The sequence below is a fragment of the Centroberyx affinis genome, unplaced genomic scaffold (genome assembly GCF_046629955.1).
Source record: "Centroberyx affinis isolate AG114_WGS23_722 - 3 ecotype Tasmania unplaced genomic scaffold, CSIRO-AGI_Caff_v1 ptg004460l_1, whole genome shotgun sequence".
In the NCBI taxonomy this organism is placed as follows: Eukaryota; Metazoa; Chordata; class Actinopteri; order Beryciformes; family Berycidae; genus Centroberyx; species Centroberyx affinis.
This window is the reverse complement of record NW_027282125.1, coordinates 6,311-150,489: the sequence shown is the minus strand read 5'-3', so window position 1 is coordinate 150,489 and position 144,179 is coordinate 6,311. Positions and strand designations below refer to the sequence as shown.

At 40.3% G+C, this 144,179-nt stretch overlaps 1 protein-coding gene, 6 non-coding genes and 1 pseudogene across 10 annotated transcripts; 1 reads left to right on the top strand and 7 right to left on the bottom strand.

Annotated features, from left to right (window-relative positions):
• Nucleotides 1–65,671: 65,671 nt before the first annotated feature.
• On the bottom strand, nt 65,672–65,743 carry trnaw-cca (transfer RNA tryptophan (anticodon CCA)). The gene has a single exon. It is a non-coding gene; the product is annotated as a tRNA-Trp (tRNA).
• A 579-nt stretch (nt 65,744–66,322) lies between these two features.
• Nucleotides 66,323–66,394, bottom strand: trnaw-cca (transfer RNA tryptophan (anticodon CCA)). The gene has a single exon. It is a non-coding gene; the product is annotated as a tRNA-Trp (tRNA).
• An 827-nt stretch (nt 66,395–67,221) lies between these two features.
• Nucleotides 67,222–67,304, bottom strand: trnaw-cca (transfer RNA tryptophan (anticodon CCA)). Its single transcript is given in 2 exon segments — nt 67,222–67,257; nt 67,269–67,304. It is a non-coding gene; the product is annotated as a tRNA-Trp (tRNA).
• Nucleotides 67,305–68,099: 795 nt separating this feature from the next.
• trnaw-cca (transfer RNA tryptophan (anticodon CCA)) lies at nt 68,100–68,171 on the bottom strand. The gene has a single exon. It is a non-coding gene; the product is annotated as a tRNA-Trp (tRNA).
• Nucleotides 68,172–70,104: 1,933 nt separating this feature from the next.
• Nucleotides 70,105–70,176, bottom strand: trnaw-cca (transfer RNA tryptophan (anticodon CCA)). Its single transcript has one exon. It is a non-coding gene; the product is annotated as a tRNA-Trp (tRNA).
• An 803-nt stretch (nt 70,177–70,979) lies between these two features.
• trnaw-cca (transfer RNA tryptophan (anticodon CCA)) lies at nt 70,980–71,051 on the bottom strand. The gene has a single exon. It is a non-coding gene; the product is annotated as a tRNA-Trp (tRNA).
• An 11,761-nt stretch (nt 71,052–82,812) lies between these two features.
• LOC139665122 (serine palmitoyltransferase 2-like) lies at nt 82,813–94,767 on the top strand (annotated as a pseudogene).
• Nucleotides 94,768–96,412: 1,645 nt separating this feature from the next.
• Nucleotides 96,413–121,494, bottom strand: ston2 (stonin 2). 4 transcript variants are annotated; one of them, XM_071544092.1, is made up of 8 exons: nt 121,469–121,494; nt 116,176–116,274; nt 114,588–114,738; nt 108,651–110,053; nt 107,433–107,765; nt 106,157–106,379; nt 99,924–100,126; nt 96,413–98,571 (listed from the first exon to the last, which is right to left on the bottom strand). In XM_071544092.1, exons 3-8 carry the CDS (start codon nt 114,682–114,684, stop codon nt 98,491–98,493), a joined length of 2,340 nt encoding a protein of 779 aa, XP_071400193.1. In that variant the 5' UTR covers nt 114,685–114,738; nt 116,176–116,274; nt 121,469–121,494; the 3' UTR covers nt 96,413–98,490. The 4 variants fall into 4 exon arrangements, with proteins under 4 accessions (XP_071400193.1, XP_071400194.1, XP_071400195.1 ...); XM_071544093.1 differs by having other exon boundaries at nt 116,182–116,274; nt 121,469–121,493; XM_071544094.1 differs by lacking the exon at nt 116,176–116,274 and having other exon boundaries at nt 121,469–121,486.
• Between the last annotated feature and the right edge of the window lie 22,685 nt (nt 121,495–144,179).

The window sequence follows — 144,179 nt, the reverse complement described above, 5'->3', positions numbered from 1 at the left end:
TAACACTAGGCTAAAAAAAGAGTATTCTCTCTCTCTCTCTCTCTCTCTCTCTCTCTCGCTCTCACTTGTTTTGTGATAGAATCAAGAAGCCCTAAAAGATAAAGAAAAGATGAAAATTGGATTAGGTAAGTAGAGTAATACAGTTATTACAGCAAATTTGTATATATGTCACCATTTCTTGATTAAGCATAACATCAACATTTGTCAATCATTTGATCAGCTCATAGGTCAGTGTCATTTGTCAAATATGTACAATTGTCATTAAGAGGAATTGTCTGCTAATGTTTCCTGGCTGTTTTGTTGAATTTAAACCATGTTTTTTATGGTTTGATTTTAAATGGATACTTTTTACATATTTTACATTTTGAATGTTATTTCAAATGGAAAAGTTTCTACATTTAGGGAAATTGTTAGCATTCAATATTGAAATCAGGAGGCAAAACATAAGCTGTGTGTGTGTTTGTGTGTGTGTGTGTGTGTGTTTGTGTGTGTGTGTCTCAGTATTTGTGTGTCCAGGCTGAGCTAAAGGTCACAGGCTATCACGTGTGCTGGTGTGTGTGATCATACCTGTGGTGTGATATAGAGAGGATTTAGATAAGTGTGTGAGAGGGGAGAAAGAATTCAGCTACTGTGCGCTTGTGTGTGTGTGTGTGTGTGTGTGTGTGTGTGTGTGTGTATGAGAAAGGGAGGCAGCCAGAGAGAGAGAGAAAGAGATAGATACAGAGGATTTAGATAACAAAATCAGTAGGGAAGGAGACTGATCTGGGGGGAAAACATTTTATCGGGCATTTATATGATGGAACTGGCGTGTGTGTGTGTGTGTGTGTGTGTGTGTGTGTTGAGAAGGATGAAGTGTGCGTTTGTTTTACTTTTATTGATTTTAGAGAGAGAATCAAAAGGGAGGATAAGACTTCAGTCGCAATCTTTCATCAAACTTCTGTTATTGACATGTATGACACTTTGTGTGTGTTTGTGTGTGTGTGTGTGTGCTCGTGCACGGATGAGTGGATTTTGATAAGGGGAATCAGCTACTGTGGGTTACCATGGCAACAGCCAGATATCTATAATAATGCAGGTAAGCTACATTATTACCTCCTCTTTTCTTTTCTCCAGTAAAGGATTTGTCCTTTTTCAAACAACTCCATGTGTACTTGTACTTATCGTCACAATGCTTGTAATGTGTGTGTGTGTGGGGGGGGGGGTCACTCACATTTTCCACTTTCTACCAGCATCCTCTTGTAGTTTTTAGTCGTCTTTCCTCAGGCTGTTGATGTCTGGTCTGTCTGAGTTTCAGTTTTTCATCTCACCAAACATGACTAAATGTAATCCAGGGCTTGGAATGAGGAATATTTTGGCCCTGCAGGGATATTTGGTTAAAATGTTATTGGATTATTGCCATTGTATACAACATACAGCAGGATATACAGCTGAATAAAATGCTGCAGGCTGGCAGGATGGCAGTCTAGCCCGTGTCCTGCAAATTGCACAGAAACAAAGGTTGGGAAACATTAAACATGTTCGATGGTTTAGATATTGGTGGCACTAATATCTGTGGCTGTACTGAGCACTTGCAACTGCTGTTGATGATATTTTAAAATGCTACACATAGCACCTTTTAAAAAAAAGTTAAACTGTGAAAAATGTAGTTTTCTCCTCTGTTTCTGGTCATATCATTATGCAATAATCCAGTTGGCCTACTTATGGTACTTATGACGGAAATATAGTGAAATGTTTTAATGAGGAGCTCTGTGTGGGCTTCACCTCTGGAGGGCCTAACTGAACCACACACACCACCGATCTTTTGTGTGTGTGTGTGTGTGTGTGTGTGTGTGTGTGTGCATGTTGGTCAGCCTATGTTGGTACATTAGCACTCAAAAAGTACAAGAAAAGTACAAGATTGAGTGTGTGTGTGTGTGTGTATGTGTGTGTGTGTGTGTGTGTGTATGGGTAGCCAGGTCATGTCGCACAGACAATGTTTTTTGTATCTTTAGTGTTGTTAAACCTCTGTAATATTCAAATTTATGTGTGATAGTTTAAAAAGTAGGTTCAAATATAGCAGTGAAAATGTGTGTGTGTGTGGTGTGTGTGTGTGTGTGTGTGTGTGTCTTCCTCTTCTCCAAGTACCAAAGGCAGAAGATTTGGTGCCAGCTTTGATATTTGTGTCTATTTTGCTTCGCTTGTGCGCATGTTTGTGTATATATGGTGTGTGTGTGTGTGTGTGTGTGTGTGTGTGTGTGTGTTTTGGCATGGGCGAAGTGTCTCTTCAAACAGCCTCTGTTCAGTGTTGACGCCTGGAAGTGATCTTTGGCAGGATCGGGATTAGTTTAACTCTCCCCGCTAAGGAGATCCAAACACATTAGCGAGGAGGCTATTATCCCAGCATGGGCGAGTTGATAAGAGGAGAGCGAGGCATTAAGTGGTCATGGGGTGAGAGCTTCCTGACGGCTCTGCTGCACCTCCAGCAGGGAGGAGAGGCACGAGGCGTGTGGAGGGCAAACCCACCTGAGCTCAATTTACCACCTTCTTAGGCTGATATGAATCTTTATGATATGAATTCATAGTTTACATCACGGTAAGTAGGATCAAACGGAAGATAACTGATGTTATTTGGTGGTTGCCACGGTTACCAACTGGGGAACCTGCTGCCTAACCACCTTTCTCCTACCCTTCTCCTCATATTTTATCGCTTACAACCACAAGTTTTTAGTTTTGCCTTCCATTTGGTAGGTTTTTTGTTTTGTTTACCACGGAGCTGAATAATGTCTTTCTAGTAGTATGTTCCTGAATCCTAAATCATATTTGGCAAAGCAAATATTTGTTCCTTTATTCTGACTGTTTTCAATGTTATTCGGATGTTTCCAGAAGAGAATGGGCTGTGTTTGTTCCTTGTTGTGTTTATAAAAGCCTAGGTTTCTGATTACATAACATCTAGGTTATTTTTAAATTCTACTTCATTGTTATTGCTTGGTCATTTCTACAACCATGAGTTCAATGCCTTAATATCTCAACAATAGCAATGGCAATGGTTACAAGGGGGAAAAAAAACAAGATTTTTTTTTTTTTCCCATCTAGACCACACCCATGTCGGGTTTAAGCTCCGCCCACTTCTCAATGTATCCAAAAACAACAACAATATACAGATGCAAATCACAACAGTAGCATCCCTGCACACTAGATAGACTACAAGGAAGCTCTCCATGCGAAGTTGGCAAGAACTGAGGAAACAAATCGTAGGTTAGATACCAAACTATGATGAGACTCTCCATGTACAGATGGCAAGCGGCATTAAGGGATCTTCCAGTTATTTTCAACGTGGGAACGTGGGCCTTATTTTCCTACTTGTCATAATTCCCATCAATTTTGATCATAATTCCGTCAGTGTAGAGCTACCCATTACAGTCCAAAGCAGTATAGGGACTCTCAAAAAACTCTCAGATCTTTTCCTCGCACCTCATCATGCTTCTATCTGTTTTCTATATCTAAAAGAACTTTTTCCAGCTTTTCACCAAGCACCTTTCTATCACACATGATCATTCAAGCCACTGTTGTCAGGGTGCTGTGGCTCTGACCTCTCCACTCCTATAAGTACTGGCTGGTAATGTACTTAGGAGTGGTAATGGTAATGTTCCTGATCTAGGAGTGGTACCTTATACCACTGGTGCACTCATTTTAAACGGCTCTGGGTAAGATCTAATTGCCTGAAATGTGAAAATTGGTTTCCGGGCAATCAGTTCAGGTAGGAAATGAAGGGCAATCTAGAGGGATGTCAAAGTTTAAGAGACACAGAGTCGTTTTAAATGATTTCCTCGGTTACAAGTATAGCATCTCCTGCCAATCAGACAACAGAACAGGGTTCCTACGCAGGTCTGGAAAGTCTGGAAAAGTATTAAAAATGAATTTGATCATGTCCAGGTTTTGAATAGTTTGGGAATTTGTCTGGAAAAGTATGGAAAACGTTGCGGTTCAGGTCCGATACACACATAATTCTAGTTTTTATGTTGTTGTAGAGCCGCTTTGAGTCCACAGTTTTTGTTGATGTGAAGAATAATGTTCAGATAGAGGGACGCTCTGCATTATATCAAATACCCACCAAAATCAAATCCAGTCAAGAACATAGGGTCTGGGAAAAATATGAAATTTTTAAAATGGAAACCGTGTAGAACCCTGCCAATCATCTCACATATTCTGATATTTGTCGCTGTGAAGAACAATCTTCATCTATACAGTGATATGACCTAGTTAGCAGGGGCAAGATGTCTATCTGCGTAAATCATATTGAACACCAGACAAAATCTTCAAAAAAAACAAATCACGGTCTGGAAAAAGTATGGAATTTTTTAATTGAAAATGTGTAGGAACCCTGAACTAAGCTCTATGCTACAGTAGGTTCAGCATCTTGCATGTGAAATTCAGTATTGGTGAAATTACACTCATATATTTAGTTAAATTATACTCAAAATGGACTGTTAATAGCAACATTTTAGAGTTGCATATAGAGAACAATGTGGTTCCAGGGTTGTCAGATTCATAGCAGGGTTTTAGACACTATGATAAACAAGAGACTTAAGGCTAACAGAACCAGAGAGCGGGCCGTCTATTTCATTGATTTTGTTTTCTATTTAACCTTTGTTTAGACAAGGGAATCCCTCTGCAAGCAGGAGAGGAGAGAGAGAGAGAGAGAGAGAGAGAGAGAGAGAGAGAGAGAGAGAGACAAAGAAAGACAAAGAGAGATGGCTGCGCTAAGCTGACAGGATCTTTGTGTCTTCAGAGTCCCACGAACAATGTTCACGCCCTCCACAATCCATACACCAATACTTTACTCACTGTGTGTGTGTGTGAGTGAGAGAGGGAGAGAGAGAGAGAGAGAGAGAGAGAGAGAGAGAGAGAGAGAGATGAGGACCAAATGTCCTCATAAGGATGGAAAGGTTTAAGCTCAGGACTTGAGGTGATTTTAAAATGGGAATAAATGGAAAGTAAAAAAAAATGACTTGGAAGAGTTCACCTTTCATTTAAATACAAATTCAAAGTTTGAGTGTGGAAGTCCAAATTTAAATTTGCGAAATGTGTTTTAAATTGTTATGATGGGCACTGTTTCATAAAAAGCAAATTTAGAAGACATTTCAAAATTATAGATTGTACATTTTACGGTCTAGGAGAAATTCATGTCTGAAGGCCAAGTAAGTATCGAAGACTCTCCCGTATGAAAAATGAAGGCATGTGCAAGGTCGTTTTGTGTGTGTGTGTGTGTGTGTGTGTGTGTGTGTGTGTGTGTGTTTGCAGGTACATTTTTGTAGCTATCTGTAAGTATTTAATCTCAACACAAACAAAGAAACAGACTGAAAGGGGAAAGAGAGAGAAAGAGAGAGAGAGAAAGAGAGACTGAGTGACAGAAATAGAAAGTGAAGAAGAGAGAGCCAGCAGCCGACCGAGAGACAGACGCAGATGGAGAATAAGAGGAGAAACAGAAGCAGACAGAGAGAGAGCGCCTGGGGCGACGCTCTGAGTTTCGGGTCAATTTCCTGTCTCACGACTTTCCACTTCCTGTCTGTAGGCTAGGAACTGACCGATTGATGATACACACACACACACACACACACACATATATAAATCTGAGCACGCGCCATCCCTGGTGCTCAGACCTGACCACAGGCAGGACCTGGCCTCAACTTGACTACACCAGTGGGATGGAAAGACACACACACACACACTCACACACACACATACACACAAAGAGACAAATACACTCACACCACAGCCTGCCTTGTAGGCTTTGGTATTTCCTTCAATAATAGGGCAGCGAACGTGACAGAAAAATACCTGAAGGGTTTATCATTTCCTTTCCCGCTTTTACAACCCTAACCCGAAATTTAGTTGCAAGAGGGGTGGATTGAAAAAACGTTAGGATCATGAGGATCCGTTCAAGAGCCCTTTCTTGGTTCTTACATTCTCCTTCTGGGATTTTTACAGCAACTGGTAATGTAGTAAGTGTAAACACTTGTGAAAATGTAATAAAAATGTCCCTCTACATGGTCTGAAACTGCATAAAATGTGTATGTAAATGTTAATTTAATGAATTGCTGGATAATGTAGAAACATCACATTATTAAAGTGTGTAACATATTTGTAACTGATGATGTCATAATAGCACTGATTAATATAATAATGTGAGTTGTGTTCTTCTTATCCTTATGAGAATTACATTATCAGTCAGTATACACCAATATACAATATGCACCATGAGTTTGAAATATTATACCTATACATTATCCAGGACTTTATCACATTAACAAGTTTTATGACATTTCCGACCCATTCATAGGGACATTTTCATTACATTTTGATAAGTAATTTCCTTTATCCGACAGTTATTACTTTATGAGTTCCTACAAGAGAGGATGCATAGGTTGCTGAAACAAAGACTGCTAACCATGGTGTGCAGCGTCTCTCATCTTTTCAGTGTGTGAACATCTTTGAGGAACTTTAAAGATTCCTTTTAGCCCTGTAAAGATTCACTGAGGCACTTAGAAAGATTCCTCCGCAGTTTCAACTTGAAGAACCCCTAAAGGATTCCAAGAAGAATCTACTATTTTATCTTCACACACTCTTCTCCTCCGCACCCTCATCCCACTCACTCCTTTTCTCTAGAAGAAAATAAATTCATTATAAAACAAACTTACTGAGGTGGCTCCAGTAGGATTGTTTCACTGAGCAGGCCAGAGAGCAGTCCACACACACACACACACACACACAGTACTAAGTATCTGCACATTATCAAAAAAATATTAAAATACAGATAATTTTTTAATGTCGCTCCTTCCGGGAAAATGGAATGTCGACGTTTAGGACAGAAGCAAAGTGTTGCAGTGGCTAGAGAGATGTGGAAGGAGTGTGTGTGTGTGTGTGTGTGTGTGTGTGTGTGTGTGTATGTGTGTCTGAATGCCAAAGTGGAGTAGAATACTCCATAGCAAACGTCTGGACTGAGTACTTTCAGTAGCAGTGGCAACAGGGTAATAATGGACAAGATGGAGCTAAAGTGCTTCAGATAAGTGGTCGTTCTCTCTCGGTCTCACAAGTAAAGCTCCATCTACCCATACACAGGATCTGATGCAGCCATCCCTTGTGCTGCTAAACTGGGGTGAGCACCCACAGCATGTAGAAACCCGGCTTGGCTGTCGGGTGATGAGGGTGCGTGAGAGCAGGTGAGTCAAGTGGGTTTCATGGGCTTGTTGGCTTCATTGAATTAAGCCTCCAGAGGGCTAAACATTACATTTCATCATCCCAGAACCACTTATATATCTGCCATAAGCAACAATCAGACCCACACTCACCTAAACTTATACTCAGAGGTGTGACCAAGTCAACGAGTCCCAAGTCTCAAGTCAAGTCCCAAGTCTAAATGCAGAACACCAAGACAAGCCCATGTCAGTCAAGAGTCCAGTGTCAATTTAATATCTTATGGAAAAATAACAATATAATATCTAGGATTTTTCAATGCAAACTTGGTAAGAGCATCATGAGTTTGATTTCTATAATCAGTTTCAACTTCAATAAATTCAATCAATCCATACAAATTCACAAAACAGAATTTAAATTCAGTCGTACTGCTGGAACAAATCTCATCACTTTCAATCTAAGTCATTTACACAAACACAAGATCTCAAGTCAAGACTTTAGAAACCTTTTCAAGTCCTCAAAGTACAAGTCAGAGTCAAGTCCCAAGTCACTAGAACCCAAGTCAAGTCGAGTCTCAAGCAATTAAAACTGTGACTCAAGTCTGACTCGAGTCTCAGTCATGTGACTCGGGTCCCCACCTCTGCTAATACTACATGAACACGGTAATTTCAAACCTCACCATCAATTTCAACAAAAATAGGCTGACTCTTCTGGATTGAAGCATCCTGAGCATCCTGAACCATCCTAAGCCTAAACCCTAACCCTAACCCAGCCTGTTGAATTGATCAGAAACCGCACCGTACTGACAATCACTGGCTAAAGTCACCACTGACCCATTTGAGTTGACTCAGCGGTTCAGAAACTGTTTGGTACTAACTAGATTGAATCTACGCAATGCAAATTTTCACATTTTGGCAGCCCCAAAATGGCCGCAAGAGGTCCCTGTTTGAATTCTGAGGATGGATACCAAGAACAAGATCTAAATGGTGAGTTGGTGAGGTTTCTTACTGCTGTTTAGGAGTTTTGTGTTTTGATCTCAAGTTCCATTCGTCACTTCCAGAATTTCAATTGGGCAAACAGTGGAATCTAAGATTTCTTGTTTTGTGGTGATGGGACACTCTTCTCTGTTGCAGCCCTACTCTGCATTTCAGAAACCACACTGTATGGTTGAGGAGTCAAAACAAGTACAGATGAAACCAAAATCAGTACAATTAGAGAGAGAGTAGCAGTTTCTGCAGTAAAGTACGGTGATTTTGAGCCACCCTTCTATGAGAAAAAGGCTCGCACAACTGTGAAGGCGACCTAGGTTCTTTCAAGGACTTGCTTTTCAAAGGAAATAGAATAATGATTAAAATTGCATGAAAAGCAAGAAAAGCAAGAATCCATTCCTCTATCAGCTTGTTTACGAGCAACATTTCCCAAGAGGGGAGGAGAGAGGAAAAGAGCACTTAAACTGACCCTGTTATTTCTCTCTGCCTCTCCCATACACACTGATAGAACAGATCAGAATAGACTAGAACACAAAGTACAGCGGCATATAACATAATGCTGCAGTTCATCCACAGCAGCAGTGGTTGCAAGTGTACAGCTGCAATCACATATAGGTTCACAACACATACATTGGGTAAGCTGTGTGAACATATCAACATATTACAGAACTGGTTAGACTGGGTTGTGGGCTTTTCTACTGTGGCACAGATCAGCATGTTGAAAAACTGGTTAGACTGGTTCCTATACTGTTTCTATTGTAGCACAGATCAGCATGTTACAGAACTGTTAGACTGGTTTCTATACTGTTTCTATTGTAGCACAGATCAGCATGTTACAGAACTGTTAGACTGGTTTCTATACTGTTTCTATTGTAGCACAGATCAGCATGTTACAGAACTGTTAGACTGGTTTCTATACTGTTTCTATTGTAGCACAGATCAGCATGTTACAGAACTGTTAGACTGGTTTCTATACTGTTTCTATTGTAGCACAGATCAGCATGTTACAGAACTGTTAGACTGGTTTCTATACTGTTTCTATTGTAGCACAGATCAGCATGTTACAGAACTGTTAGACTGGTTTCTATACTGTTTCTATTGTAGCACAGATCAGCATGTTGCAGAACTGTTAGACTGGTTTCTATACTGTTTCTATTGTAGCACAGATCAACATGTTGAAAAACTGGTTAGACTGGTTTCTATACTGCTTCTACCGCGGTAACATGTTCATATCAGAACCAGTTACGTTATAGAAACAGTGATATTGTGCAATTTTTAGCTCCCCCTAGTGGACATTTTGTTCATCTAGTAGTTCTCTGCAGCAAGCTGTCACTGTTATACAAGAAGTTAGTCAGCTGCTGCCATTTCCAAACCAAGAAAAGCCATTATATTCCTGCCATCCTCTATCATACCTCTACCGTAATATGACATCATCTCTTTACACTTACACACTCTCTAATTGAACCCGCCTACCGCAGCAATCAACCTGTTCCTTGGAGGATTGGTTAGAGGACAGTTAAGCATTGTGTTTTGCCAAGAATATGATCAAGTGCATCAACTCTTAATGAGGACAGCATTGGATAAACTAGTTTCTATGCTGATTCTATTGCGTGTCAGACTGTATCATGTGTCTGTATCTGTAGCATGTTGCAGAGCTGAATAGATTGTTTTTTTTATGCTGTTGAATATGATAATTGTAGGCTCCTATATGTTTGGTGGACGGATTTTACTAGTGTATATTTTCGGTCAGGTAGAAGCAGGCTAGGTCTCTGTGTGTGTGTGTGTGTGTGTGTGTGTGTGCGCGCGTGCGTGTGTTCTCCACAGCAATGTAGTAAACAGCAGGCGGTCTGTTCTAATAATGCTGCTGCTGCTTCTCTCTGGAGATAGTACCTTCTGCAATGGGACCTACTAACACACGCACACACACACACACACACACACACACACAGCTTGTGATCCTCAAGGTGTCTTTGGCCCGCTGCCTCACCTCTGCTCTCTTACTCAGGGGAAAACGGCAAAGGTGAACGTATGAGATCGAAGAAAGTCTAAAGAAAAAAGGGAAACAACCGCTGTATGGATTTGTGTGTGTGTGTGTGTGTGTGTGTGTGTGTGAGTGCAAGAGCTCTATAACCATATGTTATCCCTGTATTATTCCAGATGTGGCGATGAATAGCACATGAATCCGGGGTAACATGTCAAAGGCAAGTCGTTAATAAGGGAAACGAGGGGAAGTGTGGGCTTCCTGTGACGGGGCCTTCAGTGAACGACCATCTGTCTCCAGCTTAGCTTTTTAAATGCTGATCTGAGATCCCACACACGGCTTGTTTTTTACTGTATATGCACAGTAAATACTCTTTTTACACTGGAGGATTTTAGAGCACCACCGCCCCGTTACACACAAGCGCTTTTCACACTGCATATTCTTCGCCCGGGGTAATATACTTAGCTGGAGGCCGGCTTAACCGCTCTCCACACTCGCACTGTTAATCCAAGGCACACTGTGTCTTGGAGCCTGTTTCCATCTGACGTTAACGAGCATCGCATTCTAATCGGATAGAGCAAAAACCTGAAATCCAGGTGTAATTGTAGCCAAGATGTGCTGATGGTCCGATCGGCCCACAGCACCTCTGGAGGGGGTCGGAGGCGCATTCGGTCGCATTAAAAACAAAGTGTAAATCAGTGGTGGAAGAAGTATTCAGATCTTTGACTTATTAAAAGGAGCAATACCACAGTGTAAAAATACTCTGTTACAAGTAAAAGTCCTGCATTCAAAATCTTACTTAAAGTCAAAGTACAAAAGTATTAGCATCAAAATATACTTAAAGTAGCAAAAGTAAAAGTAGTCATTAAGCAGAATGGCCCATTTCAGAATCATATATATCATGTTATTGGACTATAATTATTGATGCATTCATGTGTTCATCACTTTAATGTTGTAGCTGTTGTAGGTGGAGCTAATTTTAATTACTTTATATACTGTTGGGTAGCTTAACCTATAAAAATATATCATAATTTATTAGTCGATGTATAATTTGTATTAATAATCTAAATCTGAAAATTAACTAGTAACTAAAGCTGTCAAATAAATGTAGTGGAGTAATTACTGTCAATTAAAAAGGAGGTAAAGAGAAGTACAATTAGAATGTGTTTACCAGAGATGCTTTTTAATGTCAGGTGTAAAACAGACAGGATGCATGTTATGTCCACAAACTTTGAAGTATTTGTATTCACTTTGTTCTTATGTCTTTATACCTCAGTCTAAGCATGCATATCTATTTCCTTGTGGGCTGTATAAGTGTGAATGATTATGTGTGTGTGAGAATGCATGGGGAATACTTTTCCGAGTGTGTGTATGTGTGCTGAGGTGTGACACCCACTTCATCACTGTATGCTAATTGTAATTGGGTAATAATCAGACTTATTCTTTCATATTAGTGCTTTCCATGTTATTGTTTTCCTCATTTTAATCATAACCTGATTCCTTGGGCTATGCATGGCATGGTAATACATTCCTTTGTCCCATAATAAGAATTGAAATAATCCCCCCTTCGCAAGTGTGTTACTTCATGAAAATTGGGATTAACACATTCAATAATGATGGAATAACAGAATTATAGCTCTGTTTTGTATTTTAGCTCAAATGTATGTTTTCAATAGCTAAAAAATTTGTCGCAGTGAAAGAATATGTGCATGTCATATATTGTTATATATATATATATACTGTATATATAAAATAATCTGTGGTTTAACTCTTAGTGTCAGAAATATTATTGTGACAGAGAAGCCGTGAGAGTGGAGGAATCAAACTGAAGTAGATAAATCGGTTGAGGAGACACACACACACACACACACACACACACACACACACACACACACAAACACACACACTTACATACACACAAAGGGTCATTTAAAGTGTTATTACAGTGTGTAGTAGGGTCTATCTAAAACGCTGTGGGCCACTGAAACGTTGTTGATGCTCACAGCAACCTAACCAGTAGGTGGGCTATCTAACAGCTGGTAGAGAGAGATAATGGAAACTGTGTGTGTGTGTGTGTGTGCGCGCGTGTGTGTGTGTGTGTGTGTGTTTGCCTGTACGACTACCCTTTAGTCTTTATTCCTCATGTCAACTCTGAAACTTTTGAACATTTTGCATCTCTAAGGATCAAAGTTTCATAAAATGATTTATATATTTTGTACAACAGAAAGGCCACCGGTTCGAATTCGGGGACCAGCTGGGAAAATGTGGTCCTGTTTGCAGTGGATGCTAGCTTTTCTGGTGGCATGTTGGCAACACAGGGAAGACAGAAAGCATTGAGGCAGCTAATTGGGATTTAGACAAGGAAATTCATTCAGGATATGCGATGACTTGGCATGTGCTTATTGATCATGTAAACACTCATGACACTGTAGGCTGCTTGAGATGAAACTGTTTGTACACAGAAACACTCGCAATAATGTAAGATGCTTGGGATAAAACACTGTGTGCCGATATTAGCCGACATAAAAGCACAGATAGGTTGCGCGACTGCTCTTGTTTTATTAACATTGATTGTGAAAAGATGTTTTACTAAAATTACGTGGTGATCAATACAGAAATAATATCGGACATATATAAGACTAACCCTAACCCAATATCAGACATAGCTCAATCTCGTATCACTAGCTAATTTGACCCCACGTGCATGGAACGGATCGAGCAGTGTATAAAACATGCAGTATCAAGTTTGCCCAAGTGGTGTTGCCGTACCTAGCTGTCCAAGATGGCGGACCCGCCCGCGCATGTGCAGAACGGATCGGGTACTGACAGTGGCTGTGGTAGTTAGCATTAGCGTCAGCTTCTACTAACATAGTAGGCTACCCGAATGTTACATAAAACCCATCACTTGCCCATTAGCGTTAGCATCTACTAACATAGCACCCGGAAGTCATGTAAAACACATCACTTCCCCATTAGCGTTAGCGTCCACAAATTAGTACCCAGATGTCAGAGTCTCATGTTACGTTGATGGTTTCGTTGGAGCTTGAAAACCCTGACTCCAAAACTAGCAATTAAAAGTGAATGTTTTACCACAAAAAAGTCACATTGTAAATCAGCCATAGGTCTGGAGACAGACTCTCTAGTGGTTTAGTAGCAGCATAAACAGTTTGTCCCCCTTTAAAGTTTAAATGAACCCTACACCCGTGTTGTCAATATATTTTTTATGAAGCTAGAAGCCCTCAACGGCCATTTTCTCAAAATGAAGTGCTCCCCTTACTGCCACATTCCAACTTCTCCTGCCGGTATAGCTTCATAGGCATTATAGTTGGCCATATTTCTCTCGAAAGATTTTCAGTGGCATCCATGTAAGCTCCGCAGCACGACTCCAAGGCTGTTGCTATTTCTATCAAAGGCTCTGCGCCGATCTACATCGTAAAGTCTTGACTTGTTCCCTCTCCCCTCTCATCTCCCCTCCTCTTCTCGTCTTCGTCCTCTTCAACTTACCCTCATCTCTTTCTCTCTCTCTCTCTCCTCTTCTCCTCCTCCTACGTTCCGTCTCCCTCCTCCGGTATTTTCAACCCCGCTTATTAATTCACAACCCGCAGCCATACGGGGGAGAGAGAGGAGAATAAAGAACCAAAAAAAAAAAAAACAGGAGAAGCTAAAACATCAGAAAATAGAGAGTAAGCATGTGAACTGAGGGTGTGTTGGAGCGCCGTTGTATTTGTCTGTGTGTGTGTGATGGTGGTGTCATTCCACCTCACGCAAGCGCGCAGTGAAACGAAGAACTTTTTCCTCGGGGTCACGGCACATTCCCAACGAGTAAAAATGAGACAAAATAAAATGAAGCAATGTACCAATGCAATGTAGGTCACGGCATATTTCAGAGTAAAAACGAGACAGAGCAACATGGCATCATGCGTGGGAGTACAGGGTGTAGGTTTGAAGTGATGTAAAGGAATCAGGGGGTAAAGCTCACCAGGATGTGTTTGAGATCAGCAAATTGTTCCTGGTCTATTTGTGCGAGACCAAATTCTGCAGTACCGTTTGCCAGATGGTACAGGAGCAAACGGTCCCAGGTTGGGTTGGGTCACTGTTCTGTATGGATGGCAATGAGGACCTAGTGATCTACTGGGTCATTTTCATCACCCTTTACAAGGCCTTGTGGTCAGAGGCTGTGAAGTTCCCAAACCAGGCTGTGATGCAGTGTATGATCGCTAGTTTACATCTGAAGAAGTTGAGAGTTCTGGAGGACAGGTTGACTTTTTCAGACTTGTCGCATAGTGAAGGTACCGCTGTAGAAGAGGTGTTATGGGTCCTCGTGATGTGGGTTCAGAGGAACTTGAAGCTGCTGACTCTTTCCACTGCAATCCTATCAGTGATTAGATTATATTAGACAAAGCATTGCTTCTCCAAGGAATCCGTAGTGATCCGTGCAATGAAATTGGCTTATTGTAGCAGAAAACAATGGGGGGTACTAAACATAACGCAACCAGCAATGTATACAGGGGTGTGGACTAGTATAGAGTCAGCAATCAGCTTCTTGTCTTGTTGGTGGTGTAAGACACACCAAGCTTCAAGGTGCTTCACCTCCTACAGATTTTGCATCTTCAAACTATGCTTCAACGCCTTTTGCTTCCTACAGACTTTCGCCTTCATAGCACGCTTCAAGGTTTTTTGTCTTCATACCACGACTTAAGGTGCCTCCCCTCCTACCTAGGCCCACTACTGCCATGTCATCAGCAACTGAATAATGGTGTTGATGGGAAATCGTGGGGGAAAGACAGACTACAGCAGTGGGTTGAGAATATAACTGTGGGGAGCTCCAGTTTTCAGAGTTAAGCTGTGGATCCTGTGTGAAAGTGTGGCATTTAGCTCCACGGTTGTTGTCATTGCAAAAGTCCCCCTCCTTGAATTTATCCTGCGGAGAGGAGAGGGTGTACTTAGGTAAGATGAGAGAGGAGGAGAGAGGTTGTGCTTGAAAAGTGAGAAAAGAGAGTTAAAGTTAGCAGCCAGGTTCCTTAACTGGAGAAAAATACAGGACAGGGGTTCCCAAACTTGTCATCCGACATGTCAGTGATTCCCAAGTAAATACACAGCATGCAGAAGACCCTCATTTGATCTGTTTTTGTCCCAGGAAAGCCCATCATGACAGAGTTTATGTTGTTAGATATGGTACAGAATTGTGTCTAAACAGAACAGTGTTTCTTATACATTTCCTTGGGCCAAGTCTTAGTCAAGGAATTGTCAAATGAAACTATTGGTCATTTTGCTAGGGAACCCCTGGAACCCCCTTGAAAACCCTTGGGAACAACCCTGCGATGGCAACCACTGATCTATGGCACCACAATGGCTCTTTATTGACTGAACTCTGTTGCCTCCTCCTGATTCAGAATTTCCTACGACTTTGAGTCTGACTGAGCTCCAAAACCCCATGAACCCTGAATTTGTCCTCCTCACATCCATAAAAAGAAAAAGGGCATCCTCTTTGAACAAGCTGAAACACTTTGCGGTGTGGGAGTGGCCTTTTTGTGCGCAGTAATGGGGATTATCAAGGTTGGAGTTTAGTTCCAGGAAGTCAAAAGTGAATCACTGGAGGCTTTAAAAAGCTAATAAAAAAAATAAAAAAAATTGTTAATTTCAGAACTTTTTTAGCGACTTGGCTTTGGGGTTTTATAGCTTAAGCCTAAAAGCTGGCATTGCGGGTTGGCACACTGGCATGACACATTGGCACAAAATACAGGGAATTTCACAGTGCCAAGCTGGTATTTTACCTGTACAGCAACAGCTTACCTCTTGCACCCACTTTTGAAGGGGGTGTGGGTGTGTGTGTGTGTGTGTGTGCGTGTGTGTGTGTGTGTGTGTGTGTTTGCAGTAGCTGTGTATTGATCATGGGTAGACTCGTCAAATGTTTTTTTCAAAACAGAACCAATAACAAAGCGGCTGAATGCACTGATAGAGACACAGAGAGAGAGAGAGAGAGAGAGAGAGAGAGAGAGAGGGAGAGAGAGACTGGATGGGAACAGGATAAAAAAGTAATACAGGGCGGAGTACCAGAGGGAAATTAAACCTTGAAAAGCTAAGAGAGAACGAGGAAGAGTGGAGAAATAAAAACATAAAGAGTGAAGAGATCAAACAATATGAGACAGCCTGAAAGATGCAGGTGAATATATAAAAAAAAAAAAACACAGAATGCCAAGACAGCAATCTTTGCTGTTATTTCTGGGATGAATTAGAGTGACGGCGGGGAGGACAGGTTGAGACAGAGGGCAAGATAAACACTGCAAATAGAAAAAGACAAGAGATGTGCGAGACAGAAGAAAAGTGAGAGAATGAAAGAAAGAGAGAGAGAGAAGCCAGACAGGAGAGTGTGCAAAAAAGACAAATATGTGATTAAGTTATTGAGTGGTTGAAGTGCTGGCTGTAATGTGCCTTGTACTGCAGGACTCCTTGTATAAACTAGTGGGATTCACCATATCAAAGACAATATCTTCACTTCCTACTTCAAATAAAGAACTGGGAGCGGAAACTTCCTTTATCAAAGGCAAATTTTGAAACTTTTTTTTTCTTTGAAAAGAGAATAAAGAATAAAGACGGCAGAGGATTGTATGGCACTTAGGCTCCACATGAACATTAAAGGTGTTGTTTGCAGCATTCCGTGTTATCGAGATGCTCACAATTTGTTCTGAAGAGCGAGAAGAAGGATAAGAACCGAAAACAGTCAATTTTAAGACCAGGTAAGCTAACATCAAGTTGAAACTATGGAGTTAGAATAGTGTAACTGGAGTAAAGTTGTGTCTTACTTGAAAAGTAATAACAGTTCCTGTTTTGTGCTGTAAAGCAATCCAGGAGATTTCCCACCAAATCCAACCACACACACACACACACATACACACAAATAAGCATGGATGTGCACACAAATGTGTATTAAGATTTGAAAGTGCAATTTATATGCAGCATGAACTTGTATATTGGGGTATGTAGCTGTTTGAAAATGTTCCTAGTTAAATTAAACTGAATTAAATAATAGTAAATTATGCAAAATCATCAAAACAATACTACTACTACCACTATAATAATAATAATAATAATAATAATAATAATAATAATAATAATAATAATAATAGATTTTAACTGTTTAGACATCATTGGGTAGCCTATACATTATTATTTGTAGTATTAGTAGTAGTAGTAGTAGCAAATTACTGTTCCAAACAATGTTACAAAGTACTGTAAGAGGAAACTAACTGTTGATACATTTCAAAGAGCAACACTTTAATAAATTAGGTTTGAAATAAGGGTCTTACCAGGAATTATAGACACTGGTTTGCGTAGGGGAGGACAGTGGAAAATAGAAGGAGAGGGTGAAATAGCAGAGAGAGAGAGAGAGAGAGAGAGAAGCATCTTTCTATGATGGATGGATGTATAGGACAACCACAGTCTGTAGAGAGCAGGTGAGGATAGCACAGCATGGAATAACCTGGCATATACTGCAGCCACGCTGTCTCATTCATTCATCCACTGGTTCATTCACTGGATCTTTATTTCTTTCTTTCTTTCTTTCCTCCCTTCCTCACATATTGCATGCATATCCCTCTCCCACTCTTTTGATTCATTCCTCTCTGGATTCGCAGCATATCCTTTCCATAGAAAACAGGAAGAAAAAGAAGCCAGCACCGTAAAGAGAGGTTCCCGGCGGACACACGGCCTTTGAGTGATGCTGTTCTAAAATGCAAAGGTGTGGAAAAACCCTGCAAACCTTTGAAATGCAGTTTCCCCAGATTTTGTTTCACATCCTTGACAACATTCAACAAGCTTCTTCAGTTATTCCCTGATTTAGGAATAAGATAGTGTGTGTCATTTTGTAGATCTGATCTTGCCTGTCCACAAAAAAATGTCCTGTTTGGTCTTATTCCAAAATTACACCTTCTCTTGTAAAATCATTGCTGGAATGAAAGTGAAGTATATTATGGGTTAGTAATAAAGTCAAGTTAAGACCTTTTCTTTCAAAGGAGTTAAGTTTGTGAGGATAGATAACTTAAGTCCCTTACTGATGACATTTTAGTTGTATGACACAATGTCATTCATTGATAAAAAGAAGTCTAGACCAAAACCTTGCTCAAGGACACTGCAATTGATGAATTTCAGGTAGCAACATTTCTCCAAAATGTCTATAAAACGTTTTCGAGTGAAGCCCTTCATGTGGACACAATGCTGTGAAACTGCCATTTTGTTTCATGTGGTGAGAGTGTAATGATTATTGGGATTAGAAAGCCATTGAAAGAAAGAAAGAAAGAAAGAAAGAAAGACAGAAAGAAAGAGCATCAGGTAGACTGGCAGCGAGAAACAGAGCGATGAGGTTGCGTATGATGTGAATGCTCTTCCTCAAAGAAAGAAAGAAAGAAAGAAAGAAAGAAAGACGGAAAGAAAGAAAGAAAGAAAGAAAGAGCATCAGGTAGACCGGCAGCGAGAAACAGAGTGATGAGGTTGCGTATGATGTGAATGCTCTTCCTCAAAGAAAGAAAGAAAGAAAGAAAGACAGACAGACAGACAGACAGACAGACAGACAGACAGACAGACAGACAGACAGACAGAAAGAAAGAAAGAAAGAAAGAAAGAAAGAAAGAAAGAAAGAGCATCAGGTAGACCGGCTACGAGAAACAGAGCGATGAGGTTGCGTATGATGCGAATGCTCTTCCTCAAAGAAAGAAAGAAAGAAAGAAAGAAAAAAAGAAAGAAAGAAAGAAAGAAAGAAAGAAAGAAAGAGCATCAGGTAGACCGGCAGCGAGAACCAGAGCGATGAGGTAGCGATGATGCGAATGCTCTTCCTCCTTCCCCTCTTCCTCGCAACCTCCTCTTCATCCCTCTCTCGCTCCTCCAAGTGTCTTGCTTTCTTTGACTAATGAACTCCTCATCTCAAGGACACATTTCTGTAACATACACACACACACACACACACCCCGATTTATCTAATATGTCTCTATGCAGTCAGGCTGAGCACGTTTCCTGTGTTGATTGTCTCCCTCATTATATAGTAAAGCTTCTCCCATCAGTCAAGGCAAACTAGACATTAGCCGCTCTATAAATCACGCTCTGCTGTGTATGCTAACATGTCTTAATCACAGCCGGCTCCAGGTGTGTTAAGGTAGGTCATGTCTTTATCATTCCATCGTATACGTTCGCCATAACATCAATCACGCTGTTGTGTATGTACTTTAAAGTGTTACGGGCGTCTCGGCGCAGCTGCGTTGACGTTAGGCACATCATCAATCATAGTAATGGGGTGTGTTAAGCTTAACGTAGCTTTTATCACGGCGTAGCGCGAGTGATTGAATCTAGCCGTTGCATCAGTCATGATGTATAGAGCATGTTAAGTCAGAGAGTCCTTGATCCAAACGGCATCAGTGGCAGGGTTCCATGAGCCAAATCCATCATTCTGACCTGATAATTAACAAATTCATTAATGATTAACATTTTTGGGCCCTCTGGATATTTTATCTTAAAGAGTAACTAAACCCCAAACCCAAATTTGTGGTGAAGCCTGACATCTAATGCTGAAAAGTAGGGAACTGAACTGGACATCTGCTATTGGCTGGTCTTTGGTGCCAGCTGATGTCATCACCTGTTGTACTCTATAGAAGGTGACGTCATCTGGCACCAAAGACCAGCCAATAGCAGAAGGCCAGTTCAGTACCATACTTTTCACCATTAGGTGTCAGGCTTCACCACAGATTTGGGTTTGGGGTTTAGTTACTCTTTAAAAGTTTATTTCCAGAGGATATGAATGAGGATTTTACAATCAAAGAGTTCCTATAGATTTTTTTTTCCTTATAGAGAGTTCCTATAGAAACATTTTTTAATCTGTTTTATGTACAATTCTTTATGTATTTATTTCAGATTTTACTCCGTAATTTTTATATTTTGTATCCACCTGTGCCTTCTTGTCTTATGGGGTGTGCTTATGTATATATATATATATATATATATTGGTTTTCAGACATATTTCAGAAACCCTGATGAAGGCTCGAGCCAAAACACATTGGTTTTGCTAATAAACATTTGTTCCCAGTACCGCAAGTGCCGCTGGAATCTATTCTTTTCCAGTGTTACCTGCCCATTCCATGCACCTTGGCAGTAGGTGGAGTTGTGCCAGAATTCCTTTTCACCCTTTAAAGGCTTATACACAAACATAACCTAGTCTTAGGGCTTCTGTGATGCAATTTAACTATACCTAAGGCTTGTAAACAGGAGGTTGTTGGTTCAAAACCTCACTAAAGCAGACTGGTGAGGGTTGCTCCCATTACGCTTTACTTGTGCAACATTTATCATATAGTGCTTTTGCCAACGAAGACCCAATTCAGGTTGAAACACTACACAAATCAAATTTACTGTATGAAGAATTCAGTGGACGGATTCCTTTTTCATTTCCCTACCTTGCACATGAGGTCACTTTGCATTTGCATGCACCATTTTCTGTGCAACATGTACATTTGGCAAGCCATTAGTCACGGTCTGGGTTATACTGTTTGGCAGACTCAACATGTCTCTTTATCTCGCCCAACAGTGTTGTCGGCAGTGCGGCATCAGTAATCACGCCAACATACTTCACCGTGCTGCACTCTGGACCGGCCTTGTCACAGAGAAGCCAGAGCAGAGATGATTTATCGTCCGTGTCTTTATGCAGAAGCAGCCAGTTAGAGTCCCGGGGGAGAAAAATCCCACGTCTTCATATGGACAGACCCTTAACCAGGCAGATCTCTCCAACGGGACTGGAAAGACAAGGAGAGAGAGAGAGAGAGAGAGAGAGAGTGCAAATGTCTTCATATTCACTGTAGGGTTAGACAGCTACAGGTTTTTTTAAGGTGGATTACTGATATTTTTTGCTGATATTCAATCAGAAGGTGGATCAGTCTCCTTCCGTTTGTCCGTCTGTCAGGCACGATATCTCAGAAACCACTGATCAGATTTTGACAAAACAAATGAGCATCTTACTACTGCCTTGCAATTGCACCAGTTGGGCCAAGGGGGGGACGACATCAATTGTTTGTCTATGTGTCATGCAAAATATCTCAGGCACTACTCATCAGATTTTGAAGAAAGTTGGGAAAATGATGCATCTCACCACAGCGGTGCAGCATTTTCAACCACTGACCCAAGGGGATGCATCAATTTTAGGTCAAATCATGGTGACATATTTGTTACTCATTGGTCATGAGGGGAATTACATGATTTGTTGGGGACAACAGGTTTACTGAAGCCTTGTTTTGGATCGAAGCTGCCTATATCCGTTATTTTGTGATGATATTTAGTAGGTATCAATTTCATCATTTTCATGCTAAAACATTCCAAAGATGACAGGTATTCATGTAATAACATTCCCCTTGGAATATTATTACATGAAACTCCCCACTGAAACCCAGACTAATACAATTCTTCAAGGTGGGTTAGAAATTATATCACCATACTTGCTGGGATCAATGTGCCTTTTTCAAGTTATAATGCCAATCTGTGGTAAAGACAAATTACAATAATTTGCATACACGCTATCTTGGAAACACACATTTACAATGCTTTAAAACAAAGGATAAACAATAATGTTTTGGGCTGTGTGGAGAACATATTTCCCAAAGGATTTGTTTTGTCGTCGTTTTTTTTAATCCTGTATCATCTCCTTGGAATGTTACCTCATTTAACATCTAAGAAAAAAAAAAAGTCTTTTCTCATTTCATTGGGACTTAAAAGTCCCAATCCATTTTCTGTCTTGCTTTTCTTGATGGTGTTTTGATTTGCAGGAAAATTAACGGTGAATTGAAAACTTAAGCAGGAAAATCACGTATGTGTGATAAATCATCTTTGTGCTCTGTCCTTGTATCAAGGTCGACATATTACACTACTATACAATGACACACACACACACACACACACACACACACACACACACACACACACGTCATGCTGTCAGAGAGCACGCACGTGTGTATGATGTATCCCATAGAGGAATGGTGAGACAAACATGTTAATTATAGAGATGTCATGTAGATGGCATGCAATTATAGAGGTGTATGTGTGTGTGTATGTGTGAGCGAGAGAGAGAGTGTATGTGTGTGTGTGTGCATGTGTGTGTGTGTGTGTATGTGCGAATGTGTGCGACCTAGTATCCCATTGGGGGAAAAGTGAGACAGACATGACACACAATGATAATGTTATTGTGCAACATTACACATGACAAGGGGGGGGGGGGGGGGTGGATGACAGAGAAGAGAAAGACAAAAGGAAGGATGTATGGAGATAAAGATGAAGGGAAAAAGAATGAGAAGACAGAGGAAAATGACACATGAGGGAGAAAGACAGAAAGATGGCCATTAACATCCTTTGCATGTTAATTCACTGAAAGCTATTGTACATATCACAAACCTCCCTCTCTCTCTCTCTCTCTCTCTCTCTCTCTCTCTCTCTCTCTCTCTCTCTCTCTCTCTCTATGACATACACAAACACACACACACACACACATCAACTTGCGATCAGTGAGGCTGACAATAAATGAAATAATTTGGCTGCAAATGTAAATAGATGGGATTTGTAGAAAGGAACAATAAGAATATATGTGATAATAACATCATACACACACACACACACACACACACAAATAGAACTGATAATAAATGGCATAGTCTGGATGCAGTCAGTGAAAGTGACAGGTGCAATATGGAATAATGAAAAATACACAAAAAAAAGAAAACAGTGAGAAAATGTGTGCAGACAGACAAAACATAATAGCATTTATCTGTGTGTGTGTGTGTGTGTGTGCATGTACATGTACTCCTGTGAGAACTTAATCTAAGTGATCAGTGTACCCAGTCACACACTTGACAGTCGACTGTGGGATTAACTTTATTTCTGTCAAGTCAACAGATAGAGGGGTGGGAGTGCTTTATTAAATTATGACAATTCATAAAATACATATTTCAGTTTCCTTCCACTATTGAGGGTTTGACGGCAACTGGGAGATCCAATAAAAGCTCTCTATACTGAGAAGAAAATGTATGTGTCAAATTATATTACTTTATTCCTTTGTAGTCTTGACGACTGGACAGGGATCCTGACATATGTTTTGGGTTTTTTTCATAAAAAAAGCTTTCATGTTTGTATCAGACTATGACATTTCATAATGTCTATGGATTGTCCATTTGACAGGAACAATGCCTTGCAGATACTTGATATCTCTCATGTTGACAGTTTATTAGGAGACGAAGAAGACGAAGAAGAGTAAGTCCAGCTAGTAATGTATCCCAAGGTTAGACAGATATATTGGGTTTATATTGTCCGTTCAGCAAAATCAGCAAGTGAAAACAATAGTTTGCTCCATTGTTTGTACTTGCTGAAATGGTTATATAATAAATGAGCAAAGAAAAATCAATCTGAGTTTTGAGTGTGCGGCCAACCTAATCTCCTATGGCCTATTAGAGATATTAGATATCGGGTATCTTCAGGCGTAAACATGTCGTCCTCCACGAATGATGCAGGCCCCTCACAGCCAAATATGTCAGTGGTGAGATGCATCATTTCCCCAAGTTTCCTCAAAAACCTGAACAGTGAGTGTCTGAGATATTGCATATGACACATGGACGGACAAACAAACAAACAAACCAGCTAATGCATGTAGCGCCCCCCTTTGGCTGATCAGTGCAATTTTGAAAATGTTACAGTGCAGCGGTGAGATGCATCATTCCCCCAAGTTTCGTCAAAATCCTAACAAATGGACGAATGAACGGAAGGGTGACTGATCTGTAGTCTAGCAACCAATTTCATTATGGGAGATACAAAAACCCATATCTGTCCCATGTCCTAACTTCCTTCATCTTGACTGAAAAAGCCCCAGTCCTGACTTTATTTGACCTTACAAGTTTTGGTTAAAGTCACGCAGATTGACTTTAATACGTGGACAGTTAAGGTACTTTCCGGTCCTAAGTCAAGGAGGCAAGAGGTTGCAACCGCACAGAGATGACAAATGACAAACCCGGCATGACTTCCCTCTCTCGTCTCCCGCTCTTTCTTCTCACCCCCCCCGGCTCCCTCCCCTTGACTGTCTCCCCGTGTCTCGCTTTCTCTGTACATCTTATTAATTTCAGGGACATGAAAGGTGCCGTGCGGAACAAAGTCACTTTCCTCTCCTGACATCAAAGGCTCAGGATCCCCTTTAAAGCCGCCTGATGACCGACTCTTAAAAGAAAGAGAAGGTGGGCTCCGCTAAAGAACAGAGCGGAGGGTTGACACAGGGAATAGATTAGAAACAATGCTCCCCCCCTCTTCTCCACCTCTTTTCCCCTCCATTTTCACTCCCCACACCGTGAGAAGGTAGGTAATGCTAGTTTAAAATGAACGGAGAGAGTGAGAGTCGGAGTGCGAAAGACACAAAAAGGGAGACAGATGGAGAGGGATGGAGGTAAAGAAGAATTGTGATTAACTTTCTCGCTGCCAAGGTCGCATACTCTATACTTAACACTTATAGTACTAGTCATAGTAGTAGCAGTAGCAACAGCAGTAGTAGCAGTAGTAGTAATAGTAATAGTAGTAGTAGCAGTATAGGTATTAGTAGACTCTTAAATAGGATGTCATTTGAACACATCTATGTATCTTCTTTGGGACAACATACAGTACATTGTTGTTACTTTTCAATAAAAGATATGTTAATAACATATGGTGTGTCATAATGTCATTAACATATGTTGTTGAAAAGTAACACAAAACTGTTGTTCCAAAGAATACACACAGATCTTTTTTTAGAGTAGTAGTAGTAGCAGTAGTAGTAGCAGTAGCAGTAGTAGTAGCAGTAGCAGTAGTGGTAGCAGTAGTGGTAGTAGTAGTGGTACTAGTAGCAGTAGTGGTAGTAACAGTAGTAGTAGTAGCAGTAGTAGTAGCAGTAGTGGTAGTAGTAGTAGTAGTAGTAGTAGTAGTAGCAGTAGTGGTAGCGGTAGCTGTAGTGGTAGTAGCAGTAGTAGTAGTAGCAGTAGTAGTAGTAGCAGTAGTGGTAGTAGTAGTAGTAGAAGTAGTGGTAGCTGTAGTGGTAGTAGCAGTAGTAGTAGTAGCAGTAGTAGTAGTAGCAGTAGTGGTAGTAGTAGTAATAGTAGTAGTAGTAGTAATAGCATATAGTAGTATATATTCTTAGCATATTTCATGATATTTCTCATTATCATATCATTAGGAGAGACTTCTTCTTCTTCTTTCTAACTTATATTTGTTAAATTATTATATTTTGCTAAATCCACGCTGAACTGTATTAGCTCACATGAACAACTTATGCAAATTCCGTTTTAAGGTGGATTTTAATCACTTTGATTTTTTTTCTCACCAGCTACGTGTCACATTAAGGAGAAAAAGTTCCTGCTTTGGCACCCAATTTAAAAGGACAAATGGCTTGGTGGCATTAGTGGGTTTATTATCGTGTGTGTGACTGTGTGTGTGTCTGTGTGTGTGTGAATAATTGGCTGTGTGGATTGTGTGTCTAGCCAATTAAAAAGTCAGCCACTTCGTTAACAACATCCAGAACATTCTTATTTGGAGCGTGTTAATTAATTGATCATTAATCATAAGGCTTTCATTAGGAAGGCAGACAGAGAGAGTGTATGTATGTCAGAAAAAACTTCCAGTCCCTTCAGGGAGAAACACACACACACACACACACACACACACACACACACTATAAAGTTGAACCTCTTGTCCTAAATCCCTGAGAAGAAAAAACTGCTCAGAGGCTGAAACCCTCACTGGAATACAAAACACACACACACACACACACACACACACTGCCTCCTTCACCTTGATAACACGGCTCTTATCAGTTTTACCCCATATCTCTGTCTCTCTCACTCTTGGATGACAAATCCAGTTTTAATAGTGTACTGGAGGATTATCATAGAGCACATTAAGATTCAGTGCAGGCCTAGCTGCACTGCAGAAGCCTATAATCGGGGGGCGTCAATTGGGACTCACTTAGCCTAAGTGAGTCCAAATCTATTCTGAATCCATATCTAAAAATCAGAAATCACATCAGGGAGCATTCAGGACCAATGTTCCCTCTAAACTGATAGTTTGATGAGCTACGTCTAATAATTTATATCACATTGACTGAATAATATCTGGTCAGTCATCAGTCGTTGCTCCACTTGTCCCCATATAAGCAGGTACGCAGGGACTCTGCTGGTAATTACTCTCTGGCTGCGTTTACACCTGGAATTAACATGTGTCTTGTGTCCGGATTGTGTCTAGATGTGATGTAGCTGGATGAATTTTACTCTGGCATTAAAATAGGTCTCCAGTATACACACTGAAATCCGTCTCTGTCGCCACAGCGCAGATTGTGACATTGTCCTCTCGAAATTTCTCAAAAATTTAAACACCTCGTCTCTCTTGTTCTCCATCCAGAAAATCCTGATTTTTGGTTAAGTAGCTCCTTTATGTGGATTGGAGACATGTTGCATTTACACATTATTGTGCATCTGGGTGATTGTATCATCATTGTGTCTTGGGTGCATTTACATGTGGATTTTATTTGTTGAGGGGTTCCAGGACCACTGGAACCCCTCAAGAACCCCTGCAACCCCCTCAAGGACCAACGGAACACCCTCAAGGATCACTGCAACACCCTCAAGGAACACTGGGACACCCTCATGAACCACTGGAACCCCCTCAAGGACCCTTGGAACCCCCTCAAGGACCACCAGAACCCCCTCAAGGACTACCCGAACCCCCTCAAGGACCATCCAAACCCCTTCAAAGACCACTGGAACACCCTCAAGGACCAACGGAACACCCTCAAGGACCACTGGAACACCCACAAGGAACACTGGAACACCCTCATGAACCACTGGAACCCCCTCAAGGACCACTGCAACACCCTCAAAGACCACTGGAACCCCCTCAAGGACCACCAGAACCCGCTCAAGGACTACCCGAACCCCCTCAAGGACCACCCAAACCCCCTCAAAGACCACCGGAACACCCTCAAGGATCACCGGACCCTTTGGTGTCCACTTTGAGAACCACTGTACAAAAGTTAAGAGAAACAGGCTAGTGCCAGGGAAGTAGATGCATAAAATGTTCCCTTCCTCATCGTCTACTGTTGAGATGCTCTTGAGTAAGGCACTTAGCCTCACATTGTCCTCTCAAAATTTGTTGTTAGGGTTGGTTAAGTAGCTCCTTTATGTGGATTGGAGACATGTTGCATTTACACATTATTGTGCATCTGGGTGATTGTATCATCATTGTGTCTTGGGTGCATTTACATGTGGATTTTATTTGTTTTTGTTGAATACAGCGTGATCGCCCAGGATGCTTGTTAATGTCAGGTGAAAAGATGGTCTCTGTCTTTCTCTCTGTGTCTCTTTCTCTCCTTTCCTTCAACACTTCAGTGAAGCAGAACTCATTATACATTCATGAGCAGGTGTATGGAATCAAATTTCCAACAACATTGTCATAGCTTTAGTAATGATACACAACAGACCCCCACTTCTACGACTGGCTTACAGCAAACACACTTGGTAAAAGCAGTTTTTTGGTTTTCTGGGTACACACAGACTTCTTTACATAAAGATCAAATCCCTTTCTGTTTCTTACTGGTGGTTTGAAAGATAATTCAAGTTTGTTTCAGCAGGGGATTTGAAATGTTTTCATGTCACTGACCGCCAAATAGACACAGATTAGGTCACAGATCCCCATTGGATAAGATTTAGTGTAGAACTGTCTTGTACATGGGGAGATAAGAGTGGTGAGAGTGAAACCAGATTACAATAGTCATTCTTATAAATTCTCTCATTTCTCTTTTCGCTGTTAACCCCCTGGAATCCCCTGAAGGATCACTGGAACCCCCTCAAAGACCCCTGGAAACCCCTCAAGGACCACCGGAACACCCTCAAGGACCACTGGAACCCCTCAAGAACCCCTGCAACCCCCTCAAGGGCCACTGGAACACCCTCAAGGACCAACGGAACACCCTCAAGGAACACTGGAACCCCCTCAAGGACCCCTAGAACCCCCTCAAGGACCCCTGGAACCCCCTCAAGGAACACTGGAACCCCCTCAAGGACCACCCGAACCCCCTCAAGGACCACCCAAACCCCCTCAAGGACCACCGGACCCTTGGGTGTCCACTTTGAGAACCACTGTACAAAAGTTAAGAGAAACAGGCTAGTGCCGGGGAAGTGGATGCATAAAATGTTCCCTTCCTCATCGTCTACTGTTGAGATGCTCTTGAGCAAGGCACTTAGCCCCCAGCTGGTCAAAAAGAGCCTATACAAAAGTAAGAGAATGGGGAGAGAGTAGTCCAACAGTCAAAGAGAACAAAAATATTTTAAACCGGATACAGATGGTTTTGAGGAGATTTGGGATATAGATATGGGATATCACACCCAAGAAACATCTGAAACTGACATGAAAAAAAGAAATATCCATTAGAGCAACACATGGTGGGAACGAGTAATTTACGCACACACACACACACACACACACACACAAACTCACTTTAATACAATTAAAATTAAATTAAATCCAATTTAAAATATTCTGGATGTTGCTAACGAAGTGGTTGCCTTTCTAATTGGCAAGACCCACAATCCACACACACACACACACACACACACACACACACACACACACACACACACACCTGACATCAAGCCAAAGACAATTAACTTCTAAAGGTTTGTTCTCTTCTATTCTCTTTGAGCTCTGGCTCCTAGTTTTAGGCGACAATCAATTGATTGCTTCAGCCTACAGCTACGCAGCAGGGCAACACTTAGAAGCATAAATTGATGATTAGAAGCCAAATGATCAGTCTATGCATCTTAGTTTTACAAGGATCTCAGTTCAAATCAAACAGATCAATATTTTTAGACCTGCAGCAGCAAGTAGTAATAGGATACATCAAAGAAAAATAAGAAAAAATAGGACATAAAAAACAATAGAGCAAGTGGGGTCTATATAAACAAAGGCAATGGACAATTCCAACACTCAAACATATAGAAATGTATGAATAAAAATGTGCAAAAAGTATGGATTCCAGTATTTGCAGAATGTCTTTCTGTTGCAGTAAGGTCTGATACTACTGATGCCAATGTTAAACATTTTGAGAAAGGTGTGTAACAAATATACATATATATGTCAATATATATACACATATATATGTCAACATATATATATATATATATACACACATAGGCTAATTGTAGAGAACCGGAGGACTTTGAAATTACGGATGTGTTATTGTTCCTTTGTCCCTAAAGAACCAATCCTTTTTATAATGGGGAAAGTTAATTCACATCATGATTACAGTTTTATTTTGAACCAGTCGTCAAAATTCAATACATTCCGACTATTACTATATTTATTCATGATGATGTCTGTAAAGCCATGTTCAAATTGATTAATATGGGGCTTTAATACAGTTATAATGTTCTTTCTGAGGCTTTCAATATGGGTTGGACTATCACCTCTGACCAATCACTTGTCCCTTTGTTTTGTTTCCCCACTCTGATCACCAAAGTGGACGTTTTGAGAGTGGTTAAACTCTGGGCTTTGGAGCATGAGACTGTGAGTTCAAGTCCCTGACATGTGGGAATCATTTTGAAGTTTCATGAAAAGTAAATCAACACTGAATCACATAGTGCAGAAAACTCAAAGCAGCTGTTTGACATCATCTGTCAATGGCAAAATACCTGATTTGGCATCATTGTTGGGGGTTGGCCAGAAGTTTCAGCCCATAGAGAGTAGTGCAGCAGCAGTTTTCTGGACCATGTGGTTTAGTATTGATTTATTCGTTAATGGAGAGAACTTCTATAAAGTGGTTAACACTGTCAATCACAGGCTGCATATCATAATGCCTCACATGTGGAAGATTGTGGGTTCAAATCCAGACTTGTCCTTTCCGAAGTCATGTATTGCTTTCTTCCTTTCTTTCTTCTGTTTCTCTGCCAGATGACATGCAGCTGTGGCACAAAAAGAGCTTTCACCTGCTTGGTGAGCAAGGATAAGTACTGTATAGACTATTTGATTGTAATATTCTTTAAATCAGTAAATCAGCCTAATACATGGGGTATGCAAAATAATGTAAACACTTGAGTAAAGTATATGGGTTGAATGTTCCTCTCGTTCTTCAAGAAGGCATAGTTGGTGTGAACCAGGACATGATTGTCTGTGCTGATCAAGACATCCAGTGGGTTACATAAACATTATTGTATGAAAAGCATTTTCTATGTTTTTCTATGCTGATTAATGTGCATGAGGTGGAATGATGTTTCATCCCTCCTACATAATTCCAGATGCTGGTAGTTTCCATGTAACAGTACATACAAGCTGGTTTGGCCGCATGTTGGCCCAACATCATATTGGGTTGATGTTGATGATGTTGGGCTTCCACACGACTAAAGCATTATAGCTTATATGTACTGTTCCGTTAATACTAACAGCATCTGAAATGATGTAGGAGGGATCATGCAACACCATTCCACCTCATGAGAGTTAATCAACTCATGCCCAAATATACATTGAAAATGCCTTTTTGACAATACTGTTGATGGCTGGGGTCATTAATATTAATGAGCCTTAAAGACACAGCAACAGAAACAGAGAGATGCTGGATAATAAACTGGATTAAAAATGGATTGAGAGTCTTTTTGGTCACTGTAAATTATGTTAGTTAACTTCACTCAACTTTGAACAATATGCAGTTCATACTAGTTTTTCTTAAGTTACTGTTAATTGTAAGGTGAAAAAAATAATTTACTTGTTGCTTTAGAGTGAAGTTAAGTCTTTCTTTTCAAGTCACTTTGGGATCTGTTAGCTTCAACAGGCTTGGATTATGCTGTAAGAGCTGCATGGACCCATTTTATTTTCCCTTATTTTTCGAAGTCTGAGGACAGGTCTCCAGCAACTTCAGTTGTTCTGGAGAAAGCTGCAATGTATGGACTAACAAACTTTACCCGATTTTCTACTGGCATGGGGGGAGTAGATAATGACTGACATTTTTGGGTGAACTATTCCTTTAACCCTGAAAAGGAATGAATGCAAAAGAAAATCTCTGCCATAAAAAATAAAGCAACTCATTCAAAAGACAAATTCATAGTTGTCAGTATTATATGTTTTCACAGGAGAATGTATTAACTTCTACACTGCTAGTTTTACTTACAGAGGTGTAACGTTTCAAACAGCACACAACGAGATCGATACAGACACACACACACACACACACACACAAACTGACTTCAAATGCTCTTAGCTTTAACTCATGCCGTCTCTTTCAAAGTGGGCTCAAATCCTTTTGTATTAGTCAGTACTCTGTGCCATCACACACACTTAACCCCACACATACACAGACACACACACACACACACAGGTTAAGCGATAAAGGGGTGAAATTGATGCCATGGTTGGATCACACAATGTGTCTGAAGACAGAAAGGCTACATTGTCTCTGTCTCTGTTTATCCGGCACATCGTCTTTGTGTTTGTTACCTTTATCTGTACTTTTTTGGATAATGTGAAACAGCTTACAACGCATATTTACATCTCTAAAGGGGTTTTAGGGCCCAAGGGTGCCAGCCTTGGTGGATTAGTCTTACAGCTGAAGCAATTTGTGCTTGCGAGCGGTGATGAAGGGGGCTATTTGCCTGCACAGTGCTGTTTTTAGAGGGCTTGTTTGCACCACAACTCGATTTCTTAGTGAATAAGATGAGAAATCTGCACTCTTAGCTTAAGCCACTGAGCACAAAAATGTGCAAATTGTGCTCACAGCACAGTCTTGAATGAATGTGAACTGAATGTGAATCTGGACCCGACCGTTTTTGACTTTGGGACTGATGTTGGTAGATATAACTTTGGGGTGATGGGAGTGCTTGCAGTGAAAAACCATTTTATAAACCGTTTTGTAACTGTTTTGAAGTCCTCTATGAAAAAGATTATTATTATTATAACCCTCAGTACACCACCCCGCTGCAGCACTTATGATAATATAGCACAGAAAGCTTCACACGGTGGTGTATTTTAAGGGTTTGGTTCATGCTGTGCTGCAATAATAACTGAACAAATGCGTCATCCTCTCATATTCACTGCTCTAATGCATGCACACACTCTTTATGTAGCAAGAAATGCTTGAAAGAAAAGCTTGTTGTTCGGTCCGAGTCGTAGCTTTTCCTTTTTTTACAAACTAGCTTGTCTCCTCCATCGCTGTTTGAAAGCAGCGCTCTCCCCTCTCCCATGCCTGAAAAATTCTGGTAATGACGGAATCGATGAAGCGAGCGAGTAAACTTTCTCAACTACTAAACTTGCTACCTGCCTCTTCACTTGTCATTGTGGGACATGTAAGCTTCAGCCGGAGAAAAATCTTCCAAAGCGAGACTGGTAACCGGAGATATTTCTCTGTAGGTACGTTTATTTTAGCCATTAGCCTTTATGCACGGTTTGTCCTTAAGGGCTTCCGTCGCCCAGTAGCTTTGCTGTGTGTGTGTTTAAAAAATGTGTTGCAGTTTCTGTCACCCTCTAGTGGTCAGAGCTCAGTGTAGCTTAGTGTAGCTATAAAGGAAAACAGCCTTTTTGTAGCTTGATGGGAGTTTTGAAAGGGTTTCATCAGATCAAGGGTTGTAGAATTTTCTCGTCCTATAGAGGAACCATGTAATCCTTCAGTTGAAGTTAAAATATGAAAATCGGCAACATTGAATTTGCAAGGTTTTCACCTGAAAGTGACGATATTCATCTATATTAATAAATCTAATTATAGCTCCACTTATACAATGGTATAGCTGCATTAAAAAAATCCACCCAAAACAGAATTCACAAATCACTGCTGCCATTAAAAAAAAAACAACAACCTGTGACTCCCGATTGGGCAATTTGAAAGATTGCATTGCCATTGCTGCGTTGCTCCTATAATTCACGAAACTCACTCAAAATCCATCCAGCAAACATGAGTCACTCTGAAAATACTGTATACATTTATAGCAGTTCCTGAAAAAAACAAAACCTCTTCAGAGATGCTAGTTTTTCATTCAGTGCTCCCCTTCAAAGCAAAAAAAGCCCAATCACTGTTAATCATTTCCAATCTGATCATCTTTAGAGTTTTGGTTCTCTGGTTTCTCGCTTTAAAAAAAAAAAGCAAAAGGTGAATTCTGTGTGTATCTGTTTTTGGGTGGATTTTCCATTTCGTTTTTCATTATATCATGTTAAATTAAATATTAGCTGGATGTATGGAATATGTACCTAAATATGCCAAGAATATACGTGCACATCATCAGGATTTAATGTATTTTATATGAAGTGGAGAGAGGGGTCAGGAGAGGAGGAGAGGCGAGGCGAGGAGAGGAGGCGAAAACCGAGATAGAAAGAGGGAAGGAGGGCAAGAGATTGTGGAAGAGGAATGAATGATTTTCATTAATGGCATCAGACATTTTTAGATGGAGAGAGGGAGGGAGCGGGAGGGAGGGAGGGAGGGAGAGGGGCAGCGAAGGAGAGATTAAGAAAGAGCAAGAGAGATGGAGAGAGGGAGTCACATTAATATTTTCTCTGGTCGTCTTCCACTCCTCGGTGTACATATATGTTTTTTTCTTAGAAAGTTTTGGTGTTAATATGTGCCGGTTTGCTCTGGGTTTCAAAGAGACAAAATGGAAGAGACGTAACCTGGAATAAAGTAAAACAACAAGTCAGCAAGCTTATGGCAATATAAGTGAAAACTAGCTTAACTCATGGTGTGTGGTGATAGTGGTGATAGTTCACTATGCTTTTGTGGAATGAGTCCCATGAGGCTGAAAGTTTGGTACACTGGCAAAGTTGTGGAGAGTGGTTAGGCATGGTATGGCTGTTGAAATTAGCTAAGGAGTGAAAGGATAAGGACATTTTCCCCCTTGAAATAGCATAACCTCATCCAAAAATGATCCTACTCAATGGCTACGTACACACTGCAACTAAATACAGTTGTCACTCTTTCATTGGAGTGCTTAAATCCTGTTACGTTCACACAAAGTAGCGGTGTTGAACTCTAATACAGAGCAACTGTGGTTCTGGTCAGAGCTAGTGTGTGTTGTGAGCTGGCAGCTATACGGTTAGCGTAGCTTCGTTGTAGTAGCAAAGCTGATAGCTAAGCTAACCGGCACCTACCTGTCCAACAGACAACAGGCTAACTCTGCGTCGCTCTTCATCCCAATCCTCTTCTTCAATACTCGCCAACAGGTGAAAACCAACCCCAGATTCACTCTCTTTTTGGAGCGAGCCTCGCTGTCCTTTTTTTTTTTTTACTGTTTTTTACTGTTTACTATTTTTTATCGTTACCGTTGACTCAAAGTTGTGTTTACAAGCCACAAATAGCAAAATCCTACTCAGTATGCCTTTAAAGTAACTTCCAGTAAAGTTGGTGATAGTCATGAAGTGGTTACACTGAGACATATTTTCTTCAAAAAAATGCTCTTATTTTTCTTTTCTTTCTTTCCTGTCTTTTCTTTTTTTTCCTGTTAATGGGACTTCTATGTGCAGGGTGGATTCTGATGATTAGTTCTGATGTTTCCAGTTCCTGTGGCTTCAACGAAAAAGCAAACTGTCATCCCCCAGTTTAAAGTTTTGTTTTCTGTCCAATTCACCTCCGTACTAAAAATTAGAGAGTGCACTGGTAGACATTAAATTTCTTCAGTTGCTGCTCCTCTTTGATAGAAATGAGTACGTTGCATAGATTGTACACCCAAAAACCCCAAATAAATATATTTTGAACTGCATTGAATGCATTTTATAGCCACTGCTAAAAATAGCCACCATAAGAAGTGTTAGCATTATAACACAATGTTTGAGACAATCATCCTCTGCTTCTTTTTTTTGTTTTTGCTGCTGTTGGTACTAGGATGGAGCCTGGAGCAACACAAATGGAACATGTATGTCATGAATATTATAATAGCGATTTTTTTTTTTTTTTATACCCGTGTGAAACAACGTCGCCAAATGAGCCGGAAGCAAAAATTATACCGTTGCTTTCTCTTAATGGAAGCTGAGCCGAGTAAAGCGTCGTACTGAGGGAAAACTGTAAGGAGAGAGAATGGAAATGAAATGGAATGACCGCTACTGGGAGCAGAGAATTTAACAAGGGAAAACTAGAAGCAATTCCAATACTTTTCTCTCTTACTGCGGCGGCCGAAAGACCGCAGGGCAGAGAGGGAAAGGATTGCGAAACCTCTGAAACAGAAAAGGCTTAGGAATGACTTTCACACCTGAACAAGTGTTCATTTGCTCTCTCTCTCTCTTTCGTTCTTTCTTTCTTTCTTGGTCGCTACCTTTCCTTTCTATCTCGCTCCCGCACGTCTACATATCTGGGAATCTATCCGTTTCGATTAAATCCGCCCTCCGAGGATGTAACCTCTCAGCAGCTTTTTCATCCATCTGTTCCATTGGATTCCACTCTCCGGTTTCTGTTTCGTTTCATTCAAGCCTTCACGTAACACCTGAATGCCCAAGAACAGAACACATGACGGCTACTTTGACTTCTATGTCATTACATTTTTTTTTCACGTACTGTTGTTTCGTGAACTTTGAGTTGTGTGTGTGTTGAGTGAACTTTGAGTTCTGATCAAGGCAAATACAGTCTTGTTTGCTTGTTGGTGAATTGCAATCCTCTTTTCCACCTAATCAAACAACATACAACACTAAATAAAGTGCAATTCCTCCAGAGAGACTCCTCACAATCTCTCATCCATTACACCCTTCTAACATGATATATTACTATACACAGTCTCCTATACTTTACTGTATGCTGCTTTTACAGTCTCCAATCATTATTACACATTACTAATTCATTACAGTCTCCTATGACAACACATTACTAAATACAGTTTCCTATCAGTACACATTAGGGTTCGACCAATACAGCTTTCTGAAGGCCGATATCGATATTTTTAGACTGAAGTCGCCCATAGCGGATACAGTACTTTGTGCTGATATTCAGTATCTTTAAATTTGACCATTTACATGCCACAAAAAGACATATATTCACTCCAGGAACGAATTCATGTCAGGGTGGAAAAGCCTCTGAAACAGCATTGAGACCATCATGGGACACCAAAACTCTCCATTCAAACACAGACTGATGAAATAGAGGAATACATTAATCCTTTAGATAAAGAACTAATATGTGCAATGAAAATACATTGCACATACACTACACATTAAATAGGCCCTTTTCTACTGCAGCAAACAAGGCTTCGGTCTATAATTTCACTATAGTCTGTTCAGAAAAAATTAGAATTCAAATTATTTACCAACCAACCAAATAATCACAACGCTCAAGTCTTGAGTGGTCTTTCACCAGTGCAACCAATAGGAACGAGGAGGCTGTGTGTCTGACTCACTCGATCACACACACACACACACACACACACACACACAGACGGCCACACAGGTGCGCATTAATGGACAGTCCAGATTTGCTGGAATGGAATGAGGGGGGCTAGATTGGATTTCCAGTGGAATCTCATTTCAGTCAACTCTAATCTGAGAGAGAGAGGAGGAGAGTCTGTGCTGTCTGTTAAACTGGTCGCCACAGTGATGTGTAGGAGAAGTGTTTGATGGGAAACGCGGTCCAGAAGATGAGATTTTCCACGGTGGAGCATTTTAATTCCGGTACTGGAAGAGACAGTCTGTATCTGGGAACATCTGAGGCCACACGTGTGTGTGTGTGATAAGCCCTTAAAGGTCCTTAGAGGTCACCCTTTCTGTTTCAACTTGACCTCGTTTCCACAAAGATCGCCACAAAGTATGAATGTATCTTCTATAATCCTAACTATAATCCTCCTAAAATGTCCTTCTAAATGAGTTGAAAGTGTATTAAAACTTCTTAATGTAATAAATTGCTGGATAATGTAATATCACATTATTACATCAACTGTTTTTGCTTTATAAGGTATGTAATAACTCCTAAACTAATTACATCGTTCTTAAACTTCTTCTTCTTATGATTATTACCTTTATGAAGTAATCAGCAGTTAATAACGTTATTATATTATCTGTGAATTAATTAAATTAAATGATTTTTTTTTTTTTTACATTTTCAACCCATTTAAAGGGACGTTTTATCACATTTTGACAAGTTATCACATTTTCTGGCTGCCATTATTCATTATATCATTTCACACATAATACATCTGGTCACATTAATAAATGCAGCCACTTATCACCATATTATTTTCACGATTTATGATCACCATACATTACTAAATACTGTCAGAACTGCCAGTTATGTTGTGACATTATTATATAAAACAGGAATTTACATTTACATTTATTACATTTTCTCATTTCAAAGGACAGTTTATTACAGTTTGACAAGTAATTCCATTATTTGAAAGTAATTACCTGTTGCCAAGAAAGATTTTTGCTGTGATGGTATTGTTACTGTTGGTGGTGTTCATGTTGTTTTGATGTTTTTGTCATTTTGTCATTCCTCTGTTTCTTTAAATCAGTATTCAGTAATATCAGGCGAAGCCACAGTCCCATCTAGCTACTGCTGAAACACCAACAAACCCGCTGCAACGGTTTGGAGACAACAGAGTGTGTGTGTGTTCTTGTTCTCCATGGGGCTCCTGTGTTTTCAATAATAGCTCTATGTGAGCGTGTGTGTGTTTGTGTGTGAGTTCAATAGTTCTTTCCAGTGTTTTCAGTAATAGTAGAGTGTTGCAGAGACAATAATAAGGCCAAGACCCATCCATTTACTCTGTGTACGTGCAACGTGTGTACAGACGCACACACACACACACACACACACACAAACAATGTCATGTAATAATCTGAGAAACACAATATTTATTAGCTCAGACTGGCTCAATATCATCAATGCTAGGTAAAGTCTGTGTTACGTTTGCCTCCTGTAAACAGTGCAGTCAAATTTAAAGCTGTACTAGGCAATTTTGCATGTTGGCGGCCCCAAATGGTAGCAAGAGGTAATTGTTTGAACCTTGAGAGCTTCAATATTCACAAATCCTGTAAAGTGACGACAGTAAACTACACACAGTACACTCATGTTTACCAACCCGGCCGGTCTGTGATGCTTTATACCAAAGGAAACCAAAGGGACGAGAGAGGAAAAAGATCCTTCCCATTCTCCCTGCTGGTTTCTGCACACAGTCAGCATAGTTGGAGATATCAGCGCTCGTTTTCCTCCCTTCAGAAGAAGCCATCTGCTGCCATTCATTCTTGTCCAGTATGAAAAACAACTTCCACAGAGCGAGATGATCCATCACAGTTTGTTTTGGAAAAAGTTTTCTGTTTTACCGTTGGTGTTTTTAATATCAGTCTGCACATTACAATCCTGGTCCTCAGGACCCGGAACCCTGCTGGTTTTCATTTTAGCCATCTAATCAGGGACTGACTGACACCTGGTGTGCCAGGTGAATGCAATTAACTGCAATCAACTAGCTGTTATGATAGAAACCCAGCGGTACTCTTGTACTCTTGAGGACTGAGAACCACTGATTTACATTCTGCTTTGTCTCAGTCACCTGACACCAGCAGGATGAAATGGAAAGTCTGGAAAAGTCAGGAAATAATATCTCAAAAACATGTTGCCTTATAAACTGTATCATCACATCCATATATTTTTATTTAGGACTTCTTTGTTAGCTGGGACAGTAGTAGTTAATTTCAAGCTAGGTTTGACACGTAAAATATAAAAAAAAAAAAACAACGGAAAATCTAATTACATACAGCATGCATTGAAAAATGATTGTGGGAAATGTAAACTAACCGTAGACAGAAGTAAATGCACTATAACTGTAAATGACACTAGTATTCTCCTTAAGTTTCAATTCATCACTTCATGTGGGTGCAGAATTGTCTATACCTGAAACCAGAATTTCTTGGACTTTGTGATTTAGGCTGACATGATGGATTGATGTGGATTTTTACATAAATCTTGCCTAGTGTCGGAAAATCAAGTGTCGGGTCTATTGGTGGAGAATAGCTAGAATCACTGCAACAGACTGCATCTTAGAACTTTGTCAATGCATTCTTATCTGTTGCTATGCAAATAAACCAAATCCAAATTCAAACATTCTTCTGAAATCTGTATAAAGAGTGTATCACTGCTGAATTTGAGGTCAGTTTATCAGCCAGCAAACACCAAACAGTCCACTTCCCTTTGTTTTTTTTTGCCCGCTTGGAAGTTTTGATTTTTACCCCCGTATGTCCTGAGAGATTAGCTTTGGTCCGCAGCTTTATAAAAAAAAAAAGTTCCGCTTTTGGTTTTCCAGCCAACACATCATCAAGACGTACATGCCTGAAAAACAAACGAAGAAGAGGAAAAAACAACAACCAACAAGAAAAAGGAGCAATGCCTCAGATGGAAATGTTGCCTTTATAGCCACAAGTCGCCCCTTGATGTTAGTTGATTGGATTTGAGAAGCGAAGAAGCGGAGAGTTGGAGGTCAAGAGGCAGGAGGAGGAGGAGGAGAAAGACAGGAATAACAGAGAAAAAGAAAGAGAGGGAGATGTGAGAGAGAGAGTGCCTGCAGAAGAAAGCTCTTATGTTTCTATAGCAGTTGGAGAAAGAACGGAGAGAAACCAGAAGAGAGAGACAGGGAGAGAGAGAGAGCTTGAGCGATAGAAAGCTATAAAAGTCCCATTAAGCTCTCAGCCTTGATTGCTCTACAATTAAATGTCCATTTTCTTTGCCTAGGTAGACAAGCTTGGCAACTTCACTTCAGCAGTTGGTTTACTGTGTGTGTGTGTGGGTGGGTGGGTGCATGCCCGGGTGTAACAGGCAGCCATTTGTTGTTGAGTCTGAGTGGTGTTATTGTACGCACACACACACACACACACACACACACACCAGGGTGCCAAGTCCCAGCAGCCTGTCTCATTGATTTCAGGTCAAAATCAGTTAATTAAATAAAGACTCAAACAGCTCCGGAGTCCAAAGCCAAGTCTCCGTAATCATAGTGTGTTTACCCTGGAAGTCGACACGAAGGAGAGCTGTTAAACAATTTCTCTCTGTGACAAAGTGGGGAATAAGTCATCAGTGAAGCTTACAGGGAGCATTTCATCAAGCCATTCCAACTGGACTGGCTTCTCACTGGACGGTGTTCAGAGGAGACATGGTTGTCAAGGCGATTGTTAAAGTAGGGAAGCAGGTTCTTGGAGGATGGAGAGGGAGATGCATAGGAATCGAACCAGCAACCTCCCATTCTTACAACTAAAACCATTCAACCAAGAAAGGACATCTCTTTTTTGATGAATATTGTAGGATGTTTGAAGTGATAGTGATGGTAAGTAGAGAACAAAATTAGTTAAATCATAAGAGGACATACCGGGTTCCCTTTCTAAGCATGGCTTCAAACAGTCTTTTAAAAAAGTTTGGTTTGTGAAATGACAAATGAATCAATAACAATACTTTGACAGGGGATTTTAGAAACTGTATTTCACTTGAACTCGCTGTAACTCCTGCCTGAGTTAATAAGATTGAGGCCCAACTCTGTTAGTAGGGGTGGGACACCAAAAGAGTTGATAGGCTTCTCGATTTAATAGCTACAGAGTTCCAGCGAGATGAGGAGAGATTCAGAATTATGTCTAATCAATACCAACAACCTATAGATATTATGGGGTATATGTTTAGGCAGCAAAATAGAGTGGCCCCCCCTCAGGGAATAGATTATTCAAAATTGGCAAGACATTTTATCTGTAGTTCTTCTTCTTCTTCTATCTATCTATCTTTGTTTGTGCCGTATGTGTTTTATTTATTCGTTAAAGCCTGTGTGCCATGAAGCCATTTTTTTTTCCTGCAGAAAGAACTGACAAATAAATAAGCAAACTCAATTCAATCAAAAAGTGGTTTCAAGAAAGCTCAACACTGCTTATATTTATGAGGAAACTGATTCTGGCATTCTGATTCAACTGTAGACATCTCTTATTGAAAGTGGCATAACGATTCACATTGTCACTTAGTTTAACTACCTGGCTGTTAAACAAGGAAAATCACTGGTGAAAAACAACCACAGCTCTCCACGTTACCTTAAAGCTGTCAGTTGAATTGACAAAATATTAGACTTCACAGCTTATTTGAGCAATTTCCCAGGTCTCAGGTTCAAAGTCCCGCTGTCAAGGAATGCCTGCAATGAAAGATCCACCATCCCTAGTGCTATAACTGCCTTTAACACATCAGTAGAAATCTACTAACTGAATACTGGCACTAGCTGGACTGCTGCACATTGGACTTTTGTAATATTTTACTGCGTAATCAGCCATGCGTTTAATTTTTTATTTGTCAAGAAGCCAAAGAAAGCGTTCTACTTTTATGTAAAAGTGGGCAGTAGAGCTGTTGAACTTGAATTTATTTTGACAGCCCAGAAACCAAATCAACAGATAATGCATTTTGTTCTATCTCTCTCTCTTTTTCCACCGCATGGACTTGATACTTTCAACCATGACATTTGGGCCGGGCCGAGACCGCAGAACTGGTAGGAACAACTGCTTTTATATCTATGGGAACAACCGTAATGTTGAGGAAACAGACTGGATAGAAAATTTGAGAATGTCTCACAACACTTACCTCCGTCTCTTTCAAAATAAGGATGATAATGTTACATAACGTAACGAGTGTATTTCAATCTGTTGCACGTTACACACCTGGCTCATCCGGGTCTCGAGTGAACGTTGGTGTCCATGACATCATGACGCCAGTCAGGCAAACTAGGATCTAGATTTACTGATTCTGCCCTCTGGCGTTTAAAGTATGTAAATGAAAACAAAGAGAAGTCTACATTTTGGTGGCGCAGCTCATTGATAAGCTTTACTTGATATCGCTACCATTTTTCACCTCCACAATGCCTATCGTCATGTTTTTGGATTGCGAAATTTTGTCCCACGATATATCGTTACACCCCTACTCACTGTATTAAACAAAAAGGCTTTTCTCCTATATTAGAGATGAAATAATTTACAATGCAACCACAAATTCTTTAGCAACTTAAGATTTGGTCCATATATGTCTACATGTAGTCATGCTCCTGCAGGTGTGCTCTCCAGGGAGTCCCAATGGTTTCATATGTCTCCAGTCTTGGAGTGACCTGAGGCTCTTCAGTGTCTGGATCTTGAAGGACCTCATCATCCATAACATCACCTACTGAGAGACAGATGTTGTGGAGAACTGCACAGCATGTGATGACAGAAAATACAAAGAGGTGATCAATCTCCAGTGCCTTGAAGACCAGACATCTCCACCGGGTCTTCAGTCTTCCAAAGGTTCTCTCAATGACAGAACTTTCCTGCACAGCCATGGGCCTCTCCAGGCAAGGATAGCCACCATCCCCAGCAATGAAGTAGCCATGAGGGGGGGAAAAGGCTTCCCTGTAGAGATTCATGTCATGTCTTGTCTTGGCTGTCATGTACTGACCCTGGGTATCCCACAAAGATGTCTTAAAAAGCGACCCCTGCTGTCACACACAGCCTGGAATTGCACAGAATAGAACAGTGTCCTGTTGAAGAAATCTTGTGCCTCAGGTGTGTTTGGTGCTTTAATCCTCACATGGCATCCATCAATTGTGCCAACACAGGTACTGGATGCATCATGGCCAGCCAAGAGTGTAAAACGTTGCCCTACACTATTGTGCAGCCGCTGTCACTGGATGATGAATGATCTGATCCTTCAAGCTGGGCAGCAATTCTGTGTATCACATAATGCACAGTGGGCTTGGGGATGCCAAGTGCACACCTAACTACACTGTATGTTCGGTCATGTGCAAGTATACTAGGATCAGTACTTCAATCTGTTCCCCCCAGTCATGGCGTGTCTGGATGTTCAGTTGGGTATTTGACTTGAGGCAAGGGAATACCATGATCAAAGATTACCAGCTCAAACCATTAAGTGTATGTCGACTGATTTTTTATACGTTTGTGTAAGCCTGTTTGAAGAATTTCATTTAAAAAGAGCGTGGGCCTAACATTAGTTGTCACATTGGCTGTACTAATTTAACTCAGCTCAAAGCTGTGGGCACAACTGTTCTTGGTAAATTTACCGTTTGACCAGAAAGGCTGGGGTTCATTGTCTTATTGCAATAGCAGCCATTTCACATGTACAGCTTCTGCGTTCATTCAGGTGGTAAGCCAACACCAATCATGTTTCCTAATGATGACTAATGACTCCACTAACCAAGAAGCTAACCTAGGATCTGGATCAGGTAAATGGGAAGTAGGTTGGAGGTGGGATATGAACTCTGGTTAAGGTCAGGGTTAGGGTTAGAGGCTAGAGAATGAATGTAGTCAGTGATGGTCCTCAGAAGTATAGTAATACAAGCATGTGTGTGTCTGTGTTTTTTCTTTGTGTATTTTGTGTGTGGCCTTGTCTGTTGCCTGATACATAACAAACAGCAACCAGCAGATGATGAAACACCAAGACATAAAAGTAGAATAGCATCTCTCTCCATCTCTCTCTTTGACTTGTTTTCTCTCTGTCTCTCTCTCTGTCTCTGTCTCTTTATTGAACTCACCATTAGCCAGAGTAGATAGTAATCAGGACAGAGACTGGTATGATAGCGGCTGGGGTCAGGAGAGCTGTTGATTGAGGCTGTGGCAGCAGGGCTGAAGCTCTTTGAGGGGGATTTTGACATGATGTGTTTCCATCCAACTGTTCAGGAAGTTTGGAGCAAACTTCTGAAATGTCACAAAAGACAAAATGGCAATTAGGGGCGCTTCCATCAGCTGGGTTGACGCGAATAAATAGGCTTCTTCAACGTGGGACGTCTATGTCAGATAACACATTGATGAGAAAATGGAAAGTCTTTCAACAACTGATTAATAATGTTTTTTTATGTAAGGGATGATGTACTGCAAGCAAGTCGTTACCACAACATAGGGTTAGCTCAGACTCTGATTCAAGCTGAAGGGGCTTATTTTGCAATAATCACCACCTGGCTGTACAGTATCTTGCTTATTACACGGCTACTTACTGTCTGCAACCATGGAGTAACGTCTTTTTGGCGCCAGGTGTCGACAGTTAGTTTGATTAGAAACATAATCGACCTGTGGATTGATATGATTAGATGTGAAACAGCAGGCTGATATTCAGAATGCCATCACTGGCCAATCAGAATTGAGTTTTCAATGAAGATCTGTAATATTGCTCTTTAGTGTCAGCTAATGTTGGCCATATGTCATGCTCTCTGAAGACAAAAACTAAGAAATGATGCACTCGTCTACCAAATAATAACCGCTATACAGCCACAACGGGCACCTTATACACAGGAGAGGCAATGGGTTTGACTTTTCTAGGAGGTTGTGGTGGACAGACAGCATTTCACAAAGCCACATTTGAACTCCTGTGCAATGAGATGAACTCTTCATTGGGCCAAGCATGCGAAGTCAGTGTCATTATTTATTCGTCAGATGAGTTTCGTGCATCATTTCTTAATCGACAAAAAAAACTTAAAGCATACATAATAACATTTTTGCGATATTGATAAAAAAAAATGACATTTCCATTCAGCCTTTCCAACTTGATACATCAAAAAAAAAAGCAGGTAAAAGCAAGTGAAAACCTCAGTTGAGAAGCACCTCTCTTGACCCAGACTCTATCAACTGGTATTCTGGATTTATAATCTACTCGCGTTGGTAGCAGATCAATCTAGAGACAGAGGCTCACCGTTGTCCCCATAATCACAGTAAAGGACGGCCACCATATATTGTTGTTGGATGATTTAAATCTCCCATCATCCCCTTTTCCCTTCTCTCCGCCCCTCCCTCTCTATCTCTTTCTCTCTCTTTGCTTTTCTCCATCTTTCAGCCTCATGAATACTGAGTAGCACATCAAATATTCATAACACACGCACGCCACACACACACACACTTACTCGCGCATTGGCGTACACACTGGGGCTTGCATGCGAACCCTAACAAAAGCTTACACACACATGCGCGCCCTCGCACTCTCTCTTTCTTTCTTATACACTCGAACGCACGCATACACACATATAAATACTGTAGCCTCACACTCATTCACATGCTGCGAGAGACAACCGGCTCAAACCAAGCAGCCATGAAAGTTTAATACACCAGTTGTCAAACTGCTTCACACACACACACACACACACACACACACTACATCTCTCTCTTTTTCTCTCTCTCTCATGGCCATTAAAGTTTAATCCATGGGATGTCAAGTCGATTCATTTTATTGAGCTGTTTGTAGCTCCTGTATTTTTACACTCTTTAAATATTTAAAACATATTCAGACTCCAGGATACAGCCGACATCATCATCATCATAACCCTACTGTAGGTTTGTGGCACCTATCAGGACTTGGGCCTGCGAGAGAGATTCATATTCATCAACCGCAAAAAGAAAATTAAATTAGCACTAACACTAACTTCATGTGGCTCTTTATCAAGGTATTGCTTCCAGCACAAACCTTTGACAACTGCTACATTCCTGTAACTGTGTCTGCTTTAAGTAGAGTACACATTAAGATTCAAACCTTTTCTGAAAGAGTCTAATTAAATGTCAGACTCTTAGTCGGTGTCGCCTTCCATGTAGCGACTTACATACGTGAACCACTTGACCTTTAAACTCTATCCTGATTCTTGCAAACTTTGAAGCTCAGTAGAGAAGAGCGTCCCATCCATAGAGATATAACAGTAGATGGGACATGTCATAGAGAATGCCTATTCTGGAATGGGACCATATGGCAGCCATCTTACCTGGGTCTACTTCTCAGCTGACTGTAATTGGAACCAATGGTGATCACTGGCATTTGGAGGCGCCAACATCCAAAATTGCCTCATGCAACTTTGAGCCCAATATACCAATATAACTATTAATTCTTAAATTATATGCCTATTACATACGATTAATCATCTACTGTAAAAGTAAATATTGAATTAACTATGGATAACTCAATCTCACCAACCAGCCATAGTTATGCTACGATAAGATGAGTGAATTGGACATGTAAAAGCCTTCATCTTCAGTATGCACTTAAGTTACAGCATAGTTAAAGGATTACGTATCCTAACTCTAAAAGATGTCCACCTAAAAATCCATTCAAGTGGAAGAAATTTATGTAGAAAGTGAGAAAGTCATAAGTATGTTCTTTACTGTTATTTTGGGTACAGCAGCGATGCAATAGGTATGAGGCATTGAATAAGAGAAATCCGGTTTATAATAGAAAGTACTTCCATTATAAAGGAACATCATGTAGCAATTGCTAGCATATGATTTTCTTCTTTCTTCTTGACTTGTCAAGTGTACTTTTTTCAGTGTAAAACACCTCAACTTGTTACATTTGGGATGTTCAAATCTTGTATTAGGAACAGCAAAATCATAAACGCCTCGACTAATCAGTGCTCCTCCTTCATCACATGACCCCTGTAGTTGTGAAGCAGTACAAGCTGTCATCAATCATGGGATAATCATCTCTGAAGGGAATAAATCAGGATCTTTGAGACAAGGTTTCTAAAGCGGTCTACCCAGTGGGAAAGAATCTACATGTTGTTTTAAGTGCAGTAGATATGCCGTAGTTACAGGAGTGTCGCAACTGTCAAAGCTTTGTGCTGGAATGGTCACAATGATGGGGAAGAAATTATCATTTAATGGCAATGAATCAATCAATCAAATTAATCTCTTTCTTTTGCAGCTTTTGTTCTTGCTATTACTGTATGTTCCTGGGTTTTTACACAGTGAAATGAGAATGTTCTTTATTCTTTAGCTGACAACTCAGCAGCTGCTACTAAAGACTTTAAAACACACTGGACATCACAAGGCAGATCAACAGTGCAACAAGATAAACATTAGACACAGACATTACAACATAAAGACATTTCAAGAAATTCAACTTCAACAACTGATAATGTTTTAAGGAAACTAATGGAAAATGTATGAGTTCATCAACTTTTCACAGGAGGGGTGAAGTTGCTCAACAAAAGCAGCAGGGGGGCGTAACGAGCAAGGAGACCCTCCAGAGAAAATGTCTCCTTTGGGGATGAAGAGTATCGCCTGAAAAGTGTCCCAAGTCAGTCTCAAGTCTTGAGGCACAAGTCTCAAGTCTAAATGTAGATTACCAAGTCAAGTCCATGTCATTAATGTCAAGTCTCAAGTCTAAATGTAGAACAGCAAGTCAAGTCAGAACAAATCAAGAGTCCAGTATCAATTTACTATCTTAAAGAAAACTAAATATCTAGGACAACTTGGTAAGAGCATCATGCGTTTGATCTCTATAATCAGTTTCAACTTCAATAAATTCAATCATTCCATACAAATTCAGAAAACAGAATTTAAATTCAATCGTCTGCTGGAACAAATCTCATCACTTTCAATCTAAGTCATTTACACAAACACAAGATCTCAAGTCAAGACTTTAGAAACCTTTTCAAGTCAAGTCAAGTCTCAAGTCTTCTCTTCATGCATCAAGTCGAGTCTCAAGCCATTCAACCTGGGAGGGAGGAAAGGAGGAAGCAAGGGATAAGAGAAAGAGAGGGGAGAGATAGAGATGACTTCAATTGAGGCCCCAATACCACAAATTTTGCCAAACCCACCTCATTGTCTCTAGCACATAGAAAGCTCAGTGGGAATAGGAGCCAATCACAGCTTAATTACAGCTCATGAGTGGAGCATTAGCTAATTAAGTCAGGTAAAACAGAGGGAGATTTGATTAAAGCGACTAGTTGCACTAAATTATAGAGGATGTCAGTGTGAGAAAAAAAAAGACTGCTCTTTAATAACGCTCTTCAATGAAACATCTTACAACAAGACGAAAAAAAAAGTACCTAAAAAGGCCGTGAACGCTCGCCAACTCCCAGAACTCCAAAAGAAAGAGAGAGAGAAAGAGAAATAGAGACTTTTCAAGCGATTCTTTGCAGGCTTTGATGAAAATTACCTAGAAAGGCCTTTAAAACAGCATGTGAGGAACCTGCAAACGTTGCTGCCGCGCTACTTTTCTTGATTTTTGAAATACATGCATACATTTCAATGCGTTCCTCCTGACAAATTGCCCTATAGACTTCTATGGGGGCAAATGATCCTTCCCTTTCGGCATGCATACCAAATGCCTACGCTCGCATGTACGGTTTCGGAACTGTGCATTCTGATTCTTTTCCTCTCCGCTAAGCTCTCGCCACCCCTCTCATCTTTGTCTCTCTGTCTCTCTGTCAGTCGCTTTCTTCCCCTCCCTCCCTCCACCAAGACCCTGTCATTTTACCAGCTATCCCCAGAGATGAGGGGAGAGAGATCATAGAGTCGAACGCAAAAAGCGTAGGACAAGAGGGAAAGAGGTAGAGAGAGAGAGAGAGAGAGAGAGATTTACAAGTATTTGACACACAGGGTTCTTGTCATGGCTAATCAAATACAATGAAGGATTGATTTTTGATGCTGACTTCCAAAAATAGTTACAATGCATCTGTTCATCTAAGGATGCAGGTACCATCTTCATTTCTTTTTCTTTTAGTAGTGATTGAGAATGTGTGACAGCAGATGTTCCTCTCCAGAAGCCATTTTTTAAATACCTTGCTCAGGATCACTGGCTCCAGGCTAATGGCTATGCTGCCCTCTTGTGGATAAATGGTATATAACCTCTTACAGGGCATTAACTGTGTACCGGGCCTAAAAGAGATAAGACAAAGATGAGGGAGAGAAAGATGGAGATAAATATGTACATAATTAAAAGATGATGGGCGGAAGAATACAGTGAATAACAGAGAGAGACATGAGGAAGGCGGGGAGGGAGAGAGAGAGAGAGAGAGACAGAGAGATGGAGAGATGAAGAGGGAGGAGGTAAGAAATCGAGAGGTCAAAGAGTAGTCAGATTGCAGCTTTGGGAGGAGTGCTAGCTCGCGACGCAGTGGCAGCGTGTCATTTCTGTCGAGCACAACAATCTGTCAATGGACTTATCTAGTGGGGACAGACGAGGGAGAGAGCGGTAGAGAGAGAGAAGGGGGAGGGGTTGAGAGAGAAGAGGAAAAAGAGAGAGAGAGAGAGGGTATTCCATCTGTCTGTCTCAAGTGTTCCTTAGGGGAACAGACAGAGAAGAGAGAGTGAGATGAAGTGATACTCAAAGACAGAGGGACAGACAGAGACGAGGTGGAGTTAGTCCGCCGAGAGAGGGAAAGGGATGGAGTGAGAGAAATATGGATAATGGATGGAGTAGCTATTTCTGCCGTACTCTTTACCCAGATGTCCTATTATCAGTGTGTTGTCAAACCAAAGAAGAAGTGACTCATTATTCTAGACCAGGCGTGGGTTTCCCAAAAGGTCTTGGAGGGCTGCAAGTGTTTTGAAAGTTGCAAAGTTGCAGTTCTAAACACAGACAAACCATGCAGAGTCGCATTTTACCCTCTTTGGACATGTAGATCAGATCTGGGACATAAATTTTGGCAACATCTCTGGTGCTAAGCAGTCATTGCTGTGGTGTTTTTGTACCGTACGTCCCACAGGACCGCCAGTACTGTGACGTCTTCTTCCTTGGATTTTCTGTTGATGCAGTCTGAGTTTCTCTTTTCTTTGTCTGTTGAGTCACGGTGGCTATCACTGCTCATGCCAACTACCCTGTTCTTCTTCTGTTTATTTGAAACGAAGCGGAGACGTAAAGCGCATCGCTTACTGTGCGCCAGAGGATTTTTCCCAGGAAAGAGCTACCAGAACAGTAAATGTTAAAGATTTCATGAACTGGATATATGCTGAATCGCTATTGAGTTGATATCAAACAGCAATGGAGATTAGCAGAATGAACAGAGAGAGAGAGAGAGAGCAAGAGAGAGAAACTGCCAACTGAAAGCTTTGGTTTCATCTGGTCCAGACGTTCGTGAAACACCTGTTCCATCCTCAGTGGCTAAAGTCCACATGTTTTCTGCCAGCAATGACGAACAAGCGGCTCCAGCCCACGGAAAACACCTGTCATTTTGTAATTAGAAATCGAGGCCTTTTTGGAGGTGAGTTAGTGTCCACCTTCTTTGGAATCCATGACAAAATTTCAGGTGGAAAAAGGATTTTCTTTTCATTGTCTTCGAACGTACTTTCCCCACGGCGATGCCTACTGTTAAACACAGTTCCCTCCCATCACACCTTGATGTCCTCTGACTATTCAACAACAGCCATAACCAAAATGATCGACTCACTGCATTTATCTCAAACAGGTTCACTTGAAGGTTTTCAGTGTAGATGTACAACAGTTAAATGACTGACATACCAAAACCCAAACTCAGCGGTAAAGTGTTTGAATAGTCACATTTGCTTGAGGGCTTTTTGGAGCACCAGCTGACATCCAATTCAAGCTCCAATCAAATGAGCAATGAGCCAGTTCAGACAATATGCCGTTGTTTAGCTCAGTGACTACAGCCATGCACCCTCCCACGCTCCACCTCACCACTTCTCTCTCCTGCAGAACAGAATTAATTTAGTCCATCACTTCTTGGAGCTCCAGTTAGGACCCACTTCATCATCAGATGGCTGATAAGCCAGCCTTATTGGGCACTTTCTGTTCCATCACCATCCCAAACAAATGCATTTGGCTACTTACTTGTGTTAGCACTGATAGATTTGGTCAGTGGCCTTTTGGAAAACCAGTTAGTATTTGCTTCAGCAATAAGATTAAATGGACCATAAGCCAACCTGATTGCTTTGGAACGTCCAGTGGGTAAAAGTCCCCTTGGTTTCTGCCTATTCCACCATACAAAGAAAAGCAGTGGTTCCAACATATTAGAATGAATAGAAAAGGCAACCTGTTCACCCTCCAAACCAAGGCTCATTTCAATGACAGTATCATCAAATATTCAATGGCAGCCAACTTAAGAATGCCAGCCAAATGTTCTGCTGTTCAAGAACGCTGATTTGAATAGGAACACCCATTGCTGTTCCAGCGCTGTTGGTTCCATATTTAGATCTGGTTCATGACCATTTGAAGTGCTTCTGTTCCTGCCCCAGCCTTATTAGAGAATTTGTTTTATAGCTTTTTGAAATTCTGGTTAGCATTTTCTTCCACCTTCAATCAAGCTCACTGATTGTTATCCCAACATTCAAACATGAGCAAAACAATAAGTCTAGGCTTATTGTACAAAATATTGACACCACCAGTTCTTTCCATGAAACAGGTTGACCAGGGGAATCCAATTGAAAGCCATGATCCCTTATAGATTTCACTTATTAAATCCTTCATTCATTCATCATCATTCAAGGGGATGACACACAGACTTAGGAAGCTGGTGCTAATATTTTATACAGTCTATCTAGTTATATTTGGTTGAGGGATTTACATTCTTTAACTCTGCTTATTGCTGAATCACTATTCTGTCCAATTTCATAATGAGCTAAGGAGCTTAAACCAGGTAGTATTTACTTCCATGGTCATTAAGGTAGGCTTGTTAGCCATATACAATTGACAGCAAGGTTAAGTTCACATAATTTCTGGCTGTCCTACTTGTAGACACAGGGAAATAGAGTTGTTACATTTGGTTGAGGGATAAGTAGTGTTTGCTTCTATGTCCATTTACATAGATAATTAAGTTTTTGGCAATTCTACCCAAACATAGAGAAGCAGTGTTTAGATTTTGTCCAGGCATTTATGGAATTCATATAGTATTTAAGAATTAGAAACACTTTATTCTCCAAGTACAATACTGACTTGCATTGTTAGCGTACATACTGACACGCAGTACAAGCACAACACTTCAAATGGGGCATGCACGGCATACCATAGACAGTGCTATAGACAATACATATCTCTCTCCAAAACTACATTTCATATCTATGCTGAATTTAATTCCATCTTCAGTTAAATGGACAATTATCCAGCGTTATTATCCAAATCATAAAGTTGTCATGCTGTTTGATGGCCAAAAACAGATTTGGTCCAGTTATTATTAATTGATTGATTGATTGATTGATTGATTGATTGATTGATTGATTGATTGATCTCTTCATTTCACCCCTAGATTATGATTAAGAAAACATGCATACCACAACTCATCCAATGCAACAAGCAACAAGCCTTTTCAGCCTTCGTGGAAAACCACTCAGGCTCAGTGCTGGGAGTTGGCTGACTTCTGGCTGTTTTTGGCCATCTCATTTTCACAGCTATTTTCTGTTCATTGACTGGTACTGGCCTGGTTTGAGTGATACACACACACACACACACACACAGTTGCCATGGTGAAAAGCACAGGTAGACAGTAGTTGGAAGTCCGTCTCTCTCTTCCTCCTTCCTACCTTTCCTTCTCTCTCTTCCTCTTTTTCTTACACACATCTCAATGTACTGCTTGCCTATCACTCCCCTTTCTCTCTGTCTGCTTTTGTATTACATGGGCTAGCACTGTTCTATTTAGCAGAGGTCATTGCATCATATGTACCCCCGCTACCTTCTATCCAAGCAGTCAAAAATAACACTGGTAGCAGAGCTTTTTCTTACCATACTTCCTTTCTTTGGAACATTCTCCTTGTTGCGATTAGAGAAGCAAGCTCTACCGATGTCTTTAAACCCAGGCTTAAATCCTATATATTTTCACTATCATTTGGTCATTGAGCTTTGCACAATTTCTGGGAGTGACTCAGCCTCTTCTTACAGTAAGGTCAGACCAGTTAGCTAGCACTGGTTCGGGTTCCTGCCTATGGGACTTTGTGTGTCCTGTTTTCCCGGTCTGTGTGCACCTGTTCATTCATGTTATGACTGTTTGTGTGACTGGGAGTGAGTGAATTTGTCTGCTGTGTGCACATGCGTCTCCTATCTGTTCCAGGCTGTGGTTGTGGCTTGGCGGTGTTGGTGTGTTCCCAGATGATGGCGACCAAACTGCTGTTGATTGACCCACTGCACGCCTGACTGTCCTGGTACAGGGATCCCTCTCCATTTTTTTCCCTAATGAGATTTTTGTGGGAGGTTTTCCTTGTCTTCAGTTGAGAGTCTAAGGTTGGGCAGTGTTGTTTTCATTCACCACTTCCATAATGTAGCCGTTGTGAAGCCCTTTGAGACTGTAACTGTGATCAAGAGCTACATAAATAAACTTGACTTTTTCTTTCTCTCTGCCCATGTCTCTCTATCAGTGCTACTTTCTCCTTCTATCTGTCTTTCCCTATCTCACTTTTTCCCTCGCTCTGAAAAATGAGGAGTGACAACTCCACTATTGAGGACATTCTCATAGGGATACCATTGAAACATCAGCACTGAGGCTGGCTTAATGTGAGAAAAATACACTTGCTGCCACAAAAAGCCTCTCTCTGTTATTCCAGGGTTCCCACCAGAGCCCTGATGCAAAATTCCATGACTTTTCCCATGACTAAGTTAGAGCACTTCAATGGCCTGAAGATGTGATCACTTCCTGGACTGTTGATGTTGATTTACAGCTCAGAAAAGTTGTACAGTGGTCAACAGTCTGGGGCCGGATTCACCAATGTGTTCTTAAGATACCTAAATCTTAAGAAATTACATAAGAGGAAATTAGGAACTTTTCAAAATAGGGCCTGAATTAATTATTATTAATTAGAATAAATTTGAGAACTTTCATTTCATGAATACCATTTATTCATGTGTTTTTTCTTAGGAAGAAACATAAGAAGAAAGGAAATATATAAGAACTTTTTATTCTTAAGAATAAAGTTAAGAAGAAAATGGCACTTGAGAAGATTTTTTTTTCTTATGAAGGTTTTGTGAATCCGGCCCAAGGTTTCCACTCCAGTTGGGCTGAAAAACATGTAATGCAATAAATGTGTGAACTGTTTGTTGAAAAGTTGAAAAACTGGTGCATTCCTGTAAAGTGACCCATTCGTAAATTGCCTGATATTCCCTGACTTTCCTTGAGAATTAATACAATTCCCTGACTTTCCCTGTCTGGAACACACCTTGCAAAATTCCATGATATTCCAGAAAGTCAATGGCCAGTTGGCGGCCTGTTATTAATACCTAAAGGGGCCATGAAGAGGCTGCCATGAGACATGCCTGTATAAAATTAATATAATATCCTGAGGGGTCTTTGGTAGTGCCAGGGGTCCTGACACTGTTCAAGGGCTGTGTAAGTCATGCCTGAATAAAATTAGTATGCTACCCAGCCGTATCTGACATGATCATTTGAAAGCTGCCCTACGACATGCCTGACTAGAACTAGCTTAACATCCACATGGTCATTCCAGGGGTCCCAAAAGCATACAGAAACGGCTCCCTTGGGACATGCCTGACTGTAATTAGTGACCATAGTATTAATATCTCAAGGGCTCATACAGAGGCTGTCCTATATTATGCCTGAATAAAATTGATGTAATATCCAGAGGGGTCATTATGAGGGATAAAGGGGTCCTAACATTGTACAATTGCTGTTCGGGGACATGCCTGCATATATTTGGTGTAATATCCATAGGGGTTGGGGGGGGGGGGGGTATTTCTGTGGGTATAGCTGTGCAGAGGCTGTCCTGGGCTGCCTATGGGATATCCCTGGTTATAATTAATGTAACATCCCTTATATGGGGGCCGCTGTGGATTTACTAAAGGGCACAGAGAGAGACAGCGAGCCAAAGTAAAGGTCTTTACTCTTCCTCCACACTTCCATTCCTCTCTTTTTCTCTCAAACGGCTAAAGGTCTGGTCTCCGGGGCACGATAGGTGCAGAGATCGGCTTTTTAATATCAGTGAAGTCCTGACTGTTAAAATTTATTAAAGTTATCACTGTAATCTATCATTGATAGAGGGGGGGACATTATGGCCATGCCCTCATTAGCAAGTTAAGGGGGTTCAGAGAGGGATGGAGGGAGAGGCAAGGAAACAGAGAGAGAGAGAGAGAGAAAGGGAGGAAGGAGGCGCCAGTAGAAGAGAGGGAGGCATAGAAAGTTGAGAGTTTTCATAGCTCACAAAATTGTTTTGCTGATTCCATTACAATAAACTCATCTTTTTGACTTCAAATGTGTTTCCTCAAATTCATGTGTAATGAGTGTTGGAAATTTCATTGAGTTAATGGAAAGATTGTGATGCATGAGTGTGCTTCAACTTCTGCAGCAATTACACAGAGACTAACTTGGCCTTATCAACCAGTTCAACCCATTACATGGATATTGAAATGTATGAAGTAATGTTTCAATCACATGCATTTTTTAATCCTTTTTGTAACATACCAAGCAGCTGATATACTTTAGCTGTTGCACTGTTCAGTTTAGTATCAGGAAGGACTTGTGTACTGAAACACATGCTAGTGCTCTGTGGGACTAATACAGCCAGTTTGGAAGGGAAATGGGCATCAAAAAATTCTGCAATTGCAATAGGGAAGACATTCCTTCTATGGTTAGGGATATATATGTATATATGATATATACAGTATGTGGGACCGATATTAGCTTTTCATTAATAAATGGATATTATAATAATAATAATAATAATAATAATAATAATAATAATGCACCATCCATACATAGAATGCAACTCAAAGTGATTTACATAAAATAAATGAATTAAAACAATTACAAGCAAAAGCAAAATGTTGAAGCAAAATCAAGTATACAAGCAAAAGCAAAACAGAAATTAAAACAGTAATTTGTCTAGTAAAATGACATAAAGAAAGAAAGAAAGAAAGAAAGAAAGAAATAGGTAAGGCTAAAAAACAGAAATATTCTTTTAGCATACTCAAGTATAGGAACAAACCTCTATACCTATGATTTACTGCATTCCAGCATAGGAAAGACCCTCCTGAGTTGAGCTCAGAGGAACACAGTGTGTGGTGATATTGTACAGAGATCAGTTGCCGTCTTGGAACATAGGTCGTCTGAGGACATATCATAAATACGTCCTCAGACGACCAAGCCTTTCAGTACTTACTTGCTCTAAACCGTGAACACAAACACAAACAACAGCATTTACAATTTAGCCAACACTTCACAGTGATCAACTCATAAAATGACAAAACAGAATAAAAACACTGTAAAGGGTAAAAGGCAGTGGTAAAATTAAAAAGATAGGAGCTCAAGAACTCGCCTGTTTGAAATCTGTTGGGAGTGTTTGAGGGCATCAATATAGAAAGCTGCATCCCTAATCTTTTTATGGCTGTGGTTGTGAGAGGTTGACAAGCCAAGGGCTCATACAGGGACCTAAGGTAAAGAATCTGCCATACAGGCCAGCCCTAAACCATTAAGAGCTTTGTAAACAAGTAAAAGGACTTCAAAATCGATTCTAAAAGCCACAGGGAGCCGGTGTAGTGTAGCTAGAACTGGAGTGATGTGCTCTCTCTTCTTTGTGTTAGTTAAGAGCCTAGCAGCAGAGCTCTGGATTAGCTGTAACCTGCCAACTGACTTTTTAGGAAGCCCAGTAAAAAGGGCATTACAATAATCTAGTCTGCTTGATATGAAGGCATGGACAAGTTTTTCAGCATCTTGCTGAGTTAGGAATGACCATATGTTGACAATATTTGTAAGATGCAAGAATGCTGTCTCTGTCACCTTATTTATGGTGCAAAACTTAAGTCAGAGTCTTAGATAACAGCCAGGCTTGTTACTTCCGTGTTGACCTGGGAAGTCAAATTTCTAAGTCTGCTGAATCCCCCTAGGAGTATTTTGGCCTTAGCTTCATTTAGTTTCAGGAAGTTATTACTTATCCATTTTTTGCTTGCAAATAGGCAGAAGCTCAGGGAACTCGACAGAGATGTACAATTGCGTGTCATCAGCATAGCTATGGAAATTAACATTATGCACTCTGATGACGTCACCTAAGGGAAGCATATATAGGGAAAAGAGTAGTGGACCAAGACAGCTTCCTTGTGCAACACCAAAAGATATGTCATACCTGTCTGATGCATGATGCCCAAGACTAACAAAGAATTTCCTCCCAGTATTATACAGTGTGAACGGAACCAACTAAGAACACATTCAGAAAGACCTACACAGTTCTCTAGATGATTTATGACAATATTGTGTCAGATGCTGCACTAACAACTGAGAACTGAGGGTGAGACGAACTGAGACTTTATTTGTATCAATACTAAGTCTTAGATCATTAAATGAAGCATCGCGTTAGTTCAGGCAGGGCACGGACGTCACGCGTTGCTAGTCATCTACCAGCTGATCACCACACACACCAATCATAATCCATTCTCATAACAAGGCGGTCTATTTAAATGGCCTCCTCCTACACTGATTCCTGCTTCACAACTGCTGCACACTCTGCTGCTTGGTAAAGCTTTATGCTACTGCTGCTGTTACTGGTCATGTTGCTGCTCCTACCTGCTACAAGTTGCCGCTGGTCGCGCTGATTTCTCGAGCTCAAGATGTCTCACTTTCGTCAGATGAAGAATCTCAGGAGGCAGCACCATCGGCTTCCAAACCCACTGTCGGAGCTTCCATCTCGCAAATACAGTCTTGTAATACCGCTTCAAGAAGGCATTGTCAAGGAAAGAATGGCGTTTGCGCGACTCATCCTGCCGCGACACTGCCGCGACTCTCGCAAAGGAGCGAGAGTCCGAACTCTGATTACTTCGAGCCGACGGCCGGTCATGACATCAGCTCTCACTCGGTCGTGAATGTCCGCTTCAAGCCTGGAAACCGGTCTTTTCCTGCCAGCGTCAGCGGCCATTAGACCCCACCGTGGACCAGGGCATTCCCATGGGATTTCATCGCAAACAATGACGTCATGGTGCCGATAAGGATGCTGGGAGTTGTAGTTCCCATTGCTCCACTTCACCTAAGCTGAGTATTTGCATTGAATATTTGCTCCTATTATGGTGCAAGCATGCATCATTATGGCTGGCTGGGCGAGCTCCATTTTCGATTCAGTGTTGCTGTGTATTTAAGCATAATGCTGACATGCTGCTGCTTAGCTGGGATTGTAAGCTTGTACTACAATTGCTTGTTGCTTTACATGGGTCTGCAATAGTTCAATGCAGCTCATTTTAGTGAGAAGCTTTTTTTTGTTTTGGGGGATTTTTTGCGCTCCTTAAAGAATCTCTCCCTTATATTCGACTGGACTCTTGATATTGTCTCAGCTCAAAGCCATGAGTGCATATAGCCTAATTGATACTATTGCTGTCGTCAATAAATTGCATATGACATAAGAGATGCTGCATAAGGTGGTTGACTGGGTTTCACTGCTCTGATTTAGGTAGTATGACCTCACACGGGATGCATGCTTGCATCCCTCCCAAGAAGCAGTAGGTGATAGCTGAGGTCTGCAGCAGGCTTGCTGCTCACATAGATATTTCACATAACTGTAGGATGGCCTCTTTCAGGATGCATGCTTGCATCCTTATTCTTCAGATAATGAATTTCTGAGGTCTGCAGCAGGCTTGCTGCTACACATAGATATTGCACATAACAGTAGAATGACCTATCAGGATGCATGCTTGCATCCTTTCATGTAGGCTCGTCTGGTGCCACTGCTTGAGGTCTGCAACAAGCTTGTTGCTACACATTGATCTTTCATTATTGATCAGCTGGTAACTTACTAAGAATCGGCTGCACCAGTTATGTTGCCATATGGTTCTGTTTGGGGGATTTGCATGGCGCCCCTGCTATACCTTCAGCATGCTTGCCGGGTAAGCAGGGAGCTGCTCGAGCAGGGCCATATCCGCCAAATATAACTGTATTACCATTAGTTGCAATTAATGGGTTCATCTGTGACTAAAGTGTTCCTGACTGAAATGAAGCATCGCGTTAGTTCAGGCAGGGCACGGACGTCACGCGTTGCTAGTCATCTACCAGCTGATCACCACACACACCAATCATACTCCATTCTCATAACAAGGCGGTCTATTTAAATGGCCTCCTCCTACACTGATTCCTGCTTCACAACTGCTGCACACTCTGCTGCTTGGTAAAGCTTTACCTCCACCTCCCCAGCCTCCACCTGTTATAGTCTATGCAATCGAGCCACGGTGGCTCTTAAATGTCAACACTACTGAGTATTGCTGCTCTGGCTCTGCTCTGTCCACTCCCATGGGGGGATTTGCATGGCGCCCCTGCTATACCTTCAGCATGCTTGCCGGGTAAGCAGGGAGCTGCTCGAGCAGGGCCATATCCGCCAAATATAACTGTATTACCATTAGTTGCAATTAATGGGTTCATCTGTGACTAAAGTGTTCCTGACTGAACTATTTTGGTGAGAGCTGTCTCCATGCTTTGATTGGCTCTAAAACCTGACTGAAACTTCTCCAGTATATCATTTTCATTTAAAAAGTTGCTAATTTGGTTGAAGACTACTTTTTGAAGTATCTTACTTATAAAGGGCAGATTGGATACAGGCATGTAGTTACTCAGAACTCCACTGTCTAAATTAGATTTCTTCAGTAGAGGCTTCACAACAGCAGTTTTGAATCTGTCAGGGAATACTCCAGTCTCTAGGGATGTGTTTATAATTTCCATGACAGAGTTGGAGATACTGTTAAAAAGCCTATTAAAGAATACAGCAGGAACAGGATCAAGATGGCAGGTGGAGGAATTGCTCTGAGCTACAATCTTACAAAGTTCTCAGTGGTAAACAAAGTGGAAAACAATATTCTAGAGTTAGCATTCTCTGCGGGTCAGCAACGATATTTGCCCCCTGATCGGTTACCCAGACAACATTATTGATCACAGACGCATCAAAGCCAAGGACTGAGACTAATTGTTGCTGCAATTCTTTCCGGATGTTGTCTCCTGTTTTGGGCTCATCTGGGAACTGTGCTGTGGTAAGTACCCTGCCCTTCATCTCGTATTGCGGTGTAACGTAGTGGCATGTGATTGCCATGTAGCTTTTTTTACGGAAATCATCTGTCCACATGTCAGTGGTCATTCCCACACTGATCAAAGACATTACCTCCTTGATCTCTTCAACCACATCCCCTCTCTTGGCAGTCGCAATTTCTGTGCGTTTGCGGGAGATGGTAGTGGGGTCAGGCAGTAGAGTTGCAGCTGATAGACGGCCATGGGCTGCCCCTGCATTTATTAGCTCCTGTACTAACTGAATGAAACCTTTCCCAGCTATCGTTTCAAATGGCCGAATGTCCATAAAACAAAAATTCAGACACTAAGATGTGATTTGTGATTTCACTGTAGCTGGTACTGGTTTACAGTCACGTTAAGTTGTTTTTGCCTTGTGCTGCTGGTCCCTTGGCATCCACGATCAAAATGTCGTTGTAAATATGAAGATCCTGTCCTTTTGCTATCATATGCTAGGACAGCATTGCAAACTCCGCACTGTACATGTCCTGTTGGCTCATTGTTTGGTGTTGTAATGACTTGAAAAGTACGCCAAAAAGACGACTTTCCCTTCATATTTGGGACTTTTAGAAGTTCTCTGTTGGCAATTTTTTTCTTTATTTCGTCCTTGATGGGTTAGCTAGCTGTTTTTGCCATGAAGCAGTGGGAGAGGAAGCGACGATGAGAGGGCATGTGTGTGCGCCAGGCGTTTTTCTATCTTAACTTTGTTTTATAATCAATTTCTTAAATTAGTAGTTTTTTTGATAGATTTCAAGTCCCAAGCCAAAAAAAAAAATCAAAAACAGGCCCAGGCCTGGCCTGAGTCCGAGCTAGTGATGTGAAAATCGGCCCGAAGCCCGGCAGGAATCTATCAGTAGATCGGGCCCCGTCGGGCTCGGGCTGAAATGCAGGGCTCTAGCTTCAATCCTAAAAACCGGTGCAGGTATCTGCCTTCAAAAACCCGTATTGGTTGAACCCAAGTGACCACAACCCAACTTCTGCTAAAAATGTAAAGTCAATACACTTTTTTGACAAGAGGTTATGACCTCAGTAGCTAATTTTCACTTCTTCTAATGTGTGTCCTTATGGCGATTTTCAAAATAATTGCGTCATTAACGGGATAAAGTGGATATAAAACAGGGTTGTTTTCCTTGTGACTGACAGGTCGCCTGTCCAGTTCGCCCATTATGGGCCAATAGCAGGCAGAGCTGCGGCTCTGCGGACAACTCTCGGCCTCACTTTGGCTGCTCTGGCTCCAAAAAATGTCAATATGGCGATGATCGTAAACCCAATCTTTTGGCTATGATTGAACCTTACTTCCCAGCTCCTGAGTCAACATACCAACCTAATGCCTTCTAGAGCACAGCACTGGATCAAAATGGGCATCCATGTATTAGTATGTACTTGCCTGAAGTAATGTGTAGTCTGTGTCTGTACAGTGTCAATTAATTGCCTGTGGTTTCCCACACTATTTTTTTTCTAAAAGCAATTATCAACCATCTGGTGTTTTTACATATTTCATAACATGGCAGCTGGTACTCTAACCCTCCTCTCATCCCTTTCTTTATCCCTCTCTTGCTCCTCTTTGTCTTCTCTTTCTGTCCCGTCTCTCCTTGTATCCGTTCTTCTCGTCACATCTCTTCTCCATCTCCTCTCTCGTCTTTGTACACTTCTCTCATCCTCCCTTTCCCCCCCTTTCCTATTCTCGTTCTCGTCTCCTCGCCTCTCTTCTTCGCTTTTCGGCTGTTTTCGTCACCTCATTCTCTCTCTCTCTTATCCTCTTCTCTCCTTTTCTCTCCTCTCCCCTTCCTCTCCTCTCCAACTCTGCCACGTCGGTTGACTTTTCTACAAAACGCTCCCAAAGGAAAAGGAGAGCTATTCCAAACATTTTCCTTCCCTCCTAAGAGACACGGAGAGGGAGAGACAAAGAGAGGGAATGAGAAAGAGACACAGAGGGAGAGAAGAAAGAGTGAGAGACAGAGAAAGGAGAGAGAACAGAAGAGAGAATATTCATTCCCCAGAGAACCAATTACCAAAGAGCTCAGTTCAAGGCCATTTTAAAAAACTAACTCTTCTTCTTTCCCTCTCTACATATACACAGGTCCTCTATACACACCCCATCCTGCAGCAGCTGCTGTGGAGCTTGATTTGAAAGCTTCACAGATGTTACTGTCACATATATGGAAGAGGTGAGGAGATGGATCAGTGAGCCTGTATGTGTGTGCATACAGTACAGTGGCTGATGGTGTGTGTGTGTGTGTGTGTGTGTGTGTGTGTGTGTACATATTCTCCACTTTCCAGTGTTTTATTTTCTGTCTTGAGGTCCATTCAAAGCTGTGTGTGTGGTGTCATGTACCAAAAACACTCTCAATCCATTTTTACACGTTTCATTTTCCAGCATCTCTCTGAGCCTTACCAAGAACAGGCTGTTTCTGTCGTTGTGTCTTTAAGGCTCATTAATATTAACGACCCTTCTGTTCTGATTGGCTAACCGTTTCAAGAGTGAAACGTGAGACACCACGGCCCAGCAGCTACAGGTAGGGAAAACTCTCCGGTAATAAACAATGATAACCGCTCAACCGCTTTGGAAATGTGGATTTAGTTGGCGACCGTGCGTTTTGATACTTTCACCATGTTTAGATAGCACATCCAACTCCTTTATAATCAAAGAGGGAAGGGGAATCCCGTTTTACACAATATGGGACCTTTAAGAACCAGATGCGTGCCACGTGTGTTTAATCTGATTGTGCTCTACTCAGGTTGTGGTGATAGGTACAGACAAGAGTCAAACCTGCAATTTCAAGGTCCTACAGGACGTCCTGGAGGAAGTTGATGGCATTTTCTCTTGCTTGCCTTGGGCTTCCCTTCTCACTCAGATCAGGCATGAGCTGATGATATAGGAAAGAAAAAAAGTGTGATTAAATCTAAGTAAAGATAGAACAACAAAGCCCAATGTTCAGTTTATACACTCATGTATTCTTCCAAAAAGGAATGTTAAAAACAAGCAAGCTGTGCAATAATAGTAAAAAAGTAATAGAAATGAAAGCGCACATGCAGTTGCCACCATATATTGCTCTGTATCACTGAACCTTGTCATTTTATAGGAGGTATACAGTATCTGGATGATGAAATATCCAGCATGCTTACTGTCTCATCATCATCCTTGGGGACAAAGTGTGAGCGGACTGTTTGGTGCCTCCCAATCACCTTCAGAAGGTTGTAGACCTTCATGCCATTTCTAATTTGCTGAGGCACAGGAGTCAGCTGCACTGTAGCAAGCAGGAGAGGACAACTACAGCAGTGGTTCTCAACCTGGGGTCCGGGGACCACCAGGGGTCCTTGAGGGGGTTCCAGAGGGTCCCCAGCAAATTGATGAATTGTTAAACTTCACCATTATTTCATTTACAAGAAGTTAACACAATTAGAGAACGTAGAAAAATGACTATTTTGATCATAGTTTCTCTGTTATCTCTCTACCAATACAGATAGTCATGGAATTCTGGACAAAATCATATCCAACAATAAAAAATATTCTCAGATTTGGGTCAGAGTGGCAAAAACTCATCGAATGGGGGTGCGTGGCCCTAATGTGGACTAAATTACGGGTCCTTCACATGAAAAAGGTTGAGAATCTCTGAACTACAGCAACATCATTTAAAGCAATGGCTGACCTTAACATTTGTCAATTTCCACTCACCCCACATTCATTTGAAAATAGGGTGCAATTTTTTAGTCACATCATCAAAAAGCACATTTTCATCGTTTTAGTGCAACAAAGGTGTAATTTCACATTTTTAAGTGCATACAACTACATACACAAGTACAGTGGTGCTTGAGAGTGTAGCGGGGCATGATAATTGTAAGGCTCATGCAGTAGCTTCCAAGACTTATGTTGCTCTGAATAAAGATGGAAATATATGCTTTTTACACACAACTATGATTAATTAGCACTTGGATTAGGCTGCACAAGCCGTTTGATATTTGAAGTGCACGTTACATCTGACTGAAAAATGATGAAATTCTACCAATCCTTTAAACAAATTTAAGATTATCCCTGAAAAAAACCTCAAGGAATAGAAAACCATCAGCCACTATAGAATTCTCTTGTAACAGAAATCATGAAACCAGTTACTGGCATCACTGCCCCGGTCCGAAGTGTATTCAATAATACTGACTATTAGTGTGCCAAGGCTGCATGCATCAGAAAAATATCATTTCTCCTTGGAAAACTTTCTGTCCAATTTTAGCGGCGATTTTAACACCTGTGAACTGTATCAACTCAGTTGCTGCCTCCACCTAAAAATACAAAACAAAATACAAACCGGCCAGTAATGAAAATCACATAAGACGATTTTTCTCTCACACACTTCTCTCTGGGTTAAAATTGGGACTGAAGTCCAAATTGGAATCAATTTTATGGAAACCAGCCAAGACATATAGGGCATTCTTTCCTATCCTGCTGGCAGAAAATATCTAGAAACACATGGGAAATTGCATGCAGTTTTGAGATTCACATTATTACCTCTTCACAATCTGAGAACTGTATTTCGGGGAGCACAGGTAGTTCTGTCTCAGAGAGCAACTGGACCCTCACTCTGCCAGTCCTGCAAAATATTAAGCCACAAATGTAGACATTAATCAAATAGTCACAAACCATTCAGAAATGTTAGACATGGCATCTGATGGTAATGGGGTAAGATCAAGGTCCTGCTGCAGTGGAGCAATGTACAGGATGGTCTTCCCAGTACCCAAGGTATTGTGGATCAGTCTTCCTGTATAACCCTCTACGTCAGGCAGGATGGTGACCGATTTTTTCTTGTACTATGGCCACCTGCATATACAGAGAGAGATTTAAATGTAGATGTTCCTGCGCTATCCGAAGGAGAGAGATGTTTGAGAATGGTATGTACTGCACCTGAAGCCTTGTAGAGCAGCCAGCCTCCCTCCACCCATTCCATCTTAGGATACTCTTCACAAAGAAAACAAGCACATAGAAGGGAAGAGGGTTGGAATAAAGTCAAAAACCTCCTCCCTGGTGTGGTTTTTAAGGGTGAAAATCAACTTTTGCCTGTTCATTTTTTGAAGAAGCCAGGAAATGACCTGCAAGTGAGGTGAAAATATAAGAATACAAGTGCATAAATTGTTAAACATGGATTCCAGTTATGAAATAAGTCCAATATTAGCTAACAATCACAATAAAACAATTTAACATCTTAACATCTCTCGTCTCAAACTCCTAAAGAGGCGTGAAAACTCGGCTGAGGAGATCTACGACCTGACCAAGGTTCCCCTCACCTCAGGCACCGCTCATCACCCTCCATTCACATTCAGGGCCTTCAGTGAATTTGCAATTTTGCAAACTGTTTTTTTAATTGGTAGTTCATTGCAAAAAATTCATTTCATTTAGCACAGAAGGCCTAAAATCCTTGAATAAAATCACCAGGACCACAGTTTCCAGTTATTGCCACAATTTCACCATGGTAACTGATCATCACAACTTTGTCCTTTGACTTTGAGTTTAGGCAATCCTGCCTATTCCTACCTTTATGCACACACAGATCCACATTATAATGATGAATCTGTGTGATTGATGTGGTCTCTAAATCCACTTTAACATGAACCATTCTGCCCAGTAGTCAACCTCTCTACCATCTTCCATCTAACAACCATGACTGTTTTACTAATCAGCTACATTTTACTACATCAACAAAGCCATGCATTATATAAAGTTGAAAGTCATCATAAAGAAACAAGTAGCAGAGTGTTTAAGGTCTTCACCAACCAACGTTCACGTCTAGCAGAGTACATATAGTGCTCTATCCATGAAGAACTACAAAGATACATAAATCCTACTGTTCAAAGCCCAACTTTAGATATTGTGACACAGCAGGCTGCCCATGAAGAAACACAAATTTTGACCCTGACGTGATTTGAACACGCAACCTTCTGATCTGGAGTCAGACGCGCTACCGTTGCGCCACAGAGTCTGTTTTACATCGCTGACAGGTTCACTAATCAGCTGAGACAAACCAAACAGCTGACAAAAAGAAGATAACCTTTATAAATACAGGCAATCCTGCTTATTACTACCTTTATGCACACACAGATCCACATTATAATGATACAGTGGTAGACTTGAATCAGTGAGATTGATGTAGTCTCTAAATACACTTTAACATGATTCTGCCCAGTAACCAACCTCTCTACCATCTTCCATCTAACAACCATGACTGTGTTACTAATCAGCTACATTTTACTACATGAACAAAGCCATGCAGTAGCCTATATATTCATTATGAGTTGGAAAGTTGACAGTCATCATAAAGAAACAAGTAGCAAGGTGTTTACGGTATTAAAAACATTTAAAAAACAAATAAAAATGACCAGAAAACCAAAAAACTGCATCATTTGCCAGGAAACCTCAGTGGAAAACGGATGTTCAAGTATGGCAGAGTGCATATAGTGTTCTATCCATTAACAACTACAAAGATAGTTAACTCCTACTGTTAAAAGCCCAACTTCAGATATTATGACACAGCAGACTGCCCATGAAGAAGCACAAATGTTGACCCTGACGTGATTTGAACACGCAACCTTCTGATCTGGAGTCAGACGCGCTACCGTTGCGCCACAGAGTCATGAGTACGCATTTTCAGCACAGGTAACCTCAGTGGAAACATTAACTTTCAAGTCTGACCAAGTGCTGCATCTATGAATGAATCTATGAAGTTGTACATACAGTGTTATATAGAGATGTTCCGATACCATTTTTTCCTTCCCGATACCGATTCCGATACCTGAACTTGCGTATCGGCCGATACTGAGTACCGATCCAATACCAGTGCGTTAAAAAAAATATATATATTATTATTATTATTATTTTTTAACAGCTGTATACTACTAACCCTGTATGGATGTGATTACTATCATTGTTGTATGGCCTGGCTCGGGTTAAACCCTTTGTAAAACATGAACAAATACATACAGAGAATGATTGCCATAGAACTTTATTATCTAGTTCGACAGTCAGCCATAACTGAAAAAGAACATAAATAAATAAATCTAGGAATAAATAACAATTCCTTTAAAAAATGTTAAAGTGCAGCCAAAATTTAGTAAAATAAAATACATGTAAAATTTTAAATAGTACAGTAACAGTATAAATTTAGTATATAAGTATAGATTTCCGGGAAAACGGCCGTTTTATCGGGCTGAAACTACTTTAATGTTGATTTTTTTCGGGGCTAGTATCAGTATCGGACCGGTGCATAGACTCACCGATAGCCGATCCAGCATTTTAGGCTGTATCGGTGGCATTTACCATACTGGTATCGGTATCGGAACAACTCTAGTGTTATACATACATAGTTCTGACCCTTAACAACTACGAAGTTACATGCATGCTTCCTTTGAAGAGTCCTGAAGTTCCACATGCAGTGAACTAACAAAGGAGAAGCACAAATGTTGACCCTGACGTGATTTGAACACGCAACCTTCTGATCTGGATCTGATCTGGAGTCAGACGCGCTACCGTTGCGCCACAGAGTCTGTTCTGCATCACTGACAGGTTCACTAATCAGCTGAGACAAACCAAACATCTGACAAAGTGTGGTGGACAAGGCCCACATCAACAGCAGGTAGACCTACTACACACACACACACACACACACACACACACACACACACACACACACACACACACACACACACACACACACACACACACACACACACACACACACACACACAAACAAAACAGTTAACTATACACACACACACGAATGACAGACTCTGGCTCCTCTTCAAATACTTTGCCTGAACCCAAGGTCATCCTTCTCTTCTTTTCACCCCTGAGTACTATCAGAGGTGTTCAGTTTGTCTCTTGAAAAGGTTCCATATTATTGGATTTCAAATTTTCCTGTTTATATACATATATGATCAAAGATGTTTCATGTAGACATTGTTAATATTTTATGTTTGTTTGGTTGAATTTAAAGTATATTCCTTTTTCAAAAATCCATTCTTTTTACAAGGCAGTTTCAGACAAACTACAGTAAACACATGAACTGGGAAAGTCTGAACTGGAAAGTCTCCACTCAACAGGTTTACCTCATTTAATTAAAGGAGCTGTTGTTGTTGGCCAATCAGGGTCTAGTACTGTGTCGGTTCTGCCTGTCAGGACTTCAAACTCGTCTGACCAAGTGCTGTATCTATGAAGTTGTACATACAGTGTTATACATACATAGTTTTGACCCTTAAGAACCACAAATTTACATGCATGCTTCATTTTAAGAGTCCTAAAGTTCCACATACAGTGAGCTGCCAAAGGAGAAGCACAAATGTTGACCCTGACGTGATTTGAACACGCAACCTTCTGATCTGGAGTCAGACGCGCTACCGTTGCGCCACAGAGTCAGGTTTACACCACTGACAAGTTCACTAATCAGCTGAAACAAACCAAACAGCTGACAAAGCGTGGTGGACAAGGCCCACATCAACAGCAGGTAGACCTACTACACACACCACGAATCCACCACTTCTACCACAAATTTTCATAAACTTACCGTTATATATAGGTCAATAGCACTTTGGAATTCTCTGCCCAAAGATATCATATCTACTGTTAATAACAAAATAACTGTCAGAAAGCATACAAAGAAATATCTTGCCAAATAACAAGATAAGCACATACCCCGACATGTATGTCTGATTGTTAGGTTATGTTATTTTATATCCTCAAATTCTTGCCTTCGTCTATCTGTTTAGTCTGCTTGCTTTAGTATCACTTTATATCTATTGAGTGTTTTTTTTCTTTGTTATTATGTTTAATTGTACTGTTATCTGTTATCACTTTATCCTTAATTTCACTCATTTGTATATCTGCTTAGCTGCCTGATTGTTTTTATATCCTAAGTTGATATTGTATTGCTATGTTCAGGACCCCAGGAAGACTAGAGGCACATCCATGTGCTTCTAATGGGGATCCTTAAATAAACATGAACATAATAAACATAAACACACACACAAAACAGTTAAGTATACACACACACACAAATGATAGACTCTGGCTCCTCTTCAAATACTTTGCCTGAATCCAAGGTGTGTTGTGTCTGTGTGCGTCTATATGCGTGTGTTTGCAGATGTATGTGGTTTTTTTTTTTTTTTTTTTTTTTATTTACCAGGGACAGTGCACATTAATCAACATTTCAGTTTCCACATCGATGTAAATGTGCCAGAGTTAGCTAATGACCTAATTTTCAAATGTGTGTCAATGTGTGTAGCACCACATCATTTTTTTACTCCTTGCAGTACTGATCACTGACCTTGTATTGGCTGTTCTTTCCCCCGTTATCTCCTTCCCCATTCTTCCCTTTCTCTGCCTCTCCTTCTCTTTCCTTTCCCTCTCTTGTCCTTCTCTTCTTTTCACCCCTGAGTACTATCAGAGGTGTTCAGTTTGTCTTATGAAAAGGTTCCATATTATAGGATTTCAAATTTTCCTGTTTATATACATATATGATCAAATATGTTTCATGTAGACATTGTTAATATTTTATGTTTGTTTGGTTAAATTTAAAGTATATTGATTTTTCAAAAATCCATTCTTTTTACAAGGCAGTTTCAGACAAACTACAGTAAACACATGAACTGGAAAAGTCTGAACTGGAAAGTCTCCACTCAACAGGTTTACCTCATTTTAATTAAAGGAGCTGTTGTTGTCGGCCAATCAGGGTCCAGTACTGTGTCGGTTCTGCCTGTCAGGACTTCAAATTCATCCTGAGCCATAGTATATTTGAAAACAAAATCATGAAAACTGAATAATAAAAAAATAATAATTAAAAACAGAATGCCAATCAATCAGCTGTACAATTCATGTTTTGTGACCAGAATCCACAGAGTTAAGAACCTGTGATGCCATGCGATGTAAACAACAACATTTCAGAAAAACAAATTAACAAAACCAAAAAACACAACATTTCATAAAACAAATTAACAAATCACGAAACACAACATTTCACAAAAAAAATTTACAAAACACAACATTTCACAAAAAACATTAACAATTGTTTTGTGAAATGTTATTGTGTTTTGCACTTCAGGGCCACTGTATAAAGGTGACTGTGAGAACACTCTGGGTTTTATCTGAGAACAGTAGTATATTTTCTGCTTTAGAATTGCTAATACTGCTATAGAATAGAGCTAATTTGGGCATAGAAAGTATGCATCTTGTTCACAAATATTGACTTCATTGTCACAGACCATAGTGAGAACTTATAAGTTCTGAAATAAAGTTTTTGTACACAGCACCGCATCCATGAAGTTGTACATACAGTGTTACACATACACAGTTTGACCCTGACGTGATTTGAACACGCAACCTTCTGATCTGGAGTCAGACGCGCTACCGTTGCGCCACAGAGTCTGTTCTGCATCAGTGACAGGTTCACTAATCAGCTGAGACAAACCAAACAGCTGACAAAAATGAAGATAACCTTTATAATATACAGGCAATCCTGCCCATTACTACCTTTATGCACACACAGATCCACATTATAATAATACAATGGTAGTTTGGTTGGTGGTGGTTTAACATGATTCTGCCCAGTAGCCAACCTCTCTACCATCTTCCATCTAACGACTATGACTGTTTTACAAATCAGCTACATTTTACTACATGAACAAAGCCATGCAGTAGCCTATATATTCATTACGAGTTAGAAAGTTGGAAGTCATCAGAAGAAACAAGTAGCAAGGTGTTTACGGTATTAAAAACATTTAAAAAACAAATAAAAATGGCCAGTAAAACATCCAAAAAACTGCATCAATAGCCAGGAAACCTCAGTGGAAAACAGATGTTCAAGTATGGCAGAGTGCATATAGTGTTCTATCCATTAACAACTACAAGATACATAACTCCTACTGTTAAAAGCCCAACTTCAGACATACTGACACAGCAGGCTGCCCATGAAGCCACAAACCAAACAGCTGAAATACATAATATTCATCATGTGTCATGAGTATGCATTTTCAGCACAGGTAACCTCAGTGGAAACAGAAACTTTCAAGTCTGACCAAGAGCTGCATCTACGAATCTATGAAGTTGTACATACAGTGTTATACATACATAGTTCTGATCCTTAAGAAGCACAAAGTTACATGCATGCTTCATTTTAAGAGTCCTGAAGTTCCACATACAGTGAGCTGCCAAAGGAGAAGCACAAATGTTGACCCTGACGTGATTTGAACACGCAACCTTCTGATCTGGAGTCAGACGCGCTACCGTTGCGCCACAGAGTCTGTTTCTGCATCACTGACAGGTTCACTAATCAGCTGAAACAAACCAAACATCTGGCAAAAATGAAGATAAACTTCACAAATACATTTGTTAGGTTTAAGATGTCAGTGTTATGTTGGTAGAATTTAGCTGTCCAGGGATTCAGAAGTGGCTTTTGAGTCTTTGAGCTCAGAAAATTATTTGGAAGTATTTGGATAGCGAGCAAGAGTTTGTCTTTTTAAAACCTGTATATTGGGACAGTGAGATAAAGATTGCCTTTTGAAAGCCTAAGTAATGCATTTGATAGGACGTATTTGAGTAGTAGAGTTCTATAGTAAGGAGAAAAAATGGTAAAGTCAAACACCCTGGCGTTGAAGTGCCTTTTGCTTGAGCACAATCATTTCAAACTGGATTCATAACTCAGACCCTTGTTTACTTCCCATGTACCCCAGCCACACACTGCATATTGCCTCAGAGTCATTTTGAGTCGAGCGGAGTCACGGCTGAATTCTCATGGACATACACACTGAAATGGAAAATGGCTGCAAAGAGAGCCTTAAATCAAGAGATATGAAGAAGTCTGGCAAAGTTTATGGGTTCAAACATCCACTGCAAGACACTGCACTCGAGAACTGGTTATTACTTATGAAAAATGACTAGTCTATTAAATACAGTGGCTATAACTCACTTGGGCTTTATTGCCACTAAATTTCCTGCTGAAAAAAAAAAACATCGGAAACCATTGGAAGAATCCTGATGGTTTCCAATAGATAAAACCATCAAAAAATTATAACACATTAAGTCCACCACGTAATGGTTTGTAGTGTGTTTTTGGACCCTGATTAACAATGCTTGCCATTATGGGCTGCACTGGTCTTTAATGGTTTGTAATGGTTCCTAGAAGTTTCTGATGGTTTCCATTATGGGCTGTAATGGTTTCTATTGGTCTGTAATGGTTTCCATTTTGGTCTGTACTGGTTTGGGCTGTAAGGCAAGACAAGGCAAAGGCAAGGCAAGGCAAACTTTATTTATATAGCACATCTCATACACAAGGCAAATACAATGTGCTTCACATAAAACAGAAAAAATACATAAAATGACATTAAAAACCAAAGAAAGAAAGATATTGAGCAGTCACTCTCACACTGGTGACACCTCTGGTCAGCCAGTAGAACTTCTCTGAGAGTGACTCCCTCAATTCTTCCTCTCAAAAGGAAATCAATTTAGATGAGCTCTTGAAGGATTCTTCAAAGGATAATGGTTATGTTTTCTAATAGTAATGGTTTCTAAGGGTTTGTGGTGGTTTTTAATGGTCTCCATGGCTTCCATCACATATTCCTGATGGTTTCTAGTGGTTTAGTGGTTTCCATCACAGATTTCTAATGGTTTAAATTGGTGTTGAATCTGTAATGGTTTCAGCATCATTGTATATACTGTATAAATAAATACTACAATACACTAAATACACAATACACTGAAATTACTATATGTAGTATATGACCCCATTTTACTCCAGTACTTTTACTATAGTATGTAATGTAGTGCTTTTGTGCATTTTACTACACTAGGTACTTCAGCAGGTACTATAGTGTGTACTGTATTATGCATTCTGTAGTAATTACTGTAGTAAGAATAATGGCTGTATGTACTACAGTGTATTGTACATTACCACTGTATATTGTTATACAGTGTTTTGAAAACATTACTACAGTGTTTAAGTATAGTTTCATACAGTATCTACCATAGTTACTGTGGTATTCCAAAAACTGCTGTGCCCCAACATATCATAATAAAGCAAATAGCACCTTATACAAATGTGACACATTTAAACACCGAACAATTACAGGTTAAACAGTTTAGATCATGTTCTCAGTGTAGACTACTACAGTAGCATAAAGTAACTGGACTTCACAGAATGATTTTTGATAAGTCTAACATTTTGGATTTAAAATATCAAACTCAATATATGACGTCACTTAGAAAAGATCAAAACTGAACGAATATCAAATAGAAAAGATCAAAGCTGAACTAAAACAGATTATCAGGTAAAATCAATAGAAAGATACACACAGATACACACTCACACATTCACACTTTAAGCTTCAGAGCGTTGTGCACCCTCTGATTCATTGGCGCCTACTGGAAACACACAATGTAAACAATCTCTCTTTTCCCCCTCCCTCTCCCTCTACCAGTCTCCCTATAGTTCATTATTCAATCCTATACTGACCTCTACTGGCTAAAATCTCACAGCAGCCGTACAGTTTTTAAATCTTGTGTTTGTGTGTAGTGTGTGTGCAGGCATGTTGTTGTCTATTTGTCATATGTCTTCTTATGTGTATTCAGATCCCTTTCTGAAATGTGAAATGGAGCTGCCTGGGATGCAAGACAAGTCTGGCATGAGCAGTGGAAGGACTCCTCCAGGGCCTTCAGCACACTGCATAAAACCACAGAAATACACACTACATGCTAAGGGAGTCCCTGCAGTCACTGTTGCTCCATGAAACTGGATCTGAACCGTGAAGGGCATCATTCCTGCCACAAATCCTCTGGAAAGATGGTTTCCTCCCCCTCAGACAGGGACAACAACTATGAAAAATAGATTGGGCATCAGGCTCAATGATTGTTTAGCACGTCAACTATGAGCTACTGAAAACAGTCAAATATAATTAAAGCTGTGCTAGACAAGAATTTTATGAGAAAATACGCCCGACTTAGCCTGAATCACAAAATGCATCTCATTGGTATTGGGTATGGTCACTTCTCTGTCCACACGAAGAAGAGAGATAGTTTTCTCCTATGCAGTACATGTTGGAAACCTGGAGGGACAGTTGAGTAACACATGAGTAGGTAACAAACAGCATTACAACAGAAAGCAACTGTGGAAAGGCCTTGTGTGAGTAATGTGGAGTGTCAGCACCCAAGTAAAAAAGTGTGCATGCTTCAGCTTACAGAGGTAACCTTTCCTGTAACAGACACAAGGTGCTTGGTGTCTGCGCTGTCTTTCAGGTCCCTAATTGAAATCCGTCTCCAGGGAGGACACAGCATCCTCCTCCTGTCTGACTCTCCTTGGGCTGTGAGGTCACTGGAGCTACGTCAGCGAAGGATGAAAAACACATCTGTGTTTACTAAACACATATTTAGTAAAAACGTTAAGGCAATAACAACTCAAAGTCTTAAACCTCAATTTGAGTGTGAAGCAGTCACCCCACTACCTGGTACTGGTAATACTTTGATGCTTTGGATTTGCGTTTTTTTCCTCATTCTCAGACTGATTGACTCAACTTTTGATACAATCAATCCTGCGACAGCTTAACCCAAATTGTGCATGTTTTTTGCGTTTATGAAAAGTTGTAAATTTTTTGTAATTTTTTGTATTTGTAAAAATGTAAGAGCAACAGACATGTGCTTGAGGGAGGCGGAGGAGTGGCCAAGCCTTGATTTGTTGTTGTAATGACATCGCTGAACACTAGAGGTCAGCACTGGACCAGAAACAACACAGACCATTTAAACACAAAATGAAGTGAAAAATGACCTTTTCACCTTGTTACCTAATTTTACATGTCCTAACGTATACCTGAATAACAATACACGGCAAAACGTTTACAACATTTTCATTTTCTTTATAATTCATATTTTCATAGTATAGCATTACGTTTCCTTCCTGGAAAACAGTATATACAGAGAGGAAGAACCATTTTAGGTATTTAGCTAGAAATGTTATCCAGAGCAACTAACAGCATGAGTTTCATTTACTACAGCAGATCACCAGCATTACAAGCATGTAATAGTGAGGAGGTCAAAGGTTAGATCCCTGTGACCATTGAGTGATCATGTAAGCTAGAAAGAGAAATAAGAAGAAACCAATCAACACTGATTATAGATCGGCTCTGGAAGATGAGCAGAAATCGCTTTCCCCCCATATGAAATATCCATGAAGTCAGACTATCTCATGTCTCAGCATCTCTAGTTTGATATACAGCAGATACAACAGCTCAGCCCTGGATCAATAACTGACCAGCGCTTCAGAGTTTTACATTTCAAATTCTAGATCTCAGTTGCCGAATGGACCTCCAGTGTAATAAAGAACTACGCAGCTCAGAACAACACAACAACGCCATGAGGGACAACAAATAATACAAGAGAAAATATGGAGGAAAAAACTGTGAACAACAAATGAACAAGAGGAAACAAAGTAAATAGGAAACTAGAGGATACCAGATCGCATGTGAAGAAAAAAAAGGAGAAAAAGCACACCAAAAGAAAGGAAAAGCAAAGGAAATAAAGGAAGGGGAAAAAAATGAAACTGGAGAAAAAAATAAAAAGAGATTATATTAGTAATATTAGACCTCCCAAAGGACTCTGTTCCTCTCAAAGCTGGCTGATCAATGAGCGAAAGAGAGAGAGAAAGAGAGAGAAAGAGGAAGTCATTTCAATACACAAACCTTCATTTCTCAAGCCACTGCTGAAACCAATACCAAACTATTTAGACTATTAGAGAATTAGAGAACTATAGAGAATATTTTAATGTCCTTGAAGACAAACCTAACTTAAAAACATATGTTTTTGGTCATTATTCATATTAAAATCAAAAAGACTTGAGTGATGCAAGATAAAGAGCATGTCTTGCTGATACATGACACATATCACACGTATGTAAACTATGAATCGATATCATTTCAATTGATATCGGCCTAGAAAAGCGAGGTAAACTCTATTCCACAAAGGAAAACACATAGAAAAGTAACTAACAAGCACAAGAGAGTGATGGCCTGCAACGCCGGCCAGTCAGTCGATCTCCACTGTGATGGATCTAATGGCAGTCATCCTCTGAGTCAGCACTTTTAGTAAAGGTAAGACACACACGCACACACACACACACACACACACACACACACACACACACACACACACACAAACTTTCTCCCGTCATGCTGACAGCAAAACTTGTTAAAGTCGGATAATTGACGTTTTGGCACAGGCCCTGCCAACCTGCCCAAGAGACCCCACACAACCTGTGTCAGCACTTCCTGTCCTTCCTCGTTCTTCTCTCTAAATCTCTGTCACACACACACACACACACATTTTATCTCTCTCTCTCTTTCTAAACCCCAATAAATCCCTCCCTCCATCCTTCTTGGGTTTGCGTGTATGTGTGTGAAGTTGGTGGGCATGTGTATAAGAGAAAGAGTGTGTATGTGTGTGTGTGCGTGTGTGTCCCCACATAAATCCTCCCCCAGTAAAAAAAGGTCCTATCCCTCAGCAGCTCTCGTTAAGGCTGGAATGGAGTTGTGATTCTTTTGGGTATAAGAAAAAGGGACAGGAGACAAAGAAAAGGGGATTGAGAGAATAGAGATATATTGGGAGGAATAGAGAGAGATGAAGGAGAGAGAGAGAGAGAGAGAGAGATTTAAAAAGAGAGAGAGAGGGAGGGAGATAGAGAAAGAGGCAGAGAGAGAGGCATTTAAGTCCGGTGATAAGTGAAGTGGGGATCAGTGCATTTGCCACCCGCTGAGTTTAGAGGGCACACAGGTACACACACACACACACACACACACACACACACACACACTCCGTCTCATACTCTTTGTGGATGTTTGACTTGTCTCCCACTCACAGATTCACATGCATAGGCCAACCACTTCTCAATGAATCCATATTAACATTGATTTTGGATAAGCTGTCATGATGTTAGCTATGTTCCCTTTTACATACGTGTCTGTCTCCACTGTCAGCAGGCTGCCACCTTGGCCTGTGTGTATCTGCAGTATCGACAAGCTACTGCTCTACATGCCGCACCACTTGACCTTGGCATACAAATCGATTTGACACAGCCGATACCTGTAACTGGACACTGTACGCCTGCATTCGCCACTAAGTGCTAGGCATTAAGTGTGAGTAAAGGACCTGTTTCATAATGCCGAGTACTATCCCCTGTTATAGAGCTGTCACTCCGTGCTAGACACTTGATACCACTTTGTATTTCTCAGGAAATGGCTTTTTCTTGTGTAGGGACGCGTGTCTGTGTGTTTGTTATAAGCTTATTTGAGGAAAGGGAGGGAATAACATGGTATTTCAATTTGAGAGGAGTGTTACATATACACCCCAGTTATTAGACAAGGAAACCACATCTAAGAACGCATAGATGGGGAGACTCGGGGAGACTAGAGGAGACTAGAGTTTGAGAGCTTCTGTTGATTTCTGGTTGTCTGCTGACATCTAGTGGCCATTCTGTGAAATTCAAATTAGGGGACTGGAGAGAGAGCCAGGGTAGGAACATTTGTGCCAAAAGGTAGTTAATGCAGATCAGCAGTAGGTACGATTGAACCAGTTAAATGCACTGATTTTACTGCCAGTCAAACTGATGGACTCAGCTTTGGAGGCAACATGCAGTTCTAAAGTAGCAATGCTGCATCCATATATAGGAATAACCATCAGAACGACTTCGTTGAAAGCGGCGTCTTGTAAGGACTTCAAACTAGTTTGAAGGCGTCAAGACTAGATGATTGAAGATCTTGTTTTACAGCAAACCACATATTGCAGTGTCAGCCACAAATGAAACATTTGGCATTTGTACTCGCAAAATGGCCTATGTGATGAAAATTGTCCATTTTGTTTGCTTTATTTGAAACAAATACAGCATTCCCTGCTGTAAAGGCTTCATAGGATCCAGAAATTTCAATAGGCTATAGGCACAATAGACACCACACTCACTTGCTTTTCTATATCTATTTCATAAAGGGAACAGTACCTTGTTGGTAACCAACAAGGTTGGTCAATGCAACCAATGCAGTATGTAGGCTTACCAAGTAGGATTTACCACCTGAAAGCTGAGGTGAACAGTATTTTCAAGTAGGAAGCCTGTATCTACTGTCTTTGCTATATGTTGGGAATGTAGCATTACATTTATTCTGATTGCTGAATCCTCTTCTTCTGTTTACACCTTACTGTGTATACTAAATACTGGCAGTTGCTCCATAGAGTTGTTAAATGAGGCGTACTGCAGATTTGCATTTGACACAAAAACACTCTAAATTAGCTTCCCAGGCAGCAACAATATGAAGCGCCCTGCATGATGTAAATTTATAACTGAATCAAATTATGAAACAAGCAGTAATATCAACTTACCCCATGTCATATTGTTTATTAAAAGCAAAGACAGTCAAAATGTTTGGTAATGTAAGTTACTTAATTCTGAGAAACACTAGTACTAACAATACCACAAGTGTGAGATAGAGGCTACCAATCATCTCAACCATGGTCTCATTTGTTTACAGTAATTATACCAAGTTATTACAGTTAAATGACAATGATGTATTGATGGTAAACAATGCTACATGTTTCATCTTTAAAGGGAAACTTTGCCTGTCTGTGGAAACTAATTGAAAAATAATTTGTTTGAGACAGACTCACAACCTCCCTTTTTAATATTTTTTTTACTGGTATAATTCCCTCCTTGGTCAAAGTAGGTAAGCATGTTTTAGTTAGCCTGGCAGGGTGAAAGATTATATTTATTCAGTTTGCCCTCCAGGCCTAAAAAGTAAAGAACCTTTGACGTATCAGCTATTAGGCTGTATTTTTATCTGAATTTTTCTTTCCATTTGATGACATAGCACAGGGTTTACACTGGGCATTCAAGTGTCACATTTTCAGTAGGTATAACAGTACTATAGCATTTATATGGGTCTTGCACAGAGGGAACACGGACAATAGGGTAGGAATCAACAAATAAATCTTTTATATTTGCCAAAGAAATGAACACGCATAAAACAAATCCCACACTGTAGTGTTCTTGGTCTTTGAAGAGTAGCAGCATTCACTCTTCCCAATCTCTGACAACCTACTGACAAAACAAAAGGACATAACTTGGAGAAGGTTAACAAGGTTCAGGCACTCATCAGGCGGTTCAGTGTCTCTCTCTCTCTCTCTCTTCCCCTGACCAATGCTTGACCCCACTTGCCACAGTTACATGTATGCAGAGCTTTTGTTATAGCATGTACAGAATTACTTTAATGTTTGCTGTACACCCAATGCATAAGGTTTACTGAACCCAGTGCAACAGGATTCTACTCTTTAACATCAACCAAATTCAAACAAAACCAAACACTGAAGCTACGCAGTGAACTTGCTGCTTCCTCTGCTCATACTAGCCTAACTTGCTATCCGAAAATAACTTCTAATGTTCTCTGATTCAACACACTCCTTGCTAACAAATTGACACCATCAACAGTCCCCAATGAGGTGTTCCAGTCAAGACTCAAATTTGAGTTGGACACAATGAATGAAAAACACTCTTGGATTTGGCAGTACTGAAGACAGATGTTGCCTTCTAAAACCTATCTGAGCATCTGTTTCTATTAGGTACACAAACTAAGTGTCTTTGCTATTCACTCCTACCTACGCAAAATGTAAACAACCAAGGGCATGTCTCCAAGGTAGGGAATTATGCTGCATTCGTGTCATGTGGGGAAAAACCTTTGGCACGACTTGACGACTCAAAGCAACAAAGGATGTGTTTGAATTCATTTGAAGTTGTCAAACGCCACGATTGACGTTCTCTGCAGACTTGACGTTATATCTAACAGCCGAAGTATGATCCCAAACAAAAGCACGCCAACGATGAAGGAATATAAAGATCCCAGAAGTTCACATCAGAATATCCAGGATCAGGTGGTATAGCCTATCATTCCCTACACTTGATTGCAGGTATTTCCTTGTTGTTTGACATCAGAATTCAGGATGTCAGAGAAATCCAGGTCCACCACCAAACCCCGAGTTCCCAAGTAGTATTTACCAAATGAAACCTGACATGAATGGCATTTTCAAGTAGAAAGCTCCTGTCTTAGCTCCTATTAGGGTCAGGAGGAAGACATTGGCAACAGGGACAGCAGCATTAGCTATATGACATTTCATTGTTCATGTGTCATGAAGGGCCGAGAGTCAGCTAATTTCAGTTGTTAGTTTCCTTGTCTCTGGTTGAAGGTGTACTAATTGGTGAAATCAGCTGATGCACTGTGCAGTTGGCATGAAAACCTGGTAACTCTTGGTCCTCAATGGCACTTTGGATTGGAGACCACTGTTGTAGGTCAATGGTTTTCAGTGCTGGTTCAGGACCCTCCTACTGGTTTTCATTCTAGCCATCTAATCAGGGATTGATTTACACCTGGGACACCAGGTGAATGCAATTAACTGCAGTTAACTAGCTGGTAGGATAGAAAACCAGCAGTACTCTGGGTCCCACCAAGGACACTCCAAGCCTTTCAAAGTCATCACTGTCATTGGAACCACTGTGATTTCTACAGTATAGCACAGTATAGTTCTACAGTATAAATAGATACCTGCATGTATGTAATGTCATTATAAAATTGGCTTGAACATCAATTCCTAGCTGAAATTAGTTTAACTAGCTGAAAAATAGTGGTTCATGTCCCTTTAAGATTTTCCACTGTGATTCAATTTGTTCATTTGTGGTGCTGTGTTCATAAACATATTTGAGTCTTCAGCAAAATGATCTTGCAAGTGTTTCCTGCATGAGATCGCAGGCATGTTTACAATGTTGCCATGCCTAGATCAGCACACATTAATGTTATGAAATTATCTGTTATATATTTGGGTCGTAATTTGTTGTAATTCAATATAGCTTCAGTTTTTAGTAAGAATCCATAATCCCCAGCGCCTTGGGACTGTTGGTGTCATTATTGATCAGCTTCATTCAGGTTGAGTTGTTGTGTTATTGTGTTTTGCGGTGCAATATATCCTATGTAACCACTGTGCTTCAGTGTCTGCCACAAACTGCATCTTCTTTGACAAATCCTGCCCCCTGCAGGACCTTTCTGTCCCTGCTGACAACACCACAGGGACTCCTGCCCCGACTTCCAAGGATTGCAGTGTAGTGCTGGACAGCCCACTTGTCTGGACTACTTTAACTCTCTCCTGGTAGCCCTCACAAATTACTCAGGCTATGTGCAGATTCTTATAAAGTTTGCAAAAGCCTCTTACATTGTTAGATATCATCAATCTGTGATCTTCAATGCGTTCAGGAGTTAGTTTTTGTGTTGTAATTTACTTTTATGGTGTACTGACTTTCCCTCAACCTGCCTCATCTACTTCTACTTCAGTTAGTGATTTCCTATATTTCCCAGAATGACCCCTTACTCATAGCACAGTATGTCTTCTGGTTGCATTGCATTCTGGTCTATTGAGGCTACTGTCAGTGGAGAAATTGGTCTCTCTGCCTCTTCTACGATGGATTTCTCCCTGTATGATTGTTGAATGCCAGTGCAGAATGGCGGCTCTAGAAAGAAGCCCCCTTTTTTTTTACAGTATTGAAGTTTTAGGGTGGATTTTTCCTTTTTAACTCCTCTCCCTCATGCCTCCCCAATGATAGCCTGGTGGGTGACCCCTCGACCCCAATCCAGACAACAGAATTACTCCATATCTTAGGTTGTAACCTGAAAACACATATTTTCAAGAAACACTTTACATCCCCCTCTCCCATATCTTCATCCTATTGCACTGAAAATGCATTTTCTCTCTGTCCCATATTATTTTGTATTTCTTTACCTTGCACTTCTCCACCAAACTGATCATTCACACAGGAATATTTCTAGTTTCTCACTCCTTACTACCAGTTGCTTTAATGTTGACAAAATTAAGTTGTTATACTCATTGTAATCAATTTTAATAAGCATTAGCTAATGCCTAAAAGTAAATATAAATGTCTTCACTTAGGTTTGTATGGTTTCATAGTCCTGATACTCATAACTGTGTTTATGTGCTCAAAGAGAGATAATATCCTTGTATACAGAAACATTTTGACATGAATATCATATTTTTAACATCATCTCAAAATTTAGACTTGATTCAAAATGTTACTTTCATTGTAATATTAAAAAACAATCTTGACTGTTCCCATTTTTTACTTTAATCTCAAAATGTTTACTTTATTTTATAAATATTTTTGACTTTATTCTCAAATGTTCAACTTTTGCCTCAAATCCTGACCTTGCCCCACAAACACCATGAACGATTTCATAAAGGAAAGCCATCACAGATTTTTGGGCCTGTTTTTTTTTTTTTTTTTTTTTTTTTTACAACAAAAACAACTGCAAATACCTCAACGGCATATCTTTATAGCAAGGTTATTATAGTAAATGATAAAACTGGGTGTTAAAAACATTGTTGTAAACTGAAATAAAGATAAAAATGAAACTTTGTGAAGAAGCTAAAACTGAACTTCATCTTGTTTACTTTTAAAACAAAATAATTTTGAATTTCATCAGAGAATTTCTGGCAGTTTTTACTGAACACTAATTGAAAAAGTAATGTAAATTAAATATTACAAATAATTTATGATTTATTGTTTGTATATTACACAATACCTGTTTAAACAGTTACAAATGATCTGTTCTGAATTTCTATCATCATATCTTAAAAAAAAGTAGAACTAGAACTGAAACTAAATAAACATTTGTAAAAAAAATGAAATTTTTTCATCTTTTCAACAGATATTTGCAGTCAAAGACAAATGTAGCTCTTGAGTGTTGATAATGTTTTCCAATCTTACTTTGTACCATAGAAATACATGAAGGTCAACTATAATAGGAAAGTTCATAATAATTGCTATATTATATCTGATACCAAAGTAGTACTTTTTTCTTTGGAACTTGATGCATAGGAACCAAGTGCTGTGAATTTTACAAAGTGAATGAATGTAGCCCCGGATGTTTTGCTACACTGACATCTCCTGGTTCCATGGTGCCCAGGTCCATGCGGCATCGCATCATGGCGGCCTGTACAGCCGGTCCCTTCAACGAGTCGTTCGAGGAGACGCCCGTGCTGGTGGCGGTGCTTGAGAGGGAGGAACAAAAGGTAAGAGAAGGTCCGATAGATGGACGTAGTGAGGCAGGGAATGCCTGTTTTGTTAGGCTTCCTCAGAAACACTGTGGTCTCAAGTCTTGTTTTATTCATCTGTTCCCTCGTTCGCTCCAACAGAACATGGCATAGCTCCTCTTGGCCTCCACTTTGAGAAGCCGAAGGAAAAATCCACCCTTGGATACTCTTACACTGTTATATATCATCAATCTGTGATGTTCAGTGCATTCCAGGAATTATTTTGTGACAAAGTGTTGTAATTTAGTTTTTTGGTGTGCCCATTTTCCCATAACTTTCATGTTCCTTTCCATTAACAACACAAGGCACATTTGGCGCCCTCTCTGATTGGATGCTTTTCAGGCAAAAAAGGTGCTGCCAGTCTTTTGGCTGCTACATTGTTTAAAGTAGTTGCAGCTGGCATTTTCAAGCTTCTCTTTATAACTTCATCAGATAAACAAAGTGATAAATCCTACAATGACTGAATGTTATGATTGTTTCGGTTGTTCAGTGCCCTTTTAGCCATTTTTCTGGAAATGCAGCTTCCCAACAATGGAAGCTACAGTGCTTGCGTTGATATTTCAGACATTTCTAACATTATCGCCTCAAGCTGAATGTTTATTTAAAAGGCCAGTCACCTGTAAGCAATATTACAGTAGCAATCAGGCAAAAATATTTGCACATATGCTGTATTACTTAGAGGGCCATGGTTTTGTGGGCCCCATTTATCAATATTTCCACTTTAAAAGATTGTAAAATCTCAAATCCAAACTAGGTACAACGTGCCAAGTATCACCAAAGCTTTGATAATAGCAAAAAAAGACACCCTTTTTTCATAGTAGTGTACATACATGAGACTCTTAAAGAAAACAAGAGAAAGTCGTTTGGTTTTGAGTTATCAGCACATTTGGAACACGTCCTTGACCAATCAGATTGTTTCACTGAAGTGACTCGTTATATAATGTCTGATAAATGAAGCCCATTGTTTTGGGATATTTGGTCATGAAAGGAAGCTAGTGGGGAAAGAAGCGGGGAAGTCATTTAATCACCCTGAGGATATCCCACGGATGTTTCCCCCAAGATGGATGGCATGCAGTTCATTGAACTTGCTTGTAGTTTTCATACTAATAAGACAAACATTGGAGCCATGTTTTAGACCGTTCCTACGTTCACTGACACTGAATCATCCACCTCCACGTCTACTCCCCCTCATCGTGTTCTCTCCGTTCCATCCACGGATTTTGTACCTCTCTATCAGGACTTTGAGAACTTTTACACCAGAAACCTCTACATGCGGATCGGGGACAGTTGGAACCGGCCCATACGCAGCGTCCCGGCGGCCAAGATGGACCTGGTGGAACGGGTTTCCCATGACTACAACTGGACTTTCGAGTGAGACAGACACATCTTTATTCAAGTCTGTAACAAGTGTCAGCCTCAATAAGTTGACCTCAGTAGACACAGGGGAGAGCAGGAGGACATAATAGCAAAGGGAATGGAGTGTGTGTGTCTAAAGTCCCTGTTGAGGTTTATTCCTAATCGTGCTAACACTCTTATCTCATACAAATGTCAAGCAAAGTGACCCATTTTCTTCAGATGCTCTCTAAAGTTGAAAAAGTTAAAACTTTTTAGAGGAGCTCTCATGATGTGAAACAAATGTTTTGGTGAACCGACCAATTAACAACAACCAGAATGAAAATGGAGAAAGTAGCAGTATATAAGTTGGTAGCGGGTGTTGCTCTGATCATAAAGAGTCAGTATGGATCGCATTGGCTGTGTTGTGGAGGTGATAGTTAGACATTAGTGCTGATAGTGGCAGCTACTGCAGAAAGTCATTATGTCGTTAAAGTGCATGTTGCGTGACCCGCTGTTTTTATCTGCCCAAACTGCGGTTGAGGCAATGCTTTTTCTAATGGGTGAGTTGGGCATGTGTGGCTTGCTTGGTCATATCAAAACTGATTTAATCACTACAGGAACAAAACCAGTAGGGCAACAGCAGTCCAGTAGAGGAATGCCCTACTTGATTTTGGATCTAGTCTTTAAAGCTTTTTGAGCTGTAACATGGTTATATGGCTTCTGTATAATCAATAGCATTGTACTTGATTTAATCATTTTACATCTGCTTCAGTTACAGTTTAAATTCAGAGAACCTGTAATGGTTCCATGAGGAACCATTTCGTTTCTGTGGTATACTCTAGAATGTGCATAGCCTAGCTCCCAGAACTATTAAAGTACAGTTGACACTAAAGTCAAGAGTGCAGACTTGAACACTGTGATGAGAATGGACATCAGTTGAACAATAAAAATGTCAACCTATGGGAAAACAGCGGTGCACCACACATTTGTCTTTTAAAAGGAGGTTAGTATGTGTTCATTGGTATTTTGACCCATGTCTGTCCCTCAGGTAACCTGGACAGACATGAGGAGATGGAGAAACTGGTGGCTAAGTTCCTGGGCGTGGAGTCAGCCATGGCCTTCAGCATGGGCTTCCAGCACTGACTGGCAAGGTAGGACCAGAGATGATCGGTGTTTCATTGGTGCAGCTGTGATTTGTCCTTGCAGTTAAATTTTTCCCCCTCCATTTCTTATCTCTGCTCTTTCCGTCTCTAGTTCTTTTCTTACTGGTCAGATTTCCCTGTTGTCACAGTTGTCTTTCCTCTCTTTCCTCTCTGTCTGTCTCTGTCTCTCTCTTTCTCTCTTTATAAACACATGTATAAATGTTTGCATTCGTGTGTGCACTTGTGTATTTTTTATGTGTGCCATCGATGGAAATTACTTTGTTGCCTAGCAGACCTGTTTGCCCAGTGTAGAGTACAGTTAACTCTACACTCGACACGCAAAACATTCCATAACACCATGCTATCACAGGTCACCTCCAGCACCTAACACACAGACACACACACACACACACACACACTCTCACACACACACACACACACTTTGGCCGCATATCAAAAGGAAGCTCTTCCTGCTGGTATAAGCGATTGGTAGCTCCACTGCATGTCTGAGTGGAAGGTTAACATAAGTTCAGCCATGAGATGTACTGTTGTGTTGCTGTTAAAGTATATCAGTGAGTAGATATTTCACCATCTAGTTGGCTTAGACTGTTGACAAATATGAGACTGCTGCTTTCGATTATTTTTTGAAATGATGGATGCAAACTCTGAAAAGTCTGAAGTTTTAAACATACACAAAAGTCACTCAGTGGCTCCCCTTGTAGTGCAATACCAGATTTCCATGCTATTTATTGCTTCGATGGCTGGGAGTGATCTTATAAAGTTGAATACTTATCGAGAACAGCAATATTTGGTAAATTGTAGAGATGCACCGATATATCAGCTCACTATTGGTATCAGCTTTAAAAAGCAATATTGGTATCAATATTATTTTTGCTGCCGATATTTGGCCAATTGTGGAATTGGCATTTTTGTGACCCTTTTTTCTAGGAGTGTGTCACTTAATATAACTGCCAAATTAGCAGCAGAATACACACATTAACTAATTAGTACATTAACACTGAGAGCCACTGAGGTATGCTTGAACATTTTTAGCTATTTTTTTTCAATGCAAAGTATTTGGTATGGTGTTTTTTGGCATGATGAAACACTGAGAAATTCTCAATGTAATTATCTCACCATAGTTAATGAAGCCATTAAGTTGGTGATTATGACCCACTGACTGCATGCGTTGATGCAATGATTAGAGCATAAACCTTGCTGAGCATATAATTGCAGCTTTCATATAACTATTAGCGATGTTGATAACATTTTGAAACAATTATCTAAAAACAGATAATTTAACAGATACTTTTGTTAATCATGCAATCAACGCATATTATTTACAAGTACTTGTTATATATTTGATTGGATAATCATCTTCTTTGTCGACTAAAGTAAGTCTTTTAATAAAACACTTACCAACACATCCACTGTGTTGATAAGTAACTCTGTTTAATACAGGGCAGGCATTATGAATAAGGCTGCAAAATGACAGTGATGATTTGGTAATACTCCATCTTCACACTAAATTACACTAAATCTGTTTTGCTCATCTTCATGGTCTCTTATGTCAGATATTAAGTCTCATATAGCGATTGGAAGAGACGCATTAAAATTCCTTGTCAGTCCAGCACTCATGGGGCCAATCCATAACTAAAGCTGATGGAAAGGGCATGGAAAGGTGGCTTTACATTGGGACTGGTTTTCGCTAACATTTCCTACGTCGCTCATTGCCACAGCCTGGAAAGATGTGAGAGACATCAGGTTCTGCCCCATCCTTCCATTCAGTAGACAGCAATCTGCCAATCAATTTGCAGCAAGATTTGAGTAGACCTCATCCCCTGGAGATGGCATCTCAGTCAATGGATTACATTCTATGTGGCAAACACCATCCATCTGCTACCTTAGTTGACTAACAAACTTGTTTGTAAATTCAACTGAACCTAGGTCTGCTGTCTTGCAGGGCTGTCTGATTCTGAGCGACGAACTGAACCATGCCTCTCTGGTCCTGGGAGCCAGACTCTCCGGGTTCCACCATCAGAGTCTTCAAACATAACAGTGAGTCTGTTACCACCCATAGGTCCATACCCAGCTATCTATCTGTCTCCTACCTACACGTTCATTTCTCTGTCCACCCACATCCTTGTGTTCATCTCCAGTCTTCTGTCTTCCAATCTTCTCTCTGTATTTATTGGTCCATCCTATCCCTACCCTCAGTTTCAGTAGATTGCCTTTATTTTCATCCATCCATTCTTTAGCTCTGTCTTCTGATCATAAGATGTGTTATTTCCATTTTAGTTGCTATTTCTGCAGTATCGTTAAGAGGAACAGAAAGTTGGGACATGACAGCATTGCATGAGTCAATATTTGAACCGATGCATTTGAGAGTGTGAAGTGTGCACTTTGGGAAAATGAGTAATACCAACTAAACTGAGTAAATTAAGCCACTTTTGAGCTGTACTTTTCTGTCCTTGCTCTTGTTTGGTCCTCCTGTCAGATATGCAGAGCCTGGAGAAGCTGCTGAGAGAGGCCATAGTTCACGGCCAGCCCAGAACTCACAGGCCATGGAAGAAGATCCTCATAGTGGTCCGAGGGCATTTACAGGTAACCACACTCCCACACAGATACCATACTAAAACTTACATAAGCAATTCAAACTTCTGAGCAACCTGGTTCAAGGTTGTTGAATTAGTCTAAGCCAAGGGTTGGTTGGTTGGTTGTCCTGAAGGTGTCATTGTCCTAATGCAGCAATACCCCTGCGATGGGAGGTTCCCACTTGATAACCCCAATGATTTACCCATACTAACCCCCTTACCATGCCAATTTCAACATGTGCACTGTGCTTAATGTAGTAGCACAGGTGGTAATTTCATCAGATCCTGTGTAAATCTTTGTTTCAGAATGTTCAAAGGGGATCAAATTTTCTCAGTAAGTCATTTTGACTTTGGTTTGAATGGGCTCTGTATAGGGATGGGATGATATATTGAGATTCAATATATCGCAATACAAAAATGTGACAATACGTATCGTGGGGCAGAAAAACGAATCGCGGTATTAGCTAAATTTTTTCTGCTGTAGTAATCATAAATGAGAGCGCTTGACCATCACAATTTCACAAGCTCTCCATTGGAATTATTATTTGCACTTTGTAATGACATTTTTAAATTGTTGTTTACATTCTAGCAAGCCAATGCCATTGCTAGAAAGATTTGTGGCTCAGAAATACACTGAGCAAGCGCTAATTAGGCAACATTAAAAATCCAACGCTCAATAACATGATTTCAGAGTTTATCATCTATCCCAGTGACAGATGCAACTGTTCTCCAAGTATCGTTTTTGAGACGTTTTTTCCTGTAGTCTTTCAATTAAAGGTCGCACAGAACTACAAAGCTTGGAATAGCTGTAATCAGCTTCTCATCCATCTTTCACTCGCCAAACACAACTGTTGTTGATGAGATTAAATTACATTGGTTGGAAAGCAAGGAAGCGCGGAAATCTGATTGGCTGTTGGACACCGATGGCCATGAAAGGTTCGGCTGTGGCCAACTTTTCTCGGCCGACAAGCTTGTTTACCATCCACACATCAAAGTCAAGTCAAATGTAGTCATAAAGCACATTTAAAGACAGCTAGGGTTGATCAAAGTGCTGCACAAAATCAATAAACATATAAAATCATGCTAAAACATAGAACATCAACATAGCACTGCCAGGAAAAAAACACAAGACCTACACATATAACCAGGCAAATCAAGAGGACTGGTCACTCAGCACTATAGAAAATGACTGTTGTTCCAATGACTCTATTGGAGTATTTGCGTATTTGAGTAGTTGCGGCTTTTTGCGACATAAGCCGTATTTAGAGTAAGTCCATGTAAACGTAGTGACTGTCACACCTACTCTCCATCCCTCTTTCCTCCCTGTAGCATGGAGGGCAGCATAGTGCGGCTGCCGGAGGTGATTGCCCTGAAAAAGCGCTGCGGGGCCTACCTCTACCTAGATGAGGCTCACAGCATAGGGGCCCTAGGGTGGATCACTTCGGCCTGGACCCCTGCGACGTGGACGTCATGATGGGCACCTTCACCAAGAGCTTCGGCGCCGCAGGGGGATACATCGCAGGGAGGAGGGTGAGGAATGAGCATTTCTTCATGAGCATTGCATTTGTTTTTGCAGGTGGAGTAATGAAGAAAAACTTGCAAAAGAGGAGAGATAGTAGTAGGTAGGCACTAGGAATGCAGCAGTAACCGGTGAGACGTTGCAATAGTGTTACTTGTGCAACGTTATCTCACTAAGAATGTTTAGCATGTTCGAAAAACTTAAGATCGCAATGTACAGTATCAGTTATATAAAAAAATCTATTTTGCGACAATGCAAAAGCTGTCAGATAAAGGAATAGAAAATGCCTTGTCATGCTAGCAATGTGGGTACACAGCCTTGAAGTGCATCTGCACCGCATTCCTGTCATAATTACCCCATTCCATTACCTGCCTGAGATATCACTGAATTGACATCAAGTCATCAAAAGAAGGCTTACTTGTATCTTTCTAAGTGAAATATGTTGGACTGTTTTGGATGCTAGAAGAAATCCTACCTGCTAGACAAAGAATTGTTTCTGCCTCCAGGGAATGCTGAAAATGATGGTGGCAGAGTCAAAGACATAACTTTCCATTGTGAACAGCTTTGCAGCAGTTTACCACTTTAAAATGAGTGTAAATGAGAAAATTGTGAAATAGCTTTCAGACATTTCGTGTAACAGCTCCTTGTCACCTTGTCACATGTCATCACATTATTCAAAGAAAGCTGACTTAAGGCAGGAATCAGGAATTCAGGAATATGTCATGAAGTTATGTACATAGCTTAAATGATGCCGTTAATCTGTTTTCAAATAAACGGTGAATAAAGTGCATGGTTTTCAAATGAAGTAAAATGATATGGATGGACCATAGTTGAAACAGTTGTGTATGTGTGAGAAAAATCAGGATTTAAATTAGCTTTAAAGCTGCAATAAGCGACATCAGACCCTATAAACAATCCTGAAGCTAATGTGTGCTATGTGGAGATTTCCATGAGACATAATGATATAAACCAATATCCACTCAGCAGCAGGTGTGTTGCTGTTTCACCTCTTTTCTAAAGCTTGTTGTCAAATTCCGCTCCTGAACAAAGCTCCTCCCGCTCCATTCAGCAGCTTTTCATTTTTTTAAAAACTAGCTTGTCTCCTCCCTCGCTGTTTAAAAGAGGCTGTCACCCCCTCCCATTCCTGAAACAATTATTTAATGGTGGAATTGATGAAGCGAGCGAGTAAAGTTGTTAAACTAGCAAACTTGCTACCTACCTCTCCACTTGTCATTGTGGGACATGTAACCTTCAGCAGGAGAAAGTTCTGGCAAAGTGAAATTGGTGACACTTCTCCGTAGGTACGGTTAGCTTAGCTGTTAGCCTTTATGCACAGCAGTTTGCTAGGTTTGTCCTTAGGGGCCTCCGTAGGGCAGGAGCTTTGTTGTGCTTTATTTACAAATGTGTTGCAGTTTCTGTCACCCTCTAGTGTTCGTAAAATTGTTTATTGCAGCTTTAAGTCCTCACTTTTTCCATGGAAGAGAGAGGTGTCTACTCTTAGTTCATTACACAGGCAGTAAATCAAAACTACATCATCGTGTAACTCTTTGTTACAAACCAAAGAGCCCTAAAGACTTAATTTAAAGCTGTTAGAGCAGTGTTGTGTGTGCATATCTACTTATATCTCCTGTGTATCTGCTGGGTCTAGGAGCTGATTAAGTACCTACGCTCTCATTCCCACAGTGCACTCTATGCCACCTCCGTGTCTCCTCCTGTGGTGGAGCAAATCATCACTTCTATGAAGTGCATTATGGGAGAGGACGGCACCACGATAGGTGAGTTCACAAAGGGACAACAGTATTCCGATAAAGACTCCCGACTGAGATTCAGATCCTAACATAATATTAAACAACATATTAAACAAAGTATGAGGCCAGTTCCTGGGGTTTTAATGAAAAAAAAAATCAGTGGACTCTCTTTTGTCTAATTTACTATGGAAGCCTGCGGGGAAAGTGGGCAAGACAAACTCTTATCTCTTTTACTAAACAATACATTGAAGACACAACCTACATGTTTTGGTTTGCACAGGACTTGGTGGTGTGCTGTTGTTTGTTAGTGTTGAGACAGATTCAAATCTTTCACAGCTGGTTGTGGTGTATTTCTCACCACTTGCCACAAGGGGACAGTGCAAGCTGGTCTAATTCATGAGACTGCCTCAGTGGTGCTGTTGTACTTTGCAGAGCTTATGCTCAGCTCATATTTATGGCCTGTATTTAAACTGCTTAACCAACTGAGATTTAAAGATGGGTTAGGGAATCCATAAGACAAGAGTTTCATGGGTTTCTACCTTTGTATTTCTGAAACAGAGCAACACTAAAATAAGTATTTGGATTTGACACTGACTTTTATTTGGTTCTGTATACACTGATTACAGCAGACTGCTGCAAAAACAATACAGTGGTTCAAGAAATCTTGAAATCAGCTCATTTTACTGTGACAGGAGTCACTTCCGGGTTACTGAGCAGCATGGTGGTGTAGGAGTTCAGCTCTCGCTTCTGCAAACTTTTACAAAGCAATCTACAGTGTTCCTCAAATTATTTATTTAATTCACTAACACTAAATTAAATGTCAACCTCTACTAAAAGAAACAACGATAAGGTGGAACCACCCACTCCGTCGCCCACTTCAATTCAGGACGATAAGAAGCCGAAAGCATCCTCTGCTGACGGTGTTCATCCAACAGACTCTTTCCAGTATACATCTGAATCAGCCGACTCTACCCTACCAAGCTCTGTGGATGGTTCTTCTATTTGGCTGCTCCACTCCACTTATCTCCTCTTTATTTCATTGTCTCTCGTCCATTTAATGAAAATTGCAATGACCTGATGAATATTTTTGATCGCAGCTTTGTCCATTCCTCCTTTGACTTATTATGGTTATGCTGTATGTTGTACCTCTCATTGAACAAGGCCCCATTAACATGCCCTAGGCTGGGATTGGTCTGTCGACCTTAATGTTACTTTGATTTTGTTTGTTTGTTTTTTTTCCAGCTCTTTCAATGATTGCACTTTAAAGGCGCATATAATTAACATAAAAATAATTAAGGCTCTGTTTAGTTTTGCTATATATTTTCATGCGCTTTTTGCATTTTAATGGTGTATTAGAGATCAATAAATAGCTACCTAATTTGGTTACAATTCCTTTTTACACTGTTTACATTTATTTCAGTATAGCTATCTCTACCCAGCTCATTATATGGGCCTTATATAGGCCCACCCTACAATGGCAGAGAGTGAGTTTTTTTTTTTTTCTTCCCAACTTTGGAGTACTGTGTTCTCGCTATAGCTTTGTCACTACATTGCTTGTTTCTTTAAATTTGGAACACTGTAAACAATTTATTTAGTTTACAGCTTGCAGAGCGCTCCCCGTGCTGTGTCAGTATCCCAAGGTGCTCTATATGCTCTCACCTATGGGTGCCCATACAGGGGCTTCTCAGTGCTGTCCCCTGGCATACCGGTTCTTTATTGTCTTTTCTCTACAGCTAGTTAGCTACTCAATGGTACATAGCATAGCCTGCATACTTTTGTTCACTTACTTCACTTTTTACCTTTTCTTATTTCATATTTTTATTTTACTTTGTTTTGTCTGTACTTTGTTTTGTTTGTTGTGTGTGCTGTATCCAAACATGGTCTACGATCTCTATGAAATAGATTATATCCATTATATGGTCAACTTTAATTTCATGACTCTCAATGTACGAAGTTTGAACTCGCCAGTAAAAAGATTGAAATGTCTTGAATTTCTAAAATTCAATCATGTGGATCTGGCCTTTTTGCAAGAGACACATTTGAAACAGGTAGATATCAGTAGATTCCATAACAAAATGTATAAAGTCCTATCATACTCCTGTGCCTTGAATAAATCAAAGGGTGTATTAATAGAGCTCAATTCTTTTGTAAGTCCAATCACATCAAATGCTATTCATTGTGTTGAACAGGCTGTGAGTGGTATTTTTTAAGTATTTCTCTTCCTCTTTACAGGTTTGCACTGGTGACTCTGGAGTCATCAACTCTACCTCCTGCGAATGTCCCCGTGGGGAGTACAAGTGCAGCCACTCTGCTGCTTTGATGATCTGGGCCATCCACAACCTCAGCTCCACAGATGTTGAGTGCCGGTGGAAAAAGCCCAATGTGCCATCAGAGAAGGTCAAGGCAGTGGAGGAGCTTTTTCCAGCACAGGAGTACAAGCCTCTGACTCGTGCAGTAACCCCGGATGTATTTTTTCTACAGCTGTTCTAATGGTTCTATTTGTTATTTTATTTCTGTATTTTTTTTATTATTTTTTGGGAGGCAATGGATCAGCGTTCTCGCCGCGCCACCTGTCAGTACCTGGCAACAGGGAAGCTAATGATCCAAAACATTAAAGGAAATCAAAACAATGGTGATCATTTCATTAAGGTATAAAAAGTAATGGAATTTGTTACTGTGTAACTCTTTATTTTACAGTCTGCTGAAAGCCAATCACATAACACCTCACCCTCACTCGTGCGTTATTTGAAATGTAATGCAATCTGAAAACAATGAAAAGAACTCCCGCACACTGTCTCAAATTTATTACAGCGTTTTGGTATTTGGGCAGTGTAGCGTGTAGAGTCGAAAATATCAAATTTTTAATTTAGTAAAGGTATGGAAATATTAAACTTTGATCAAGATATCAAATTACACTCGTAGGGGCACCACCTTCATAAATGAAGGAAATTAGACCTTTACTTATACTAATCAGTCATCAATCTAAAGATCATGAAATCTTTTCAGTTCAGGGATTACCTTTCTCTGCAATTAAGGAAACACATAACTTCTCTGCAATAAATGGGAATATTTATTTAACTATTCAAGTATAACCATATTCAATGAGATAAGCAATATAAGGCACGTATTTTGATCACCAGAATGAAACACTGAAACTACAGACTAAAAATAGACATGAAATGCAATGAAACAAATAAGAATGAAAGGGAAATGGCAGCAGTAAATGGAGATATGTATGGATCAATCAACCAGAGAAACGAGCTACGGGGCAACTAAACTATAAAACCCTAATTTTTCCTGATCTATTAACGTAATTTGCATCTAAACTTTTGCATCAACTCTCAGCAGTAAAGACGTGGATAATCAGAGCCTACTTTGTTCAGTTGAGAAGTCCTGCCGGTCGGGTTGTCTGGTCCCGCTGAGCTCAGAGAGACGGACTCAGCGTGGCCGGTTACCTGGCAACGGCAGACGTTCGAGGCAAGCAGCGCTACCGGCTTTCTCAGCTGTAGACAACAAGCCTCTCTGGATGTGGAAACACTGTAGCGATGTTGCATCAGTGTTTGACTGCTGTTGGAGGAGTTGAAGTTTCTAGCTCTTCTAACTGTTGTAAAAGACTAAAGGATCTCGTTCCTAAATAGCTTTGAAAGCAATCTTCGCTTGGCTGGGCGTTGATAACTTCTTAACTATTAGACGCGAGGTTCAAACTTCTTGCAAGCGATTCTTAAGTTCATCTGGAGAAGACGTCTCTAACTCCAGGTTCAACTCCAAGTTTCAGCTAATACTTCTAAACCGCTTGGAGAAGCATATTGGTATCCAGGGGACGCTGCTTTCATGGTTTCATTCATATTTATCAAATAGAACTCAATGTGTAAGTTACAATAATACAATTTCTGAATTTTCTGAAGTAAAGTCTGGTGTACCCCAGGGATCGGTCCTTGGCGCTATGCTCTTTTCTATCTATATGCTTCCCCTTGGTGACATAATTTGCAAATACAGTGTTAATTTTCATTGCTACGCTGATGATACACAGCTATATGTACCTGTAAAGCCAAATGACCTCTCCCAACTCCTAAATTTAGAGGCATGTCTATCAGAAATAAAGAAAATGGATGGGTTTGAACTTTCTGCTGTTAAATGCTGATAAAACAGAGTTATTAGTTGTTAGGCCAGCCAAATATGGGCATTTGTTTGCGAATTTGAGTGTTAACATTGATGGCTGTATTATTTCTGAAAGCTCAACCATCAAAAACCTTGGAGTGATTTTTGATCCTCGTCTGACATTCCAGTCTCATATCAAGGCTATTACCAAGACAGCATTTTTTCATCTTAGTAATATTGCTAAAATCCGTCCTATTCTATCATTGCGTGATTACTGTAATGCCCTTCTCTCTGGTCTTTCTAGTTGTGCTACTAGAAGTCTTCAGCTTGTTCAGAATGCCTCAGCTAGAATCTTGACAAAGACTAAAAAAATTGATCATATAACACCCATTCTGGCCTCTCTTCACTGGTTACCAGTGCAAGCTAGAGCAGATTTTAAGGTTCTTCTTTTAACTTATATGGCCTTGCATGGACTTGCACCACCTTACTTATCTGAGCTAATTTTACCATATATACACCGGCACACCCTCTTCGCTCTCTCAATGCTGGTCTCCAGGTCATTCCCTCAGCTAACAAAAAATCAGATCAAATTGATTGATTGATTGAGTGTAACAGTAGAGGAGGTTCAAAGGTAATCAGGTGCTTGGCAATGAAGGGACTTGAAGGTGGAAGAGGAGGATCTTTACAGTGATGTGAAAAGTGATTGGTAGCCTGTGCAGATGGACGTTGATTTTATTATTGGTTTTTTTTCTGAGACTGCAGAATCATGTTTGACCTTCCTATTCTGTACGCCTGTGTGGTCATGACAGATTTTTATTGGTCATGGCTGGTCCAAATCAGGCCTGATCGGTAACCAAACTATTGTTAATAAAAATGTTGTATTGTAATGAAGTTTAGATGTCTTTTTTTCTGTCAGACTCCCACTAACAACTAATAGAACTTAGAAGAAAGTTTAGACTAAAATCAAGGTGAAAAATGAAGGGGATGAATACTTACTTGGTTCTATCTGCATTGGATCACAATACATCAGAAGAGTTAGAAACGTTTTTAATCTGTTTCTACAAGTTAACATCCAGAGCAGCATACACCTTTGTTCATACAGTATCTCATTTACATTAAAGTTAGTAGTACAGATGCACATTGTACAAGTAACTCACATGTAGAAGTTAACATGAAAGCATAATTCCAGTAGAAGGCATCACACTGCACATATTACATGGCAGCTTGCAATTTAAGACACAGAGAAGATCTTACATCTTAAGATTGTTGAGCTATATTTCATTCAGTACTAGCCATAAGTTGTAAACGGCCCACTAAAGGAAAACCTGTCATGGCCGTGGATTGTACACTGATGACAGCTTATACAAAGATTGTATACTGACAAACAGAAAACTGATTTGGAAAGAATACATAAAGAAATTGTCAAGTAGTTAAGTCAGTGGATATTAAAGTAGCATCCAAACCGCTCGGGGGTCACTAAGGGGATTTGCAGAAAAATACAATTTAATTTGACAATTATGAAAGGTGTAGTTGAAATATGAAATGTACACAACTTTGAGAAACTTAATGAATGCAAAAATATCAACACAGTATCTGTCCGTCACACCCCATGAATCACTTTAATGCAGAGGTGTGACCCAGTCAACTTTGCTCGAGTCCCAAGTCAGTCTCAAGTCTTGAGGCACAAGTCTCAAGTCAGTCTCAAGTCTTGAGGCACAAGTATCAAGTCTACATGTAGATTACCAAGTCAAGTCCAAGTCAAGTCCAAGTCATTTATGTCAAGTCTCAAGTCTAAATGTAGAACAGCAAGTCAAGTCAGAACAAATCAAGAGTCCAGTATCAATTTAATACCTTAAAGAAAACTAAATATCTAGGACTTTTCAATGCAATATGGTTTTAATAGGATAAAAACGTGGTAAGAGCATCATGAGTTTGATTTCTATAATCAGTTTCAACTTCAATATATTCAATCATTCCATACAAATTGAGAAAAAGAGCTGCAAAGAAGAGATGTTTTACCCGCGTGTAAAAAGTCACTCTGGAACGATATAACAAATAAAGTGAATGCAGTTGGTTAGCCACAAGCGCGATCTAGTGGAGGTAAAAGCGCTGCTATGATATGAGGTGAGCCAAAATGCTGACCATAAATAAAGCCAAAGAGGAGCCTTAACTCCCTTGGAGGAGCAGCAGGAGCCTGACTGAGACACAGGTGCCAGTGTGGGAGGGATGGAGACCTGGTGAAGGTATGAAGCCGCACCCACACCTCTCCACAGAGAGGTTATTACGCACACATGTTTTAGCTGCATTGTTTACATCAAGGCTACGCCACTCAGATATTGGCTCATAATAAGTGTCAGCAAATCCAATGCGATGCAATGCGATTTGCACTGGCGCAAACGTTTAGTAGATCTGGGCCAAGATCTTTTGTCAAGAAATATTTTCAAGTCATCAAAGCAGAAGTCAAAGTCAAGTCCCAAGTCAGCAGAACCCAAGTCAAGTCAAGTCTCAAGTCTTCTCTTCATGCATCAAGTCAAGTCTCAAGCAATTAAAACTGTGACTCGAGTCCAAGTCATGTGACTCGAGTCCCCACCTCTGCTTTAATATCAATACGTTTTGTGTGACTCTAGATTAAAAGGCACTCCGATTTTACTTATATCTTAAATTATACAAATTTCTGTCTTGAAAGGGACAGAAGCCTTCCTGGAATAAGGCTCAAGATGTAGTCTACATAATCAAACCAAATATAGTGTAACCCAACATGCATCTTCTCCTGGGTTGGTTTGTCTCAATCTGCTTCGCTCCCTCACCTCCACACCACAGGAATAGTCTATTTTTAGTCATACCATGGCCATTTTAACCCATTAAGTTAATCAAAATACCCTATAAACCAGCTTGCCATTAAAAAGGATGAGTCAGATCCATTAATAAGCAAGCTAAAGATCAACGCAAGAAAGAATAAACTCCAGTTTTTTAAAGGATTCCCTCTGCTGTCTCCAGATGAACAATCCCCTCCATGGATATGTTTTTATGTCAAAGTGCAGATGGTGACATTCCCTGCTTTGCGTCCTCTTGAGAAAAACAAGACATCATTTACAGTAATTGTCCATTCAGTCAATCCGTCAGTCTGCTGGTACTCACTGTTGTGCACATTCTCCAGGTTGGTCAGCAGTTGCAACGCCCGATGTTATACCTTCTCTTTTTTGCTCTATAGGTACCTGAAAGTTAAGAAAAAGGAGTTGAGAGGGAATTGCATAAACTAGAGGTTTTCAACCATGTGGCATCAGGGCTATGAGTGAGCAGGTTTTCCTTCCAACCAATCACTACAGCTGTCATTTTACTAAATAGACACCCTTTCTGGTAGGGCTGCACAATATATTGTATTTTTTATTGTCACTGCGATATGAATTTCTGACTTATAGTGGCTAATGTATAGCAGTGTTCGTCACTAGGGGGAGACGTTGGCATATACTAAGAATGTATGATTTTTACCTTTCATTTACTTGTAGTCAGTGACTAATGCTACAGTAAATTATTATCATATTATTATCATCAAGAATGTACATGTGAAGGTAATGTGTTTTTATTGACATGTATGGCAGACATTTATTGTGTAATTCAATATATCACATTTTGAAAGGGAAGAAAGTATCTTTTAATAAAGAGAGGAAGAACGCCTGAGATACAACGACAACGTCTCCTTTCTCATCTCTCCACTTATCCTGTTTCTACAGGTATTAAACACAGGAGTAAACACAGCAAGGTAACTCTTATTTTGAAATTCCATCTTCCATTCACAGGAAAAATCGCATTTTTCATAACAAGTGGTTACACAGTCATGAATAAGTTACATTGCGGGGGGAGAGAGACATCCTCAGTTGTAAGCAGCCTTGATGTATCTCTCATTCTGTATTTTTCTTTCTAGTGAATTGTGTGGGTTGCCATGGAATTGCTCTTCAGGGAGAATACATTCTTACTTTTCTATGTGGATAAAACTAGACAGCTGTCATCCATGGAGGAGAAGGGAATACAGTGCGTGAGGAGCCTGCTTAGATCGCCCTAAACCTATCCTCCATAAAATCAAACTAGCTTGTACACATCCATTCACAACTTCACCTCACAGATTTCTTCACCGGTTATCGCTGCTCTTCCTCTTTTACTTCACAGCGGCTATTCCATTCTATTCGGGTGTGGAGCAAGTTAAAGACTGTGTTGCATCCTCTGATCTGATCGACAATGTTTTTGTTGTAGACCTAATGGATTTCTGCAGACTGTGCCTAACTATGTGCCAAGTCTGGTGATTTTTCATGCATGGGAAGGCAGTTTTAGTAAGATAGAATAATAATAATGCATACAAATACAACAGGGACTGGCAGTGGAGCTGCTGCTGGCCCCTAATAATACATATATTGTCCCTAACCCTTAATGATATGTTTGGAAAGTAAATACCTGAGAAAGATGATTACTGTGTGTGTGTGTGTGTGTGTGTTTTCATATTTTTGTATTTGTATGCCCATTCACTGAGAGCCAGATGAAAGACATCCACAACCAGTTTGTCCAAGCTGCTGACCTGGTAAAAGTAGTGAGATTTGTAGTTGATCCATTTCTTGACGTCTGTCCTGTCGCCCACGGAGAGCGATCTCACAGTGGCGTCTGACGCCGACGCTGCTGGCATGTCGAACTCCACCTCTAGGTGGCGATGTAAGGACTCCGGCACCTCCCGGTCTGAACCCAGCTCCAGGCGACAGAAGAAGGTGTGCGGATAACTTAACGCTGAATAAAGAAAGGAAAGAGGTGAAAAAAAAGTCCTGAACCTAAAAAGGAATAGTTAATGCAAAAATTGAAATTCTACTCATCCTCATGCCAGTTGAAACACAGATGAAGTTTGTCAGGCCATACAACACACAGGGAGGTTGCCAGCACAACTCACAGCACACAAAGCACATTTACTCAGCATCATGGTGAGTGGTGATGGTGGTAGTAATAACAGCAGTAGTATTATTTTTGTCATGGGGTGTCAAAGGTAGTATTAGTGTTTGTTTTTTTCGTTTTTTTTAATTATTATTACTCTATCTCCCATCCACGTTATAGACCTCTTCCTAGTCTGACAATGTGGGACACAGGCAGGCGTGTGAACACACACACACACACACACACACGCACACGCACATGCGCACGCACACACACACACACCAGATCAACACAATACCCGACAACTAATGTCACTTTGCTCTCTTGTTTTCTGGCTAGACTTTTATTAATTGTCCTGTCCTGTATTTATGGTTTTGTTTTTCACGTGTTGTCCTGTCAATGTTTTGTCTTCTGTCTTGCAATAAAAAAATAAAAAAATAAATAAATTGGGTCCTGAACACTGGCACGTCTAAACAACAAATGATGTCTTTCCTAGGGCTTGCTGGCTACTGTTGCCCCTGGATTCGTGATTATGCGGAGATCTCCCAACCACTGTATGACATCACACACGGTGGAAAACATTTGGCCATGACTGACTCTCTGACGTGGACCCCTGATGCTGAAAACGCCTTTAATGACCTCAAACTCGCTCTCTCTAGCTCCCCATGTTTGGGTCTCCCTGACCACAACAAACCTTTCAATTCATGTCAGCTGTTCTCATCCAGTCTCATGGTGACAAACAACGCCCAATTGGCTATTACTCTAAACGCCTCTCTACACGTGAGAGAGCCATGGTGGCCTGTTTAAGAGCTGTAGCAGCCACCACTGAAGCTGTATTAGCCACTTCTGATATTGTTGCTATGTGTCCAATCACTGTTCATGTCCCTCATGCTGTTCATTCACTCATTCTCCCAGCTAAAACAGCACATCTCACTCCTGCTAAGATACTACATTGGCAGAATGTGTTGCTAATGTAAAGGGTTAAAAAAAAGACGAAGATAAAACAGTTCATGGAGTATAAAGTTAAAAATTTGATATGCATTATAGTGTGTAAAGGGTTAAAATGTTATTATAGCTCATAGTATATAAAGGGTTAAAAAGACAAAGATAAAACAGTTCATGGAGTATAAAGTTAAAAATTTGATATGCATTATTAAAATGTGAATTTAAAAAAAGATTAAGATTTATGAGAAGATAAATAGACACCCCTTAATTTTTTGGTTTTAGGCTAAGGAAATGTAATTTCATTGTACATTCTCTCATCTATCTCGAGCGTATCTCATTAGGTCACTAGGGGGCGCGCGGCGCTTGGGAGGTAAACAAAACCACTGAGACGCACCACCACAGAATAAATCCTGCGGTCAAGCTTAACACAAGCTTCTGATGTGTGGCTCTTGTTTTCGAACTACAGGGATTTATCCTCACACACACCCTCCTGGCCACCATTAGGTCACGGGGGCAACATTAACTATGTCTCATGTCAGTCTTAAACGCTGCACTGTCCTCAACCCCTCAACTCTCCTCCCCACAGCTGAGGAAGGAGAACCTAACTCCTGTCTGGAGGTTGTGGAAACCACATCAAAGCCATGTGAAGATCTTGACATACCCCTTCCTAACCCTGACTCTTTGTAGATGGTTCAGGTCACTACCGTTTCTGTTTACAAATGTCAGGCTCACACAGGTAACACTGACCCTGTCTCACAGGGAAATGCTGTCGTGGATGCAGCAGCTAAAGCAGCCGCCCTGCATTGTAAATAGATTGTGGTATGCACCAGGTTTTTCAACCTTTGCTGAAAATGTTTGTAAAAAGTGTGAAATTTGTGCTACTAACAATGTTGGCAGAGGCACAGACATGCCCCTGTCTGCACATCCAAAACCAAAACCAGAAGGCCCCTTTGAACGTTTGATGATGGACTTCATTGACCTCACCCTATGCAAAGGCTACAAATATTGCCTAGTGATAGATATGTTTTCAAAATGGCTTGAGTGTTTTCCTTGCAGAAATGCCACTGCTGTCTCAGTAGCGAAACCACTGCTGAGAGAAGTGATTCCACCATGGGGACTTCCATCCAAATTGACTAGTGACAATGGCTCTCATTGTGTAAATGGTGTAATCCAGAGCCTCTCAGAAAGTCTGCAGATAAATCTGAGAACACACTGTGCCTACCATTCAGCCAGCGGAGGTACAGTCGAAAGAGCTAATCAGACTCTAATAACCAAGCTCACAAAGCTAATGGCTGAAACACAACTGCCATGGGTTAAGGTCCCCTGGCACTGATGTTCATGAGAGGTCGCCCACACAAAACAACTGGACTCTCACCATACGAGATACTCACTGGGTGCCCCATGCGGATGACTAACACACCTTTTCCCCAAAACAGGTTGACCCTTACTGATATGGCTGATGACATGTTGCAATATTGTTGTGCTCTTAATGTTCTGAAGCTCATCTCTCCTAAGGTAAAAGCTGCCCTACCTGAGCCGACATCAGCACAACTCCACAACATCCAACCAGGGGACTGGGTGGTAGTAAAGTACCTAAGAAGAAAGCACTGGCACCAACCCCATTGGGCAGGACCGTCCCAGGTGCTGCTGACCACTCCCACTGCAGTCAGAGTGGCTGACTCACTATGCAAACTTATGAGTGATAGTCATTACAACCGTAACAGGACTGACTATATTGAATGTAGTAGAACGCGCCCTAACATGGACCCCGAGAGTAATATTGTCCTCACTTCCTAAAAATTCTTAGTTTCATAGTTCGCTATACCTGACCTCCCTGATCTTTATCCTGTCCCTGATTGGATCCCAGGTTCCCCTTATGATGATGATGATTTGAATGATAATTCTTCTGTTTGAGTTTTTGCTTGGCTTTTGCATATTTTTCTATATTATATTTTCATTGCCACATGAGTGTCATGCCTTATGTCCTATTGTCATAATGAAGGATGAATAGTTTAGGGACGTGTGATTGCTAAACTTACATATGCTTACATATGCTGTGAAATGTATCCGTGTGTTTTTTATATTCCCTAAGGAGGAGACCTCTAGGTGAACTGTGTGTTTGTCCCACCTGGCAGGTGTCTGGCACAATGTGCTTATCTCAGCAGACTTAGCAGAAAATAGTATGTTTACTCCCATGGAAGTGGAAGCTTTAACACGTCAAAGGGAGAAACATTGTGATACAGATCCTGTATCTTGCAACCCCCACCCATGCCTTTAAGACTGTTTCACTGTATAAAAGCTGTAACTTTGACACTCCCTTTCAGAGAACTACTGACACTGTTATGTACTTCTCCCATGCTGTATGTAATAAAGAAATGATTCATCACATCTACATTGAATTATTCTTCTGAAACTTAGCAACTCTCTTAAAAATTTAGAAGAATTTCCCTCACAAGGCACAGCAACAGCGCTGATCCTTTGCTTCCCAAAAGAACTGATTATTTAAAAAAAAGGTAAAAACTTGGAACATCTTCAAAAAATATGTGGGAGCGGTGAGGGTTGCTAAGCAACGTACAGACTCAGAGTAGAATCCCGCTGTCAGTAGGTGATGCAAATTATATGTGCTGAAGTGTGTAGCTTGTTGCTAGCAAAAATACTAGTCTAGACAAGAAAACGGTTACAGAAATCAAACGGACTCAGTGCCATTACAGACATAAATATACGGACTGAATTTGAAAATCCTGCATTAAACGTAGACTGTGACAGAGACGATTATGTGAAACCCCATTCATTTTCCCTACGGAGAAATCGCTATGGAACCCTGAGCCATATTTGGGCAAGGCTGATCACATTCGACTTGCGAGGTCTATTCTTGGATTTGATTACCATTTTTATTTTGTCATTTTAATTTGTGTACTCACCAATCTTATATAGCCCATTCAACAATTGTTTGTTGTAATTTGTAACTTTTGCCAATCCCATTTTTTATATTTATGTTTATATATTTTTAAAATATTTATTTTTCCATATGGAACTACTACTGCTGCTGCTGCTACTATTACTACTGCTGCTGCTGCTACTACTACTACTATTACTACTGCTGCAACCACTGCTAAAATGGTAACAATACACTTCAGTGGATGTTTTTATCCAAGCAAGTGTACATATTTTCATATGGGTGCCCCATAAATGATAAAACCTCAAACAGGTACATGGGTTGCTTGTGTTGAAGTGTTGATTAGGGTTTGACCAATGTTTTTAAGACAGACAACAATATCTATATTTTTGGACTGAAGCCTGCCAATAGCCAATATTCACTGTCTCTAAATTTGAAAATGTTTATGCCCATGAAAAAAAAAAGACAAGCATTCAGTTTTGTTCTTGTCAGGGTAGAAAAGCCTCTGTAACAGTATTTAGACCACAGAACAATAAAACTATGACTCAAATTGTTGATGCCAAGGTCTACAATGCCATAGGTTTCACAGAAAAATTATTAAGATTGTTCATATATTGGTCCAGTGACAACCAATATTTTTCTACTAGTCTCTTCTGACAGCCACAGCTGTGGGATGTGTTTTGATGGACAGAAATGGTGGTTTGGCACTTCTGGCCTAAAACCAGAACTGAAAGTAGCTGAATCGAGTATAAAGATGCCTTAGGCTGACCTCAAACACAGGAAGACACGTCAGATATCACAATCTTAAGTGTTCTTTTTATTTCCTCTCTATCTGCACTTACCATATGAGACTTTCCCATCAGTTGATCATCCTAAGAAGTAGTATTTCAGTCAAGAAAAGTATTATCTTGCATTAACATAAAATATAAAGGACAGAGAAAGAGATGAGGTTTCCTGACTGACTGAACACAAAAAGACATAAGGCAAAATGAGAGGGAGAGAGAGAATAGGGGCAAAGCCAACAGACTGCAAACAAAAGAAAGAGAAGAGAAAGAGTGAAAATGAAATGCAGGCTTGGCAGTGGTGTATAGGAAAATAAAAAGGGGCAGGGGACTAAAGAAAGGGGGATGAGGCCCACAATAGCCTGAGAAATCCTTCTAGGTTTGTGAAGTAACTAATGGTGACAGCTATTGCTTTGTCCAACCAATGGGAGCACAGGACAGGCAGCCATGCCGACGGGCTTTTAAAATGCCTGAGGGCACATGGACTCTAACAGAGACATACCAAACCACAGACACACGTTAGAGTTTGACCGATATATCAGCTCAATACTGTCCTTTTATTATAAAGGAATCCGGTCTAGTCTGTTATGATGATATGATGCAGTTTGATTGATTACATATTTATTGTAGAATTGATCAACACTACACTGTCTATGGGAAGGGCTTAACCTGAATTGATTATATTGCAACATTTTTATCAAATTCCACACAACTATGCATGATTATTTTTATTATTATGGATTTCAAAGGAGAGTTTAAGTGTCTAGTGGTCTGAATGCTGTTTCAGAGGCTTTTCTGCTCTGCTAAGAATACAATTATGGGGGAAACACTGAATAGGCCTTTTGCCGAAGTGTTCTTAATACCTTAGCAACCATACCCAAGGCCAAGATCACTGACAAGTTAGCGCAAGGTATTTTTTGTGCTGTGGTGTGCTTTTATTAATTGCTTTCGCAATACGCAAATGACCAAAAGGGGTGGGAGTAAAGGGAAAAGGTTAACGCTAATAACGACCCCGTATTTCCCGTTTATGAATGAGAAAACACCCTAGCATGCTGGTATCTGCCCCAAACTCATCATCGTCAAGATCATTCCTGACATGAGTGTAAAATAAAGACACCAACATGAATCTGTCTTAGAGCTAGCTAAAAGAGCACCACAGGCAGAGAAGTCAAAGGTCACGGTGATGTGAAAGCCCATCCCTCATTCCATTAGACATTCCTATGAACAAGCAACTGGTACAGTACTGAAAGGAACAAACATATATTTTACCAGAATTTTTGTCCGGAAGTCGGTTTATCCTCCAAACCACAGCTTTGAAGGCTTGCTCGTATTTAGCCGTCCCCAGCGTGACCCTCATGGCTGGTTCTGCCCCTGAGGTGGTTGCTGTGCCGAAGCTGGCGCCCTTATTAAATAGGGCCTTGAGTGATTTCTCCCCCATCGGCCCTTCCCGACGGAAATTCTTCACCCAGATCTCAGGAATGGGATACCGCACCTGGGAATTTCCAACACAAGTCACTCTCAGCAATCACATTGCTACCAAGAATGTGACTGCATTAGGGATGTTCACAAAAAATGTATGGTTTGTTATGTATCATGTAGATTAACCTTAACAGCTTAAACAACTTTTTGAATTGCCTCATCCCAGCCGGTTAGCCCAACTGCGCAAATGACCATGAAACCGAAGTGTAGGGCTAATTGCAAAAAAGCATTACTCCGGAGCACTTGGACATACTGATCTTTCTAAATAAAAAAATTTAGGAAACAGGCCTATAACAGTTAACCCCACCCGATTTGGTCCACAATATGCCTTTTTAATTTCCGTTGGGAGTTTGGAAACGTTATTTCGGACTAGTCGGACTAATATGGGAATATGAGAATGCGAGATGAGAATGCGGCAGGAATTTGCGAGCCGTAACTCCATTGCCTACATAGACCAGTAATGTAGCCTTGGGGGGAGGGGTGGGAACATTGATATTTGATCATTAACTTCAGTGCAAATCAATCAAGTTTTTTTTAAAATGTGCATCCCTAGACTGCATGATTTGCTGTGACCAGGGTTTCCACTGTAGCCCTGATGTCAAATTCCTTTACCTTTCCATAGCAAAGTCTGAGCACTTCCATGACCTAAAAAGGTTTTTCAGTCTGGTCTCTGCTCAAGCTGGGCTCAAAACCACCATCTAATCAAATTAATGTGTGAAACAAGTTGGATATTCCTATAAATGTAAAATTCCCTGATATTCCCTGACTTCCCCAGACAACTAATCATATTCCCTGACTTTCTGTCTGGAATACACACCTCAAAATGCCATATAACAGAAATTCCATGATCAGCGGGAACCCTGTGTAATGTTAAAGCAAAGTTTATAACAGTGTCAACTGTTGAAAGATAAACAATTGGGAGCCTTTCGAAAATACAGTATAGTCACAAAGTTTTTTTTTTTAGATGAGATTTAACTTAAATCTTTTCTAAAGACCCAAAGCCATTAACAGAAAGAATAAAGACTGAGTGCTGCTGCAACCCAAGAATGTCCAGATCATTTCTTACCGCCACGTTCTCACAGGGGATCAGGTTCAGTACATCTCGGTTGGACGAGAAGCCTCGCGACATGAGTAGCCAGGACTGGATAGTGACCTCTGCACCTTTGATGCAAGCTACCGTGCGGAGCGTGAAGGGGAGGGTCTTCTCAGCAAAAGCCGTGCGGAAACGTAGCAGCTCGAAGCGTCGGCAAGGTGGCGGTGTGAACGTAACGATACCGGATGAGAGGAACTCCAGCTCGTCCGCGTGCTCGTCATGAAGTTTAAGGTCGTGGAATCGGATCCAGCGAGTGGTGGTGTTAGGAACGATGTCATGCCTGGAAACCACTTCTTTCCCTTTGAGCTGGAAGAGTTAAAAGTAAGTCATTACAACAGACATTAATGGTTTAATAAACATGTTTAGCTTGTTATAGACTTCATGAGATTCTTCCAACTAGCAATGCAATGAACCCTTGCATCAGCTATCAATAAATTGCACACAGGGTCCAAAATTAACACCCACAGAGCGCCAAATTATGGTTAAATTTGTCTTTGGTGGATAAATCAATAAGGATCATCCACCACACTGGCTGGTAACTTTTTGAGATGGAATATTTAACAGTACTGTGTAAATAATGCAAAACCAACAGTGCAATCCAACTGTATATCTTCTACTCCTCTCTAGGGGTGGGGGATAATCAATTCTTAAGATGCATCACAATTTATTCCTTAACAGCTCTACATCTATGCAGATAACTCAATAATCACATTTTTAAAACTTAATCACAACATTATGTCTGCCCCTTTCATTTTTTAAGACTGGGCTGTATAACCTGACGGCTAAACCAATTGGATGGTCCTATGTGAACAGACGTAATACACATGCGTCTGCTGTGAGAGATCACTGAACAACTAGTGTGGAGGGAAATCTGTAAACAAACCAGTAAATGAAATTAGTTTTCACATGAACCGGGGCGTGTGCAGATAAATCAGGATATGTGGGAATTTTTGGTGAGCTATTTGTACATTTACCACATCACTGGTAAATGTACAAACTGACCGGTCCATGTATATTACATGTACCACACTTTGGCAATAATACAAATTGATACCACAACATTGGATAATGTACAAATTGACAGGTACTTGGCACATTGACATTTTTTCTGTGACATACATTTTTTGGCCTAGTAAAAAAATATTCTTTTCATTTTTTGTAGACAGTGTAGAAAAACCTTTGGCATCTTACCTGGACATCATTCAGTCCAAGTTGGCATCTGGGGAATCCTGAGAGGAAAGCGAGCACATGGACTCGTGTGATCACCAACTGCTTCAAAATCCTCCCATCTCCCTCTGCAACAGTTCCATAAAACTCATCCCTCACCTCCACTTGGACTTCCTCCTCTGAGGGTCCACCCCCTGTTGGTGTGATTGGCCCAGCTGACCCTGATACTGCAGCATTAGCTGGCAAATGCCTTAGCAGCTCAACCAAAGAGTATCTGAAGCTCAGGTAATCATGGTAACTTGTGGTGGCAAGCTTGACCAGCTGCTCTCGAATTGGCTGGTGCATGATGGGTGACTTGGGTTGGATACGACGCTTCTCGCGGTATTGGACCAGGTCCACACTGATGGTGTGGACCCTGCTGGTCTCCTCATAGGTCTGGAGCCTGTGCTCAGAGACTTCATGTTGGGGATCCAGTTGGAGGGTCCGGAAGGGCTTGTCCAACCCCTGTTCATAGAAAAGCTGCAGGAGGCCCTCATCGGACAACCGAACATAGATGGGCCCCCAGTGACGCGATGACATGATGTTCTTCTTCTCTGGGATGCGGAGGAGCATTGGCCAGCCCTTCTGAGCAGTCATGTGATTGGGTTGGTAGGGGCTTTCGAGCATCTCTGGTCCCTCCTCTCCCTCCACCTCATCTTCATCCAAAGTGTCATCTGAAAGGGTTAGACTCCCTGGGTCATCTGGATCCGAGATCTGGAGGTTCTTCAGCTGTTTCAATTCCAGTCTGTTATTCTGAGGATTGTCGTGGATGACTGCCCCAGCCTCACCTCCTTTCTCTACCTCATCAGAGTGCTGAAGCTTAGAGAAGAGCAAATCAGGCTCCTGCTTGACTTGGGAATCTTGTATTTGGGGAATAAGCAAGCTGAAAGGAGAACTCTCCTGGTGACAACCATTAGTTTGGACCCATGACTTCACTTCCTGTCTACTATCAAAATAAGAGCTGAAGGGGTTAATTAGGGAGGGTTTAATGTCACTGAAGTCCTCATCAAAGAATGGGTTCTTCTTTGAGTAGGGGTTGCTGTTGTGAACCAGCGGTTCAAGCTTGTTTTCTGGAGAGCCATCTGGAATGAGTTCTAAGAGATGACACTCAAAGCTGCCATTTTGGGTTTTACTCTGGTTCCAAGTGGGAGGGCCAACTAAGTTGCTGTTGGTGTCTTGGAAGTGGCTGACATTGTCCAGTTTTATGCGGGATGGCTGTCCCGGAGGAGGGATGGGGGCTGTGGGTTTCTCGTCTTCATCAAAGGTTACCCAGGTGGTGAAGCGGCTGACAGGGATAGTTTCTGGCTGGCTGATGGTCCGCTTGGTGCTGGAGATCCAGTTGATGGAGTCCATGTCTACGCGTTCATCCTCTGGGAAGACCAATGAGTCTGCCAAGACAAGAGGCACATCATTATAGGGTGCGGTCCAGCAATGACATTTTTTTGTCGGCATGGTTCGTTGGCTGCAGTCCCACTATGTAACTGTACTGTAATGGTTTTTGAATGTGGTTTTGGATTGATGCCGTGTGTGTTTTGTAATGAGATAATCTTCACAAATCAACACTGCTTTTATGAGTTTTAAAGCATAAATGTAATCAATATTAGTAAAAGCTAATGCTAGGCTAACCTGTGAAAAAATGAACTACAACAGAGGTCGCACTTGTTCAGTGTCACAGCTAATGGCTTAGTTACACTAGCTAATTTAAAAACCTTCAATTAAAAAAACATACAATTAGAAGAAACACACAAATTGGTAAATGGAAAATTTATGCACATTTATATATTAAAGGGTACAATGGAATATCATTCAATTGAAAAGAGCAGGAGTACTAGAGCTTAGAAGCTTTAAGCCGGCCTATTCAGCATAATAAGGAGATGATGTTGCGACAAACCCACTGTCGTTCAATTTCTAAGACAATTAGCAACTTACTTTACTATAGCACATAAAAACTTCAAAATTCACAAATAGGATGTTTAATCATTTACTTTATCTCACAGAATGAAACATGAAACTATCTTAAGCTTGTTTTAACCACAGACCTTATTTCAGGCTTTTAACCAAAGCCCCATTCAAATCATAATCACTTTTCAGCCGAGGGAACCCATGTCTCAAAAACACTAATTCACTTCTGGGTTTTCGTACTCAAAACTTTTCCACTTTCTTTTGATAGGGTTATTTAATCCATTTATTTATTTTCAGTTCATTCAGTTCCAAATTTGTGTTGCTGTGATGTGTTCCACCTCTGGTGCCTCTCAGTTCTCAAATTATAGTAAACAAATTGCTTTTAGGATATCATAATATCTGATCTAACAGAGGTTGAACTACGGCATTTTACTATGGGCCCAGATTATGGATGGACTGAGATGGGGCCGTATCCACAAACATTCTGAGAATCCTCTCAGAGAGCTCTTATCTAAGCCTAAAACTTCCTAGCAAGGAGTCCTAGCTTAGGAGTGATTTAGAAAAGTTCTCAGAGTGACTCTGAGCAAGGAATGGACAAGAACTTTTATCTTAGTGAGGAAGTGTGGTTGACCCCGTTGCTAGGTATGATGCTCTCTTTTGGACGCTGTCAGTGGTTGATCAAGAAAAATCAACACGCCTCTTTTTGTCATCCAGAATGAACACAAGGAATCACACAAGATAAAACACAATTTACTCGATATTAACGCGTGGTTTGCTTACACTATAAAAAAAAAATAGAGCTGATTGGACAAAATCTTTGAAAACCGTACGAACCGTACTTTTTAATACTTGTACGGTCCACAAAGGTTGACGCATTACGCCTTCATTTGGGTGGATGCAGTAATGTTATTATACTTTACTAATTTGATATTAAGATTTGGTGAAAATGGCGCAAGACTTAGTAGTATTAGTATTAGACTATATTGGCAAGCCTATATGAATAGGATTTTTGAACAAGAGTATATTGTCGATGATGCGGACATGTGTCCCCATCAGTGACCAGATAATACAGAGAAAACTCGCTATATCCATGGCTGCTGTCTTGTCGGCGAACAAGGTGCGCACGTCCAGTGGGAATTAAATAGGTTGTGTCACAATATGAGTCTGTGAAGGAGCTGTGATTGTGTGATTATTCTAATATCTGGTTGCATAGACCTAAATCACTGCTGCACTGTTTGCCTGTCGCTAAATAACTTAACATTGTGATAACTAATAATAATAATAATAGCATTAATGTGTCTTTTCTGTGTCTTTCAGCCATTTTCTCCTCTCCTTAAGAAACTCCTAAGCCTCTTAAAAGTCCTCCTCTCTACTCTTAACAGTTTCAATAGCTTTTATATTTACTAGGATTTAGACTTACTTTTAAGGGGAAATTCTTAGAAAACATCATCACTCTAAGAATTTTCTTAAAATTTCACTGCTAGGACCAACTCTTAGTACTAGGAAGCTTTGTGGATACAGCCTCAGATGTCAGATGGCATTCAGACAAAGCTACTGGAACACACGCACACAGACCTGAGGTAAGAAATAGTGTTATAACACATATATTCAAATATAATTTCTAAATTAGAAAACACACACACAAAGGCTGATGATAGCCATGTATCCTGGATTTGATATGCTCATTAGGATTGCCTACAGAACATACAATCAGGCTCTATTTCCACTGTCTCAATGGCCAAGTAAGTTTGTGGCCTTCAAACAATTCTACCCAGAGTTGACTATTCCAGAATCTCCATTCACCAAAAGAGCTGGAATATCACATGGCAATTCAAATATCACCAAGATTCACAAAGTGCTTTGGACATTAATTTGCAGCATAGAGATTTCAAAATAGGTGGCTTCTCTTTGGTTAATAAATTGATGCTATAATGAATGAGGAAAGACAAATGGTTAACCATGGTTTAACACAGTTAAACAACTTGAAATTTAAGAAAATGTTATATTAAAGTTTTGGCCAGAGAATGGACTACAAATTTAAACTGCTAGAATAAGCCAAAGACAGTGGCAGACAATGATAATGGTGCACTGTTTTGTGCTGGATTTCAAGTTAAGATATTTCTGACTTGACCTGACAAGCCTGGCTGGGTTGTTCTTTATCTAGCTTGTACATAGCAAAATTATAAAATAGCAGAGGGCTTGCCAAGTGAGCAAGGGTGTTCTCTTGTTTTCCACTGGCTTATGGGAAAACAACAAGCCAAATTTATGAAACCAAGGCAGGTCAAAGCAGAATGGCTGTTACCAGGGATGTAATCATTATGCTGCTAAACCAGTGCCTCACTACTACTACTGTGGTGCCTGGCTTGACAAGTCTACTCATGTTAAACCCTAGATTGAGGAGAATGGAAATTTACAGCAGTAACTAGCCTGCCAAATGGTAGAGCTTATCAGAAAAATGAGTCAAGTCTGACTAACTGGCCACTCAGATGCATATCAAACCATACTCAAACATACTTGTATGTACATGCATTCACACCCTTAGCACACCATGATTTGGAGGAATGGGAAGGTTGATTGGCAGAGGAGGTTTCAAGGGATAATTAAAAATTCTGACTCTAGGAAGCTGAAGCAAGTGTTAAGTACCAGGTTATCTGGTTATTTCTCACCAAGACAATGAAGAGCAATAACATATATGAGGAGGAGAAAAAATGTTGAGACAATCCTGTCACCTCACTTTCCTTTTTCAGTTCTCTTTTTCCCCACACCTCAGACATTTCCAGTTAATGTGAAACTATTAGATACACCAAGGCTTTCCTTGTGCAAACAGGTTTAACTCTAAACACACCTCCTGCCCTTGCCCTGCCCTGTCAAACAAAAACACCTAACCACAAAAAAATGTGTACATATCCATGCTATCCGTGCACACAACCACACACACCAAGGCCAAAAGACAACGATAAAGAATAGAACAGAAGGAAATTCACTGGAAGATGCAAAGAAGCAAGGTGGGAGTGTGTGAATGTGTTTTATTCCAGGCTCATGTGCAAAGCTCTGTATTGGATAAAAAGGGTAGAAGTCCCTCCTCCATCAGGTTGGTAGCAATGGCAAGTCTCATAAACCACTCCGCATAGCCAGAGGGATTAAGGGCTTGTCCAAGCTTGTAGACGACCCACATGTCTTATTTTTTCCCACCTCTTTTCAATTCAATATCTTTTTCCCACTAAACCGTTTTGTCTCATCCCTTCTTCTCCCATTTCCCATAACTCTTTGCCAACTGTCTCTGTTCTTACCTTCTTCTGTACGCTTTTTCCTCTTGTTTCACTTCTCCAACACCCCTCTCTCTTCGTCTGCTGAACAATCTGTCAACCTTTTAATCTTCCTGCCCTTTAATCTGCCCCTCAGCGCCTGCCTGTCTGTCTGATAGCTGATCTATCTGCATGTTGCCTCTTGCAACCCCTGCCTCTTTTTGCTCTGAATTCTACCTGCATAAGGACTTCATGTTGTTCAATCTGATGCTTCCTCTTCTTTCTCTCCTCTCCCCAGCATCTGTCGGGTAAAAGCCCACTAGAAAAGATTTTACCACAATTGATGATTCCCACACAATTTAAAAAAAAATTGGCTGTAAAGTGTGGCTTGAAAGGCAAAATGTGTGCTTATTTCAAGAAGCATACTAATACTTAAAGAGTAACTTAACACCAAACCCAAATCTATGTAAATCCTTGCATTTAAAGGTAACTAGAACAGATCCTATACAGGCCCACAGTGAATGTTCAATTAAAGGTCCCATATTGTGGACGGGATTTCCCTTGCCTCTTTGATTATAAAGGAGTTGGATGGGCTATCTGAACATGGTGAAAGTATCAAAACGCACAGTTGCCAACTAAATCCACACAATCCATATTAGAAACCCAAGCCCCTAAATGAACTGTTTGGACTTCCATAAGTTTAATGATACACTAACATGGAGTTGTTGAAAAATTTCTGACACGTTTCAAACGAAGACCAGACCAAGACCCATACCTGTTTGATGCTCATTGTTGCTTCCCAAAGTTTCCTCCGTAAACTCCGCCCAGCCGACCCTCCCTGTACCAACACGGCAGTTGGTAGCCGTTGTCATGGTCAGTGTGTGTGTGTATCTTTCTTCACCAGTGGATTCCTGTCATTTCTGGAGCTGTGGAGGAGACAAAAGAAAACATACGCTCTTCTAAAACAAGGCAACAGTAAACATGTTTTCCCCCCACAAATGATGCGGTCCCTCTCTGGGCCAATCAGTACCAAATGGCTTGTGGTATTTAAGTAATTGGTTAGTGGAATTAGGTCGTTTACTTGATAACCGTGTGACAATGCATTGAATTGAGCTCAACACAAGCGCTGTCGGCCTGTCAAAGATATGCGGTTGTTTTTTAACAGACAAAATAGCTTAATTCAAATGCTTGATGAATCCAACACTTATCAGAAAAACAATTAACTTACATCTCTCTTCTTCTCTTATTTAGAACACAACCTATGAACAAGTGTTGTCATTTGTTAGGAGCACTTGGTTTGAAGCAACGTATGTCCCTAATGAACAGAATCGTCATTTAGGAATGAGATCGCACAGAGGTATGAATTTTCATTCCATTGATCGTGCAGCCCTAGAGCTAGCTAATGAATATTTGTCATTGACATTCATAGAGTACGTTCATAAGGTTTCCAAATATTCCTTCATGGGACACTTGGTAAAAACTATCTCTTCATTGTCATTCCTGGAGGCTAGATCCAGCGTTACTCTCCGATGCTAGTTTTTGTGAGTTTGTATCCCAATCAAACGATTTCTTTCTGGAAACCAATAAGACCCCCGACATATCCCCGTCCCTCCTTTGGGAAACCTTTAAAGCTTTTCTCAGGGGGAAGATCATTTCTTATATGGCACACGCTAACAAATGTCAAAAGCAGCGTCAGGAGGAATCAGTAGACCTAATAGCAGACCAATTGCTGTCAGTTTCACCTGTATCTTAACATATATATATATATATATTAATATATAATTTATGGTAATTATATCAGGTTTACATTGTCATGTCCACTGTGCCATAAATAGTATACATCTAAATTAAATGTTGTGTGGAGTATTGTAGTCTTGTATTGTATTGTCCTGTTGTACTGTGGTCCAGAAGTATCGAAATTTAGTTCATCTATACACTGTGCACTGTATATGGTTGAATGACAATAAATCTGCTTGCCTTGACAAACTACCAAGTAGGAAATTTGTTTTTCCGACGTATACGCTAGAGCGCATGTGAACCACCATTCCTGCAGCATGCACCATTCCTCTCTGTCGCACTCAGAAACACACACAATGACCCAGATTTTGCTCCCCTCCCGCTCCCCTCCCTCTCTCTTGAGGATTCTTTCTCTCCGTCCCCTTGGTTGGACTAACACACCCTCATTTATGACTGACTGCTTGTTGTTGGCCTGAGCAGGCCGATGTTCGGTTTCAGTTACACCCACATAACACTTAGTTGTTATTTCTACAGAGCCTAGGAGCGGCCGCCTCTTGCTTCATGGTAACAAATCATTAGAAGGAATACTTCACCCACAAATGAAAATGGAATCATTATCTACTCACCCCTACATCAGTCAAAACTCCATTGAAGTTCATAGGACCACCGCACACACTGGTTGCGAGCAGACCCTACAGTAGGAAGTGAAGTCCTCCACCAGAGCACTGTAGGGCACGTGACCAGAGCATTGTCAGTGAGGAAAATAGGAGATAATAAGGTCAGTGGGCTTTTGGACCCACAGTGCAATTGTTTGGCTACAAAACACTTGGATTATGCTGCACAAGCTGACATGGGCGTAAGTAGGCCTAGTTAATGACCAAATTTGAATTTTGGGGTGAACTATTCTTTTGATACTGATATAAAACATGCACTTGGGCTGCATATAAAGTGTGCAATTAAGGATGTAACAAAAGTTGGTGACACGAAATTTCACGATACAAAAACGATACAAAAACTTTGACGATATGCAACAAGGAAAAATCTTCGCAATTTCAGCTGCAGTCTAATAAGAAATGCCATTCAGCATGGTCTTCTGCATTGTTTGAACATTGTTTTAAAACACACAAGAGTTTTAGCTCGGTGGGCCCAGCTGAACTCACTGTTGTGTAGACATAGTAGGATATAACATGGACACAGGAACAAAGTGAAACTGAGGACACGCCCATCAAGTTTTAGCCTAAGTCTGCACACACACTGCACCATGAACAACCACATCACAATGAAAAACTCTTTGTACTACTTTTCTAGTGAGACAATTCCCTGGTTGTGCAGATGTACAGTACATTTTACTTCAGTCATAACTGTCATTTGCTCAAAATATTGTAATATTATCAAACCGCGAACCCAGTACCGTGTATCAATCCCAACTGTGGGCAGAATGTATTGTTACATCCGTAGTGAGAACAGATATAAAATCTGTGTATGTAATAAGTTAAAATGTAGAGCTGTTTCTGAGACATGGTGATGGACAGCTCTACGTGTTGGTGCAAATTCTTCACGTCAAAAACATCCCTCCAGTCTGCATGATGGTAGAGCCCATCAACTATCAATATCCTTGTCAATGGTTTCTCATTTACATTTTTTCCAATTACGTCGTATCAAATTAGAAAAGCTGAATGAAAATGTCAGCACTTGAAGTGCAAAATGTTTGTCAATACAGGAATTAGCCTATGTGATAAACAGCAATTGAAACACATTTCTTGAATAGCCTAAATAATGATGTCGGCTTGGCAAATGGTTCAATCTCATTGTGCAACAGTAGAAAGGTGGATTTGGATTTTCTGAAATCTTGTTCTGTAAAATATCTGTCCACCACGACCTACAGAGATGTGTTGCTTCTAAATATAAGTCTCAATCGTGATTGTATGACCATTAGTTGGAACATTAGAATATCACCAAGTTAATTAATTTGTTTTCATCTTCAGATGGACCTTTAAAGTATTACAAGCAGTGGTGGCATCCCAGTGTTTCCCACCAGTCTAGAGTTGGACAGGAGACGCTCAGCCTATTCCAGTTGTTACCATCTAAAATGTATCAGTTTAGAAAATCTATTTACCATGAGCCCTCCTACAACTGTAGTGGTTTCAGCAAAAAGACCTACTGGAAATAACTGCACTTTTTACCTGAAATGGGGGTATCATTACAAAGAGTGGTGAATAATAGGGATGGAGTACTTTACCCAAACTGGGTTGCTTTCAATTCAGCAGTTTGTGCAAATGTCAACTATACTGTGTCAATTTGGTGTGGTTTTACACTGGTCTGTTTGGTCAAATCCAGTCACTTTGAGAGCAGTCTTGTAATTTTCCTTCAGGAAGTGGACAATAAATTATAATTACTGTCATTGTACTTCTGTTAGTCTTTACTTTGTAACAGTCATGGCAACAAATGTCTTACTAAACATTTGCAAATGTTTAATGAATGTTATTTGCTGCAACTTTATCATCAAATTATTTGTTCATCATTTCACATGCTCCCTAGGAGGTTACATGTACACTACATTAGGTACTGTTTTACAAATTAGCAAAAGTATTTTTGACTTATAAATCAAATACAAAGATTTAACTAAAGTCATTACTAATGATGTACTAATTTGTTATAAATTATTAAACCTGCACTAAGCGATTTCAGACCCTATAACCAATCCTGAAACTAACGTGTGCTATGTGGAGATTTCTGTGTTTCACCTCTTCTCTAAAGCTTGTCAAAACACAGACCGACCTAGCTTGTCTCCTCCCTTTCTGTTGAACAGCGGCACTCTCCTCCCCCCATCCCTGAAAAAAATTCTCACAATGGCGGAATCGATAAAGCGAGCGAGTAAACTTGTTCAAACACCCTGCAGATTGAGGATCATTTCCTCAATAACACCGACCCCCAACACATGTGGCACGGTATTCAGACCATCACTGACTTCAAGAGCAAGAACACCTGCTCAGCACCTCCCTCCCTGACAAGCTTAACAACTTCTACCCTCGCTTTGACAACGATTACAGGGAGCCAGCCACCAAGGCCCTGCTATCCCCAGACGTGCTCACACTGTCCAGGGTTTCCCATACATAGACAACTTTGTGGCGGCCCGCCACAATGTCTGCACTGACCACCACAATGTTTTTCCCACTATTTAACTGTAGCACTGCGTGTAGCGCATTGATTCACTCAGCCCCTAATTACTCCGCTCTCGCTCTCCCTCGCTCTGTCTCTCACCGGACCCGTCTGTTAATAAGTCTATTTAATATTACAAAAATATTTTCAAAGAAGGAAAAACAGAGTAGATAATGTAACAGGCTAGTAATTTAACTATGTAATAAAGATACAGGTGAAACTGACAGCAGAGAGATGTAGCAGGGCAGAGGGTCAGAAAAGCAGATTTCTCTGTAAAAGGCCTCATTTCTATTCTTCTGTACCTTGTAGACAAAAGCAAGCAACAAACAGAACAGTGTAGCACTGTAGCACTGTTTCTATTTTTAAGTTATGTTATCTTTGACACAAAGTACTTGAAAGGGAGCACTTTTGATATATACAGGTTAGTTATTTGTTTGACAAATGGAACTATTTAAAATTGAATACATTAGATAATTTTCAGTCATCCAGGTAATGGGATCCTTTATTGATAATAGCCTATATATAGGCAATATAAGAGAATACAAGAATAAAAAGGTAAATGATATTTGTTTGACAAATGGAACTATCTTACCCCCCCCCACCCCCCGCCGCCAACCAACCTACCACCACCAATAGATTTCAATTCTGTGGTAAACACTGCTGTCTACTTATGACATAAGCTCTACACAGAGATCTACACAGAGTGACAACATTAAATTAATCGCCAACTATTTTGATAATCGATTAATCGGTTTGAGTAATTTTTTTAAAGAAAAACAAGTCAAAATTCTCTGATTCCAGCTTCTTAAATGTGAATATTTTCTGGTTTCTTTCCTCCTCTATGACAGTAAACTGAATATCTTTGGGTTGTGGACAAAACAAGACATTTGAGGACGTCATCTTGGGCTTTGGGAAACACCGATCCACATTTTTCACCAATTTCTGACATTTTATAGACCAAACAACTAATCGATTAATCGAGAAAATAATCGACAGATTAATCGACAATGAAAATAATCGTTAGTTGCAGCCCTACTGCCGATGGTCCCTACATGCCTCAAAACAACAACCATCGTTCCTGTGCTGAAACAACCTACAATGGCATGTGTAAATGACTATCGCCCCATTGCACTCAACCCCATTATAATGAAGTGCTTTGAGAGACTGGTCCGGGCCCACATTAAAAACTCTGTCCACTGTGGCCACACTCAACCAACACCACCGCTCAAACAGCAGTTACCCAGCTGAACACTGCCATCCACTAACTCTGCCCCTACACACACACACACACACACACACGCACCACACACACACATAACTCACCCATACTTCACTCACAGCTGTTTTGCACTACTGTTTTTTAAATAACGTGCCTCCTCATGTCAGATTTTTACTTTGTAGGCTTTATTGTATTTTTTTTAATTTTAAATATTTATAAGACACAATATATTGCTGCCCAGGGTATTTTATTTTATTAGATCCTTTTACATTGCCAGTTGATATACGGTAGGTCCCAGTCCACTTTTCGTTGTATGTGTACTCTATAATGACAATAAATTTGAATTGAACTGAATAGAATTGAGAGAGACAGAGAAAGAGAGAGCGAGATAGAGCACTGAGAAATGGGTTGTTCTGTCCAAACCACAGGGCCAACATTGACTCCAGGGCCAAGCTACACACACCCCAGACGTCTGACAGTGAATGCCCAGCGATGAGACATGCTCTGTGTGTGTGTGTGTGTGTGTAAAAGAAGATTAAGATGCTTTAATTTGGATGTAACTAACATTTAAGTTACTTTATTATGAATGTGTATCACAAATATTAAATCAGTTTGCAAAAATGACAATTTTCCAAAAATGTGAGTTGCCCTTGAGCAAGGGCAACTGCTCCACTGGAGCTCGGTGCCCACCAGCAGAATACTGTGGTTGTACTAGGCAGCTCTCAACTGTCAACAGTATAAGACTGTACAACCTTTCCTGGATAAATAAACGTTAAAAAGTAGACTACTATCGATGTTTTCTTGAGTCACGAAATGCGCAGTCTATTCACTTTACTCATGGTTATACGAGTGGCCCAAAGACTGTATCCTCCAGGCTCCCAGGCTCCAGGGAACCTGTTGAGTGACAGCCTCGACACGTCCCGCTTCCTTGTATGGACAGACCGCAACAGAGCCCGTTTAAAAATCTGTCAATTCAATGCGCCCGTGCTTACTGACAAACACAAATACATGTAAAACACAAACGAAGACATTTTCTGTATCATTAGGCTCCACTGGAAAATTCGGCGTAAGTATAATCCTCCAAGCAGCACTTACTTCAATTAAATTCCAACGTTACGAATTGTTTCACCTGTTCGGAACATCATCTTACACCAAAACAACTTTAACCATACTGAGTCTGGTCCAATCCTAAAAGTAGATATTTGATTGAAATCAAGTGGTGTTCGGTGGGTTATCTCTATGCCGAATTTACTAATGTATCCTTATCATTCGTAAAACGTCTAAAGTCATGTTCTACGAGGTATGTAAGTCTGACGTTAAGGAAGGAATCTCGAAATTTCAAGATTTTTGAACGGACTTTGGTACATCGTTTTTTCCACAGAGAACAGGACATGTCGGGGCTACAATTACACCTAGTAGTTTGCTGAGCTGTCTGAAATCATTGCAGTCAAAACAGAATGTCGCCTAACTCTGAAAACCGACGGGACATACAGACCATGAACATTTAGCAACGTAAAAAATAAAAAGTAATGTTTACGTACCGACTCAATGTAGCTCTATATTCCTGCCAACCACAGTGTAAGAATGAGGGAAGACCCGCCCGACCGGCCCATAACGCAGGACTGAACAAGCAACCACGAGTTGTTGTTATGGATTGTGATTGGTCAGAGTTGAGCTCTAGATTTGCATACAGTGAAACTTGGGTTGAACAGGCTGATTATCAAATCCAAGAATAAATCGAAATTTGTGTGGAGAGCGTTCTTTCCGGGAGAGCTAACTTCTCAAGGAAACAAGCACAGAGAACGCATCTTTGCTGTTTGAGTATTTAACGTTGCAACGCCAACATAACAGGTGCAGGTGTTTATTTCCCTATCAGTATATTGCACGCTCTGTACACGATAGTTTGGATCGAGTGGCAGTGTGTCCCACGTGTTGCTTGGATTAAAAAAAATACCTTAAATACAAAATATGACTTAAAGAGTTTTTGTGTATGATCAGATAGTGTTTAGTGATAAACAAATGCATTGATTACATGATTTGTGTGTTTTTCTATTTTGTTTTATCATGTAGTAGCTGTACTCTGTACCTTTAAAACAGCTCGTCCGGCTAAATATAATAAATAAATATATCTCCCTGCTAAAAAACAAACAAACAAAAAAAAACAGCTTAGTCCAGTTTATGATGGTCATGCTGTCTGATGTTTGGAGCAGCCCAGTGGTGTAGTTGGGAAGTTACCGGACATCAGTTACGACAGCCATATAAATGAATCCAAGTTACTGAAAATTAGTAATTAGTTACAGTTACTTCCCTCAAAAAGTAATTGAATTACTTTACCAATTACTGCATAATAAAAGTAATTAGTTACTAGGGAAAGTAACTTAGTGTTGCTGTGGCACAGTGTGGGACAAGACAACTGTCAAATTTTATCTATCATTGTACCTGCATGGGATACTTGAACATTCCCTTATTGGGGAGGCTTATACTCAAGGTCATTGAGTGGTATTAGCCTATATTTGCGTTGTTATTTACACACACACACACACACACACACATACACATATCTTCTCGTTATAGCACAGGCTACAATTCTCAGTCCAGTGTGTATTTGTTATTACAGGGTGCAGCGACCATTTAGGTGAGCATACACTGTGGAGTGACACACACACACACACATACATCTTTTCTGACATTGCAATAACATTTGCAAGAAAGTTTCCCAGGGCAGTTATTGTGAACATGACAAACAAGGTCACCATTTTAGGCGCTGACTATCGTGTTGGAATGTTGTTGCCTTTTGGATCGACAGGAGGATTGCCTGACTTTGGAGAAATACTCCAAATAATCATTGTGCATGAAAGCCCTGTCTTTGTTCTGAAGTTGCTAAGTGGGTGGTACCATGAGCACCTGAGGAGCTTCAAAGTAGAGCCCACAGGAGAGACTGAAATCCTTCAGCATTCGGAAATGAAAGAGGCATACCCCCTGGCTGCATGTAATAGAGCAGATGGTCGAATGGTGTCCCTGAAACACTTTATTTGCACATCAGAGTAGGTATTACACTTCAGTCGAATTATTCTGTTATCGTGCCATATCAATCATGTGTGCGTATTGCAAGTAAACTTAGCAAATTTTAACAAACTGTCTCAGTCTCTGAGAAGCTACCGACCGACGCAGCCCCAGCCAAAAATGTGAAAAGGCCAAAGAAAGCAGATGTAAATTATTGCCCTCCACATCTTGTTGGAGAAAATCAGGACACGTTGGAGAAGGAGAGGCTTGAGTTAGTCGATGAAATGAAGAAGAACAACGCAAAGATAATCGGAGAAAAAATGTGCAAAACCTTTTCAGGTCGAAGAGTGGAGGTGGTGACCCTCAGCCCAGCTGTCAGTGTCTTCAAAGAGATGTGGCCTGCATTATTCAGTGAGGCTCAAGTAAGAATGTTTCTTTATATTTATTTTTTACCACCAAGAACTCTTGTTCATCTCGGCCTTTTAGAATTGGTGACTATCATTGAGAAAGTTGTCGTATTATGTTGTCCCTTTACTCATTTACTAGCTCAAAGAAGAGTTCTGACGTATAACAATTTCCCTGGAAGAGACGTTCATGCTGAAGCTTGATGGGTACACGTCACGCCTTCTGCAGCTGATGCATGCCAAAGGAGGAGCCAGGTATGTTATTAAATGATTGATCAACTCAAGGTATTCACATGGTTACACATAGGATTGCCCTGACACCATTGTTTCACTGTGATTCAGCCAATCAGCTGATCCAATACCTAACCTTTGATAAATAGGGAGAGTATTACTGTACACTTTTTCGTGCCGTTTTGTTTATTATAAGAAGGTTTAAAACACACATTATGTTTGTTATCTTGTTAGGTCTTACATTTTAAGAATTATATGTGTGAACATTAATTATGCTTAACATTAACTGTCAAATGGGGGGGTGGGGGGTTCCGTTTTTTGTTATTGGAGTATAGCACGGTCCACCTTTTTAAAAAGACGCATATCGACAGAACTGTAGAATGCCAACATGCTAGCAATGTATAAACGTGTTACTGCTACAAACGGTTCAGAATTATGGAAGCCCATTTCCGCCAGTAAAAGAAAAAAATAAGATGAAAGCTTAGCCTTGATAATAAAAAATATCCCCATGGTAAGTCATAATTATGAGATGAAAAGTCATAATTATGAGATAAAAAGTAAAAATTATGAGATAAAAATAAAAATCATGAAATAAAAAGTCATAATTATGAGATAGTCATAATTAAGAGATAATTAAGCGATAAAAACTTTTTATCTCTTAATTTTGACTTTTTATCTCATAATTTTGACTTAACACAAGCATTTTTTGTATTATCAAGGCTAAGTTTTCATCTTTTTTTTTCTTTTACTGGCGGAAATGGGCTTCCATCCAGAATATCTACATTTTAGTTGTGGAAAATGTATTGCATGTGTTGTTGACATTGACATGTGTTTGAATGGAAACTGTATCCATGTCTTGTCCCTTCTCCAGGACTCAGACTCAGAAAAGTACATACAAGGTCATAGTACAATATTTATTTTGAAATTTAGCTTTCATCATATTGTGCTGATAACTGCTAGGCAACTTTCTTCTACAACACACACTTTTCAAGTACAGAGCCAATAGCCCTATAGTGTATCATTGCCTCAATCTTATTGTTTTTACAATGGTTTTCATATGTGCAATTTAAATGCTGTGATAAAATAAAATTAGCACTGCATCTTCCTGCTCAAGTAACAAGTGCTCAAGTATTTTAACCAGTAAAAACCTCACACTATAAAATGTGGCATGGACGTTTTAATTTCAGGGGAAAGAAGCAGGTGAGCAGGGGAAAAAGGCCACAGAAAAATTGAAACACCCTCCCAGCAAGCCAAATTACGTCATGATAACGTTGTGATGAAGTCTTTCAGTGACGCCCAGGACTAGGCCAGATCACAGCCGATATGGGGATGATTTAGACGTCATCACCAGGACGTCATCTCGACGACTTTTTAGTGACCTAAAACAGCCTGTTCTACGGCCGGTTAGGGTCATTAAAAAGTCGTCGAGATGACGTCCTGGTGACAACGTCCTGGAAATGACGTCTAAATCATCCCCATATCGGCTGTGATCTGGCCTAGTCCTGGACATCACTGAAAGACTTCATCACAACGTCATCATGACGTAATCTGCTTGGTGCCTTGCTCCCTTTTACTAATTTGCCTTGCTAGATTAATTTATACATTACTTTAAATCCAGAGCGAGACTGAGGTGGAAAAAGTGCACTATTAACTTTGGCATTTTGCAAAAACTGGCACTGTCTAAAAATACAAGGGCAATAAATATGTGATCACAAATATAGACAACTTCTCTTCTAAAATGCTCATCTACATACTAATGTTTAACTCAGTCATTTTGCAGTACAACAGTAGATTGTGAAAATATATATTTATTAAAATTTGAACAATTAACATGAATTTAACTTGAACACTTAACACATGGGGTCATGGTGATGGGGTATCTTAAGGTGTATTGTTGGCTGCACTCTTACTATACCCCCCACCACCAGACCTCCCAGGGGCATGTTTCAGATAGTCGCCAACTATGAGGGTGACACTGTGGTCAGTCGCCGACCTGTCCCACCGTTTCACCGCTTCTGTAATTGAAAATAATTAACATAGTCAGAACCTCAAAACCTAACTTTAAGCTCAAAATAAAACACATATCAATAACATTGTTGTAAGTACACGCTATTCTTCCACCTCGGTCTTAGTGGACCCAGCTGAAAGTTAACACTATAATTTAGCTCGAGCGAGCTCAGTCCCACACAGCGGGAGGCAAGGTGGATACTTTCAATGATGTGTAGCTGGCAGCAGCAGGGCTATGAGCCAGCTAACGCTAGCTACGTAGCCAACGAGCTAAAGGCAGCTTGCTTGCTAACGTTGTTAGACATGCGATCGATTTCAGTACAACACAGCTAGCTTGCTAGTCACTAGCCTTGCTAACGTGTTAGCTAGCAAGCTTCTTTGATTAAGTACATTACATATACACTTCCTTGCCATAGAGTTTTCGCATGATTCAACCGTTAATTTAATTAAAGTAAGGTAACGTTGCTTACTGAAAAGTACTCGCTCGTTTGCTGCAGGCTGGAGAAACTAGTGTTCGTTGTAGCCAGTGTTGCCAGATAGTTTGGCAAAAACCCGCCCAATGTTTTCCAAAAATCGCCAAAAAGCATAAAACCGCCCAAAACGTTACATTTCAATGCTTAAACTACTTCAAGACCTAAACTACCATTTTCCATTTACCATTCTCCAGTGCATTTTTAGCCCAAAAATGCAACCAAAAGCAGTTCAATTGACCCAATCTGGCAACACTCATAGCTTCTTCGCAGAAGGTGTGCAAGACGGAGCTACAACTTCAGGATTCCCCCCAAAAATGACATTGTATGATGCTTGCAACAGTGACTGAACAGTGCTTTGTGAATTGGTCACCTACCAGATATTCTGCTGCAGTGTTATCCTCGCAATTTAAGAATAGGCTTTATGAATTTTTACGCCTCTGCGAAATCAGCTTGTAAATCAACGCAAATGATGTTTCTGATGTTACACAAGGAACATGACAGTGCTGGTCAGATAGTCAGATTTTGGATAAGAACGCATCAGACTGAAAAATACGTGATTTGACCTCGATTACAACCATTTAGTTATCCTCGTGGAGATTTCAGTGGCAAAGTCTTTTTTCTCTAGGATTTATGCGAGTTGAAATAGGGTGATATTCTGGGCCAGATCTGACTAGTCATGATATGACTTGATCTGGCCCCTATTGGGCTCTCACTGATTCGTCCGGGTCCGTCCGTGTTTGCTGGGCTGAGAAGCCTGTGCGCTGGAGGAAGAGGGACATATACTATTTAAATGTGTGAGTTTTTTAATCTCTGATAATATATTAAACAGCTCCAACTAACATCAGTCCAGAAGATGCAAAAAAAAAAAAAAAGTACAAATATCGTCAGAATGGTGTCTTCAGATGAACTATTTTTTACATTGCTCTTGTGAAGAACTGGTTGTGATTATTAACCAATGAGATGGCATGTTGTTTAATTATGTTTGGTTCTTATGTGTTACTCTTTGTTTTTTCTTTCTTTCTTGGTGAGGTCATCGGCTCCTACAACATGCTTGTCCCAGAGGAAGAGGCTGTTGCTTCAGTTGACATCATCCTGCTGCAGAGTGTGCAGAGTTTATGGCCATGGGACAAGGGTATGGGCTTATCTTTTGATAACACTGTCATATATAACCTGAATTATAAAGTATATGAGTTCCTTTTCTCATTAGAGAATCAGACATTCCTTTAAAGAAAAAAAAGTTAGCTTTTGACAATGTCATACTTCTCCATCGGCTGAGAGAAGAAGATGGGATTCTTCTCAAAGAAATGCAACAGCACTGGCAGTCGCTTTGCCGCTACTCCAGACGACTGAAAGAAGATATCACTAGTGACTTATTGGAAGACTGTAAGTATATAATTTGATACAAATCATGTTATTTCATATTTGGGAATAGGAAAGACAAACCACATCCACATTTTTGATAATGTTACAACATTGAGCAAACATATTCATTTAGTAATATTTTATAACATATATCAAAACTGCATTCAGTTATTTGAAAGATTACAATGTCAAAAATCATAGCCTGGTCTCGAAAATATTTTGAAAGTTTTGACAACAAGATTGAAGAAAACATACGCTCATTAGATGAAATCATCAGGTCTTCCTCCAAGACACACTCTTGAGGCCTATGAGGGACTGCGGTGCATTTTGCAAGCCCAATTAGATGCAACTAAAAAAACTAATGACAGAGGTGCAGTCTGTCTACAAAACACTTAAGCAATATTACACGAGAGGGTGTGCTTTACCGTCATTATTGGCACGAGATCCTTACGGATCTGACCGCATCACTGAAGTGCCAATAAGACGGTAAATCTCACCCGAGTGTAATACTACAATTATACAACGGCCACTAACAAAATAAAAGATATAAACAAAATGTATTCATATTGTGGGGCAATTCGCTCTCAAAATAAAAAAAAACTTTTTGATAGCGTTATCTTTGTTTCCCTGGAAATACATGGGGTCTGACTAATAACTGGAAAACAATCAGTCATGTCAGTAGACTCCTATGTAATGGAACCTAGTTTACTACTCCAGCAAGTAGGCGGAGCCTTAGTAACGACCCGCAACAGAGACGATTTCTAGTCCCTGTTGAGTCAGCCAGCCAACTTGAGCTAATGCTTTCTAGAGATCGCGGGATTTCCCAAACTGAATAAATACCACACATATAAACACAAAACTGCCTTGCTAGCTCAATCTTGTTGTAACTAAGATATCTGCTGAAAAAAATAATTTTTCCATGGACAGATTTAGCTGCTACGTCTGTGAACTTCACATGTATTTTTAAGCTAGTAGCGCCGTGTCACCCACTCACCGGACAGCTGATGGAGGATGCCAGAGCGTCTAGTAAGGTCAAGGCTGAACAGAGTTATATTTAAATATATTGTATGATAATATATATTATTATATTTTCATGAGCATTGATCGGTAATTTGTTGGTTAGAAGACATCCTAACAACCTATTTTTAGGTGGCTTTTTGCTAATCAGCTTTTCAGGTTATTGTCTAAGTTGCCTTTGAAATAAAGAACAAAAAATGTTTTAGATTTATTAGTTTATTAAATGTTGACTTCCAGTGTGCTTATAAATATTTATTTACTTATTATATATTTTCAGAATTGTGACGAGTTTTTCTATATAAATTTTAGCCCATATACATTTCTTAATTAAGCTGTGTTGGAAATCTAATAAGCCTACACAAACACAAATAATATGTTTCAGGGGTACAGCACCACAGACTGAATGACAAACAAAATGTTTTTTCGGTAAGTGAAGAAATGTTCTGATCTGAAAATAATCCTAACACATATTAAGGTGACGAATCTTAATCTGGGTTTGTGTAAATGACACTTTACATAGAACGCATAAACTTATAAACAACGTAAACTGTGCAACATTATGCAGAGAATGCGCAACATTCTAAACATTAATTTACCTCATCACAGCGTCCCGTTCCTATCACAGGAACCAAGAACCAATCATTTCGGGGGTTGTTAAGAATATTGTGTTCATATTTCGTAAAATACAGGAAATATGCGTGCATGTCACAGAAAATAAATTATGGCCATAGGCCGCAAGCGCAAATACGAGAACTGGGGGGCTGGGGGCTTCCGATCAAAACTGTATCTCATTGTTCCACATGCTCGAAATATGTGGGCTGTGGCCGGAATGGATCACAATCTGCCTTTTAGGGCACTAATACGTACGTCAGACATTTTTTGTTAGTGTCCGAATCGCAAAATGATATTGTGGAATGATTTTGAGGGCACTACATATTTCCCACAATGCACTGTAATATCTAGTGAACAAGCCTGGTCACTAAATCGGCGAAAGTATACCAAAATGCATTGCGAGTCTGTCGTACCTGGTCGTTGCCAAGCAACAAATTTATTACCCTTCTGGTTTCATAAAGATGACATCGACTTCTTCACCAGACCTCGTCTACAAATGTAAGTAAATAAGATTTTTTGGTACCCAAAAGATGCAAGCTATTCAAAAGATGTTTTCTTTTAACTAATAATTCATAATGAATTGTGCAAGTTGTGTTAACGCTTGGGTTAGCGTTAGTTAACGCTAACATTAAGGCCATTTGTTTAGTCTCTAGCTATAATTGGTAAGCAAATTATACGGTAGATAGCAGTCTAGTAGGAAGGTGGGGTCCCCATGCACCCCACTGATATATTTATCTACTTTCTTTTTCTTAGTTTTTTGTAATCCTCAAGGTGTCTAGTAAACAAATTTTCATGTTCCCAACTCGAAATATTGTCCCAAGGGTCCGTTTGCGGCCATCTTTGTGGCCATCTTGGATATCCGACGAAAGTCGATAATCGGCATAACTTTTCAACTAGACATCATACAGAGACAAATGACCCCATTTTTCTATGTACTTTTGGCATGAGAAATTGATTGAGAGTGTTATTGTCATGATTTTAAGTTTGGTATATTAAAACTAGAAAAATAAGAAAAAAGTCTGTATAATTTACACTCTCGCATACATATATACCAAACTATACGATCCACACGAACTCTGGAATCAATTAAAATTGACAGTGATTTGGGAAAAATAACAAAATATGAGTTAAATAAGTCAAAATAACAAGGATGATGTTCCAATACTAGTTTAATCTTGCATGACAGAACAAGCTACAGAAGCGGTAAGCAATGTTATTTTTTTCACCGTGCTGCTGTATATTTAGTCATCATCATTAAGAAGCTCTTCATAGTCAATCTCTTGCTCCTCTTCCCCTTCTTCACCCTCCTCCACCTCCTCAGTAGTTTTCTCTAGCAAGTCAATGAGGGAAGGGCGGAGGATAGGGCCGCAAGACCACACTGGTTACCCAAGATACCCTCTTCAGTCTTCTCTCAGCCTTGTCCAGGGTCATAGGGCTTGGGGCACCAGAAGATTGATTTGTCAGCTCGCTTGTAGATGGCAAGGCGGTGGTTCACACGGCCGATGTGCGGGACAAGGTTGTCTCTGCAAGGTGGGAGCCGGGAGAGATCCACCTTAGATTTGGTTGTCAGTTGCTCATCCTCCCCCACCATCTTCTTCAGCATGATGCTACGTAACAGACTAAGACTTAACAGACTTCTCCCGGGCTTGGCCATACATCAGACACGTGAATGCCTCAATATCATCCATCACCTCTGACTCTACTGACCACACATCACCAAGTTTTCTGAAAAAAAAAAAAAGACATTGGTACATTACAAAATCATGCTATACTAGTACCTATATTCAGCAATTACTTGATTGCCATGAAATGCGACTGAAAATGTCATATAAAGAAAACACTCTCACCTGAAGGCTGCATGGTACTTGGGATGGCTCTGTAGCTTCTTCAGGGGTCTGACCTTGCCTTTGCCCTTGAAGGTACTTGCTACATCTTCCCCAGTGAACACATACAGGCCAAGTATTGTGGGGCAGTAGACAGCTCCCTTTGATTCTGCCAGTTCACTGACGTCGACAATCTGGCGATGCTTTCCAGTCCCGAAATCGAGGTAGATGGTAAGTGGAATGGATTGGGCATGGTGCAGGAGGATAAAGAAAATATCGGTGTCTGGCGTCCTCACCACAGCTGACTTGTACCCCAGCTTAGCAGCATACCTGAGGTAGAGAACAACCCGGGTGTCTGTCTCCTCCTGGTTTGACACCAGCTCATGGATCTCACATGTGGTCACCTGAAACACGTTATTGTGTGAGTTGTGATTATATATTAGGGCTCCGTTTTTGTATTATCAGTTTCTCATGTCTGACCGACCTCAGACAAGATTTTTCCCCTACCCTACAAATTGTGAAATTAGCATATGGTGAGAAAGGCTCACAGGTGCATCATATAAATTTCAATATACTCACATTGCTATCAGATGAGTCCAGCTGATACGCTTCGCCCTCCACCACTGCCACCACTGTCCCACATTTCTCGAGTCGAGATGCAGATACCTTGCTCCCCCACACCTGTAATAGTAGTTGACAGAGTTGTGTCTTATTCTCATTTGCCAGGAATAGTTTGAAGTCACTCGGCTTCCTTGTTGCAGGTCCACCTATGATATACTGCTGGGAGAAGCCACAGCGCAATCTCTCCTGAGCCTTGACTGAGTCAGCATGGTACGAATCAGTTGAGAAGACAAAATTCTTCTTAGCCACCATCTGATCTAGAACCTGGAGGCAAATACCCTCAAACGTTGGGGGTAGGTTCATCATTGCATTTTCTGACCGTTGACCGTTCCTGAATAAATATTCTATGCATCAGACTACTTTTTCTGCTACTTTATTTCTTAATGTCAGCTAGTGATACATAATCTGGTTGTCTTTGTCAGGGACAGATGAAGATATTGAAAAGTTGGTGCGTCTTCGTAAGGCACATCTCTTCAATGGGAAGAGAAATGCGGCTCAACATGGATGGGAGTAAGTTTGGCTGATCATACCAGACCGATTAACAACTTCACTAACTGTACTGGCTGATTTTACCAACATCATTATCTAAAACACCCAGCAACAAATGACTGTAATAAGTCAAGTAGGCTCAGTAGATGATCACTTTCTCTGTTATAGGGTTATACTAGAAGAGATGGGGCTAAAGGGCATTGCGGACCCAGCCAAAGCTGCGAGGAAATGGGAAAACCTGAAACGAATATACAAGGTTTGTTGAATACTGTTAGGAGTCTGTGACAAGTGTTTCAGTTGTCACTTTTATAGCCTACCTTTTAAGATCAGATTAGGTTTAGCTTATCATAGTACCAGTTTTATATAAAGCTTAAAGCTTTCTGTAAAGCACCCAAACTCTGTTTTTAGAAAGATGTTATAGCGCACAAATAAGGTTATTATTATTAGTAAAGTAAAGATTGTTCATAGGACCTTGTGAAGCCACCAACTGGCATCGGGACGGAGGAGGGGGAGGAAACTATGGCTTCCTGGAAGTGGTTCCCCATCATGGACGATATCCTAGGCGATAAGCCTTCAATTAGACCCAAACATGTAGGAGCCAGTCTGTGGGCCAATAAGGGGTAGAACCACTTCCCAGTTCCAGAATAAGAGCCAGAGGCAGAGGGAGAAACAGAGGGAGAACCAGAACCACAGCCAGGGCCGGCCAAGAAGAGGAAGATGGATCTGGTACTTGAATTTCTAGAGAGGGAGGCAGAGAGAGCTGCAGAAAGAGACAGACGAGAGGCAGAAAGGGATCAAAGACTGTCGAGTTTATTTGAAAAGTTAATTGAGAAAATGTAAATGTGAATATAAATGTAGCCTAAATGTTATTTTTTTTTAATCATTTCAATTTATTTATTCAATCAAATAATTAAGAAATCAATCGTTTATCCATTTATTTATTTACTCATTTGATTAAATAAGTTACAAATCAACCAATCAATTGTTTATATATTATTAATGTGAGATTAAATGTAATTTAAAACAAAATGAATAAATAAATTTAAATTTAGAAATGTTATGTATAAATATAATTGTCTTACAAGCAATAAAAGTTGATATCGTCGCTGTCAGGCGGAAACCTTGTATCTCCATATTTTGTCTTTTTTTTTTTTTTCCATAAATCAATGCTATTGGTCACCCTTTACGTCTGTCTGTGGGTTTTACAAATATTTAACCAATGAAAAGTATTAAAAAGAGCTTGTGACTAAATGTCATACCTCCATTGGATCCTCAAACTGTCGGCAAAACCTGATAACTCCACCCCGCCTCCATCTTGAATGAAGTGCCACACGCAGAGCTGACGTAAATAGCTCAATAAAATGTTTTCAAATTAACCCTAGGTTGCAAACTTACGTAAAACTATGCAGTGTACCTGTTTAACAAATTTAGCTCTGATGTTAACATTGTGATTATAGATGGAAGTGTTTACTGAGGAGACTAGAAGCTAGACTAGAAGCTAACGTTAGCGATGTGACAAGAAATTATCAGATTATTCATAGCCTTTCTCTCGCTAGCTAACGTTAGATCAATCCCTACTTCATCGAAAGTAATACTTATTAGAAAACTTAGTTGAAACTCTGTCCTCTGTACTAATGTTATAGCCTGTCGTTCACTTGATCAGTCGCTACTTAAGATTGTCATCAGCAGATGTAACAGTTATGTAATATCAGTGTTGTACAGATTACAGATGTCTCGTCTAGTTAGCTAACGTAGACTCACGGTGTTCGGACACTTAGCACAGTAAAAGTCCAATAAGATATCAATGCGCGGATAGATACGCCTGATTGGCGTATCTGTCTCTGGGGGAAGGTCTTACAGGCATACCATAGTTTGATTGACACATTGTGGGCCAATCCTTTGGGAGAAATTTTGAAAAAACAGTCAGTAGACTCGGTGTCCGGATTACTATGAGGGCTCACGGTGATCCAGACGGCTGCAATTTTCTGCTCACGGTATTCCGGACAGTTAAGGAGTCGTCATTTCTAATAGTATAAAAACACACATTTTAGATGAATAACTATCAGATATTGTATATTTTATTATTATTATTATATTTATTATTTCTAAGCATTTCTAAAAAAAATGTAATTGATAAATGCTTATATGAAGTGACGTGGCAGAGTCCAAAATGGCTGTGCGCAACTGAAATGTAAAACCACATGGAGGATTAATAAATACAACTCTGGTAAATTTGAAGAATGATAAATTTAATTCATTTTAAAGGAGGGGTATCATTTACTTTTTCATAAATTTTATATAATTACCTGGTGTCTATAAAATACATCTGTGAAGTTTTTTTCAGTAAAAATCGTTTAGATATATATTTAGCTATTCACTTTCCAGTGCTTGTTTCCCACCTACAAGAGAATATGTCGTTTTACACAAGCAGATTCTTATGCTAATGAGCTACTGCTCTGACTGGCTGGCCGTTCTGGAAGGCCTGCCCCCTCCTCCTTTGGAGAGAGCAAACAAACAAGAAGAGATTAGCATAATGGCTACCGCTCCAAGACCGTACATGTTCGAGCCTGAATCCGATCCAGAGAATGAAGATATTTATGAAGAACAAATTCAACAGCGCAGGTCACAGCAGGATGTTTCAGAATGGTAAGTTGATGCCGTGTGGCGCCTTCATACGTTAGCTTTATGATGAGTCTAATGTGAATTAGCATATGTGCCGTGGCTGGGCCAACTCAATCGATAAAATAAATACTAAGAATGTAAAAAAGGATATTTAAAATGTCGACAACGCCACCTAGGAGTTAGAAGGAGCCTAGGACTCCATTAAAAAGGCTACGCAGGTTCTTTTAGAATCAGGGGTGAGCAGAGTTAAAACCACAACTCAGAAGTAGCTAATTAAAAAGGTTATTATGATAAAACAAATGTAAAAAGGTAAAAAATGTCTAAAAGTCCTAAAATCTAAAAATGAAGAACAAGCAAGACACTAGCTGGATGGACTGATAGGGGGATGTTTTATCCCCCTATCAGTCCATCCAGCTAGTGTCTCTCCGTCGATGGGACCACCAGTCCAACACGAATGCCAGCAGTCACGAAATCCTCGACGGTCCGCTCCCCTCCCCACGCCAACAGCTATGGCCGCTGCGGTCTCCTCTCCGGGACTCCACTCGTTCGGGGTCCTGTAACAGACAACACCGCCAGTACCCTCCAGACACACAGCTCCGATTTACCACCTGCTTGCCCGGCCCCGCAGCCGGCCCTCCCGGTGTCCGCCGCAAAATAACGACACGCTACCGACCCAGGCTGGAGTATTCACGCCGAACGGACACGGGCTGCTGCGCTTCAGGCTACTATGGTGGCTTGTCTTCTGGACTGCGGCTTTGTGGTTCCCTTGTCGCTCCTTCCTCTGTCTTGCCCCCCTGTTCATCTCTGCGTCCCTGCCGTTTTCCAAACTTCACCAGCGCTCCACACCTGTTGCCAATTCGCTGATTGCTGCCTGGGGTTCGTCTGTGCCTGTGTCCTTCAGGGCAGTCAGGAAAACACACTACCACATGCGATAACAAGCAAACCATAAAAACACACCAATCCAATGAAACTGCTGATTAAAAGAATCATTAAAAAAACCACAGCAAACACAACAAAACACACAATCCAAAACATGCAAAAAAAAAAATTAAAACATGCATAAAACCCCATAGCACTGACCCTGTCATACATACATAGTTATGTATGCTAATTGTTTGCTAATATGAATTAGCATAGCTACATAGTTATGTATGCTAAGGAATAGGCAATCTTTGTTTCATATCTGGCAACCCGGGGTGTCGAAATGGGCAGTAGGGGGAGTCACACAGACCAAAACAAAAACTTTTTCAAGAAAAATTTCAAAGGAGAACATACTGGCCTTAGCATTGTTGTCGGAGAAGCCAGTATTCAACTTAGCATGTTTCCTTAATATCTGATGACATATCATGGTCATTTTATGATTTAGTACAGTAAATATATTACATCCTTTAAATGTACACTGCTCTACAAAACAGCAGTAATGGCATGAGTGGTCACACTAAAAAATACTTCAAATTTTATGTCCTACAAAAGCAGATAGCATACAAGTTGATAGTATGTAATGCTATCTTCTTTTATACCTGCAAAGCATTCCATGGGAAGGGAACACCACACTCTTTGGGGCAAATTGTAGGATGACACTGTGGAAGGCCTCTAGTGAGGATGTCTGGTGGTGGGGGCTCAGTTTTTACACATCCTTAAGAACCCGTTTGTTGGTGAGGACCTTCTCCAACTTGTAAAGTGCATTTGATCCTATGTGAAAGATAAAAAAAAGGACATTTTCTTCACATTCAGAGAGCCATGTTCTGTTATTTTATGGTATGAAAAGTGTAATGAAATTAACCGTTCATACAATTTCAAAACCTGTTAACAGTGGGTGGGTGCTAGCCATGTCAGTACCTGGTTTTATCCACTTGAAATGCGGTCAGGATGCTGACAATTGGGGAAGAGTGGATCTTCATGTGTGTGAATGTCTTGGACATGGTTGATCACTGACATCCACTTCGCTACCCTCTCTGGTCCTGTCTTGGAAGATGATGCTGTCCAGTACAGGTGATTTTTCAGGCTTGGGTGCCACCTCTGGCTAATTTCAGTCCTTTTCCTTGGCCACCTTGTCCAGCTGCTTAGACACACCTTAAAATTGAGAGAAATAATGAATAACTAATGTTTAGAGTTACTGCAATTTTTACCTAGATGCAATTGATTGAAGAATGTCCCTTTTTGCACTATTGATAATAAGTATGAACCAATCCTAATCATCCTCTTATGTAGTATGAACAAGATTTCATTAAGTAGATCATGATGCCAACAACCACGATTAAAGGGTTGGTTTACTTTTTTGGAACCTCAACCCTATTTAAAGGGTCTGGCATGATGCAGACTAGTACAGGACATAACTCATCTCTTTAGTATTGAGCAACTTACCGTTGTGCTACATTGTCTCACCAATCATTGTAGCCTTCAAAACTTATGATATATACAATTTATTTAAATTAAAAGTATAGTCTGATGGTTCGACACATTTTGGTTTCAACCTGTACATCCTATTATTATATTGGAAGTTGTCAGAATTACTCATTTGCTCAGGACCAATGACACTATGTTTGATACGATGTACAGTTTGTGACTCTACTGCAAGCTTCACATTTACGAAAAGGAAACGCATGATTTTTGAAGACTAAAACAACTGTCCCATTGGAGTGTGTTGGAGCATGGAGAGAGGATGTACAGTAGCACAGCAGTAGGTTGCACAATACTTGTGGGATGGGTGAAATTATGGCTTGTACATCATGCCACACAAACTTTAAACACAGTCTGGGTGCAAAATAAGTGAACCTATCCTTTAATTTTTACCTTTCTGCAGATGCCAGACATCATAGAAACGTTGGATGTCCTTGTCCCTCAGGAACTTCTGTATCTGTGGGTGCCGGTCTGTGACAATGCTGTCCAGTTTCACCCCCTGGTCCTCCAGAAGTGCAAGGGTTCTTTTGAGGCCTTCTTTCTCCATGTGGTAGCTCCCACCGACCTCGTTGCTCTATTTGAAACACAAAAACAAAAAGTGAAAACATTTTGGAGAATCATTACCACCTATCTTCTTGAAACAAAGCACTAGTCTGACTGATCAAAATTTGCTGGTTTTAGTCCATACACGCCGATTACTAACCTGCACAAGCTGAAGATCAATGATTTTGTGTGTCTCAAGAGTTCAGTATACCACCACCAAAGAAATGTGGGCATATATCACAGACATGAAATTGAATTCACAACTTAATTATCAATAGATTGTACAATTTTAAGTTTAACTTTCGTTTTTGTGACAGACCTTGATAGCGGTTAGACCACCCTCTAGTGGGGAAAGGCGGTACAAACGGGGTTGAGGAGGGAAGCACCACTGGTGAAAAAAAATGGCACCACCATGACAACTCTAGGTGACACGCCTCGCAACATTTTTATGCCAGCTCTAATAAATATGATATAACGATAATGCAATGTTTAAGGATAATGTAAAATATAATATATATTTTGAGATGGTCAATGTGTTAAAAGTACGTCCTGGGACGGTTTTGGGATGGTCGTGAAAAAAGTTAGTTTTAAGCCCTGATTTCCAGTATGTGAAGGGTTGGCAAAAAAAAAACCTGATGAATATGACTGTGTTCTAACAGATTGGATCATCCCACTCCCACCATTCTAACTTGCTTTCACAATTGAGTTTACCAAATTACTAACCTGGGGAGTCTGCCCGCATGTCACCTCCGATGATGACTTTCTCCTGTTGGCGTAGCTGCTGTAAGGTGACGTCCTGTTCTCGCCTCCATTTATGCACAATTGCCGGCTCAAAGTACATCCTGGCATGCCTGTGAAATGTGTTGTATTCAAAGGCCTTGAGACGCATTGCAGCCATGATCTGGGTTGGAAAAAATGAAACTGAGTCCAAGGGTTTAAGTAGGATGCGTTTATGACACAAAACCACACACACTTCACATTCTGCATAGGTGGCTATTCAAATCAAACCAAATACCTTCTCCAGTTGAATCAATGATGAACCAGTGAAGTACACAGCAGCTGAAAGTTGGAGGTTTCCTGCAGGAGTACTACCAATTATGGGCTGGCTTGTCCACTTCCTGCTGTACTCGCAATGGGGGCACAATTGGTCCACAGCCAGAAATGTCCCTCGCCTCCTTGTTTGCAAGTCACACCCCCTTTGGCATACTGGACAGACCTCAAACAGCTGAAGGAGACAGTCATTGAACACAATATATTTCGGGACATCATAAATGGACCTTGAGTCTTGCCTTTACAAAGAAATACAAAGAACAGATTTTGTAGATAAGAGATATTGTTATTGTTAGCCTCCAAGTACACAGAAGAATTAAGATTTAAGTAGCTTGTGACAGCACCTTACTGTGAAAGTTTTTGGGTGTCAAGCTGACACTGATAATGGAGCAATACAAGGAACAATTTCTGATGAGATGTGGAGCATTTGAAAATAAATTACGATGGGTTTGTTGACTGAGTCAAGATGGTGGCAGAGTCACCCGGATTGTATGTTTAGTCGTCAGGTTCAGTGGACTCGACATCATCCTCAAGATCTTCTAGGAGCAGAAAATAACACGGAGACAAGCAGAGTTGTAATGGTGGATGTAAACAAATTGATGAGACCAGTGGCATCCTCTCATATGGAAGGTTAACATTGGGAACTAATGATTGCAGTTTAGAGATGAATAGCAAAGGTAGATGTTATTGAACCATTACAACTTGCTGAATAGTAGCAGACTAGTTACATTATGAGTGATTGGAGATGTGGGTTTCTTTGCAATTTGATGTCAGATTTTCTGCATTAGAATCATTGACTAACATTTCAACCACAATTCTAGCCCCACCATGTAGAGAACACATTTCAGATCCAAGCAAGAAGTTATAGGTACAAGGCAATTGTTGACCCTGCCTTGTTCATTGAATTACCTTCAAAATCAAAGTCCAGGCGTGACCTTTTGGCAGGACGAATGGGCTTCAGAGGTGTGGGTGAGAAAGGTGGTGATGCAGACTCCAGGTGGCCAGTGGTGCCTACTCCAACAGTTACAGTGGGAACACTTGCTTGTGAAGCTATTTTGGAGACAATATATTGACTGATGACTTTAGAGTATACATCCATAAGCACATGCACAATGACACACTGGAAGTCATGAGACGTGATGTCAACAGTTTCCCATAAAACTAACATATTCACAAAAGAATAAATTGTGTATTTTCTTGCAATTATCACAAAGCAAATTACTTGGAAATAACCTTTACATGTGGCTAACATATAGCATAACTAACCTCGGCTTCTTATATGATTTTGCAATGTTCCCCTGGAAAGCTGTGTCCCAACAGATCTCTTAGAGGAGTCTGTGTGGCAGCCTACATCCTTTTTAGAAGGCATTGGCAAACAGGATGCAACATAAGGAAGATAGAATTGATATCAGGAAATTTAGCATAAATCAGTGACCTGATCAAATTAAGTGACATGTCCAGCAACTCAATACCTAACTGTATAACCTAACAACTGTCAAAGAAAATGCAACTTGTGGTTACATGTTAGCCAACTGATGGGCAACTTATCAAGCAAGTTGCATTTAATTCATGGTATTCACAGCCATCTTGGTAGGAAAATAACAGCCGACTGCAATACATTAACAGGCGATTATAATCAAATGACAGCCACAGCCGATGAGCTGTGTAAAGCACCATATTGGTAGGAAATGCGATGTATTCAGCCTCATTCAGCACTCTGTTGAAACGTGTGCAGAACACACCAACAAGTGGTGGCTGACTTTCGGAGGAATGCAGTTACTAAAAATAAAATGAAGCCACTGAGAACGAAGTCCCATATCTTTGGGAAGTCGATGTAAGGACTTGTTGGCTGATTTGCAGCTTGATTTGCTTGTCATCTTTCTCATTAAGAGTCGCAGAGGTGAAATGGCGGACGCGGTCGGAGCTAGACTGGCGAAGTTTGCAGGTGCTTGGGCGCAAATATGTTAATTGGTAGTTAGAGCTGATTGGTCGATTTTAGACAGTCTAGTGTCTACGTAGAAACTGGAGCAAAATCTGACTGGCTTGTGCAAGGGGGCGTGTTTTTTAGTTGGTCACTGTGGGGAAACGGCAGAGTAATATGATTCCTGTCTTTTACTGTGATTACACCTCCAAGTACCAAAATCACCAGAAATACTAGGAATTGCCACTTACTAGGATACCCCCCCTTTAATGTCTTACTGAGCTATAGGTATTACACTGCAAAGATGATGGCTTCAGCCTCTGATTGATTGTTATGTCAGTTGTGGGAGGCACATATCCTTGTACATTGTTTTGAATATATTCCCCCATCCTACCCCACCCCTACCCTTTTTTCTAGGTTTCTGCTTTGTCATCCGTTGGGGGACAAGACACAAAGAGAATAACATGGAATGTCCTTGGTAGATCACCAAGGTAACCTATGTTGTAGATAACCTGGAGCAGGTTCAGTTCAGGCTATCAGATCAAAATGCGTAAAAGGTCTGTCTCCTCACCAATCAGCTCTCTGGAAAAGTTGCATCACCATTCCTTCAGGATTCTGTAGTTTGTTTTTTTAAATGAAAATGATTCACCTCAGAGGATATGTTCATATTAAGGTTATTTGTATAATAAAAGATGTGAATAGAATTAAAGATTGGCAAATTGTTAACCATCAATTCAACAGATATTCAACCAGTTGAATATCTTTACACAATATGCATAGATTTGACATGGAGGAAAAAAAGAGCTCAATTGTTTGTTTAGGAAGAAAGGCTACATGGTAGGCTGTTTCTTATATTTTGTGGACTCAACTTCTGTTCAAGCCAGACTCGCCCCTGAAATGAACATATGATCAAATTCAAGATTAGAAAATTCACGATTGATGAAAAAAGAAATAAAATAAAATAAACATAACATCACCATAAAAACACAACATGATTTCTAAGAGCCATGTCACTCAAAATGGCAGACTTGACCGAAGAGGCTCCTGACATCAACAGCATCAAAAATCATGTCTACAACTGGAGAGCCAAACATCTTACTTTTGTGTTGGTAGGCTTTTTTATTTGTTTATTTATTCATTTATTTGACAGGGACGATACATATAGGCATTGTTACATTTAAATAAAATGCAACCAATGCAATGTATATAGAACTTCCTGCTGTAGCTAATTTGCAGTCCTTGTCCCTGGTTAGGCTTTTAGAGGATAAAACACATAATAAAACACTCTAATAATAGACTCTAATACAAGCATAGAGACAAACAATAAAACATAGACAAACAACCACTACAAGCAGTAACTGAAACAACAAGACTCTTCACTTTCTACAAACAAAAATAACTTAAATGAAAGGTAATAGTGTAGATAAAAGTCTGAATGTCTTACTATAAAATATCTTTTTACAATGAGAAACAAAATCATTTCACAACTCACCATTTGCTCCACAAATACTGGATCCCCTTCAATAAATGTGATTAGAATTTCTATTATGTACAAGCAACACACTCAGTTATCCAGTTGTCATAAGTAAACACTATAAGTGTATTTAAAAGTTCATCTTCATACTTACCAACATAATTGTCTTTCCCCTTTTGTCTTTTGTTTTTGTAGAAATGAATGTCAAAAACTACTGTGTGGTTGAGTTCTCCGAGGATGGTGCTGTGGAGGTTGTGCCCAGTTCTTGGGTAGAGGAGAACAATCAGGTACTGTTTCCACCTACATAAGCTTTGGATTTTCTGCTACATGTGTATTTTTCACCACTATATTCGTCTTTTTTTTAGGGGTCGTTTTGTTATTGGACCTATGCTGACGTCAGGAAAATGGTGAAGCGTGCTGACCTGCCAGATAAAGAAAAATGGAGGAGACTCAACTTAAAAAAAATCTGGACCATGACAGGTAGAAGTGGGGGTTTTGTTCCAGAAGTAAGAAAACCACATTCAAAATCCCTTTGACATTTATAACAACGTAAATAACAGAAAAGCCAGCCTTGGAACAGAGCCTTACTCAACAGTATGCCATGTGTTTCACTCCATTATGTTTTTTCATTTTTCTTTCGCTATTCTAGGTTTCAGGTTTGAGTACTTCATACTTAAATGGTAACTTTTGAAATGTCCCTTTAATGCAGTGGTTCTCAATTTTTCTGTTGTGCCCCCCTTTGGAGGCAAAAACGTCCATGCCCTCCACTCCCTTGCAAACAAATTAATTTTTGTAAACAATCGTTTTTGTGGAAATTTGTAACAAAAGAAGAAAGTTGATTATTTTAATGGAATAACATTATAAAGAACATGGACTGCAGATTTTTCTTACACCGTCAAATCAAAAATTGAAAATCTATCCAAGCCAGTTTTTAGATGCAGAACACACTTGGATGCACACAATGCGTTTTGGTGAGAAACACTGAATCTAAACATAACCTTTGAACATGTTGTTTTTCTGTCTGAATAAATCTTGCTAAACTTAATCTTGATAGTCTCTACACCTCCCTGTGGGGGCCCGGAGAACCACTGCTTAAATGGAATCAGAATGTTATCATGGATTCTACATTCATGATTTTCTCCATATTATATCTCTAGACTCATACAACAAGGCCAGACTGGCGGCAGAAACGTCCAACATTGAGACTGAGGTCGAAATTAGAAAGAGGACCGCAAAAAGGCCTTTGAGATTTGATGATTCCACTGATGGTAAATTATTTTTCCACTCTGCAACCTATAATAATTGGTGTTTCTAACTTGGGCTGGGCAATGTAACATTGCAACTAGGATATTAAAGTGGTATTAAAATGGTGACTGGGGCCTAGGGTTTAAGGCACTGACCACGAGCTGCAAGGTCACCGGTTCACGTCTGGCAACTGTCCATCTTAATTGAATTATTGCAAACTGTAGACAAATCATTGCTGGGCGAGCAACTTCCACTACAATGTATGGGCTTTATCTTAGAGTCTGTGATCCTGGTCTTATAGTACATCCATGAATCATGATTACATTACAAAAAAATTATTTTCTCTTCAGTGATATGGTTGAAAATGTTGCTGATCTACTGTGTGAAATACACTCAAGTTAATGGCAAGTAGCAGCTACTGTAATGGTATGAATAATACATTTTGTAACACAGCCTTAAAGGGGGTATAATCAATATTTTTTATAATAACAATGTATCAAATGACAATGTGAAATCAATGTATCAATGTGAAAGGGGCTCGCTCGTAGTGATGAACCTACAGAGAATTATCACCTGAAACTGCAGCTACAGATAGTGAGTTTCAGCTCATTGTTTAGCTGTCCGGCCCACAACTTTACTGTTTTGGTTCACTCTCACTGCTCTCATGTCAATGTTGTGTTCACAACTTGTTTCTGCTGCCACCAAGTGGCCAAAAAAAATTATTGCAGGTTTAATACAGGTAGGTTCAGATCAAAAAATGTAGCTGCACATTTTAGTATTGAATTAAGAAACTACAAAAATAGCAATCATAGCAGAAACACCCTCCAAGGTATTTTTAAGCCGTGGTTTTCAGTGTTATTAGGGGACTGTTTAATAACATGAAAAAAATATATATTTATATAAGTTCATTGTGTTAATTCAGATGCTTTAACTTTTCAGATGAAGCACCAAGAAA

What these genes read in the sequence shown, in the direction of transcription:
- ston2 (XM_071544092.1), bottom strand. Translation starts at nt 114,684, where the DNA reads ATGACAACGGCTACCAACTGCCGTGTTGGTACAGGGAGGGTCGGCTGG. An exon ending in TTGGACTGAATGATGTCCAG is followed by an intron (nt 107,766 to 108,650) that starts GTAAGATGCCAA and finishes TAACTCTTCCAG; the next exon opens with CTCAAAGGGAAAGAAGTGGT. An exon ending in AATCTCACTACTTTTACCAG is followed by an intron (nt 98,572 to 99,923) that starts GTCAGCAGCTTG and finishes CTTAACTTTCAG; the next exon opens with GTACCTATAGAGCAAAAAAG.